Below are 144,179 nucleotides of genomic sequence, written 5' to 3'. Positions count from 1 at the left end.
TATTCTTGTGGCATTTGATTCAACTATTGTGGCAATTGAATAGGTGCATACCTATTCATCAAAAATGCAAGTGTTGCCATATTTTCTCCTAAATTTACTGAACCTTGATTACCAGCAGATGTGGAACCTGACTGAGGAGTAAATGGAGTGTGCAAAGGTGGTAATGTAGTTATAGGTTCAGGCTGAATAACTATAGCAGATACTAAAAAAGAAACAAACTCTAAAGACTCTTCCTAACAGTTGGGTTCTTGGAATGGATTGGATGTAGAAGGTGACTCTTGGTCAATAAAATATGAATGTGAAAGATGTGATGAATTGCTACCTGGTGTAGACAGTGTAGGACTTGGTGTAAGTGGAGTTTTAGGCCTTCCAACCCTCTTGGAAACTAGCCTTTCAAGGTCTGAAAGGGCTTGAACTTTCTGCTGTGAGGTGTCTGACCTTGTATGGGGTCTCTTTGGAGCCAGAGTTATTGATTTTGTTCAAAATAGCCAAATATTTCCTCCTCACAGAACAACCAGAGGAAAATATTTAAAACCCAAGGAAAAGTGTAATTATCTTCTCTCCCTGGCAATGGCGCCAATTAATGTTGTACCTTAAGAAACCAATTTCCTGGCTGTGTAGAAATTGTGCTTAAGAAATTAATGTTTATAATTATTGTCACTTGTTTGTCACTCAATTGTATGTTGTATTCTCAAATGAAGGATCGGAAAGACTTGGTTTTAAACCCTCAATACTTAGGTGACATTAAAATCTCAGAATGCCATTTGATTGCTGAATATAAATGATGAATGAAGAAAGCTTGAAGAAGTCAAAGACAATATGCTATTTTACACAGAATCTACTATCTGCGACACTTGGAAAAGTTAAAGATAATATGTTGTCTTACACAGAAACTACTATCTGTAACTTACAAGAATTGGAGAGGTGGGAACTTCAAGTATAAGAGTGCTCTTTTAAGGGATTTTAACTTCATTTACATAAGAAAATAAAGACCTGCAACTTCATTACCATACTTAAAGTAAGAAAACATTTGATGACACATAACAGAGAAGTCACAAAATCATACCCAGCAATGTGTGGAAAACTTCTGATTCTTTCATTATTCAACAGTTGTATCAGGAATACAGTGGCCTGGTCTTCAGGTTCTCCAAAGTTCAAACCCCTTCTCTGTAAATTTTCCTCTTTTTATACATTATGAGATAGTTGGTAATCACCAAAAATGTCAAACTACTTAACTATTCTCCTAACTGTCTAAAGTGAAAGTTATTACAGAATATTACATAGAGGATAAAAGACACCTCATAAATAAAATAACAAGAAGTAACAAAATTTAGAAAAATGATGATGATTGTTCACTTTCAGATTTGTTGCTTTGCTGCTGATGAAGTTTCTCTGTAGATGCTTTAATAATGGTTAAATTTAACATAAAAAAATGTATTTGAAAAAACCCCATGTGTGGACTTGGGCCCATGTATGTATCGGGAGTGTTTTGATTGGCCAAAACATAAGGAAACCCAACCAATCACTGTCCCTTTGAAGTTTTTATCATCTCCCTCTAACTTTAGTTATTTTTCTTAAACAGTGGAATTGGATAATTTACGCAGAACATAGTTTACCACAAAACTGAAAAGGATTAACAATCTGGTTCATACACCTGTCGAGTCCGCCTGAGCTGTACGCGATCATCGTCCGATCACTCATTCAGTAAATGGTCTGATCCTTCAGAACTCACAAAACTTTAAACCTTTTTGAACTAAACCTTATCGAGTCCACTTTTTCAACACCCGTTTGACTCCCATATGGACCCGATAGGAAATAAAAATTGCCAATTAATGATCTATCGGGTCCGCTTTTAAAGATAAAACCCGATTACTTTTCCACCCGATATTTGTCGGATCCCGTCTCTTTCGATGAACGGCTGTGATTGGCCTAGACTTCAGACTTCATCGAATTAAACTCTATTTGATACACCATCGCATCTGATTTTCGAAATAAACTTCGTTCTAGTTACCCACGTGATTGTCGTTGGATCTCTGGCCTGTTGATTAGATGGCCTAGATCTTCTCACAGGTTTCTCAAATTCAAAAGCCATCAATTAAATAAAATATGTTATTTCTTTTAAACTTTGCAGGGGTAAAGAATGTACAGGAGCTTCAATGAGGTTGAACCCCCCACAATAATTTCAAGCCACACATTGTGGTCAACCATGCTAACATCATGGTCAATTGTGGGGGTTGAGATTTAATTAATCCTCATGCTCATTGCTTCCCCACAACACACCTCATTGTATTCATAAAGCTATCGCTTGATTGCGCCTCTTGAACCTGCATGACCTTTAGATAATGGTTTGAATTTTTTTCATTTTTTAAAACTTTTCTTTCATTTTGTGATAAAAATGAAAATAAAACTTAAATAACAATGGATGCTACAACATACATCATCATCATTTGCAACATTTATTGAAGCGACCTCCCCACTCTTGACACGAGGACCTAGAGACATAGCCCACACTGGGTGAACTCCGTTATCATTGTGTTTGTGTGCTTTGATTTGATGATTGTCGTCATTTTCCTTCTTCTTTGAAGTATGCACATGTGATTGTTCAATACTCTTTCATATGCCATTATGCTAACATCACAAAAGTAGAATATCTTGGTTAATTACAGTAGCTGAAGAGACTCAGATCAATAAATATAGATAATTATATTAGAATTAAGACTTTTGTGATCCATATCTTGATTGTAAGAATTTTTTTGGAGGAGATCACATTAAATTTTTGTCGTTGACGAGTTTCAAACCATCTAGTGTGGTTCATCATCTGGTCCTGATGATGAACCACGCTAGATGGTTCAAAACCCATCGACAGATAAAATTTGATGTGATCTTCTCCGAAAAATTCTTACTGTAGACAATTATAGTTAAATTGTTAAAAATAAAATATAATTATTGCTAAATATAAAATAGTTAAACAATTAAAAAGTAGTTAAATATAAAATATAAAATTGTTAAATAGTTAAAAATAAAATATAGTGATAGTTAAATAATTAAGAAAATGTATTCGAGAAAGGACAAATTACCAAATTCTGACCAAAAAAATAAAATATATAGTTAAATATAAGATAGCTAAATATTAAATAGTTAAAAAATGTATTCCAAAAAAGACAAACTACCGGATTCTGCGAAAAATATATAATATATAGTTAAATTGTTAAATATAATTAAATATAAAATAGTTAAATAGTTAAAAAAGTAAAATATAAAATAATTAGATAATTAAAAATATGTATTCTAGAAATTACAAATCACTAGATTCGTCCAAAAATATATATTTAAGGTGAAAGTGTGGCTTTAGTAGAGAATGTCTTAAAAAACACAAAAAAATAGTTAAATATAAAATATATATACACAATTAAATATAAAATATAAATATAGATAGTAAAACTTAAATATAAAATATATATAAATAATTATTTTAATATGAGTGCCATATATTGAGGGATTTCGATAAAAGTAAAAAATTAGAAAATATATTCTTTTTTTTTATTAAATCTCATGCTAATAAATATTGTGGAACATAGATAAAAGTAAAATAATATTAAAAAATTGTCTACTATCCATTTTTTATTAAGTTCTTGATTTTTCCTTAGGAGGCCACTTTTAGGCTGAAATTTCCTCTAATATTTGTTATTATTGAATTGAAGTTTTGTTTTTGTTGTATCTCTATATTTCTATTTATATCTATATTTCATTTCTTTCCTTCATAGATTTGGATCACAAACACTTTGTATGTGCACTAGGTTCACCTTGCACACACCATAACTACTAACCAATTCGCTTTACTAATCATTTTTTTAAAAAAAGAAACGAGTAGTATTTTCATTATATAAATTGGAAAAGGGCCAGGTCCCATACAAAATTCAACATTGTGCTCTTTGCAATTTCCATTGATTTACATTGAAATGGGACCTTCTTGCTACCAACCTTATTTACATAGAGTCTTTGAACATAACTATAACTGTAAACTCTCCAAAAAACAACACTATATTCTATACATTGACATAACATATATAATACTAAAACAGAAATATTTCAGCTGCTACTGGGATCAATTTCTTCTCATGAAAGTTCATCCATTGTAGTTGTCAATTCCTCCACGACATCCTCTCTAACACCCAGGACGCGCTCAGTAGCAGCAACCTCAACATCAACAACATTGAATATCGTGGCTTCCCCAACCCCGAATACTTCCTTTAAAACCCCGACAATAGCAATTTCCACTTTTATTTCGATGTTTTCCACCTTCTGTTGTACGCTCAACACATTGATACACATGCCTTCCATTGTCTTTTACAATAATTCCATATCTTTACCCAATCCAGATAATTAAGCATAAAGAACTGCCATATTTTCATTAATTTCCTTAATAATTTCCTTTATAACTTGTTTACATGAATTATCTACCAAATTCTCGATGCTTCCACCACTGCCATGACCAGACCCCGAGCTTCCGAACCTTGAGCCTCCACCACTGTCGTTACTTGCAGAGGCCATCTTCACAAAAATCTGGCTATGGAAAATAGTTATCCTATGATTAACTGACCGCAACTAGCTACAATGTATAATAGCCTGTACAACCCCAATATTACTCCCGGTCTTATCCTTCATAAATGCTAAACGATTTAGAGTCTTGTCACGGTAACTTCCCTCCATTTCCTCCACCACCAAAAATAACCAGGAACAATTTGTGATGGTACTAGCTTTCCCAGTAGGTATAGCTATATTGCATCTTCCAGTGAGTAACCAAGACCTCGACGCCCACCTATCCTCATACATGATATGCATTAAATTGATACCTACCATCCCAACTTCCAAAGCACTGTAGAGGAACATTAGAGAGCTAGCCTTCTTAATTGCCAACTTTATTCTATGAAGACCTGTACCCTCGTAGTACAATGCCAACCTGGTGCTACAACACAGGGGATATGACATGAGATTATGTCTTGATTGATACATAAACTACCTTGTTCCAGCACCACCCCTGCGTTGACCTCACCATCAGCCAAGTGGTTATTGGCCCGCAACACATGGAACAAATTTTCCTTTTCAAACTTTTTTAGTAAATAAATAATCCTAACCATGATTGAGGAGGTTTCATCATCGAGAAGATTGACGTTCTCGAGGAGCTTCATACATTTTTGTATGATCATCATGGAGTCGCAAAATATAGAGAAAATTTTGATACCATTAGCAAAGCTAATATTCAGATCCTGCCAAAGAGAAAGGGTTTCTGCTTGATTATTTGTCGCGATGCCAAGTCCCCATGCATACTTTGTTTTTATTTTTTCTTCAAGCTTAACAATTACCCCTCCCTCTCCAACCTCCCCTAGGTTACCTTTCGAAGCTCCATAAAAATAGAGTTGATTGTTCCCGAATTTCCTTTGCCATTCAGTAAATTCATTCCATAAAACTTTGAAGAGGAGCTTTCAGGTTGGAATTGGAGATCATGAGCCAATATTTTTCAGTGCTAGACAACTCTTTCATATCCGAAGCATCGAAACCCTAGGAAGAAATAACCTCAAAGAGTAGCATCATTCCTTTTATTGTTGTAGTTTTAGAATTATGGCACTAATTTTGAAAATTAGGCTGATTATGACATAACCATATTGACCAACGCATACACTTAGGAATTTCCATCCAACAAAGTCTTAACAAAGAGTTTGGGGGATAGGGAGATTTATGTTTCTAGTTAATAAACATGTCACTCCAGTCAACTGCAATTTGGGGGGCGAAAGCCAAAGGCGCTAAGGAAATTTTCCAGGCATCCATAGTAAAGGGACAATGGAAAAATAAATACTTAATAGTTTCCTCTATGTTACCACACATAACAAAACAAGAGGGACCACTTACTTTCCTCTTCTTTAAATTCTCTGTCATAAGGATTTTATTCGTGGATCAATTCCCAACAGAATATGTTAACCTTAGGAATCCCATCACTATTTAAAAATTTTCCCCATAATTTAGAAGGAGGGGGGGGGTTTCTTGATTAAGAGAGCATAGCCATGTTTAACAAAATATTTCTTAGATTTTCCTCCCAACCAGGTTCGTCTGTCAAGTTTTCTAGTGATTATTGGAGCGAACCCTTTAAGACTTTCGATCAAAAAATGTCAGTGCAAGAGGAGGTGATTGGGAAATTCCAAACGAATCCACCCACACCACAAACCCTGATCATCCCAACATGAGATATTCACTAGGTGGGATAACCCATGCTCCACCATCTAGCTTGAGAAAATGGGGTCAATGCCTTTCAAAAAATCAGATCCAAGAAGAATGTGTTTCCCATTTCCAGGAAGCCAGCCAAGATGGTTCAAAATGAGAGATGATGAGGCTTTGCATAGTCTCTAGATTTTTTATCCTTTCCCTTTCCATGAATCATCCTTCGGTCTAGTGAGGTGATTTTTATTTCCTTATAAATTCCTTTTTCCACCACTCATTAGATTCCGAGAGGCGCCTCCAAACTAGTTTAGCCACCAACAGTAGATTCATTAGTTCAAGATCCTTAATTGCCAATCGTCCCAAATTCTTAGGTTGCTTAACCAAATTCCAGTTAACGATGTGGAATTTGTGGTCGTTGCCCTTGCTTCCTTGCTATACGAATTTTTGGATGAGCCTGCTTATTTGTTGATTAGTGCAACCTGGTGCTAAGAGACCAACACCCAAATAAACTGGGAGGGAAGATAGTATTGATTTGATGAGGGTAACTCTCCCGGCCAAATTGAGCCATCTAACTCCCCAAGAGTGCACCCTTTTCATTATGTTTTGTAGTACATTATCCCAATCTTACCATGAGGCTTGTTTTAGGGATATGGGAATCCCAAAATATTTGAAGGAAGTTCAGTGAAAATCCATAAGGATGCCCAACAACCGGCCAATTTCATTCATCATTTCCACTTAGCAATTGCATCCAATTAATTGACATTTCAGTTTTCTGATCAAACCCCTAGAGAGTAGAAGAAACCCATCTAGATTTTTTTTGAATCTAGAAGCAATCGCTAAGGAGGCTCCTCCAATCCACATAAATCAAGGATTTTTAATCTATAGTAAATGCCATGGTCATGTAATGGGAAGCCTACAACAATTGGCAGTGCCATGCGGGTGCTATGATAAGCCAATGAAGATCACTATTCACATGTTGTGATAAGCCAATGACACACTTTGTAAGCATATAAATTTCAACCATCATCCTCCCATTCTTGCAACACAACTTTAGGACATCAACATCTAGACCTAGACATTGTCACAACCAACAATATAATTCTTTAAACTCATTACAAGGTATATAAGACATTACAAGGAATATATTGGTTGTTGACATCAATGGAAACACTTGGTGTGGGGGTGCTACATGGTTTTGCCGAGGATTTGATGTGGCCTAGAGCCACATCATTGCAGATTTTAGGTCCTTGTAAAGGTTTTGTAGTGTACTTCATATGAAAAGGCATGGTTGATTGAAGTTGCGGGAAGGAGACTGTCCCTGTTACTTATTGTGGATGTTTATTACGACATGAGATTTTGGGATTGGGACACTCTTTAAGGTTGGAGTAGCAACATGATGGAATAATAGCATTGTGGCGATGCCACAATGGCTTATGCATGATGTGGTACTGCCTCATGGATACGACATGGAAAGTCCTAGCTGATGTAGCGGGGGTTAAGGGACCCAAATTTCAGCTGGGAATAACTTTTGATTTAGGAGTTAGATCATGAAAAGATTTATATTTCTAGAAAGAACTTGACGAATTGGATGTAATAGTATTGTTCAAATTTTATTCCACCAACTTAGGGGAAAGAAGAAATTTTGTAATCCCATTTCCATGATGAAACCATGTAGGTTGGGTTATATTAAAGTAACACCTTCCACTAGGCTTGGGAAGTGTTGAGCCATGAAACTACATATCTCCTACACACTTTCCTAGACTTTTTCCCCTCACTTGGACCTCATAAGCTATCAAAAATCATTGCATATTGATTCTAAAAGAGCATTGAAATGGTTTTCTAACTATGTTTTGTTTTTGCTGTTTGAACTAGATTTTGCTCATTAGATGCGGAATCCAGTCACTTTCCGCAGTTAATTCAACTTTCCGCATCTGTTTTTGTTAAACTCTAGGTTGCAGGTGTCATCAGGCAAAACAAGCCACATGGGCAAGTTAGAAATGACCTGGACATGGATCAGGTCCTATTGGTTCAGCCGGATTCATCAAGGAAAGCCGTGGTCAACGGTGGTCAAGCAATGGTCAAACAGAGGAGTCCTATAGCAACATGACTCCGTTTTCAAACACGTGAAGGATTCGTGGTTGTTCCTAGATCCCTATGGGGCACAGAAATAACAATATGGGGGTAATAGGGGCACAACAATATAAATAAGGGGTATAACTACAATAGTAATGGGGTAATCACTAGTATTATAGGGACCCAACATGCCCCTCTCCTTCAAAAAAGTGTTGTCCTCAACACTTGAGTAGTTATGGATACTTCTGCATAAAATTCTCATCCTCCCATGTGGAATATTCAGCGGATAAGTTCTTCCACTTTATAAGATACTCTGAAATTGATCGATTTCATAGCTGTCGAGTTCTTGTTTCTGTGACTGCTTCCGGTTCCAATATAATTTTTCCTTCCTCATCAAGTTCTGGCAATATTGTTTGAATTGGAAGCTTGTCACCTATAACCTTCTTTAAACATGAAACATGGAAGACTGGGTGCAATCGAGAAGCTGCAGGAAGCACCAATTTGTATGCCATAGTACCAATCTTTTGCAACACCTTGTACGGACCATAATACTTTGGTGATAATTTATTATCCTTCTTAGCTTGCTTTAGGGACATTTTCTTATATGGTTGTAGCCGTAGGAATACCCAATCACCTACATCAAAACTTCTTTCACTGCGATGTTGATCTGCCTGTTGTTTCATTCTATTTTGTGCCAACACGAGGTTATCCTTTAAGAGTTGGAGGACTTGTTGTTGATGTTCGATGTGATGTTCCACTGCCTGAACCTTAGAATTTTCTCTTAAATATGATGTGATGGATGGTGATTGATACCCATAAAGTACCATAAATGGGGTCATTTTTGTTGCTGTATGGAAGGAAGTGTTATACCACCATTCAGCCAGAGGCAACCATTTGACCCATTGTGTCTGTGTATCAGATACAAAGCAACGAAGATATCCTTCCAAACATTTGTTTACTATCTCAGTTTGCCCATCAGATTGAGGATGGTAAGATGAGCTATGAGCTAACTGAGTACCAAGACAAGAAAATAATTCTGTCCAAAAATTTCCAGTGAAAATGGGATCTCTGTCACTTACAATAATCTTTGGGTTTCCATGTAGCTTTTGAACTGTTTCCATAAATGCAGTAGAAACTGTACTGGCTTTAAATGGATGTGATAATGCACAAAAGTTTGCATACTTGGTAATTCTGTCAACTACCACCATGATGACACTCTTTCCCTCAGACTTGGGTAAACCTGTGATAAAATCCATTGAAACCTCCTCCCAACGTTGGCTTGGAATGGATAAAGGTTGTAATAGACCCGGTGTCTTAATCGTTTCAACTTTATTTTGCTGGCAAACCAAACATTCCACCACAAACTTTTGAATATCTGATTTAAGGCCATCCCAAAAAAATTCCTTCTTAACCCTGTGGTAAGTTTTTAAAAATCCTGAGTGCCCTCCTAAGGGAGAAGTGTGCAATTCCATAAGAATCTTTTGTTTTAGCTGGGAATTCTTACAGAGGTATAAGCGATCTTTGTACCATAACGAATCATTTTGCCAGCTAAATGTATCAGAAGTACTGGAATCTTGTTGTAGCTTTCGAATAAGTGCCCACACTTCTTCGTCATTCTTCCATTCCTCCCTTGCTTCGTTTATCCAATCTGGTTGGATAATAGAAATGGCACACAATAATGCTTCCACATCCTCATCCTTTCTTGAGAGTGCATCTGCCACCACATTTTGCTTCCCTTTTTTGTAGATGATTTCAAAGTCATAACCCAACATCTTTGTGACCCACTTTTGTTGCTCTTCAGAGGATAATCTTTGTTCTAAAAAGTATTTAAGGCTATCATGATCCATTTTTACCTTGAAGTGTCTTCCCATTAGGTAGGGTCGCCATTTCTTAAGTGCATGGAGTATTGCCAACATTTCCTTCTCATAAATAGCTTTGCTTAAAAACTTTCCCTTGATTGGACGACTTTCAAAAGCAATGGGTCTTTCATCTTGCATTAGAACAGCACCAATTCCATTTCCTAAAGCATCACATTCCACAATAAAGGTTTTTGTGAAGTCTGGTGTAGCTAAGACCGGTGCTTGGCACATTGCCTCTTTAAGATGTTCAAAGGCCTTTGTTGCTTCCGAAGTCCATGAAAATGAATCTTTCTTCAATAATGTTGTTAGAGGTGCTGCTATTCTCCCATAATTCTTAACAAACTTGCGATAATACCCTGTCAACCCAAGAAATCCTCGTAGATGCTTTATGGATGTGGGGATTTTCCATTCCTTAATGGCTTTAATTTTGCTAGGGTCTACCTTAACTCCTTCATGAGATACAATATGACCCAAATATTCCACCTCCTGGACTCCAAAGAAACATTTGGATCTTTTTGCATATAATTGTTTCTCCTCCAATAGTTGTAGCACCCTGTCAACATGTTCAACATGATCCTTCCAAGACTTGCTGTAGATTAGTATATCATCAAAAAATACTAACACAAATTTTCTAAGGAATGGTTTGAAAATTGAATTCATCAAACCTTGAAATGTTGAAGGTGCATTGGTAAGGACAAAAGGCATGACCAAAAATTCATAATGACCCTCATGAGTTCTAAATGCCGTTTTTGGAATGTCTTCAATCTTCATTCTGATTTGATGATATCCCGAACGAAGATCCAACTTGGTGAAGTAAATTGATCCATGCAATTCATCCAGTAATTCATCAATAACAGGAATGGGGAACTTATCTTTAATAGTGAGCTTGTTGAGCTCCCTATAATCTGGACACATGCGCCATGATCCATCCTTCTTGTGCACCAATACTACTGGAGCTGAGAAAGAACTTTGACTCGGTTGAATTATACCAGCCTCTAGCATTTCTGCAACCATACGTTCAATTTCACTTTTTTGGACATAGGGATATCTGTATGGCCTGATGTTTGGAGGAACACTTCCTGGAATCAGATGAATAGCATGATCATGATCACGCATAGGTGGGAGACCCTTGGGAGTCTCAAATACCTTGGAATGATTGTCCAAGACTTTTTGGAGATCTGGAGAAATAGATGATTCCAATGTGGAAACATCTAGCGAGCATAATTGTGCAATTACACCTCTTTGCTCCTTTCTTAGAAGCTTTGTCATACCATGAGAGCTAATTATCTTTCCTGGTTTCCCTGCAATACCCCTTAATTCAACTTCCTTTCCTTCCGAAGAAAATTTGATGAAAAGTTCTTGAAAATTAAAAGCTATTGTACCCAAGGATTGTAGCCATTGGACTCCTAGTACAACATCCGCACCTCCCATTGGAATGGAAAGCATTGGGCTAGTCAATACATATTCTCCCACGGATAGCTTGATATTATGGCACTTTCCAGAGCAATTTATTGTTCCTCCATTTGCAATCATCACTTGACACTCTAGTGCTGGATATAGGAAGCAATTCAATTCTTTTGCTACCCTACAATGAATAAAATTGTGGGTGCTTCCTGAATCAATCAACACTATTACCTTTTTCTTCTTGATTTGTCCTTCTATCTTGATGGTTTGAGGAGTGGTAATTCCCGCCAATGCATTACAAGATATGGTCGAATTTATTTGTTCTTCATCTAGGCTTTGTTCCTGGAATATATCCTCTTCTTTTGACCTTTCTTGCTCCTTTTCTTCTTCCTCGTCACAATCTATGTAGAATAATTTCTTCTCAGCACACTTATGACCTTTTGTGTATTTGCTATCACAATTGTAACAAAGGCCTTTTGCTCTTTTTTCTTCCAATTGTTGTGGTGTCAACCTTGTAGGTTGTGGAAGACTATGGGCAACAACACTTCCATCTTTATAGTTGTGAATGGTATGCTTCCTAGTTGCCATAATTTTGCTTTCCATTTTTCTCGCTAACCTGAATGCCTTCTCTAATGAATCAGGTTCCCAAAGGCGCACATCATGTTGGATATTATCCTTTAAATACCCTATGAACACATCAATCCTATGCTCCTCTGGAATATCTTTTACCCTTATGTTCAATTTTTGGAACTCCTCAATGTGCTCCATTATTGAACCCTTATGTTTGAGACTTATCAATTGGCTAAAAAAAATGTTGCTTTTTGTATCCTCATAATGTGCTATCAATTCTTCCGTAAAAATTGCCCAAGTGATAAATTGTTTACGAGAACAAAGCCATTGATACCATACAAACTGATTTGGTTCCAAATATAAAGTTGCCATACGTACCTTTTGTGTGTTTTGCACATTATTGAGATCGAAGAATTGCTCCATCTGTAATATCCATGTGGCGGGATCCTTGCCATCAAATTTCCTCATATCGATTTTTGGAACATGGTGAGTCTTCGATCCAACATTGGAGTCTATGGAATCATGATTAACATTTCTTTTGTTCTCATCATGAGTTTCCTTTACTACCTTTTCACCATTAGTGACCCTTTCTTGTAGCAAGTTCTTCAATTCTTCCATGTCTGTCTTCAAATCTATCTTCAAATTTACCATCGAATCCTCCATCTTAGCTTCCATGCCCTTTATCTTAGATTCCACGCCATTGTCTTAGATTCCACGCCACTTATCTTAGCTTCTATTAGCTTTTGTGAGCGTGACATTTGTTGCACTTGTTCTTGTAATTTTGATATATCATGTAGCATTTCTTCCTCTTCTTCATGAGTCATGCTAGAGCTTTCAGGTTCCTTACTAGGTGTTTGCATTTTCTTTCCTCGGGGCATCAGTTACCGATAATAATGCTTTACTATGCCCTTTGAATTCCGTCAAACCAAGCTTAGATAAAAAATTAAAAAAAAACTACACACCTTTTTTCACTTTATAGAAGCCTGATATTTAATCTGATGTATCTCTGTAATTTCGAATCATCTAGTTCTGAAATTTCTCCCTATAGTAGCCTTCTGCGTCCTCTTTCCAATGCCACAAGTCTGAGCCAAATTGGATTCTCCAAGTAAGAGTTATGTGAAATCTCCCACAGTGACTTGTTTTTAGACTGGTTCAGTAGAGCAAACTTGTACAACGTGCCACGAGTCACTGTTTCAACCTTTGAATCGGAAACACACATACATGAAACTACATTCCGTCCTATTTCTGTACCTTTTTACGAAATTTCAATCCGATCCTCAGAGAGAGAGTTATGACGATTTTCCCCAGGTCACCTGTTTTGAATGTAATTCAGGAGTCTGCAAAAAGGCCAACTTCCTCATATCATATCTCCGAAAATATCACGCGAAAAGCACTGAAATTTGGACCCAAGGTTCATCGCCAATTCTTCTCAAATGGGTTTTTTTTTGCGACTTCTGAAACATCACAGAAAAAAGTTATAGCGAAAATTCCACGATGACCTGTTTGGAGCAGCAAAACCCTAGAATCCAAAGCTCTGATACCAAATGTTATGAAACCAGCTCAAGAAAAGATAGAAAAGATAGATCAACGCCTTAGAATTCAGCCTCTTCGAGGGGGAAACCTCCTTTACATTACATAAATGAACAATTCTTGGATGTGTTAGCGCTTGAAATTTCACCTAGGCTGAGATAGACAAATCTCAAGGCTACATCAAACCATTACACCTTGTAGCTAGCCCTACGAGGAAGGAGAAGGCTCTCTCCAGTCAGACTCAAGGTATTTTCTCAATGGGGTGAGCAGACCAATTAGGATCAAAGATATTAGGCTAGTAAACTGATGAGGAGGGTTGATTTAAAGTTTTTGGGGTTTTTGGTGGCAATTGGAGGGAGTGCAATTCAGGGTGTGGGGATTGAGCTCAGTTTTTGCAGGTGGGTCTTTGGGGCAATGAAGGAGTTTGTGCTGATGCCTTAAGCTGAGATGGATGATCAAGGAAGAAAGAGAGGGAGCTAAAGAGGGCAAACAATGACTTTGAATCCTCTTTAGACAGTGGAAAACATAAATATTAAACAAAATTGAAAGCTGAGCATGGCATGCATGAATTCAAACTTTATCACTTCTTTTGTTTAATTAGCAGCAATAGAATAAGAGATGGAACACATAAACACACTTACAATGACAATTAAGAAACACACCATCAACACAATAATCCACAAGAATCCACAATGATGTCTGCAAAACCTTGGCCTTCCTTTTCCTCAAATTGCAGAGATACAAGTAAAATATACAATAGAGCTTCTCCCTCAAGAGTCCAACCATGAAAATGAGCAAGAGAAGGCATAATATAGATGATCTAACTCCTTTCCCCACCTCTAGGGGTCGAGCTCAGCTTCCTAGGAGCTGTTTCAACTAATTCTAAACTGAGCACTAGATAATAGGCAGTCAAAACAACTTGCCTCTAAAACTTAGGAAACCTATCCATGCATTAAATATTTACCATTTACATCAAAGAAACTTCTAGAAGTGTCAAAGGAGAGTAAATGTATCCAAGTGCTATGAAAATTACACAAAAATCCATCATTTACATGCCTCAAAAGTCAACCAAAGTAAAAACAGTGTTTTGCTGGCCGAACTGGTCAAAACAGTGAAATTTCCCTGAGTGGTCGCGCCCCTCACTTTGACTGGTCGCGCGCATTGATAGCTGTGTTTGAAGGCCTTCCTAGTCTCCAAATCTAGTGCAAGATAGCTTGTTGGAAAGGTCTATGAGTCTACTTTCCAACCCCACTGGAATTTCTGAATTTGGAGTTGATTTGACCCCTCAAAAGTCATTTCTCCCAATGCAGCTTTCTGCAACTCAAAAAAGGGGCAGAAAGTCAAAATTTGCATGTATTTTGAGCTTTTGGAAGTCCAAATCTCCATAAAATTTGAAGTCCATCCATAGGAAAGTGTATTTTTGCATGAAAATTCAAAAAAAGTAGAGTTTTCCCCGTTCTGAGCTGTCCCCACGAGTGGTCGCGCGCGGGGTGAGACCACTCCAATTGCCAAAACCTGTAAAATTCTCAAAAATGCCAAAAATGCCTCAAAACTCTCAAAATTTCTTGGGTTTGCTGCTAGGAGGAGGCTAATGAGTATCATGGTGAGTGAGAGAAGCCTCGGCCAAGATACGGAGTGGGTTGGCCTTCTTCTTCTTCCCAAGAGCTTCGGTCAACTTTCTTTGGAATATTTTCATCTTCGCCTTGCAAACATGAATCCTTGCCCAATAATGATTTTTCATGTTTCTCAGCAGTTTCTTCTCTTGGTTGGCCTTAGGCAACAGCCTCTCCAAGTGTGCATTGACCCGGATGAGCAAAGACTCCTGGTCAGCAGGCAATGGGTCCCCGGGCCTCCTACGGTTCAAACCTCGATTACCGCGGATCCTCCATAGCTCATCAAGTTCTTTCTCCGCCTCTAATTATCTGTTGCGCTGCTCCAGATAAGTGATGGTCCATTGATCCATTTCGAGCTTTTGCTGCAACACGAGGTTCTCCTCCTCTCTCTGTCTGATGATCTCATGCAAATCTGAAGTGAGGGAGCGAGCATCAAGGTCAATGAAATCATGATGTGTATCGCCAACTCTCTCGTCCTCAACCATGGGCTGCTTGCCTTCCCGTACTGCCTCTGCTGATGAAGAATGTGAGGCCCCTTCCACCTGATGTGGAGATAACACTCGCTGACCTGCTGCAAATAAGGTCCTATGACCCCTCTGATATGTAAGCTGTGGTGGGGAAGCAACATGTCTCAGAACAATAATCTCGGGCTGATGTGATGGACCTCCCGCCTCATGAATGGCCTCTGGCTCTGGTCGTGGCTGTGGTGGCACTGTAAAGAACTCATGAGAAATGAAGTCTGCCCATGGAATGCCCTGCTGACTCAACTGATGGGAAACAATGAGCTGGATGAGACCATGATGGCACAAACTCCTATGCTGCTGAGCTGGGGACTGCCTCTGAAACACAGACACCATCCTTTGAATGTCCTGGAAGAAGAAAACTTGGATGTTCATCATCCTCACTCGGGTAAAGTGCATCAACAGGCGAATGTGACAAGCAAAGATTCGTGAAAACCTTCCCTCACATGTGAAGTAATGCATGATAAGCCGCATGATCGGAGCATACTCCTCCCGGAGGAATCTGAAGGGAAAGACCCCGACATGTGATGTACGAATGCTGGCCTGACATATGGCTCAAAATAAACAAAATCCAGCCATTTGCGCTTTGGCCACACATCACCCACATTGGGTATCCTGGTAGCCTCTGAAATCACCTCCGGAGATAGCACAAAATTGACCCCTGCAAGAGTGACCTGCCCATCATGAAGGTGCAAAACAAATAAGCAGGCCAACTCCCTGTGGTGCTGAATCTGGGCAAGCCTCTCACAGAATTGAAAACATGACATATAACGGAAACAATTCACTGCCATAGGACAGGCCTGCAATTCTGCCAAAGATGTGGGCTCTTCTCTCTTATGATGACCACCTTTGCCACCCCTACGAGGCCTCTGCTGTGCCTCAACCTCCGTAGAAGAAGACCGGTCATTACCTTGCTCATTAGTTTCAGTGGTTGACATGGTGTTATTGAGCAAGGTGGAGAAAATAGACAAAGTTGACTGCTGCCCTGCCTGCAAAATGCTGAGAAGTATGTTGTTTTCAAGGGGAAAAAATCATGAGGGAAATGTTAGGGGAGGGACTTTTTCATAAGGAATGGGAAAATATACAAAAACAGAGAACTTTTAAGGAATAATTCACAAAATGTCAAACATGTTATCTCATCTCTCATCATCGGGAAATCATTTGCAAAGAAATATCTTTATTAGGGAAGACATGTAATAAGGTCACCAAGGGAAAGGACAATACATCTTTCAACAGGGGGTAAGGGGTAGCATGTAATACAGGAGATGGGGCAGCACTGATTACTAGCATCAACAGATAGCTCTTAGATTTTGTCCTTTGACTGTACATTATTAGGCATACTCTGTTTTTCCAAGGGATTGATGTACTTTTGATGCTAAGGGGAAATAAGGAATTAATTTACATTTGTCATAAGGGGAGGAGGGCTTTACTTAACAAATTCAAAAGAGAAAGGAGATGCATTGCATCAAGGGTATTAGGGGGATAGAAGGGAAAAGGATGCGTAGGGTTTGGTTTTGGAGACACAGCAACATTCTTTTGCAAACAATATTTCAGAGCAGCATGTCCTTTAATAAATATGTACAGCTGTATTTGCTTTATTTTGCTTTGAATAACACAACCTTCTTTTCACTGTATTTGTGAGGACTATGCACAACAATAAGTTTCTTTTGTTCTTGCAATGGCTTGGCTACACATAGTAATCTTTTCCTCTGTTTTTTGTCTTTTTTTTGTTTTATTATTTTTACCATTGCAATTGCTCTTTCCTTTTACACATCACTATTTTGATTCTTGCTGTGTTTTTATATATATATTTTTTTTTATAATATTGCTGTGGGGAAGGAATTAGGGTTTAAGGGATGCATATGAGAGGGATTAGGGTTTTAGGTATAGGGAATGGGGAATTGATATTCATTGCAAATGTGATGAGATAGAGACACATTATGACAAGTGTAAATCTAATAGGAGTAATGGAGGGAATAAAGAGGAATTAAAAACCTTGAAAGCAAACACCAACCTTAGCAAAATTGCCTACATGAACAAACAATCACTAAACCTATTTCTCTTCATATTTTTGATGGTAAAAATGCATGAACACAAGCTCATCATCCATGTTTCAAACATTCAATACATTAGAGAGGCCTACCTCGAGCAATTAGCAAACCAAAACGCGATTTGAGGGGATTTAGGAAGGTTCTGTGAGTGGGAGCCCGAGTGGTCGCGCGCAGGCTCCGAGTGGTCGCGCACCAGAAATCTCCTTAATTTTTCTGCAATTCGCCCTCTTTCTCTCTTTCCGCCCTCTTGCTCTTCTTTGCTAGCTCATAGAGGCATAATGAAGATGTTTAGAGGGAAATTTACCTCTTGTAGGTTCAATTTGAAAAAATTAATTTACAAAACCCACTCTCTAATGTTCTATTTTGACATTCACTTTTAACATTGCTTTTTGAGTTGCTTTGTCCTGAATTTAGCTTTTGAGGCGCTTTAACTTCATTCTTTTTGCAGGTTGACCATCTGATGGACTCTGGCGAGGAGACCAGGGTTATTGCCGGCATTTTGAAGACTTTTGAAATTTTCCTTATTTTTTACAAATATTACATGACCTTGGGTTTAAAAACAGGGTTTTTAAATCCAAGGTATAAATGAGTTGTTCCTGATGAAAATATCAATGGAACATATGTACATACCTCCTTCTGGCTTGCTAGGCACTCATGGACCTTTGACTCATGACCTTGCAGTGATTTTTGACCAAAACCCTAGACCTAAGACTTGGGACTTCAAGACAAAACAAAACAAATATTACACAAGCTTAATACCTGACATGACCTGATCCAGCAAAGCCAAGAAGGGGACAAGGACCAGCTCCTCCATCAGTTTTATGGCATGCCTAACGGGATGCAAAACTGACACTGATGAGACACCTACCTATGCATATGCAAAGAGCTTTTGATCACCGATGGAGGGCTCAAGACCGACACTAACATTGGCTCCAATGGGGATGGTAGCTCCTTGGAGGTGCCAAGAACCTTAGACCTCTGGGAGAGCAGACCAGTGCTTGCAACCATTGGGCGATGGAGTCATTATTTACACCTTTGACACAAAACTTTGAAACATTTATTGAATGAAAACTTGACTGAAAACTGACTGAAACTTAACTAAAACTTGACTCAAACCGACTCGATGGCAAACTGAAATAACTTGAAAAAACTCACTCAACAGACCAAACACAAATGACTCCTTATTGACTTAACTAAAACAAGAGAAGGGCAGAAGTCCATCAAGATGTGAAATCATGATGACAACCACCTGCATACTAATCATGTATAATGAGCTTTCCAATGTAACCAATCCAGCAGATGGCTACATACCAAATTTCTGCTCTCGCTTATCTCGAGCAGGCGAAACGATGAACCTGTAGGCAACTCAAAATAACCAATGAAACCAAAGCTTATGATAATGAACCAGGTAACATTTATCTTTTCTAATGCTTGCAGAAGAATGCCAAAGGGATCTTGATAATCCTGAAGCACTTCCTTGTTTGGAGATCCAGCTGCAAAAATATAAGTACTCGCTTCATTCTGATCTGAAAGAACAGTGGGTTGCTGATTGATAGGAAGGCACAGAGAAGTATAAGCTTCTGCCATATGAGTGTTGGCTGTAAATTCCTTGACCGTGAGAAATTTTGACATATTGTCTCTCTCAAGCTTATATTCCTCAATTTCATGGTCTAAGTCATTCTTAAACAGAAAACAATCCTCAAGATCATCAAACATGACAGCCTCATCATCTTCATCAAAGAAAATATTATCCGTTTGCTGATCTATAAAATTAATTACAAGACTGTCATCATTTTCAAAAGAGGAAGAAGTTTCACCAACACTTTCGTGACCATGTGCACACTGCCAATTTGCTTTAGCTTGGGTTGTAGCATGACCTTTCAAAAGCTTATCTATCTCCTCTTCAGACAAAGGAGACAATGCCTTTTGTTCTCTTCTGCTTAAACAATAATTATCTTCATATGATAGGGCACTCAAACTATCATTTATTACTAAGTTATTGAAAGGAGATTCATCACTTACTTGCACAAAGATCTCACCTTGTTGTTCATGAACATCTGAATCCAAGACTCTGTCTGTGATCTCAACAGTAGAGCTCTCTTTGATGGGCTTCAGTACAAGATATCCCTGGTCATCATAATCTAAATGTTGTTCTGAAGTAGTTGTCCTAACATTATCAGATTCTGCAATCAACACTGGACTTACTTGCATGCTGCTGTCTTCTGTGGGCAGATCTGAAACAAGCTCTTCTCTTTCATCAATTACATCCATATGGCCATTTTCAACCTGCTGATCTTGACAAGTATCCTCTAAGATTTTTATGTGCTGCTGAAACGGCTTTTCATACAGAGCTTCCATGATCTCAACATCCATAAAATTATCATCTTCATAATATTTCTCAAGGCTTTCAATAAAAGTTGAAGCATGTTTGCAACAGTCATGAACTAAATTTAATGAGGGATAAGAGTCCTTATATCTTTCAATGAACAAGGCATGAAAATCCTTTAAACAGTAAATACAAGCAGGCGGCAAACTTTCATACCATGATTGAGCTTTACCTTCCAAAGTGGCCAAGAATATCTTCATCAAGCAATCTTCAGGAAAATCGACCTTCAACTTGCGAATATGCATATGAAATCTAACTAGATGAAGAGAAGCATCCTTCTTACCATCATTTTTAAATATAGGCAGATTCCTTGACCAATCTACCTTCGGAATTTTATTTGGAAAACCTGGAATGTGATCTCGGCTCAAGGGAGCATATCTTCTTGCAATCTGATCCATCTTGAAAAGCTCAAAGCTACTGATCTCTCTGCAGTGAAGTCACCATGAAGCATAGGTTGCTGGATTCTTCAGTGAAAGGAGTCGCCAAGTGAATGATTTCAGCCTTGTCAGTGTCTGATCGTTGTTCACCATCAACAATCAGATCTGAACGTGATGCATGTACTGGGGTAAAATGCAAGTGAAGTGTTGTATTCACAAGCTCACGGAGATTGACTGAAGCAGCGTTTATCTACTTACGCTGATGTAAAACAAGATCGTTTTCGAAGGCTACCTGGCGTATCTTCAGGCTCCGTCTAAGACTTATGAAATAACACGTCAATGAACAAAAGATCAGTTTGTTCTCCCCAGTATGTTAGCGCTTGAAATTTCACCTAGGCTGAGATAGACAAATCTCAAGGCTACATCAAACCATTACAACTCGTAGCTAGCCCTACGAGGAAGGAGAAGGCTCTCTCCGGTCAGACTCAAGGTATTTTCTCAATGGGGTGAACAGACCAATTAGGATCAAAGATATTAGGCTAGTAAACTGATGAGGAGGGTTGATTTAAAGTTTTTGGGGTTTTTGGTGGCAATTGGAGGGAGTGCAATTCAGGGTGTGGGGATTGAGCTCAGTTTTTGCAGGTGGGTCTTTGGGGCAAGGAAGGAGTTTGTGCTGATGCCTTAAGCTGAGATGGATGATCAAGGAAGAAAGAGAGGGAGCTAAAGAGGGCAAACAATGACTTTGAATCCTCTTTAGACAGTGGAAAACATAAATATTAAACAAAATTGAAAGCTGAGCATGGCATGCATGAATTCAAACTTTATCACTTCTTTTGTTTAATTAGCAGCAATAGAATAAGAGATGGAACACATAAACACACTTACAATGACAAGTAGGAAACACACCATCAACACAATAATCCACAAGAATCCACAATGATGTCTGCAAAACCCTGGCCTTCCTTTTCCTCAAATTGCAGAGATACAAGTAAAATATACAATAGAGCTTCTCCCTCAAGAGTCCAACCATGAAAATGAGCAAGAGAAGGCATAATATAGATGATCTAACTCCTTTCCCCACCTCTAGGGGTCGAGCTCAGCTTCCTAGGAGCTGTTTCAACTAATTCTAAACTGAGCACTAGATAATAGGCAGTCAAAACAACTTGCCTCTAAAACTTAGGAAACCTATCCATGCATTAAATATTTACCATTTACATCAAAGAAACTTATAGAAGTGTCAAAGGAGAGTAAATGTATCCAAGTGCTATGAAAATTACACAAAAATCCATCATTTACATGCCTCAAAAGTCAACCAAAGTAAAAACAGTGTTTTGCTGGCCGAACTGGTCAAAACAGTGAAATTTCCCTCAGTGGTCGCGCCCCTCACTTTGACTGGTCGCGCGCATTGACAGCTGTGTTTGAAGGCCTTCCTGGTGTCCAAATCCGCTGCAAGATAGCTTGTTGGAAAGGTCTATGAGTCTACTTTCCAACCCCACTAGAATTTCTGAATTTGGAGTTGATTTGACCCCTCAAAAGTCATTTCTCCCAAGGCAGCTTTCTGCAACTCAAAAAAGGGGCAGAAAGTCAAAATTTGCATGTATTTTGAGCTTTTGGAAGTCCAAATCTCCATAAAATTTGAAGTCCATCCATAGGCAAGTGTATTTTTGCATGAAAATTCCAAAAATGTAGAGTTTTCCCCGTTCTGAGCTGTCCCCACGAGTGGTCGCACGCGGGGTGAGACCACTCCAATGGCCAAAACCTGTAAAATTCTCAAAAATGCCTCAAAACTCTCAAAATTTCTTGGGTTTGCTGCTAGGAGGAGGCTAATGAGTATCATGGTGAGTGAGAGAAGCCTCGGCCAAGATACGGAGTGGGTTGGCCTTCTTCTTCTTCCCAAGAGCTTCGGTCAACTTTCTTTGGAATATTTTCATCTTCGCCTTGCAAACATGCATCCTTGCCCAATAATGATTTTTCATGTTTCTCAGCAGCTTCTTCTCTTGGTTGGCCTTAGCCAACAGCCTCTCCAAGTGTGCATTGACCCGGATGAGCAAAGACTCCCGGTCAGCAGGCAATGGGTCCCCGGGCCTCCTACGGTTCAAACCTCGATTACCGCGGATCCTCCATAGCTCATCAAGTTCTTTCTCCGCCTCTAATTGTCTGTTGCGCTGCTCCAGATAAGTGATGGTCCATTGAGCCATTTCGAGCTTCTGCTGCAACACGAGGTTCTCCTCCTCTCTCTGTCTGATGATCTCATGCAAATCTGAAGTGAGGGAGCGAGCATCAAGGTCAATGAAATCATGATGTGTATCGCCAACTCTCTTGTCCTCAACCATGGGCTGCTTGCCTTCCCGTACTGCCTATGCTGATGAAGAATGCGAGGCCCCTTCCACCTGATGTGGAGATAACACTCGCTGACCTGCTGCAAATAAGGTCCTATGACCCCTCTGATATGTAAGCTGCGGTGGGGAAGCAACATGTCTCGGAACAATAATCTCGGGTTGATGTGATGGACCTCCCGCCTCATGAATGGCCTCTGGCTCTGGTTGTGGCTGTGGTGGCACTGTAAAGAACTCATGAGAAATGAAGTCTGCCCATGGAATGCCCTGCTGACTCAACTGATGGGAAACAATGAGCTGGATGAGACCATGATGGCACAAACTCCTATGCTGCTGAGCTCGGGACTGCCTCTGAAACACGGACACCATCCTTTGAATGTCCTGGAAGAAGAAAACTGGGATGTTCATCATCCTCACTCGGGTAAAGTGCATCAACAGGCGAATGTGACAAGCAAAGACTCGTGAAAACCTTCCCTCACATGTGAAGTAATGCATGATAAGCCGCATGATCGGAGCATACTCCTCCCGGAGGAATCTGAAGGGAAAGACCCCGACATGTGATGTACGAATGCTGGCCTGACATATGGCTCAAAATAAACAAAATCCAGCCATTTGCGCTTTGGCCACACCTCACCCACATTGGGTATCCCGGTAGCCTCTGAAATCACCTCCGGAGATAGCACAAAATTCACCCCTGCAAGAGTGACATGCCCATCATGAAGGTGCAAAACAAATAAGCGGGCCAACTCCCTGTGGTGCTGAATCTGGGCAAGCCTCTCACAGAACTGAAAACATGACATATAACGGAAACAATTCACTGCCATAGGACAGGCCTGCAATTCTGCCAAAGATGTGGGCTCTTCTCTCTTATGATGACCACCTTTGCCACCCCTACGAGGCCTCTGCTGTGCCTCAACCTCCGTAGAAGAAGACCGGTCATTACCTTGCTCATTAGTTTCAGTGGTTGACATGGTGTTATTGAGCAAGGTGGAGAAAATAGACAAAGTTGACTGCTGCCCTGCCTGCAAAATGCTGAAAAGTATGCTGTTTTCAAGGGGAAAAAATCATGAGGGAAATGTTAGGGGAGGGACTTTTTCATAAGGAATGGGAAAATATACAAAAACAGGGAACTTTTAAGGAATAATTCACAAAATGTCAAACATGTTATCTCATCTCTCATCATCGGGAAATCATTTGCAAAGAAATATCTTTATTAGGGAAGACATGTAATAAGGTCACCAAGGGAAAGGAAAATACATTTTTCAACAGGGGGTAAGGGGTAGCATGTAATACAGGAGATGGGGCAGCACTGATTACTAGCATCAACAGATAGCTCTTAGATTTTGTCCTTTGACTGTACATTATTAGGCATACTCTGTTTTTCCAAGGGATTGATGTACTTTTGATGCTAAGGGGAAATAAGGAATTAATTTACATTTGTCATAAGGGGAGGAGGGCTTTACTTAACAAATTCAAAAGAGAAAGGAGATGCATTGCATCAAGGGTATTAGGGGGATAGAAGGGAAAAGGATGCGTAGGGTTTGGTTTTGGAGACACAGCAACATTCTTTTGCAAACAGTATTTCAGAGCAGCATGTCCTTTAATAAATATGTACAACTGTATTTGCTTTATTTTGCTTTGAATAAAACAGCCTTCTTTTCACTGTATTTGTGAGGACTATGCACAACAATAAGTTTCTTTTGTTCTTGCAATGGCTTGGCTACACATAGTAATCTTTTCCTCTGTTTTTTGTCTTTTTTTTGTTTTATTATTTTTACCATTGCAATTGCTCTTTCCTTTTACACATCACTATTTTGATTCTTGTTGTGTTTATATATATATATATATATATATATATATATATATATATATATATATATATATTTATAATATTGCTGTGGGGAAGGAATTAGGGTTTAAGGGATGCATATGAGAGGGATTAGGGTTTTAGGTATAGGGAATGGGGAATTGATATTCATTGCAAATGTGATGAGATAGAGACACATTATGACAATTGTAAATCTAATAGGAGTAATGGAGGGAATAAAGAGGAATTAAAAACCTTGAAAGCAAACACCAACCTTAGCAAAATTGCCTACATGAACAAACAATCACTAAACCTATTTCTCTTCATATTTTTGATGGTAAAAATGCATGAACACAAGCTCATCATCCATGTTTCAAACATTCAATACATTAGAGAGGCCTACCTCGAGCAATTAGCAAACCAAAATGCAATTTGAGGGGATTTAGGAAGGCTCTGTGAGTGGGAGCCCGAGTGGTCGCGCGCAGGCTCCGAGTGGTCGCGCACCAGAAATCTCCTTAATTTTTCTGCAATTCGCCCTCTTTCTCTCTTTCCGCCCTCTTGCTCTTCTTTGCTAGCTCATAGAGTCATAATGAAGATGTTTAGAGGGAAATTTACCTCTTGTAGGTTCAATTTGAAAAAATTAATTTACAAAACCCACTCTCTAATGTTCTATTTTGACATTCACTTTTAACATTGCTTTTTGAGTTGCTTTGTCCTGAATTTAGCTTTTGAGGCGCTTTAACTTCATTCTTTTTGCAGGTTGACCATCTGATGGACTCTGGCGAGGAGACCAGGGTTATTGCCGGAATTTTGAAGACTTTTGAAATTTTCATTATTTTTTACAAATATTACATGACCTTGGGTTTAAAAACAGGGTTTTTAAATCCAAGGTATAAATGAGCTGTACGTGATGAAAATATCAATGGAACATATGTACATACCTCCTTCTGGCTTGCTGGGCACTCATGGACCTTTGACTCATGACCTTGCAGTGATTTTTGACCAAAACCCTAGACCTAAGACTTGGGACTTCAAGACAAAACAAAACAAATATGACACAAGCTTAATACCTGACATGACCTGATCCAGGAAAGCCAAGAAGGGGACAAGGACCAGCTCTTCCATCAGTTTTATGGCATGCCTAACGGGATGCAAAACTGACACTGATGAGACACCTACCTATGCATATGCAAAGAGCTTTTTATCACCGATGGAGGGCGCAAGACCGACACTAACAGGATGATACAAATGACAAAACCTCCTTTCTATATATAGGAGTCTAAGGAGTCACAATATAATCCAGCCGACCTAACAATAATAATATAAAGCCACAAAAATAACAATAGAGGGATTCTATGGGGCACATAAATAACAATATGGGGGTAATAGGGGCACAACAATATAAATAAGGGGTATAACTACAATAGTAATGGGGTAATCACTAGTATTATAGGGACCCAACATTATCCACCTATGTATATTTCATTTGTTATGGTATTAACATTTCATTTATGTACATGATTTTTCAGCTATGTATATTGTTGATAACACTGATCAGTCTGTGTGTGTGTTTCAGGATAGAGTAGGCCCAGGCATTTTCATACAATCTTTGCAATAACTAGTGACATGAAATTAGCCTCTCTACTGACTTTGCTTTTCTTAGTTTTTTTTTAAATTCCAGTTATGCTTTGATTTTAGTTTTATTTACTTGCTTTATTAGTTAGTTTAAATATCATATTGCTCATATCATTGACGTTATCTCCTAAATCCATAGCTTAGACTACCTGGCGAGCTCTCGGACTATGAATGATGTGATTTGATTTTAGCTTTACTTTTCTACAATTAGATATCAACTTGCGCATACCATTGACGTTATCTCCTAAAGCCATAGCTTAGACTACCTGGCCAGCTCTCAGACTATGAATGATGTAATTTGATTTTCTGCAATTAGATATCAAACTGCTCATATCATTGACGTTATCTCCTAAAGCCATATCTTAGACTACATGGCGAGCTATCGGACTATGAATGATGTGATTTGATTTTACTTTTATTAGCTTGCAGTTTTTGATTTGTTGGGTGCAATAGCTTAACTCATTTTTCTTTCTATATTTAGATAAGCAGCAGAGATAATGATTCCATGATCAATAGTTCATTATTTTTTTGATTTGAATAGCAGCACATTTTCGTTCCTGTTCAAGTATTAATTTCATCACTAGTATGTTCTAAGACCTTCTGAAGTGTTAAGTTCTGGAAATCATTATAGAGGACATAATTGCCTTAAAATATATACCCAAACTTGCTTTCTAAAGTACTCTTAAAACTTAGGAATAGGATTATCATTTGCATTAGGAGACAAACCGAGATAAAACCCCAAAAACAAGATAAAATTGATAAAAAGTAAGAAAGAGGCTATCTTGCAAATATAGTGTGCCACACTTCATCAGTTTATGACTCCCGGATTGATAATTAATGTAGCAATTTAGGACATACTAAATTGACTAAACAGGAAGTCCAAGGGTGTGGGAGGGAGTGTAACAAAGCAATATCAAAGTGCTTAGGTTCAACACTTAGATTGAATGGTCTTAAGAGGATAAGTTAGGCTTTGTTACAAAGTGTGGTGTTTTCTAGTCATTGTTTTTTGTGTGTAAATTGGTGTTGGCTGTAGCACTTTGACTATTGATTGTGCAATGATTGCACATTGAATAATATGCATATCATAGTTGTGAAAAGATAGAGATAAGATATGCAAATATGTTAATTGTTTTCTAATAGACGTGCCAACATGGAATTTGGTGTTTCATAGAGCCTTATGTCCATGGACTTATTGCAAGTAATCGAAGGTGATGGGTAAATGTGTTTATTTATATATTGTTAGCAAAAATTATGTGTGTGTGAAAACACATAAGAAGACACCAAATATCAACATGAGAATAAGGGAATGAGCAGCAAAATGGTGCAACACAACACTGATAATAGTGTCTGGAAGAAGAATCAATTGGAAAAATTATGGATGAAGACTCCCATAATTGGATGAACACTTTTAGAAGTATAAGGGTTGAGTTGAGAAGTTATAAGGTTGACAATGAAAGGATTTTCATGGATCAATAACAACAAGCAGAGGTAAAGACAAATATTTTGAAGCATGTTAGATTTGGAAAGGTAGAGACGACATGATCTAGGTTCCAGCTACCTAGGAAACAATAAAGGAAGGAAAATTCCATTAGGTTTTGGAAAACATGAATTAAGAATTAATGGTGTAGAGGAAAATCGATCTAAGAAGAGACATAGGCAGGAAAGTGAAGACAGGATGAGAGGAGAAACTCCACAAGTGTGCACTAAGTAAACTAGAGAGGAGAACATATATAGTAACAAGCAACTGCCTAGTGCTGCAACCAAAACACACCGTCGACATAAAAGGAAAAGAAAAGATTTGATACTAGAAGAATTTAAAAGGAGACAAATCCTACATTTGATGGATCAGTGAAGAAGATAGAGGAAGAAGAGGCATGGATATTAGGAATGAAGTAATATTTTAGAGTGCATGATTACTTTGAGAATATGAAAGCGAGAGTGAACATTTTCATCTTGAAGGGTAGAGTTGATATATGGTGGGAAAACTTGAAGAATATTAAAGAAAATGAGTTGTCATAGAGGAGATTTAAGGGACATTTCTAAGAAAATTACCTATCTAAAAGGTATTGTGATGACAAGGTCAAGGAATTTTGTGAGAAAATACTAGGGCAGTTGATAGTTGATGAATATACAACTACATTATTTGAGTTGTTGAGGTATGTGCCTTACCTCAAGGATGAGAAGGTAAATATACAAAGGTATCACTGTGGGTCACCATAAGCATTCAGGGATATAATAGAGTTTTATGAGCCACAAAATTTGGAAGAGACCATTCATAAGATGAAGCATTGTTGTGAACAATCCAAGTGTTTTAGAGGATAACATATGAAGTTTTGGGCTTGTCGAGAAAACCAAAGGAATATAAATTGTCCTTAGAAATAGAAAAATGAATGAAGGATATACAATGTGCAGGTGATCTAGACTTATGCAGGAACATAAAAAAACACAGATATACACATAAACACAAATATGCAACAAAAATAAAACTTCATTTCATTAATGTCAAAGAACTAAAATATGCTTACATACAAAAATGGAAATAAAGTAGCTCGAGCGATGGTAGCTTATCTCTGAGAAGAGATGTGGCAGTGACATGCCTATGAACTATGTTACAATGAGGCTCAAAGGCCTATTTATTATTCAGAAACAATGGAAAATCATAAGCATCCAAAAACCTAACCCTAGGAGATGAAGCACCAAAAATGTGGGCCCCATTTGGGTAAATTGGTACATCAACTTCCCAGGGTCGTAACTTTGGCATACGATCTCCCTTTCACTATCATAATACCTCATTTCAAAGATTTAGAAGAGGAGGCTAAAAAATCATAAGTTAATTGGTTTGGGACTTTTCTAGTCTCTCCGTTTTCCCTAAAAATATATTTTAGTCCCTCAAAACAACTCTGAAATTTTAGGACTCGAAAAACTAGAAAAAATAACAAGTTGTGCTACAATTAAGGAAACTACAAAGAAACCACAGTGGAGGTCTGTCGTAGCTCCAACAACTCCCATTTTGGCTAGGTGTTTTTAACAATAAATGGGAACCATTCTTCTATCAAATTCTCATTTTGATTTGAGTTTTAATATCGGTCTCAATCTTATTAATGTAAACTATTGTTTTCTGCTTACACTTCGCTTATTGCAGAATGAAATTTTACGTCAGTATTCCTTCCCATCAAAAAACATTTTTGACACTTGGTCGCTTTACCCCTCTCTACAAGGAAACATTTGTGTGTCTCATACAATATACCTTTCATTGGGATCACATGTTCACCTGGTACACCTGCATCAAGAAAAATAGATCAGTCATATTATAAATGAGAATGACAATCTCCCGAAAAATATAAAAAGAGTGAAATGATTTTGTGTTGTTATTGTTTATTTCTCTTCATTTGGACACATTATGTGTTTGGTTGTAACTAATGTTTTGTTGAATAAATAATCATTGTAAATAAATGATGTTAGATATACTCTTTTACCCTTTGTTCATTATTATTATTTTATTATTATTATATTTTATTTTATTTTTTTTTGTTTTTTTATGCCATTGTTCTTTGGGATAAAATTGTTATTTTGTTTGTTATTTTGTATTATTCGTTTAATTTGTAAATAATGTTTCTTTTAATACCTCTTTATAAATAACTAAAAAAAATTTGGCTAAGAGCTCGTCTTCCTCGGACGTAAGGAAACAGGTTAACAGCCCAAGACCCAGAGGCATCTGGCAGGAGTGAGAGCCTGCTCCCGATTACGGACCACCAGCAGGGTTATACCAGGTGGCGTGGTTTTCCTATTTAACAGTGATGAGTCAAACCCAGCATTCGCGGATAGCAGCCAGAGATGGCTGTCCTCATTGTTGGTTTTGACACCTGAGTTGATAGGTTTTACCACCTTCGGAAAAAAAAGAAAAAAAAAACTTAAAAAAATCATTTCACAATTTATATGGGGATTTCAAAGTTTTGTTTTAACACTCATTTAATGCTTTCAATGTGTCATCCAAATACGTATGGTATTTCCATTATGATTTTAAAAGAAAAGCCAAAAGAAAATTCGTGTTGTCTGCCTGGTCACCAACAAACTGCGTTATTTCATGCTGACTCATCTGTTATTTTATTTTTTTTTGTTGTTTGTTTAAACGATTTCAATGTTAAAACTACCACAACTAGATAATCGTTTGTTGATCCCCATTTCAATTGGTGTTTGCAGGATCATGCTTGAAGGAGGTACTGGCCAATTCGCCATTCCCGGAGTTTGTTCAAGGGTCGTTTGTCCCAACAAGAAATCCACGCCAAGCTGCTCACCAGAGCGGAGAAGGTTTTGAATCTAGCTGGGGTTCGGTTCAACAGAAAGCATGAAGTAGATTCTTGAATTAAGAACAGTTAGAATATGTCATTTCTAGTTCGAATGGAAAATGCATTTGGTTTAAAAATCGAATGTTTGTTGGAGCCACATCTTTTGGAGAAGCAGGGAAAGCGTTTGGTAAAGGGTGCACAATTATATAATGGCAGAGGATCTCAAATCGCAGGGGGTTCAGAGATCTGAAATTGTTGGGCGTATTCTCCTTCACATATTGTTTTCATTTGAGTTGTTCTCATGCCTCGACCAGCTGCTTCAAAGCATAGCCTCCTTCATTTTAATATGTATCTTGTTTATATATATATATATATATATCAAAATATTTTTCTCCTTTATACAACATGATATCTTATATTTAATAAAAAGGGAAAACTTTTGCACTTCAGCTTGTTATTCGTCCTTTTGAATTAACATTCGGTCATCTAATGTTTTCGTATTTTAGATTTAACGAGTTTTTTTGTTTTTCAGGGTGGTGATCTCAAACTTGGATCAATGGACATCATACTAATAGATTTAAATCTATTAGTCATTTTGTTTATTTTCTTTATGCATACTTACATGTTATTTATATGTGCGTGGATGCTGCAGGTTGTTTTGAGTTCATTTCAAATCGTTCAAACCCATTCATTTACTAACTTGCCGTGAAACTTAAAGATTTCTCTTTTGTAGATTGATATCTCACAAATGGTCATTGGTTTTCACATACATATCATTTGATTAATGTTTTCTGTTGTTCATGGAATAACTGTAAATCTTGTATCTACAGTTATGCTTTAATAATAGTATTTCGATTAATTTCAAATTGTTGAAATTGCTATTCATATTGCGTTTCCATGAAAATAAGTTTAACTCATGCATTGTAAATACATCAGCAGTTTAGAGTAAAGTTGAATTTAGTTTTGCATTTTTTTTTATCATATTCTCAAAATACAAAAATACATTTTCTCAAATTAAGTCTCCATTCGTTGGAGCATCATCTCACAAAGGATAACTGGATCCAAAATTCCAGTTAGGTCTGCCAACAATGGAAAAGGATCTAATCCGGATTCTGACTGGGTAGCTCCTCTTGTGTTGAGCCAATTCATTTCTAGAATTCAACACTTTTGGTGCTAGAAGGAGGGCCACTAGGAAATGAATAGCCAGTAGGTCTCAACAAACATTAAGTATATATGAGTCAAGACCTTCACCCTCATCCACACCTATATGTCAACCTAAATGTTCTTCCATCTCCCCTGCTTCCTTTGAAGTAACTTCTCCATGTTTCAGTTCCATTAATTCTACTTTTGAAACTTCGCTTCAACAATCACACACTCTTTCACCTTCTCTTAGACAGAGAATTGAAGGATTAAAAATTCTAGGACAATCATCAAGAATCTTTTCTGATTTTGGTATCACCGCTTCTTCTTCTGTGTAATCGGGTGTTCTTACTAGTTCTCAAAGCCTTAGATTAGGAATCAAATGCCTTGAAATTCCATTACCATCTCATCCACATTGAAGACCTGATATTGTTGGTGGTGGTAGTCGAAATCAACCCCCTTCACCACTTCCCATATCTTTTCTTCTTCCTCCACCTCATCAACCCATCAATATGGATGGTCAACAACCACAATGTATTCGTCCTTGGGAAAAACTGGGAGCAGTTAATATTCCTGGTGATCAAGATGGTCTACCTAAAAATCCTTAAAAGTGGCTTCCTAAGTTCTATCCTGAATCGAAACAACTCCCCGAAGACCATATCAATAATTTCATGTTATCCCTCAATTTAAGAAGAGTTGATGAAGAGGATGTTGTATGTCGACTCTTTCCTCACACATTCGAAGGGGATGCTTTAGCTTGTTATTTTTCCCTTCAACCAAATAGTATCCAGGATTGGGATACTTTTGAAGACCTTTTTATTAAGAAATTTAGAGACGACAAGACTTCATCCACTATCTTAGTTGAGTTTTCTAGGATCAAAATGGGCCCAAAAGAAAAGATTAAAGACTTTAACCAATGATTCCTCAAGCTTCTTAACAAGATGCCTGATACATCTAAACTAGGAGTTGAAATTCAAATAGATTTCTATACTTCCTCTTTACCTATGTCTATTTCCATGTTTGTTAAACGTGCTGCAAAAGCCACTCTCAATGAAGCCATGCAAGAGGCCTTAAAGGTAGAGAAAGAAATGACTGGTATTGCAAACAAGTCATCAGCTGAAGAACCTAAAACCTCTCAACCCGTTAGGAGAACTCTTCCAAAAGAGGAAAATAAAGATAAAGATGATTTTGACATGGAGATTCTACAAAAGGTTATGAAAACTTTAGCTAGTGAAATGGTGAGTGTCAAAGAAAAACTAGCTGAGGTATCCTCATCCAAGAGACCATTCAGACCCTTTGTCAACAAGAATCAACAAAATGCCCCTGGTGGTGAAATATTTTATGTTGAGACAAAAGAGGTATATGCAGATGAGGAAGAAAATGAAGAATAACAAGGAGAGGAATTAGATTTTTGGTCAATGGGATTTAGCCTTATTTCAAGTTGAATGCATCTACAATAATTTAGTGAATAATTTAGTACAAGTCCATTTCAAGTATCTTATGATAGGACTCCATAAAAAATTGTGAAATTGGTTAAGTTTTCGGAAAAAGAATCAAAGGAGGGTCAATGCAAACAATTTTTCAAAGAGAATGTAAGAAATATATGAACATGTTAGAAGGAATTATAATAGAGTAATGAAAACTACAAGAAGAGGGCATATTTGCAAAGGATATTGAAGGTTTTAAAGGAAAAAAATATGGTGATGGCACATCTAAGAAAGGATAAGCTCCCTTGATGAACATACAACAAACTCAAGTACAAGAAGATCGGTCCATGTGAGACTTTCAAGAATATTTTTTATAACTCCTATAAGTTGGATTTAATAGAATATTTCTCCTATATTTACCTTTTCTAGGTCATATGAATTTCATGAAGGAAAAAATGAGGACGAGGTAGGTATTGTGATGAAATGGGAGGAACAATTACCAACTAATCTAGTTGAAGAAGTTTAGGAAAATCAGATGAGGGTTATTAGGAAGACCCATTGTAGAGACTATATTGAGTGTTTAGTTAAATTGAATAAGATAACCTCAAAGGATCAATAATGCATTCTAGAAGAGGAGTTTGGTCATCTTCAATGGCCTTCATCACTTAGGCACATAGGAGAAGGCAAGCAGGTCGATATTTAGGCCATCTTTAGGTTGATATCTGGTTGGTTGCGTGGAATTTGTAGGCCAAGCAACCAACCAGAGCCATGGCCATGTTTTAATAAATAGGGATAGTGGCCCTTTCTTCTATAGAGCTCTCTCAAATCAATATCTTCTATCACCTCCTATGTTTCTCTCAACTTAGCAACTTTCTAAATTTATATGATAAACCTAAAAGGTGTGGTAAATCTAACAATTACCATGATCTCACATCATTATTTATTTTTCAGACAATCTTGATTGTTAAAAATATTTAGTAGATAATTTTTTTTAATTATTATTCATTTTATTGAGTTAAATATTTTTTTTTTTTTTTTTTTTTTAAACAAGGTCGGGTAGTTGATATATTACCAAAAGCTTTGATGGAGCAAGCTCCTATTACAATCGACTATAACATGAAAAACATCTAAGCCATGAGATAGGAACGCAGTCTCTTATCCTAAGCTTGTGTACAAAACTTCATGTATTTTTATGAGAATCCTAGTATACTGCCTAACAAATTGACCTACTAGAAAGAGAAATTTACATGTCATGGATTCTTTGACATATTTTCATGGCTTGTAGACTAATTTCTCCTGAGTTCAGTTCCATTTGATTCGTTTGCTTGTTCTTCCTTTGTCTCTGCTTACTGCTCCTTGTTTTGTTGTGCTTCTTGGTTTTTGTTTTGCCTGAGATACTTCTTCTTCTACTGATGTTAAGCGCTTTCCTTTTGGCGTACATAGGAACCGTTGGATATCGGAGATCAACGAGTGAGAATGTCAGATGAATAGCGGTCAAGATTAAATCACATAGATTGGAGTCAAGGGATGAACGGTGGATATTAACGAGAAGCGTTGGAGGAAGAGGAATCTAGAGGAGTCGTCGCAGCCGTTGATGGTTGAAATCTACGGTCATAGGTTGTGAACAAGTCCGGACGTTAACCAAAAGTAAAAGTGCATTTATATGTGGAAGTGGTATTTCGGGCAGGGTAGAAACCATAAGTGGTAAAAGGGAGTGGTCACCCGATTCCACTAACTGAGCGACACGTAGCAGGGGAGGAGAGAGAGAAAACAGGTTTTCAGGCGGGTGTTCTCTGTGCTTGATATCAACCCGAAATCGATGTGAACTGTCAAATCCATTGAGTACAGATCGATGGTGGAGGATTGTCGTGCAAGTTTGATTGATTAGGTTAAGCGACCACCATCGGCTCGAGCCCTAGATCAATGGTTTTGATTTGATTGGAGGTCGGAGAAAGGAAGGAGCAGCACAGCGGAAATGGCTTGGGAGTGCGGACCTGTCGATAATTATAGTTGCAGGTGAATGATTTTTTGAAGCCCGGTTTAAGCACTCGGTTGGGTTTTTCCTGTGTATTCCGATAGATTTGAAGTCCCTATGGACGACATAATTGAAGGAAGACCAAAATATGGTTATAACAGTTAGGGAGGAGGGTTGAGATAATGGGAGGGACAGATGGAGGGCGTGGATGCTCCGAAGGGCTTTGTGTTACAATGTATCGTTGAGTGGAGGGAGTGAAGGGAATGAAGGGATATGGGGTGAGTGAGTTGGGTGAGAAGAAAGGTGGGGGCTTAAGATGAAGTCTACGCGCTGAATAGAGAAAACACTGCGGGCTATTAGAGAAGACAGGGAGGGGCTTTGAAACCAAAGTAACACTATACTAACATGGAAAATGAAGCTTTATTCGCTAAGATTGTTGCTGTGATTTTTGTGAATGCACCCTCTATTCTTGTAGTGCTTTAACGCGGCTCGAGACCTGCTTTCGATGAGATAGATTGCAACGTGGTTCTTGTGACTAGGATAGCAATCGTCCTTCCTACTGTTACTCATACGGGAGTCTGAAGTTTCATGATTTTTCCTTTGCATTCCCATGATTTCCTAGTTGTTACTATATTGATACGTCCTTTGTTGTTTTTTTATTTATTGCCTTTATCATTGTGATTTTTCCCTTGGTTTTAATGAGCTTTATACTCGTGATTTTTGCTGATTATTAAGGAACAAAGTTCTGATATTCCTCCTAGTTTTCACAAACATGCCCTTCATTTTTTCCATTGCTTGGTTTGCAAAATAATCCACCTGTTGATTGTGAATTCTCAAGACATGTCTAAAGATTACTTCGTAAGAGCCTTCCAAGTTCTTCCTCATTCTTCTAAAAATTCTGTTCATAAATTCATTGCTTGGACTTTTGTTTCTTGCCATTGCCTCTATTATTATGGATGAGTCTCCTATTATGATAGGATTTTGAATTTCTCTGTTTTTTATTATTCTTGTTCCCATCAACAAGTTGTATTCTTCTGCCTTATTATTTGAGATTTGTCCCAATCCCCATTCATATGTGACATTTTCTTTCCCATCAGGATCGAGGATATGTATTTTGATATAAGAGTATTTTTCCACTAGCTCTCTTTTCATGTAATTAGTCTCCATAGTATTTTCATTCCCAGTGCTGCATTCATGAGCCCAGGTATCCATATTGATAGTCCTCCTTGTTCATAAGGTAGTACTACTTGCTCCCACCTGACCAGGCTAAATTTTTTGTTTTCTTACTTCCCCCCCTGCCACAAAAAGCTTCTTAAGATTTACTCCATTTGTTTGTGGGCACTTGCTAGGGCCATGATTATTGCATATTGGTAGATAAGTAGTGCTGCAAGGAGTGCTTTGATTAGTATTACCCTTCCTGCCATATTCAGCCACATCATACCCCAGCTTTGTATTTTGTTTTTCATTTTTTCAATTTGTTAAGTCCATATTTTTGCCTTCATGTTATCTTTTGAGATTAGAAGTCCTAGGTAAAATAAATGTGTCCATTTTTCCTGTACAGGGATGTCTAAGATTTGTGAGATCCTTTGCATAGTTATGGGAGGGGTATTCCATCCATATATCCTGCATTTTGTATTGTTTAATAGCCCACCTAAAACCTGTAAAAAATCATCTAGAACTTTTTTGAACCTCCTTGCTATTATTGTTGATGCCACTCCCAACAGCAATGTGTCATCAGCAAAGAGTGAGTGGTTTATTGTTTTTACTCCTTTTTCTATTCTAATCCTTGTGATGCTTCTTTCCTTTCTTTGTTTTTCTAGAGCCCTGCTTAATGTTTCTGCCATTATAATATATAGGAAGGGAGAGAGAGGACAACCTTGCCTAAGGCCTCTTGTGCTTTGAAACAAGTCACTGGGCCTTCCATTTATGAGGGGGGAAATCCATGGAGTAGAAATGCATGCTTGTATGACTTCCATTATTTCTCTTGAGAGCCCAAGTTTCTGAAGGACAACCATTAGATATCGATGGCTGACCCTGTCAAATGCATTTGCCATATCTAGTTTGATTATGAGGCCTTTTTCTTGCCTTCTCTAATCCTCCTTGATTTTCAGATATGATTATTGGAAGCACTTCTTGATTCTATTTGCAATTATTTTTGTTATTATCTTATAAGATGAATTGCAAAGAGAGATAGGGCAAAACCTGTTGAAAGTTGAGGGGTTTGCTTCCTTTGGGATTAGAGAAATATAGGAGGATTTTGTGTTGCCTCCTATTTTTTTTTTTTTGAAGATATTCTTCACAATTCTTAAGAAATCCTTTCTGATGGTATACCAATGAAATCTGTAGAATGCTATTGTGAAACCATCTATCCTTGGGGATTTGTCCTGATGTAGGCTCCATATGGCTGCCACTACCTCTTCTTCTGTGGGATCCTTGCACATTGCTACATTTTGATCTTTTTTTTTGTGTGTGCTTTAAGAAATATTCACTTTCAGCCATTTCTTCGTTGGCTAAAAGTAAGTTTTTAAAGTGCTGATAGGCTACTTTTTTTAGTTCCTCCGCACCTTTGACCTCTTGGCTGTCGACTTGTATTTTTTCTATTTGGTTTCTTTCTCTTCTTATGTTCATTGTGTTGTAGAAAAATGATGTGCTTTTGTCCCCTGCCTTGAGCCACAAACTTCTGGATTTCAATCTTGCCTCTTCTTCTTCTTTCCTGTTTTCCCTATATATTTCCCAAAAGATTTCCTTTTCTCTTAGATAATCTTGCTTGCCTTCTTCTTTGCTTTCTTTTTCAATTTGCATGCTGTCCATTTTCTGCTGTAAATATTTTTTCTTTTTATTTCATTTTCTCTTGCCCATTCCTTTAATTTGGTTCTTGCAGTTTTTAATTTTGTTTCCCAAATATATTGTGGTGATCCTGCTACTCTTGGCTCCCATGCTTCCTTGACTAATTCACTTATTTCTTTGTTGTTGTCCCAAATTGAGCTGTATTTAAATGGGAGCGTGTTAGAAAAATATTATATATGACAAAGAAATGCAATACATATAATATGCGGAAAAACACAAACACATAAAACCATAGAGACACAGATATACGTGGTTCACCCAGTTTGGGCTACGTCCACCCCGAACAGCCAGTCCTTCCTTTCTATTATCCAGCAAAATGAAGAGACACAACCTACAGCAGATCCGCTGTAATATCCTCTGTTTTCTCTCAAAGTCTCCCCTATGTGTTTCTCGCTCTTAGAATACACATATATTCCACAGCCTCAATACAATGCCCTCATACAAAGAGAGGGGTTGCCTTCTAGGGCAAAAAACCCTAAACTAAACATAGATTCTACCGTCAGATCATCCGCCTAATGAACGGCCCAGATTGACTAGAAATTACTATACTTTTACAAGGCAATTTTACATCTGTTTTTAGCTTCGGGGGCGCACCCCCCGCATGGAGGGGTGTACAATCTTCTTGGGGTATGCATCTAGCTGAAACAAAGACCTCTAAATTAGGATGATAATCATGCTCCACACCCAACAGAGCGGTCCCTATTTTTCCATTTTTCCCATGACTATTGTCACCGGTTTATGGTTAGATGCTGTAGTTTTTGATTTTATGGAGTTGTGCACTACTGCTATGTTTTCTTGTATCAGAATTCTATCCAGCCTTTCTTTTATGTTGCTTTTGCCCACTCTTTTATTGCTCCAGGTGTATTTCCCGTTGCTTGGCAGGATGTTTATTAAGTTGTGTTGTTTCATTATTTTAATATCCTTGGATGGGTCTGTGTTCCTCCAAACATTTCTTTTATACTTCTTACCACATTTAAATCTCCTCCTAGTATTATTTTCCCAACTTGCATTTCTTTTAGTGCTTCTTTTATGGTGGCCCAACATTGCTCTTTTTCCTTGTAGTGATTTGGGGCATATATATTTATGACACTGTACTTCTCTTTTGTATTGATGTGCATTAGATCCGTTTGGATCCAATGCTGATATTTTTTGTATTTTATTAATTCCCAGGTTTCTTTTTTCCATATTTTGCAAATACCTCTTAACGCTCTTGTTGCATGTATTGCTCCCCCTTCATAATTTCTGAATATTTTTTTTTATATTTTCAGTTCCTTGGCTATTTTTTTTTGTCTCCTGAATCATAAGGATGTCTGGGTTTTCTTTTGCCAGAATGTCTCTTGTGGAATTTTCTTTGATGGATGATCCCATTCCTCTGCAATTCCAGGAGACCACTATCATTATTTGCTTTTTGGGTGGTGCATGGCTCCTTTCCCTCTTTGTTGGCTTTTTTCGTTGTTTCCTGTGCTCCTTCCTAAAGAAGGTTTCCATAGGTTGTTGCATTCCTAATGCCATTTCCTTTGTTGCTGCGTCATCCCTGAGTTCTTTATTTGTCTTTCTTCCTGCTTTTTTTTTTATATTCTACATTTTGGGGTGCTTCCTTTGACTGCTTTCTGGTTAGGATTCTATTTACTGGGGGGGGGGGAGGGGTATGGGTGTTTGATGCCAGAGGGGATGTAGGGGGGTTAGGTTTATGTTGTGGGGATCTGGATCTGGATCTGGATCTTATTCGAGGGGATGGGGGGGCTGAAGGATCCAGAGGCTCAAAAAGGTTAAGGCTAGCAAGAGGATTATTATCTTCCTTTGGTGATGGGGGTGGAGATCATAGGATGTAGAGGGTTGTGAGGAAGATAGATTTTGTTGTTTGTGGACTGTCTTCTTTCTTTTAACCTGTTCCCATTTGTTTTTCGGATCTTCACTCTTTTCATTTTCATTTTTTTTTTGTACATCTATTTGCAAAATGACCATATTTGTGACATACCTTGCATTTGAAGGGAATTTGTTCATAATCCAGTTGTTGTATGTGTGTTCACTGGTCCACTTTGATTTTGATGGCTTCTGGTAGCCCTTTCCCAAGATCCACTTCTACACAGATTCTGGCGCATGCATGCATATTTTCCTTTGGCTCGCACCTGTCTATATATTTCCCAACTGCATTTCCTATGGCTTTGACTGAATCATCCCCCCAATAGTGAAGGGGAAGGTGTGGCAGTCTGACCCAAATGGGGATGAAATTGGGTACAACCATTTCTAGATCGAAATCCAGTGTCCATCTGTTTAGATACAATCCCCTTGTATCCATAAAATAAGGTCCATTCCTAAAAATCGGATCTCGATCCTCCTTGGTTTCAAAGTGAAAGGTGTAGTAACCTCTTCCACAAAACCTAATTGAGATTTTCCCATCTATTGACGTCGTCCAATTCCTTTCTACCCATTTTCGCACAGTTTTGGGCAATGGCCATAACACAATGAACTGCCCCACTAATCCACCCTATGCCAAAGAAAGTGTTGCTCTACGGGGAAGGGCAGGAGGGAGTGAGATTTCAGGAATGCCTTTCAAATCGTTTAACAAAATTAGTGACTGATGTCTGTTCTTTGCCAGTCTTATTGCAGAAATGAGAGAGGCGAAAGCTTTTTCATTTTCTTGTTGTTGATATGAGAGGGGCTCTTCATCCTCTGATGCGTCCATAGTGCTCAGACCCCAATAGCAGGAGACCGCTGAGGGGCAACTGTGTGCAGCTACGAGCTTCTTACTGTGTTTGTTGGCTAGGGCTGCGCAGCTCCTTCAGCAAGCAGCGCGATGTTAATTAGATTGAGTTAAATAATTTTAATGATTTAAAATATTTATCATTTATAAATATTAAATATTATTAACTTTTAATATTAATTAATTTATTATTATTATTATTTATATTTCTTTTAATAATTTATAGAAGAATTATTTTCTACTGTTTAACCAAATATACATGTAATATTAATTAAAATATAACATTTAAATTAATATTATATATATTCATGGGGCTTAGAATAGACGATGATGGGAGTACTTAAAAGTCACTCAGTGATGTGAAGATCACCAGTGTGAAACTTTGTGGGCAAAAATCCAACCATGTTAAGTGCTGGTGTGGCCTAGGCTAAATGCGAACCCTGGGTGATTTTGACAACTTAAATACCCCTAAGCTACGGTTTATTAAACCATAAGTTAAGTCTGAAGTAATCTCTAAAAAACTCAAATAACTTAACAAAAAAATTAACCATACTCTAAGGACTAACAAAAAAACATAAATAGTGACGAAATAAAATATAAAAACATATTTAAGAAAAACAAATGAATATTGTGGGTTAAATGAAATTTCAAAAAATAAAAATAATTATAAATTATATTTATAACGAGAATAATAATTATAAAGTAGTTTTAAAATTATGCATTATAATTTTAAAAGTCAACTACTGAGTTATGTGAGTACATGTCAGATATTGTCTTATGTGAGTAATTTTGCAGGTTAGGAAAAGGTCCAAATTCTATATAAAACGCTTGGCACCAATTTTGGAGGAATATATATATATATATAAAAAAAAAAAAAAAAAAAATTAAATTCATAATTTAATTTTATATTAATATAATTTTAATTATTAATAATAAATTTTGTATATTTAATATATTATTCTACTTTTCTCTATAAAACATTAAAATTTAAGGTCACAATTTATTTAAACATCAAATTCATATCTAAGTTCTTCTTAGGACAAAGAACCGCTCAACACATGAATTTGACTCTAAGTTCTTATTAAGACAAAGAACCCCTCAACGCATCAATTTGACTACTTAATTTATAAAAGTGTATATGCTAAATTTTCAAAGTACCAAATCAATATATTACAAAATAAAATCTCAAAATAGAGAGATCTTAGACCTGAATTTGATGTTAGTTTATATTATATTAATATTTTTTTAAAGAATAATATGAAAATTACAAAATTTATAATTAAAGTTGTATTAATAAGTATTTAAATGATGGATTATTTTTTTGAATTTGATGTTAGTTTATATTATATTAATATTTTTTAAAAGAATAATATGAAAATTACAAAATTTATAATTAAAGTTGTATTAATAAGTATTTAAATGATGGATTATTTTTTTTATTTTTTATTAAAAGCTAATTTTAATATTGGTTCCAATATTTAAAATATGGATTTTTTTCTGGCCTGGTTTTCACTAACATTATTTCTTCTTGAAATTTACTTGGCGTTGGGTGTTTCATATTTTAAGACTATGTGTAGATGAGTTCATTGTTTAATGTCTATCTCCATGTACTCATATAACCTTTTTAGCTAGTACTTAGAATTGCAATACGTAGTCTTAAGGAAGGTGTTGTAATCTAGAGAAATGTATGCATTGGTTATCAATAGTAAGGAACATCAACTAACCTACCTAATCATATGCAATACATGGAAGAGTAAAGAGATATAAAAGTTGTTGAGAGTCATCAAAGAAACACTTGTATTAATTAAAATCCTCAACAACCAATATAATTAGTATACAAAGTCAAGTACATGCATATTTATTTCCTAATTAGATAGTTACAACAGTTTAATTGTCTCAACCAACTTGACCAGACCAACTTGGTCGATTAAATTGACTAGAGAGTCGGCTATTTACAATACATTCTTGCATATGTTGACTTGACTAATGGCTTATTCGTCCTGAAGAAGGTGGAGACTTGGGGAATTACAAAATTTGAGAAGTATAATGAAAGAGGATAGAAGTGAGAAAGAAAGAGAAGAAGAAAATTCATGTTTGTTGGTTGATGAAAAATCATTTTGTGGTTGATGGAGATGGTTTTTGTAGTTTCAGATCATCAAGGATGATGTATGTTACGACTTTGTGCCAATTAATCATGCCTTCTTATTTTTCGACCTCAATTGTTTTTTCAGTCTCCTTACTCATTGGCTACTCTGAAGACTTTGATAGGGGGTCCAACAAGTCGACCTTGAAAGGTATTGTGTACTTCTCGGCTTCCCTTTCTTCCTCTTGTTCCCAATCTATAAGTGGTAGGAAAACTTTAATTTGAATTTCCCAAGCAACTACTAGAATGGAGAAGATTGTGTTCATCTTTTGACTTAATTCATCACAAAATATGTTGAGTTGAAGGTTGGTATGGAAGTTCATTAGGTTGAACGTCATTGGAGTCAACATATTAGACCTTCTTCATGTTGAGGACCAATTTTATATGTGAAGTACTTGGAAACATACATCGAATTTGTTGGGATACCCTCCATGTATTGGACACAAGTTTTAAATTGATTAGCCAATTTCTAAATATTTCCTATGGGGAGACTGACTCAGGGGTTCCTGACCATCCATGGGCAAAGATATTCTAATTCTTCATAAATAGGACACTCTTTCTTGTGAATGCTACTTCGCTGACCTGCAAGAGCTTCATCGTCACTAAACATATGAAAAGGGATAGGAAACAGATAGGTCCTTTACATAATTTTGGCATTCCCAATAATTGAGTTTCACCATGTCAGTGACATAGTCTACCCAATTTTATTGCTTGCATGACCTTGTGATTTAACCGATGGATTCAAGAATATTCAAATTTACATTGGATGCTCATCCTGCTAGAGTAAGGCTCAACAAGACAATAATACAAGCCCATTTTACCTGGGGGTCCTAGGGTTGGCTAACAATTAAACCATTTGAGATTTTTTTTTGTTCCACCAATGAATTCTTTAACCCATGTAGTCGAGTCGACTGTCTTTGGGATCTTTTCCTTGATGTGTGGCAAAGTAATGATGTTGTAGATGGTGGTAGCTATAATGTGTAGTGTTTTCTCTAGCCACAAGGTGTCATCATGATATTGATTGATAATGTACTTCATGAATTCCTCTTTTAAGCCTTAGAAGTGTGCAACCAGGGGTGCACCCAAATAATCTTAAATGTCATCTTGATGGAACATATGAACATTTTTGGTCAATATATTTTCTACCACATTGCATTTATTGAAGGTTATGAAGTTTTTCTCCCAGGAGAGCTCATCAATTTCAGCCTACTTGATGTTATGATGTCGAACCTCCAGTTTCTTCATGGTTCTCTTATCGAATCATGTTATGGTTCTCAACTCTGCAGGGTTATCTTTGACCTAGAAATGGACTCACATCCTAGTCATCTTGAAATATTCTTCGAATTCATGTTGTCATAGGCACTCAAGAAGCTCTAAATATGAAATCGATGGACTTGGTAAGTTTTGGAGTTTAGTGAGCTCAAATGCTGCAGTTGGTGAAAATTCAAAAATAATAGTGGGTGAGTCTAGTCACTCGTTTGGTTTTATAACTGAGGAATTAAGTGAACTATTAATTTCATTTGTGGCCTATCATTGCATGTGTCTTGTCACATTAATACTAACATTTTACATTACCATAAATTCGTGATAAACGCGTTGCTAAGCTATCCTTCTAGATTTCAGGGTTGGTTTGCTTTTTGAAAAATTTTCATCATTGGGATTTTTTAAATGAAATGTGATGTATGTTGTTTATGGTGTCCTCATTAGACATAGTTGTTTGGTTTGTTTGTAATTTTATTTTTAGTCTTTCTTCTCTGTGTTTGGTCAACTCAACCTCTTTTTGAAAATGTTCTATGAATCTAATTCAACACCCTTTCCTCTTTTCGTGATGTCATGGATGTTGGCTTGGAATTTCACTTTCAAATTATTTATTATTTAAGAATTTTACTAAGTATTCTCCTCGCTCCATTTATTTTCATTTATTTTTGATATGATTGGAAGGTTTTCCTCCTTGATAGTAAGTATTTGTTGACTTTCATGTCGTCATACTTAAGCACAGTCGATATGCTTGCAACATTTATTGTATAATGTGATGGAACTACATATTCCTATACATAAACTAATTTAAATGGTGTATATCTATTTGATTGTTTGTATGTCATTCAATATGCCCACAGGACGGCTAGGATTTTGTCGTCCCTATTTATATTTCATATTTTTCAGTCATTTATACCATGCCTTGTTAAATATTAGATTGTGTTGTTAGCATGCAAGTGATATGTTGTTGTTTTTCTATGCTCAATCATAAATTTATGTAACATTTCTTTGATTGTAGCATTAAAAAAATGTGTGCCCCTATCACTAATTAGAGTCAACGGGCAACCAAATCTTGTTACTATGTTTTCATAAATGAATTTACCATTTATTTCCTTCATACAAGATTCAATTGGATCTGCTTCTACCCACTTTGTCAAATACTCCACTACTATAATGGTACATTTTGCATCTGTTCTCTTAGAACTTTTGGGAAATTGGCTAACAAAGTTGATATCCCAAATCTTGAATGGTAACATTAGGTTTATGGAGTGGGTTTCCATTTGGTTTCTTGGAAACAATTGACCTAGTCTTTGAAAAATATCACATTTATGGAATTATGTTTGAAAATATTGAAATAAGCTCGACCACCATAATCTGACTTGTAAGATTTTCCTTACTATTGTATATAATTGATAATGTCCAATGGTGCCTCTTTTGTGATATTCATTTACGATAAACTTCCTTCCATGTTCTAAAACACACCTTTGAAGTATCTTATTGGTTCCCATTTTGTATAATTAACCATTTATCAGTGAAAATAGTGTTTCTTTTATTACTAGGGTTTTCTTTTTATTTTTGGATAATCCATTAGGTTCCTTCCATGTATGCAAGAACTGAGGGATGTTTGCAAGTTTTTCATTTCTTTGAATTTGAATAGGTGTGCATTACGTAAGTCATCCTCAAGTTTTGTCAAATCCTCCCTTTTTTCCAATCAAGATAGATGATTAGGCCTAACATTCTTCTTTCCCAGTTAGCTTATTACTTTGAATTCAAACTCCTATAATAAAAACAACCTTAAATATATTCAACCCTAATGTATTGGTTTATTGACGAGGTATCTCAAACCTTAATGGTTTGTAAAAAAATATGAAAGGATTGAATAGAAGGTAGTGGTAAATTTTTTGGAGAGTGGATATCATGGCAAGTGCCTCTCTCTCCGTTGTCAAATAATTTCATTCAACTTTAAATAATTTTCAACTAGTATAAGCCTTCATATGGTCTACAAAATCACTATAGGGTTATGTTAGTATAGCCTCGACTGCCACGTTAGATGCATCGACATGTACATGGAATTACTTCGACTAGTCAGGGAATTTTTATTTAAGAGATTTGACCTACTTTCTTTTAAGTAATTGGAAAGACTCATCACATTCCTTAGTCCAAATGTAAGGAGCATATTTAATAATTCATTAATTGGGAAATTTATAATGGAGTAATGTCAGGTGAACTTCCTATACTATCCTATATGCCTTATAAATATTTTGATATGATTTTGGTTAACAAGGGATTTTAATTCAAGGATCACTTTAAGTTTTTCCTTAACAACTCTGAATCAATTTTGGATACTACATGCCTTAGCAATATTCCTATTAGAGTATTGAAAGATACATATATTAATATCGAGAGACATTTGGATTTGTCGACAACTTTCTAGCATGAGTCTTAAACAATGATATGATCTTTTAACAATGTATACACAACCCATTCATCGAAAAATAATGGCATCATTTTGTAGATATATTCCTAAAATGCTTTGACTACTATTTTAGAAAAACTGCACGTGCATTTTTCAAACCAAATGGAATTACTCTATATGAAAAAGAACCAAACTGTGTAACAAATGTATTGTTTTCCTAATATTCTTTTGCAATGGGTAGTTGAATGTACCCTGAGAAACCATCTATGAATGAATTTATTCATGTCCTACCATATCATTTATAATTTCATTTTTGAATGGAGTAGGGAATGGATCAATTATTGTCAATTTATTCAGTCTGTGAAAATAAACACAAATTCTCAATATGGTTGGGTCGTTTTTTTAGGTTGCATGACCATGGGGACTTGCCCATTCTGATACTTCAATAGGATAGAAGATGTCAGTAGCCAACATCCTTTCTATTTATTTTTTCGTGATGAACTTATATTTGTGAGCTAGTGTTATAGGTAAAGTCACCCTAGGGTCTTGGGTTGAGAACCCCAATAGAGCAGAGGGCTTACAACATAAAGGGACATGCAAATAGGCAGTCCTAATACTTAAACTAATGAAGTAGGAAGAAGAGATATTACCTGGAGGTCCTACGTTTGAGGCTGTTCTCGTAGGGTCCAAACCCTCTGCTTCTTCCAATGCTTTAGAACCTGCAACTCATTCAAGAAAAGCATATACAACAGTAGTAATAGAAATCATGTTCATGATATAGGTGTTAGCCTAGGTCATATAACCATGTAAGCAAATAAGCATTAGCATAAAATTTCATAAGCAAATCATAACATAGATTAATGCATTAAGACCATAAACAGGAGGAACAAGACAACACCTCTTTGTTGATGTAAACTAAAGAAAGTATGAAAGAACTACAACCTGAGTCGTTCATCAACTTCAAGTGAAACTGTCCTCCGGATCCGTCCTGCCCAGGCCTTAACAATCCTCCTTGAGAGATATACACAAGGATGCCATAAAGGGATGAAGGACATCTCAACAAGGAAACAGAGGTTTCCTATGACTTGGGAGTGTAGAAGGAATAAGGATTTTATCAGACAGGTTCATGGATGTAATCAACTATAATATCAATATCTAATATTTTTCCTCCCTTAGGCCTTCCCATGGAGGTCTATTTATACTTCTCCAAATTAGTTTTTCAGTTAGGAAACAGTTGGGCCATGAGCTACAGTAGGTGAGTAATAGGTAAAACCAGTAAAATCCACCTGAATTTAAGGATATTATATATTCTTTAATGTTTTAACACATATACGCAGGTTGGATATAGATTGAACCACATGTACACGTTTTTTATACAGGGAAAAACAACGTGTGAGATTTAAAACATTGTTTTTTTAGAATTTGGACCAAGTATGGAAGGGAAGGGTTGCCCTAGGCCATAACACATAGCATCAAATCTACCAAGGGTGGTAAATGGTGCTATAACAGATTCCCCCTAATATATGAGGTCAGAAGGGGTAAATGATGGCCGAAATATATTAAGTGTATAGACGGAATCATGCCAAGACTTGAGAGGAGTTCACCAAATTTTAGCCTGCCAAGCCAGTGGAAGAAATTAGAAAGAAATATGTTGTCCAAGGTGGGCATACCCATGCTCAGAGATAATAAAGCATGTCTGCATATCAAATACAAAAGCAGATCCAATACGTATACAAGTATAAAAGGACTAAAAATAAATAGTGGATCATCCGATCATATCCATGGAAGTACATGTCTCAATATCACATATAAGAAACTAATCAATGATGCTGAAGTAAAAAGCTGATCACTGAAGTCATAAAGCTGATCCAAAAAGTACCAAGTAAAATAGTGGAAAAAATGGAACTACACACAACTCGGGTGCCAACATATAGGGTGTCGCTGTAACGAACTGCAACATATAAGGTAGATGGTATCACTGGCAGAAAAAGAAGGGATTAGCAAGTGAACCAACAAATGTTGATGCAAACCCAAGGTCTTCACCAACTGCCATGGTATATTTCTACACAATGGGAATAAATGATCTGAATTTGACCATGTGAGAAATCGTTTGATTATTGGTCATTGATGTATACCGCTAACAAACGTGAGACTACTCACCGATAATGATGATGAGAGCCAAGGTACCCAGTACAATCTAACAAGTGTGAATAAATGAATCGAAGTCAAACACTTGGAAGAATCTATCAATTAAGAGACAATGATGTTTTCCCATTGTTGATAGTGAAGACATCTGCCACTGATGACTACAAACCCTAAGGTACTACCGAATGGACTCTAGAGCTTGTTCCCAGAGAAATGAGTTGAAGTCGATGGGAAAATATCTGCTGGAAGGAATGCATTAAGGCATCCTTCATCAATCCAACACAAGTGTAACCCATAGGCCAATAATGTGGAAGGAATCAGACGAAGAAAGATGTAGTAACCCAACTGAAGCACATTTATGGCGTACACAAGATGTAGCTAGTGGACGATAGAAACCCTCTGAACCAACCAATTATGAAAGCTGACATAGAGGCAAGGAATCAACCAATCGGTTCAAATGGAAACCAAGGTACTACACAAATCCCAATGTGTGATATTGAAAGCTGACGTTGAACACAAGGGAAACCACTGAGTCAAAGACCCATGATACTGATCGATGTTAAGCACAAGGTGACCTATCAATAATGAAAATAGGGCTAGGGTGCGTCTCTAGGTCTACTCTTTGAGCAATTTGTCGTATTCGATAAGAGCAAGACCTACCAGCAAGAAGTCAATGGAGACCTTCTCAAACCAGTAAGAGCGCAGGACCATATATCTGATGTGATAGTGAACATGACTCTCACAACCAGGGATGGCCGACTAAGAATGAGTTAAGAGACACCGTAGAAAGGCCGATTCAGGTTTACTTCCCTTGAACAAAAGCACGACTCAAATGTGACAATTTGGCAACATATGATAACTTTGTATAAGTTTTTCATGCAAGAGGCACAAACAAACTCTCCATATGATTGGAAGAAATAACCAATTAGAGGAGTATTGACTCAATAACGAGGTTAAGGCTCTCCTAATTCAAACTAAATCCCATCCCAATGGAGGAAAGACTTAATTTTGAGTGCTTTGTTCAAGGGCAAGACAACTGACTCTAGCTACCATCAATCATGGAAGTAATGTCCTATTCCCGCTCTTTTTGGAATATATATATATATATATATATATATATATATATATATATATATATATATATATATATATATATATATATCTATTGTCTTTTTCATATTTAGAAAGCCTCAGAAAGAATAAAAGAATGCCTACGACATAGTGGAAAGAACGAGTTTCCAAATACAGATGCGCTAGTTCCTAGTAGGGAAACATTCCTATGCTCAATGCAAGGTCCCAAAACTAGTCAGTGACACTCAAAGGAATGCTCTTTCCACAAGTAAGAGGGTGTTAAGTTGCAGAGGCTAAGTGATTTCAAGGTTGATTTCGCAAAAGACATGGCCAAAATGTGGCTTAAACACGAGTCCAAGTGAAGTTGGCTTAAGGCCAAAAGGTACAAATAGTCAACATGCAATGTAAAAATACAACTCAACACGTGGGAGCCTCTAGGGTATAAATCCATAAAGATAGCGAAGAAGAAGGAAAATGAAGCTTCATCGCAAAAGTCATGGCTGTTGGGTTGTGTTATATTCTTTCCACGTAGTTAATAGGGGGTTTATTGAAGGGCACCCGTAACCCCACTTTATGGGGTCCGGGGCAGTGCCCTAGAAAATTTTGGTTTTGGACCCTATGTTAGGTTAGGTGGACCCACCTATGGTTTTGTGCATGATTTTTGCACATGTTTTTTGGACACGATGGTTTTCAGTCCATGGTATTGGACGTGATGGTTTTCGGTCCATGGTATTGGATGCGATGTTTTTCGGTCCATGGTATTGGATGCTTCGGCATGTATAAATATATATTTTAACATTGAAAGGAACATAATGAAAAATCAAGCTGGTAGTCCCGGTTTTGGGATCCCGGGGAAAATCTCTGTGTATATGTGTTTTATGTGTTCTGCTCTCGCATTATTTATTTTCTATGTTTTAGAATTTGTATGCAGGTAATTTCTGTACGGGGTTAAAACCTACGTTTGGTATCAGAGTATATTTGGCTTCAAGGGGATGCCTTTGTTGCTAAGGGGTTTCGCTCGAGCCTGTGGTAGACCATGTTTAGTGGGAGATCTGCGAGATCGATTCTGGTGGTGAAAGAAGACGGCGAGCAGTGGAAAGATAGAGATTGAGAAATTTAATGGTCAGAGTTTTGAGTTGTGGAAACTCAAGATGGAGGATCTGTTGGTGGATAAAGATCAGTGGATCGTGGTAGATCCGGGTACTAAACCAACGGGAGTGTCTGATGAAGAATGGAAGAAGTTGGATCGGAAGGCAAAGAGCACAATACGATTGTGTGTCTTAGATTCAATATTGTTGAATGTATCAGGGGAAGCTACAACAAAGGCTTTGTGGGACAAGTTAGGGATTTTGTACCAATCTAAGTCTATGGTGAATAAACTGTTCCTGCGGAAAAAGCTGTATAAACTGAGGATGAAAGATGGAGACTCAGTGACTGAGCATTTGAACGCATTTAATACTGTGGTAAGTCAGTTAGCATCTATTGATGTTAAAATTTCAGATGAATATAAGTGCATTAGTTTGTTGTGTTCTCTACCAGATTCGTGGGATAGTCTACTTATTGCAATAGGTAGCAATGCAACTGCCTTGTAGTTTGATGAAATAGTCTCAGCCTTGCTGACAGAGGAGATGCGACAGAAAAATATGGAGAGCCAAAATGGTGATGCCTTGTCTATACGAGGACGGTCCCAGAAGTCATCGAGTGGGAGATCTAAATCTACAGGAAAATATGTAAAGGTGGTGTGCTAGAAATGCGAAAAGGAAGGCCACTTCAAAAGGGACTATAAATCTAAAGCTCCTGACAAAGGAAAGGGATCTGATGAGGCTCCTTCTGCAGAGGTGAAAACACCTAAGATGAAGGTGGGGATGTGTACTTGGCTTCTTCAAGTACACATGTAGATCATGAGGCATGGTTGATTGACTCAGGTGCATCCTTTCACTTCACTCCCCATAGAGAGTGGTTCTGTGAGTATGAGAAATATGATGGTGGTGATTGCCTTCTTGGGGGATGACAGGAAGGCTAGAATCGTTGGTCATGGAAAAGTAAAGTTGAAGCTGCAAGGTCGAAGGGTTAGAACACTTCCGGGTGTTCTGCATATTCATGCATTAGCCAGAAATATGATTTCTGTTAGTAAGATGGATGATGCAGGTGTAAAAACAGTGTTCGAGAAGGATACCTGCAAGATGGTTTAGGGAGCACTGGTATTGACGTGGGGAGTTCGGATTGGAACTCTGTACAAGATGCAAGGTAGCATGGTTGTTGATGGGTGCAACAGCTCTGTGGTTCCTGAAAGTGGAGTATAAAATCTAGTGGTCTCTAGAGAGAAGACCATGCTGTGGCATCAAAGGCTTGGACATATTGGAGAGAAAGGCCTTCGAATACTTCATGGTAAAGGTACGGTAGAAGGTATAAGTTATAGCTCTCTAGATTTTGATTACTGTGAAAATTGTGTATATGGGAAGCAGAATTGGGTGAGTTTCCCCTCTGGTAGTAAGAGGGAGAAACAAATATTAGAGCTTGTGCACAGTGATGTGTTTGGACCTGTGAAGGTTCCATCACTGGGTAAGTCTATGTACTATGTATCATTTATAGATGGCTTCTCAAGGAATACATGGATATATTTCCTTAAGAAGAAATCTGAAGTCTTTGACAAGTTTAAAGAATTTAAGTCTCTCTTGGAAAATCATACAGAGAAGAAGATAAAGGTGTTGAGGACAAATAATGGTGGAGAGTTTTGCAGCAAGGAATTTGAAGAATTCTGTAAGAAGTGTGGTATAGCATGACAGAAGACTACTCCATATACACCTTATCAGCTGTAGATAATGCAATTGAGCTTTGTTTCTTGCTGAACCAAGATACTAATCTGGAACCCATAAAGAATGCACCACCACTAGTGCTTTTTCTATCATCCGCGCTTCCTGCCCAATTTGCATCTGTATATGCATGAAGTGTGAGATCTGTATCTCTAGGATACCATAAGCCATAATTTTGTGTTCCTTGAAGATATTTAAAAATCCTCTTAACTGCATGAAGGTGTGCTTCCTTTGGATTTGCCTGAAATCTTCCAACTATTCCCACTGCATGAAGGTGTGCTTCCTTTGGATTTGCCTGAAATCTTCCAACTATTCCCATTGCATGAATGATGTCTGGTCGGGTACCTGTCAAATAAAGCAGACTAACAATCATGGATCTATAGGTTGGTTGATGTACTGCTGCTGATTCATCATTTTCGCTGAGGCTGCATCCTATTAACATAGGGGTACATACTGGTTTCGAATCCTCCATCCCATATTTCTTCAAGATCTACTTGAGATACTTGGTTTGTGATAGAAAATACCGTCTTTGTTTTGTTGGACTTGTAAACCAAGAAAATATGTGAGCTCACCAAGTAAGGACATTTCAAATTCTTTCTGCATCACCAAAGCAAAGTTTTGACTCATGGTTTCTTCATTGCTACCAAAGATGATATCATTAACATACATAACAAGTATTAGCAATTTACCAATAACAATTTTTATATATAGATTGCTATCTGTTGATCCTTTTGAAAAACCTTGTTGATGGAGATGTTTGTCCAACTGAAAATACCAAGCCCTTGGAGCCTGTTTAAGGCCATAGAGAGCCTTTTTGAGTCTGCATACAAGTTTTGGATCATTTCCAAGGATGAATCCATCTGGTTTCTCAATGTACACTTCTTCTTCTTAGTCTCCATTTAGAAAAGTAGATTTCACATCCATTTGATATACTTTGAACTCTTGGAAGCTAGAAAGAGCAAGGAACATTCTTATAGCATCAAGTCTAGCAACTGGTGCAAAGTTTCTTCAAAGTCTATGCCTTCTTGTCGAGCATACCCTTTACAAACAAGTCTGGCCTTGTTCTAATAACATCTCCATTCTCATTCAGTTTGTTTTTGAATATCCATTTTGTCCCTATGACATTCTTATCATTTGGTCTAGGAACCAACTCCCAAGTGTTATTCTTTTCAATCTGCTCAAGTTCTTCATTCATGGCCTTGACCCAGCATTCATCTTTGCATGCTTCACTTACATTTCGTGGTTCAGTGGAGGAGAGCAATGCTAGATAGCTTGAAGCTTCTGAAATAGTTCTTCTTGTTTGTACACCTGCCTCTTTCTGCCCCAAAATTTGAGTCTCTAGATGATTCTTCTGGACATACCTGGATGGAGTCTTTTCTTCTACCCTTATCTGTTCTTCTGGTGCCTCATAGGTTTCTTCTTCATCATAAGTCTGATTTGATGTTGAAGGATAGTCCTCATCATCTTCGAAATCTTCGGATTTTACCTGCCTTGGATTGTTTCCTTCTTCATCAACCACTACATCAATACTTTCAACAATTTTTCCAAGTCTTTTATTGTAACACTTATATCCTTTGCTTTGGGGAGAGTAACCAAGGAGAATGCCTTCATCTGCTCTAGGTTCAAACTTGCCAAGGTTTTCATCAGTCCTTTTGATGTAACATTTGCTTCCAAAAATTTTGAAGTATTTTACCGTAGGAGTCTTACCATACCAAAGTTCATGAGGAGTTTGAGTGCTGTTTAGCCGGACGTTTTTCTTGTTGAGGATAGTAATGACAACAAATGCAGCTTCACCCCAGAAGGTTGCAGGAGTTCCAGACTCATCAAGCATAGCATGAGCCATTTGTTGAACCATTCTGTTCATCCTTTCTACTACCCCATTTTGCTGAGGAGTTCTTATAGTAGAGAATTCCCTTCTTATTCCATATTCTTCACAAAAGTCGAAAAATTCATCCGAGGTAAATTCCCCTCCTCGATCAAATCTGAGGCATTTGATTCTGCGATCTGATTCGTTTTCAACCAAGGCTTTGAACGCTTTGAACTTTTCGAAAGCTTTGTCTTTATGCTTCAAAAGTCCTATCCAAAACATCCTAGAAAAGTCGTCAATGAACAATATGAAGTATTCTTCTCCTCGAGGTGACATTTTCCTGGATGGACCACATACATCAGTAAGGACAAGTTCAAGTGGTTTACTAGCTGATCCTTCCTTCTCATGGAAATTAGTTCTAGTTTGCTTATCAAACTGACATGATTTGCATATTGTATTGTTTGGAATTCTCATGTCAAGGAGATCACGAACCGCCTGATATTTGCATGCTTTCCTTATTTGATAGAAGCTTAGATGCCCCAATCTTCTGTGCCATAGCCAGTGTTCATCATTCTTTCTTAGATAGCATTGTTGTTGTCCTCCCTTGAGTATGTATAAATTATTTGGAGTTCTTATGCCTTTGATCACTGTTTCTCCTACATCAAGCTCATGAACAATACATCCATTTGATCGAAATATTACCTCATTTCCTTGATCACACATTTGACTGACACTCATTAGATTATGCTTTAAGCCATCATCATACATAACATTTCCAGCTTTGACCTTTTCTTTCAAAAGAATAGAACCTTTACCTTTTATGAGTGCAGGGGTGTCATTTCCAAATGAGACCTTCCTTTCCTTTTCTAAAGCACTATATGATTGAATTTTTTCTTTATCACCTGTCATATGTTTTGAGCATCCACTGTCGATGTACCACTGATTTTCCTATCCTTCCGCATATAAGGCTATACCACATCTTTCTGGTTATGGTTCTTTCTTTCTCCATGTTTTGGGACTCAATGAAGCTTTCTCCTTCTAAGTTGTTTGCCAAAACCTACTCCTGCATTCAAAATCTTCATGACCAAAGTTGTTACAAATAGAACATTCTATTTCATTTTCAAGAACAGAAAAGTTATTGTAGGTTCTTTTCATGATTCTAGTCACACTCCCTTGATTTCATGCTTCTCTGGTCATGATGGTCTTTTAGGCAACACATTGAACTGCTTTGTGTCCAAAGTTATGACAAGAGAAACATTGGCCATTGAAGAAATTCCTTCGATTATTAAACCTATCATCCAGGTGATTGTAGTTTTCATGGACATTCATTCTTGAGGAAAATTAAGAATGATTTACCTGCGGTTGGTTGTAGCTTCTGTTCATCCTTGAAGTAGGTTGCCCCTAATTTACTTGGTGATCTTTGTTCATCCTTGAAGTAGATTGACCCTGATTTACCTGGTGATATGTTTTATGCCTTTGCTGTTGATTGTCAACCTGTTTACTTCTCCTTGCTGCATCAAGATAACTTTTGGAGGTGGATGGCTTTTATGCTTGAGATGCTTCTTTAGAATATCCAAGACCTGTCTTGATTAGAGGAGAACGCTGCACATTGATAATCTCATCTAAAGTTTCATATCCTTTAGCAAATCTAAGATTAAGAGATTTTGTTTTCTCAATATATTTTCTAAGTCCCACAATTTCACATTCTAACTTTTCATTGTGTTTCTCCCTTTCAGCAAGTTGGAATGTTAGAGTATCTATGATCATACTCTTTTCTTCTAAACAGATTTTAAGTTTAGAAATTTCTTCATAGAGATCATCTTCATCTATAGCATCCAAGAAATCATCATCTTCAAAAGCCATCAAGAGTCTATAATCATTACATTGCTCATCTTCATCACTAATTGAAAATCCATCACTGTCTTCATGAGTATAATAGCTCTTCTTACTTACATTATGTTTTCTATTCCATCTAACTGGTTCCTTACCTTTGTCAAGCTTATCTTTATGAGGACACTTGGCTGCATAGTGACCAACTCTTCCACAAGCAAAGAATTTGAAAGGTAGCTTACCTCTGAATCTTCCAGAACCCCGTTGAAGGTTCTTGACAAAGTTTGATTCTTCCTCTCCTTCTGACATATGTCTTGACTCATTGTAATCTCTTTTTCCTAAATTTTTGAATGTGGCTTCTCTCCTGTCTGATGGTCCCCCTTTTCTCATTTCGAAAGCAATTAGGATTTCGTGCAGCTGTGACATGGTAATGCTCCGTAGATCCTTCTTTTCTTCTATGGCAAAAATTTTTGATTCAAACTTAGAAGACAAAGATCTTAGCACCTTTTCAACCAAAGTAACTTCTTTTATTTCTTCACCCAAGTTTTTCATACAATTAACAATCTCATCTATACGTAAGAAATAATTAGCCACACTTTCATCATTGTGCATTTTGAGATTTTCATATTGAATTCTGAGAGTTTGTAGTTTTTCACGTTTTACCTGATCGTCTCCTTCATAGCTCAGAACGATCTTGTCCCATATTTCTTTTGCGGTTTTGAGCTGCATAACCTTGACGAATTCTGATTGAGATAAACTCCATAATAGAGTATTGACAACCTTTGCATTTGTTTCATACTGCTTCTTACTAGCTGTATCTGTAGGAGTTGCTGATGGAAATGTGTATCCTGCTTCCACGATATCCCAAACTTCTGTACCAAGAGATTGAAGATAGGTTTTGATTCTTACCTTCCAATAGACGAAGTTTCTCCCATCAAAGATTGGCGGTCTGATAGATGCCTCTTTTTTGTAGGTTCTCATGATGATAGATCTTCCTTCAAGCAATCAAGCTTCATCTGAAGGACCTGCTCCGATTCCAATTGTTGGAAATAATACTGAGAGGGGGGGTGAATCAGTATTATTAAATCAATTATTTTTCATTTCATAATCAGATTTGTATACGCTACTTCAGTTATGAGAAACTGCGTATATACACTATTGTGTCTAAAGCAACCAACGTATATTAGTAAACTTATGATTCATTAAATGTTGACCTTTAATCAGTGCATCAGAACTTCATTAACCATAAGAACAATAAAAAAGTGCAGTAAAACAGAATAGATCATCACACACATGGACACAAGATATAAGGTGGAAACCCAATGTGGGTGAAAACCACCTGCTGCAATTCGTCTCTATCTTCTTTTAATAAGAAACTTCTTCTTTTTACAATATTTCTGTACTGGTGTAGTCTTATACCAGTACACATGCTTCTACCTGTAGAAGGCTACCACCTTCTCTCATTCTCTAGCTTCTCCTGGAAGGGAGCTACAACCCCCTTAGCTCTTGTACTAGCTGATGTACTAGTACATAGGTGCTGACCTACAGAAGGCTACAACCTTCTCTTTTCTTCCAGGGACCACGTTTCATAAATTTTCAGACTCGATCCATCAATAACATCAATCAAACATCAAATGTATCTGCATCAACCAATCTCCTTTGCACCAACCAAAGCTGAATCAAGAAATCACTTCTCTGAATGCTGTAACCAGAATACATTAACAGTAACCAGAAACCAATCCTGAACCCAGAACACTGCAGCAATAACATAAGTAGCTAAAACATATTTCAAGAGACGTACACTACTTCAATATGTAGAACCTGCGTGCATACGCTTCTGTATCAAGGCCAACTAGCATATACGCTGTTTTGACTTTTTGAAATAGCGTGTATACGCGCCTCTGCTGTGTCGAACCTACGTATAGATATATAAAACATAATTTACCCTTTTCACTTATTCAGACATCAGTTATACCTAGATTATCAGATTTATAGATCAAGTTATGTGTCAAATATAACAAATCAAAATCACACAAAGATACTAATATTCAAGCCTTAAGATCTTGACCCATCAATAGAACTTATCCTTCTTCTAGTGCTCAGGTTCCTCCTTGGTTCAGATCCAACTATGCACCATAACCCAATTCTAGATCTTGCTCTTCATCAGATATTCAATGCTTGAGTGAATGCCTTTGCCTAATGATCTCCTTCCCCTTTTATAGTCTTATGCCTTAATCAATACCATGGTCCAAAACCATAGAGAATCAAAACCATGGACCCAATACCTGGGTTCAACACTTCGAACAAGATACCATGGTCCAAAACCATAGGTCCAAATACCAAGGACTAAATACCATGGACCAAAAAATGAGTTTTCCCACATGTACGTGTTTTTCCTTGCATGAAATTGCGTGCATACGTATACGCGCCTTTTGATCGGTGATCTCGCGTGTATACACAACTTCGTTAAGAGGAACCTACGTATATCTCTTTTTCCTCCATTCTGAGGGACTGAACTGTGATTGTAATTTGAGTGAGTTGCCATCAAGGACAATACCTGTGTCATAGCGCTAACCTGTGTCATAATTCCAACACTACCACACAAGTTATGACACTTATAAGCAATGAGAAGGTTCTACATCATATCTTGGTGGGGTCAATACTAAGGCCAAAATGGAAAGGGAAACTGATAAATGCACAATGAAAGTGAAAAATCCTAACCTATATGTTAGTTTTGAGAACCAATACCTGTCATAGCATATCAACCATAAAAATTTCCAAAAGAGAGGTCTTCCAAGTTCTATAGACACAATTAGGAACATTAGACAAGAAGTTAATACATCCCATATATAAACTTCAGATAAAAGCTTGTGTTATATAATACAAAACTTGAAAATGCATACCTTATATGTACAATATGGTACAAGGAACCACGCAGCCTTGCAGCTTACGCATAATAATTCTTCAGGACAAAACTCTTGTGGGGCTCAAGCTAAGGACTCCTTTGGTAGTTAAAATTCATGGCCTCAAAAAGTTCTTCCTGTGAAGGAAAATCAACTTCCAAGAAATCATGAGAACTAGAAGGATCAAAAGAGTGAATTAAGGAGTCCCATATCCCCATAGAAGAAATCACTCGGTCAATTGCTGGGACCAAGTCCTAAGAAAGAAAATAATAGTTTGTAGGATCCTTCTTAGAAGAAATAGAACATTGAGGATTCAGTGCCGCATAGTTCACCCATGGCTGGGTAGAGTCTACCTGAACACTTGGAACATACTAAGGGGTATTCTGTAGTAAATTCGAATTAGGGGGGTTATTATCAGATGCAAGTTGATCAATAGTGAAAATATTTCTGTTATGAGGAAAACACATCACTCGAAAGAGTGAAGACACCACAACATTCATAGCATAGAAAAAATCATGCCCAAGTTGCATATTAAAGTCTAAAGGGAGATCAACCACCATCATATCGATTAAGACAATCTTCCCACCTAAAGTAATAGGCAATTGAGGAAGAACACCCATAGGTTCACTAGGTCTTCTATCATAGGCTAACAACTTCTTATCAGATGCCAACAACTTTGGAGAACCCCAAATATTTCCAAGTCAAGAAGGAGATAATACTTGTAGAGGATCCTTCATCCACCATACATCGATAAACTTTTGTGGAACTAACTCTAACCTTTATTTGGAAAGGTGCAGTAGAAGGAAGACAAGGCTCGACAAGGTTATCCCAATCAAAGGAGACACTCCTAGAACTTGGAAGGGGTACATTCAGAGAGATTGAAATGCAACCTAGACCAGAAGACTTTGTACTAGAAATCAAGAAGACTTTGTTGTTAGGCACTTCAGCCCGCAAAAGAGGAGTGTAATTAGCCAGAGATTGCACTGGCTTGACCACTTCATCAACCAATGGTTGATGAAAATGTTGGAAATACTGAGAGGGGGGATGAATCAATATTTCTTATTTATTTTTTATTTTTTAATTGTTCTAGTGATTTCCAAAAGCATCTATAGATATGTATATGTATACACAGAACACATAAATCAACAGCTAGAATAAATGCTTTTATTGAAACTCAAGACAGTGCAATGAAATAAATACAATATAAGTATATATCTGACTGTGAATGGTTGCCAAGCTCCAACTTGAACTTCAGTGAGGCTCCAACCTCCAGAGCACCAACTCTGTTTTGTAGTGGTTTTGCACTTAGGAGCACTTACCCCTAATGACTTTAATCCTGTTCAGTTCTGAGGCTCCAACCCCTTGGGCTCCAACCCAACCTTGGTATAAACTGGTATGCTACTACACTCTATTCAGCTGAGGTTCTCTCACTCCTACTCTGCTGCCTCTGCTGCCTCTATAGCCTCCGCTGCTTCTGCAACCTCTTTTGCCTCTGCTTCTTCTGCTGCCTCTATAGCCTCTGCTACTTTTGCAGCCTTTTTTGCCTTTGCTGCTTCTACTACCTCACACTCTGGTCCTTCACCACACCAACAACACCAACAATTCTCTGTTTTTACTATTTTATACATTCCCATGCCTTTTTCCATTTGTTTTCACTTTCTCGTTGACTCTTGGCTTCCTCCTCGCATGCTTCAGCTTCCTCGCCACTATCTTGTCTGTCGTTGTAGCTTCCTCTGTCTCATTGTGCTCACAGGACACGTTAATTCATAAGAGAGTGCCAAATAATCCACGGAGAACACATCTTACTGGTTACAACTGTAACAGCGCTCCTTTAACAATGATTACGGGCATACCTAGAGAGAACTTTGGTTAACGGACAACCACGTCCCAATCGCAATCACTATCGCCATGAATCAGCCTCTTGAACTATCGGGAGCATTCCGTAGTGTATTTCTGCCTCTAAATGCCGCATAAGCCAAAAAATTCATTCACACAGGAAACACAGGAAAAATGGCTAAAGGGCGGACTTCTATATTAATTCACCCACAACTATTCCTGTATCGGATCCGCACCGTATGTTGCAATCGGCACTCAAGGCTTCTAGGGGTCCTTTATACATCAACCTCATGATATCGCTGATGGACGATGGGCCGATCCTCCTATGGACACGATATAACAATAGGGTGCTATATAATAGGACCATCGAGTCCGCATACATTATTGCAATCGCCACTTTTGGAGGTTCTCCTATAAGTCGAGCCCATGAAATTATGGATGGCCGATGGTCGATTCACCACTGGACGCGATATTATATTAAGCCAAGTTGTGATGTCGCATCGGGTCCGCAATGTTCATCGCTATCGGCGATCGCAAAAGGGCCGCTTACCACTGTATGACTTCGCTCCAAATTTCCGATGCGATAATCGATATCGGTGATGGCAACATATCGGTAGTCGCAGTCGCAGCATATCGGCAGTCGCTGTTTCGGGTCCACTCTTGCAATCACAATCGGAGGTTTCGGGTGTGACACCTAATAGAACCTGCCGATATAATATATTGCTCCGCCTCTGATAGTGTATTTGTAATATGTATGCTTTGGTCCCCATTTGCGCCCCTGATAGTGTTAAGTGCATGTATATATGGTTTTTTCCGCCGATGGGTAAATACATGAGTTTGAGGCATATTGCCCACCGATGGCTCTCGATGGCTCCCGATAACTCTGTCTGCTTCCTCTGTGGCTCTGATGGCTCTATTTGTTGTTAGTTCCTTTGGTTGCTTTGTCTGCTCCTCTTGGCTCCGTCTGCTCCTCTTGGCTCCATCTGCTCCTCTTGGCTTCGTTCCGTCTGCTCCTCTTGGCTCTATCTGCTCCTCTTGGCTTCGTTCCGTCTGCTCCTCTTGGCTCTATCTGCTCCTCTTGGCTCCGTCTGCTCCTCGAATATTTCCATATTGACATCAATGACAATCTGTGTCCAACAATCTCCCCCTTTGTTATTGATGGCAATATTCTTCTGCTCTCTCCCCCTTTGACATCAATGGCAAAGGAATGCATACGGACTCCCCCTCTCAAATTTCTCACCCTGTCCTGCTACATCTTTATGAATGAACTTGAGTGATGATAAAGAAATAACCCCCATCTTTTGATGCAGATGTTCGAATGCTTCTCGAGGAAGAGGTTTTGTGAAAATATCAGCTATCTGCTCCTTAGTACTGATATATTCCAGGACAATGTTTTGTTCAGCTTCTTGCTCACGGAGGAAATGATACTTGATTGGTATGTGTTTGGTTCTTGAGTGCATCCCTGGATTTTTGTTGAGACTGATAGCACTTGTGTTCTCACAATAGATGGTAATTGGTTGATCTGTACATATGTCAAGATCTTTTAGAGCTTCCTTCATCCATAGTATCTGAGTACAACAGTCTGCTGCAGCAATATACTCGGCTTCAGCTGTGGATAATGATATGGATGACTGTTTTTTGCTGAGCCAGGATACCAAACAGTATCCTAGGAAGAATGCATTTCCACTAGTACTTTTCCGATCATCTATACTTCCAGCCCAATTAGCATCGGTGTATGTAGTTATAGTCAGTGTTGGGTCCTTTGGGTACCAAAGACTGAAATCAGAAGTTCCCTTCAGATATCTGAGAATTCTTTTTACAGCTAATAAATGGGATTGTTTGGGAGCAGATTGAAATCTTCCCACCATTCCTACTGCTTGCATTATGTCTGGTCGTGTAGCTGTTAAGTATAGAAGGGCTCCAACCATTGACCTGTAATGAGTTTCATCTACTAGAGGGGAGTCATCATCTTTGCTCAATCTGTAGTTTGTGGTCATAGGTGTGCTCACGGGTGCACAGTCCTCCATTCCATATTTTTTGAGCATGTATTTTAGATATTTGGTTTGAGATATACACAATCCTGCTCTGGTTTGAGATACTTGAAGTCCAAGGAAGTGGGACAGCTCTCCTATCATTGACATCTCAAATTCTTTTGACATGCTTTGAGAAAATTCATGGCTCATTTCATCATTATTACTAGCAAAAATCAGATCATCGACATAAACAAGAGCAACTAGTAACTTACCTTGATTTGTCTTTATGTATAGATTGCTTCCAGCCACTCCCTTTTTGAAGCCTTGGTGTTGTAGATAGTGATCCAGTCTTGCATACCAAGCTCTAGGAGCTTGTTTCAACCCATATAAAGCCTTTTTCAACTTACAGACTAAGTCCTTTCCTGCTGTTAGATCAAAACCTTCTGGTTGCTCCATGTAGACTTCCTCCTTGAGTTCCCCATTTAGAAATGCTGATTTCACGTCCATTTGATAGATTTTGAATCCTTTTGAGCAATCAAATGCCAAGAACATCCTGATAGCTTCCATAAGGGCCACTGGTGTAAATGTCTCTTCAAAGTCAATTCCTTCAATTTGTGAATAGCCTTTGCAGACAAGTCTTTCCTTGTTTCTGGTAACCTGTCCTTCCTCATTCATTTTATTTTTGAACACCCATTTAGTTCCTATTATATTTTTGTCCTTTGGAAGAGGTACCAGCTCCCATGTCTTGTTCTTCTCAATTTGGGACATTTCTTCTTCCATGGCTTTTACCCAATGAGGATCCTTACTTGCTTCTGCAAATGTTTCTGGTTCTATCATAGATATGAGGGCAATGCCTTTTCTCTTGGGTGTGATTGTTATCCTTCTTCGGGTTTGCACACCTTCATCTTTATCTCCAATGATCTACTCTTCTGGATGATGTCTTTGGATATACTTCATCTTTGAAGGGGTATTAGGTGGTTCTCTTTCCTCTTCTTCTTCTTCTTCTTCCTCATCTATTTCTTCTTCTTTAGGTTCTTCTTCTTCAATGAGAGAGTCATATTCATGTTCTTCAATTTCCTTTTCTGGAATATCTTCATCAACCTTTACGTCAATGCTTTCCACTATTTTCTTCAGTCGATAATTGTAGCACTTGTAAGCCTTGCTCCATGTAGAGTATCCAAGAAATATCCCTTCATCAGCCCGAGAATCAAACTTTCTGAGTGAGCCATCATATATTTTTATGAAGCACTTTCTTCCAAATATCTTGAAGTACTTCACCGAAGTAGGTCTTCCTTTCCATAGCTCATAAGGAGTTTTTTCACAATTTGGTCTTAATTGAGTTCAATTCAGTGTATAGACAGTTGTCCCTATTGCTTCTCTCCAGAATTTAGGTTGTAAGTCTGCTGCTAATAACATAGTTCTTGCCATTTCTTGGACTGTTCAGTTTCTTTTTTCAACTACCCCATTTTGCTGAGGTGTTCTGGTAGCTGAGAATTCCCTTTTAATTCCATGAATATTACAAAACTCACTAAACTCGTTTGATGTGAATTCTCCTCCTCTGTCTATTCTAAGGCACTTAATTTTTGAATCTTTTTCATTTTCTACAAGGGCTTTTAGATTCTTAAAACACTCAAAAGTTTCAGATTTATACTTTATGAAATATATCCACATCATTCTAGTATAATCATCAACAAATAACACAAAGTACCTTTCTCCTTGGAGTGCTTGATTTCTAGTTGGCCCACACACATTAGCATGGATGATCTCCAAGGGTCTCGATGTAGAGAGCTCCTTTGTCTTGTGGCTGATTCTGGTCTGCTTTCCATGTTGACATGGACCACATACTGCTTGATTTGGTTTGAACAGCCTTGGGATGTCTCGTACAACTTTGATCTTGCTGATATTGATAAGATTTTCGAAGCTTGTATGTCCAAGTTGCTTGTGCCACAGCCAACTCTCATCTGTCTGACTCAAGTAGCATTTATTTTATCGAATCTTGTTGAGAATGTAAATGTTGTCTGGTGTTCTCACCCCTTTTGCCACAACTTTCCTTGAGGAAGAGTTCCTTATTTCACACCCTTTGGTGCTGAAAACAACCTTATGTCCTTGATCACAGATTTGGCTGACACTTAGGAGGTTTTGTTTGAGTCCATCAACCAATAGAGCATCTTGAGCTTTTCCGTTTCATTGATCAGAGTAACTATTCCTTTTCCTGCAATTCTACCATATCCGCTTCCAAAGGAAACATTCCCTTCCTTTTTGCTCAGTGAGACAAACTTCCTTTTGTCTCCTATCATGTGTCTGGAGCACCCACTATCTACAAACCATTGGTTGCCATTATTTTGAGCATATAGAGCCAGGCCGCATTTGTCCATGTTGGAGTTCTTGCTACTCGTCTTTCTTCCTTTGAGTGGGCAGTCTTGTTCATAGTGTCCATTATTGTAGCAGAAAGAGAAAATCATATCAAATTTGGTCAAGGGATCAAATGAATTGAAGGTTTTGATTTGTCCTTGCCTTTTGGGGGCATATGAGTTGATTATTCGGTCCTTTAGCTTTGTCTTTTCACTTCTGCGAGCCATACAATGTCTGGCTTGATGACTGAAGTTTTTACAGTGAAAGTAGTGTCCAAGAAAGATGGTTTTGTACTTGTTGAAACAACCACGGTTTGAGTCGATTTCCTTCCTGGGAATTACTCCTCCCTCGTTCTTTGGATTTGTGATGGGCCCTTGGTGGAGTACAGGTTTGTATTTGCTGTAGTGTCCATGATTCGACTCCACATTCTTCTTTGGAGTAATTCTCTCTTCATTCTTGCGATCTAGGATGCACTTTTGATAACATACTTTTTCATCTTTTGGGTTGCAGGAAAGTGCATCAGCATAGATTTTTGCACTATTCTTAGTGCTTGAGGATTCTCCTTTGAAACCTATTCCAGACTTGTCATGTTGAGGTTTTTGATTTTTCAGAATAGTCTCAAGTATTTGAGAGCTTTTACAGCCCTTTTTAATTTGCTCCAACTCCTTTCTCAGAGACACTATTTCGGCCTCACGTTCTTCACAAGTCTCTTCTTTTTCTTTAAGCTTTGCTTCCAAGAAATCTTCTCTCCTTCTTATTTCCTCATTTTCCACTTTGAGAGAAATGAGTTTGTTCCGTAGTTTTTCATTTTCTTCAATGGCGCTAATTAATAGTTCATCTACATTTCCTTCCAGCCCTAAGTCATCATCATCTGCGAGTGCCATGAATAATGTTTCTTGGCTTTCATCATGATCACTTTCCTCATCTGATTTCTTTTTTTTGACCATAGACTCATCCTCATCAGACTCATCTTGCTTGGAGAAGAAGTTTTTCTTATTGAACCCTTTATTTTTGTGTGCCATTCTTTTAGAATTTCCTTCATCATCACTGTCATGTTTATGAGGACATTTTTCTGCATAATTACCTACTTTACCAGATTTAAAACAAATAAGAGGATACTTGCCTTTAAGCTTAGATCCTCTCTTTAGCTTTCATACAAATTGAGCCAATTCGGATTCCACATCTGACTCATCACTATAGTCATTCCTTTCTTTCCCCTTCTTTGACTTTAAGGCCTTGAATGTTGCATCTTTGGAGCTTGGGCCACCTTTCCTCATTTCATAAGCAGTAAGAATTCCATGGAGTTCATCCATTTTGAGGGTATCTAGATCCTTTTCTTCTTCTATAGCGCTTATTTTGGAGTCAAATCTGTCTGGAAGAGACCTTAATACCTTTTGAACAATGGTACTTTCTTCAACTTTTTTGTCCAATCCTTTCAGGGAATTTACCACTTTAGCTACTCGGAGGAGGTATGCTGCAATATCTTCTTCATCTTCCATCCTCAAACTTTCAAATTGTCTTCTGTGAGTTTGAAGCTTTTCCTTTTTTACTTTTGAGTCTCCATCGTACAAGCCAACTAGCTTCTCCCACATTTCTTTGGCAGAGGTACAGTGCATGATTTTTGTAAACTCGGAATCAGTGATTCCACTAGTGATGGAGTTCATGGCCTTTGCATTTGCGATGTAGGCTTTCCTCTCGTCTGGGTCTGTTGGAAGAGTGGAAGTCGTTTGGTATTCATTTTGAACAAAATGCCAGACTTCAGGTCCAAGGGACATTAAGTAGTAGGTCATTCTTTTCTTCCAGAAACCAAAGTTAGTGCCATCGAACAAAGGAGGTCTTCCTGATGCTTCGTGATTTCTCATCATGGCTGCGGATCCTTCTTCAAGCTGTTAGGCTAGTATGAAGAAGCCTGCTTTGATACCAATTGTTGGAAATACTGAGAGGGGGGGTGAATCAGTATTTTTTTTTTAATTGTTCTAGTGATTGCCAAAAGCATATATAGATATGTATATGTATACACAGAACACAGAAATCAACAGCTGGAATAAATGCTTTTATTAAAACTCAAGACAATGCAATGAAATAAATACAATATAAGTATATATCTGATTGTGAATGGTTGCCAAGCTCCAACTTGGACTTCAGTGAGGCTCCAACCTCTAGAGCACCAACTCTGTTTTGAAGTGGTTTTGCACTTAGGAGCACCTACCCCTAATGACTTTAATCATGTTCAGTTCTGAGGCTCCGACCTCTTGGCCTCCAACCCAACCTTGGTATAAATTGGTATGCTACTACATTCTGTTTAGCTGAGGTTCTCTCACTCCTACTCTCCTGCCTCTGCTGCTTCTGCTGCCTCTACAGCCTCTGCTGCTTCTGCAGCCTCTTTTGCCTCCGCTGCTTCTGCTGCCTCTACAGCTTTCGCTGCTTCTGCAGCCTCTTTTGCCTTTGTTGCTTCTACTACCTCACACTCTAGTCCTTCACCACACCAACAACACCAACAGTTCTCTGTTTTTACTGTTTTATACATTCCCATGCCTTTGTCCATTTGTTTCCGCTTTCTCACTGGCTCTTTGGCTTCCTCCTCGCCTGCTTCAGCTTCCTCACCACTGGCTTGTCTGTCGTTGTAGCTTCCTCTGTCTCATTGTGCTCACACGACACGTTAATTCATAAGAGAGTGCCAAATAATCTATGTAGAACACATCTTATTGGTTACGACTGTAACAACGCTCCTTTAACAATGATTACGGGCATACCTAGAGATAGCTTTGGTTAACGGAAAACCACGTCCCAATCACAATCACTATCGCCATGAATCAGCCTCCTGAACTATCGGGAGCATTCCGTAGTGTATTTCTGCCTCTAAACGCCGTGTAAGCCAAAAAATTCATTTACACAGGAAACACAGGCAAAATGGCTAAAGGGCGGACTTCAATATTAATTCACCCGCAAATATTCCTGTATCGGATCTGAAGCGTATGTCGCAATTGGCACTCAAGGCTTCCAAGGGTCCTTTATACATCAACCTCATGATATCACTGATGGCCGATGGGCCGATCCTCCTATGGATGCGATATAACAATAGGGTGCTATAAATAGGACCATCGGTTCTGCATACATTATCACAATTGCCACTTTCAAAGGTTCTCCTATAAGTCGAGCCCGTGACATTGTCGATGGCCAATGGCCGATTCACCACTGGACGCGATATTATATTAAGCCAAGTTGGGTCCGCAACGTTCATCACTATCGATGATCGTAAAAGGGTCGCTTACCACTGTATGACTTCGCTCCGCATTCCTAATGTGAAAATTTCTATCGGCGATCGCAACATATCGGTAGTCATAGTCGCAGCATATCGACAGTCACAGTTTCGGGTCCACTCTTGCAATCACAATCGGAGGTTTCGGGTGCGACACTTAATAGAACTTGGCGATATAATATACTGCTCCTCCTCTGATATTGTATTTGTAATATGTATGCTTTGGCCTCTGTTTGAGCCTCTGATAGTGTTAAGTGAATGTATATATGGTTTTTGTCGTCAATGGGTAAATACATGAGTTTGAGGCATATCGCCCACTGATGGCTCCCGATGACTCCCGATAACTCTGTCTGCTTCCTCTGTGGCTCTAATGGCTCTGTTTGTTGTTAGTTCCTTTGGTTGCTTTGTTTTCTCCTCTTGGCTCCATCTGATCCTCTTGGCCCCTCTTAGCTCTGTCTACTCCTCTTGGCTCTGTTCCGTCTGCTCCTCGAATATTGCCATATTGACATCAATGACAATCTGTGTCCAACAGAGAATGTTGAGAAACCATAACAGGTCCAGGAGTAGAAGAACCTTCAGACTCAGACCATATCCTTTGTACCACTGGAATACTAGGGCACAAATGAGTAAGATGGTCTCCCTTACATATCTTACAAGGGAACTTAGGTTTAAAACTTCTATGCCTAGGTTTCTAATCAACATCCATTCTTCCAACATGACTATCAGTGGTTGATGGAGAGTCCCTAGCATGACTTTCAAAGGTCAACGATTCTTTCCCAAGAGAGATAGGACTTGTGCCCCCATCCCTACTCATAGAAGCAAGTGAGTCAACATAAATATGACTCACAGAGGTAGGTGACCCATTGCTAGTATGACTTGTAGTGACTAGACTTATGCCCCCAACATGACTTGCAGTGGTCAGAAGCTCATTTCTAACATGATTTGCAGCGGTTGGTGATGAATTTCTATTATGACTTGCAGTGACTAGACTTATGCACCCAACATGACTTGCAGTAGATGGAAGCTCATCTCCAACATGACTAGCAGAGGTTGATGATGATTCATGGATAGAATTATTCTTCTTCCTCCTCCTCCTCTTTCTCTTCTTTTTAGATCTCTCATTACAAGAGGGAGGAGAAAGAGGAATCCTATATTTTTCCTTTTAAAAGAACCCAAGAAATTTTTGAGGCCACAAAGGACTACTAAACTTCAAAGACCAAAAAAAATCATAAAGAGTCCCAAAATTCACCAATTATGCACATTACCAATGTAATGATACTTGAAACGATAAAGGACCATAGGATTGCATAGATTGATTTGAACAATAGTACAAAGAACTTCAGAAAACCAAAAGAACTTCAATAAATACTTTCAATATTACCGAAGAGGCACTCAAAAACCATCAAAAACAAAATAGGTCAACCAAAAAGGGAAAGCAAAGTAAAGCAATTTGAAAATTGGGTTATAAACAAAACTGCAATCAGTTTCTTGTTCCGCCAAGTCAGAACAACCAAGAACTTCGACAAGAATCCTTGAACCCAAAGCCCAAATTGAAACCTTACTCAAAAAGCAAACCCTAGCTTAACTAGGTTTTTCAACAAGAGGAAGATTAGAGATTGAAGACTTACATGAAAGCAGAGCTTTACAGATAGTGAATGACCAGAAAATAGAAAAAACCAGCAGGAAACAAACTTAACTGGGTCAAATATTTTGAAAAATTAATTCAAAATAAGGTATACACAATTGTGTAAAGACATAGAAGCGTGTATATGCAACTAAAACAGAGGAAACTCACGTATACTCGAGTTTATTTGGAGAAACTAGCATGTATACGCTATTGTGTCCTTTGATAAAGCGTATATAAAGCTCAATCAAGAAAAACAAAATCCTGGCCTAATCCAAAAGATCAGACTTGATGCCGAGGAAGCAAAAAAGGTCATAGACACTGTAAAATCAAGAAACCAATCAAACAGGCCCTGATCAAGAAGAAACAACCCAATATAAGAAAAACAAGCATGTTTTCCCCCATGGAGTCACCAATTCTGTTACGTGTAAACTCACCCTAGGGTCTTGGGTTGAGAACCCCAACAGAGTGAAGGGCTTACAACATAAAGGGACATGAAAACAAGAAGTCATAATACTTAAACTACTAAAGTAGGAAGAAGAAGTATTACCCGGAGGTCCTACGTTTGAGGTCGTTCTCGTAGGGTCCAAACCCTCTACTTCTTCCAATGCTTTAGAACCTACAACACATTCAAGAAAAGCATATACAATAGCAATAATAGAAAGCATCTTCATCATATAGGTGTTAGGTCATATAAGCATGTAAGCAAATAAGAATTAACATATTGATGTAAAAAAAAGAAAGTACGGAAGAACTACAACCTGAGTCATCTGCCAGCTCCAAGTGAAACTATCCTCCGAATTCGTCTTGCTCAGGCCTTAGCAATCCTCCTCTAGAGATATACACAAGGATTTCATAAAGGGATGAAGGACATCTCAAGAAGGAAATAGAGGTTACCTATGACTTGGGAGTGCAGAAGGCACATGGATTTATTCAGACTTGATCAGGGATGTAATCAACTATAAGATCAATATCTAATCTTTTCTCCTCCCTTAGGCCTTCCCATGAAGGTCTATTTATACTTCTCCAAATTAGTTTTTCAGTTGGGAAATAGTTGGGCCATGGGATACAGTGGGTGAGTAACAGGTAAAATCGTAAATGCCTCCTGAATTTAAGGAGATTATATATATTTTTAATGTTTTAAAACATATGCGCAAATTGGCTATACACTGACCCGAGTGTACACACTTTTTATACCGAGAAAAACAACGTATGGGATTTAAAACATTTTTTTTTATAATTTGGACCAAGTCTGGAAGGGAAGGGTTGCCCTAGGCCATAATAGAGTGAATCAAATCTACCAAGGGTGGTAAATGGTGCTATAACAACTAGTTTTTATGGTTTATTCTTTATTAGCTTAGCTCTTGGAACGAGGTTGATTTTCATCTCCCTCGTTTCCTTTATAAGTCCCTTTCGATATTAATATTTGCGGGAGAATATGTCTTGATATTCTTTGATTAAGTTATAAATTATATCACTTGTTTATCCAACCAATGATCATCAAGTTGGGATATTTTTGGTTAGTCATCATTTGAAATGTTGACTTCTTTTTTTATCTCTACATCCATCCAGCTGAGAGTCTTCAACTCATAGAGTTTATAGTCCCTGATTTGTATTTCTTGGTAAATAAGTGTTTTCTGGTTTCTCACTTTCCTCCTTAGTGTTTTAAGTATTGTTTTAACTCTTTTTCAGATTGTCTGGATGGTCCTTTTTCCAACAAAATATTTGGCCTAGAATACCTAAATGTGATAGACAACATGGTAATTAGGCTTGTTATTAGCATTTAATTGGAATTCTTATGTAGAATAAGTAGTATCCTTGCAAATGGAACACCATTTAGGTTTTACATTCCTTAAATTATATTGACATTTTCTAGTACTATGACTCGACACAACTTGACATATGTCATAATGTGTGTCTTTCTAGACACATCGTACATCATAATCAAAATAGTCTACACATTTGTAGTTATCTTTGGTGTGCCCCTCATTCCTACAATTAGTGCACCAAAGGTTGTTTTTCTACACGGATAAATTTAGCAACGACTATTGTAGTTGTTCAATATTTTATTATAATAATTTATTAGTAACTGAGGAATTTGACTTCCAGTCAGCATTTGTCTCAATTCGTTGGGCCATTTTCAAGTATTATTCACATGATTACACTTCATGCATTCTTAATGGCCCTTAGATATTTTGTAATAACCTAGCAACATACCACTGAACCAATAGGGCTTCATTGATATTGTAAGGGATTTGACTTAAGAATCCTTAAATCTTTCATCACATTCCTTAAATGTTTCATCTAGTGTTATTTAATTTCTTTTAGTTTTTGGGTCGCAATATTTTTAACATCCTGAGCTTTAGAGAAGGAGAAGAATATTCTCTTGATATCACTTTTATTTCCAGGTTACTTCTCTATTAAATTCATAAACCATCTGAGAGATCTCTTTTAGAGAGAAGACAGGAATTGTGCCATCTTTTCATCTTCATCTATTATATCATTAGCTATCTAGAATTTATCACAAAGGAACCAATGCTTTTTTGGATCCTTGTCACCTTCATAGAGGGGGATATGATTTAACCCCATTTTTACTATAGGTGATGGACATTTTAGTATTTTCTTAGGGTTAGTTGGATAATTTGATTTTTCAACCTCAATAGATGATGATTGAGTTGTACATGGAGTACATTCCTTTTCGTTGTCTCAACTCTTATGGAATTTATCAAACTACCATCGATTTGACACCCATTATCTATATATTCGACGAACTAGTTCGTATAATATTTTTTTAGTTTATCATCTCTACTTGTCTTTCTTTCTTCATCAATAGATAATAATTGTGTCGGGGGGTATGTTCATGAAATTTCAAATATGGAGAAGTATATCTTCATTTTCTTCATTGTCTATCCAATTTTGGTTGACTGCGAGAATTCCAATTTCATCACTATCTCTCAAATTTCCATTCTCATATATTATGTACCAAACTATAGACGAATTTGAATTAATATGGAGTCTTTGTTGGAGGAATTATATGATAACAGGACTAAATATACTTGCGATAAGGGAACACAAAATCGTTGGCCAAGAGTCATCGACTTACATATTGTCTACATTCCTATCATGGCATAAATGTATACTATCACTTCTTGTTGGAGCAGTTGGTACTATGCCTCTCAACATTAGGTATTGTGTGCTACCTTCCTAGGAGTCTCGTGCATCATCTCTCTCACACTCTCGAACTTATTTAGTTTTTAATCTCTATTTAAAATTTTTGTCCCTTATTTCTTGTCGCTTCTTATGTTTTTTGTTCCTCTTTATTTTTTAACTATCGGTTCGTTATTTGTTATGACATGTACATGCGTGGGACCTCCATCAAGTTATTTCTCAAGTATATATTCTCATGTCGTTTCAACCGACTCTATTCCTCTTATTTTGACTTTCACTTTCTTTTTACTTTTCTCTTTTGTTTCCTCTTTTTTTCTCTTTCTTTTTTTTTCTCTTTTTTCTCTCTTTTTTTTCTTCATATTTATCTTTCACAAAAAACTACCCCTCCTCGCCAACCTGACTTACTCCTGGTTGGCAAGGGTGAATCTTGTTTGGGAAAAATTGTCATTGATGTCAAAGGGTTAAAGGGCCAACATTTATTCGGTGATTTACGTGCACAAATCAATGAATTTGGATACAAGTACCTCCTAGACTAGTGTCCCTTATCATGTCATTTCGTCTGATAGATGGCACATCTTGTGTGGTCTCCTAGTTGGATAAATATTGATTTTTTAAGTTTGAAGCCCTATATGCATGGGATTAGCACCAAATTTTATCTCATAAAGTTATGGCCTTAATTCTTCATTATTTTCCTAAAAGGAAGTTAAAATCATAATTTAATCTAGCCTAAGTTCTTATGTTCAAGTCAACCCTAAAAGTGCTATTATACAAGCTAAATTATAAAAAATTTGAAGCCTCATTCTTCAAGTTGGCTTCTCTCCTACAGGTTGGCTTGACAAAGTTCTATTTTTGGAAAATATTTTATATATTTTGGTGGAAAAAATCATAGGTCAGCTCAGGAAACCCTCCAAACCATACATATATCCATGTCGTTGAACCACAAAGGGTATAATGTGTGGCATGATCTGATCAAGGTAATTCATTGAAGTTGTGTGAGGCCTTGTGCTTAACAAAGATATGAAGAAGGAAGGTCAAAGTTTCTAAAGGCTGTGGATTTAATTGGATTCAAATTCTATTGAGATCTTGTTGGTTTGGACAAGTTTTTGTGATGTGTTTAAGGTCCATCTCTGAGGTTATTTTTTGAGGAATTTTGGCCTCCCTGAAGCTTATTTTTTTTCATGATTTAAGGGTATATTCATCCCTACTCTAAGGCATGTCTAAGATAGTTTCGACCTCCTTTCTATGGCACCTTCATCCAAGATTGTAAGGTTATGTCTCAAGAATTCTTCGTACTAATTCTATGACATATTTCACACTAGCTATGAGGTAGAATTTTGGCCCTACTTAGGGAAAGCTCATGAGTCCAGTTTCAACCCTCCCAAGGCCTCTTCTAAAACTGTTTCAGAGGCTAAATTTTGGCCCCTTTCCTCAAGCTATATATCTATTCAAGTTCGAGTTCTAAGGAATTTGTTCAATCTCCATTTTTATCTTGTCCTTCTATGAGTATTTCAAGGTGCTTTAAGGCAGATCTAATATTATTTTTGGGTCATAATAGAGTTCTTTTGGAGGTTTATGTAAGGAAGAATGAGAGTTGTGTTTTGGAACAACAAATCTCTTCTTAGAGATAATTTGAAGCATATCTTAAAAGTCATTTTTGAAGTCAACGATAAGAAGACATTGAATTCATTTTTGAAGAAACCTTGAAGTCATTCTTGAACAAAACTTTGAATTCATCCTTGGCTCATTTGAAGTGGATGTTTGGAGAATCCTTGAAGCATCCCCCTTGATAAAGTTGTGAAGAAGAATTGGATATGTGATTTATAGTAGACCTTTGATGTTCTGAAGTATACTTTGATATTCTAAAGGAGTCTTGAAGCAGGAAGGAACAATTGTTGAAATCTTGAAGCAAGCTAGGATAAAGTTGTTGAGTTAAAGGGACATAGTACGAGTACTTGTGGTTTCGATAATCTAAGGTATGCATTTTATTGTTGAACTATCTACAGATTACATATTGGATATGAAAAAGGTGTAGAAGTAAAGTTGTTTGAATCTTGTAATTGGGTTAATGTCCCTGGTACGAGATCCCAAGAAGATTTTATTTTATATTTTATTCTATAGGGTGGTAAGGTGGGTGCTAGGAAATAAATTTGTAGCTTTATTCAGGAGGTTTTCACCTCATTCCAATGTTTTCTAGTACACAAGGGGTTGTAGTGATCTAGATCTTGGGAGGGGGCCCCCAAGATCTAAAAAATTGAAATGGATCTTGGGGGGAGAGACCCCCAAGATCTGAAAACTTGAAATGCCAGAAGAAAAAGAGGAGAATGGCCAATAAACAAAACCATAAAGAAACTTTTATTTAAAATAGTAATGCTTGATAAACCAGCTAGGGCGATGGTAGCTTATCTATGAGAAGCGATGCGCGACTACATGCCTCTGAACTGTAAAGGCTACATTGTGGCGGACAATCTGTCCTTTTACAAAATGTGACTTGTTACTTATAGTATTTTTCAGTTACAATACCACGGGTCAATTCCATGGGTGAATGAATACCATGGGTGTATTTTACAATACCACGGGCGGATGCCATTTACAATACCATGGGTAAATTCCATGGTTCGATAAATAATATGGGTGGAAGAGTACCATGGGTTGATGCCATTTTCCATTCAGATCATTCCTCCCTCCTTAAGAAGCAATGGTCCTCATTGCGTAAAGTTCCCTCCTGCAAAGCCTTTGTTGAATATGAAGAGCCACTGAAGATAAGGGTTTTATGTGGTTAACCAAAAACCCTAATAAACGAAGATTCGAGGATAGAGATACCCTGTAATTATTGTGACCAACTGTGATTCTGACAGTGTGCAGCCTAGCAAATGGACTTCGATGAAAAGGATTTTATGCAGTTGACCCATAACCATGATGTTGGTTGTTGATGAAGTAACAGGTGTCTACATAGCCTGGGGTGGGAGGGCACGTCTCCAAATAACCCAAGCCAAATGCTGCTATGTTGAAACTGATGAATGTGAAGCAGGTGCCTACTAAAGTGGGGTGGGAGGGCACGTCTCCAATGGAAACCCACTCCGAATGTTGCTCCAGAATTAAAATGGACATAACTCGGCCAATATAACTCAGAATATTTATTATAACCTGTTTTTAGAAGCGGAAGGATCATTTTGCATCTTCCCATGAGTTGGAAATCCTTATCTGGACACTCTGAGATGTCAAATCCGTGCTGCAACAGTTCCGCCATCACAAAAATTCTGATAAAATATCTGATTTTAAATCAGCGATATCTCCCACATCCGAACTCCGATTCTACCCTTTTTTTTTTGAAATTGGGTGATTTTTAGAGAGGAATCCAGATTTGGTATTTTTTTTTGTAAATTTTGTACCAAATGTTTCAGATCTGATCTTCAAAGTCGCCGCCCAAAAACAATTCCTGCAAAAAAATGAGAAATGAAAAATTCTTCCTACTTGACCCAAGAAAGTGCTCTGTGGAGGTTGTAGCACATGCCTTAAGTTTGTTGAATATTGCTGCAAAATTTTAAGCTGAAATATGCATCAAACCCTCATTCCCATGGAATCATAACTTGCTCTGATTCCATTGATCCAAATCTTGGGAGGAGGCCCCCAAGATCTAAAAAATTGAAATGGATCTTGGGGGGAGAGACCCCCAAGATCTGAAAACTTGAAATGCTAGAAGAAAAAGAGGATAATGCCCAATAAACAAAACCACAAAGAAACTTTTATTTAAAATAGTAATGCTTGATAAACCAGCTAGGGCGATGGTAGCTTATCTCTGAGAAGAGATGTGCGGCTACATGCCTCTGAACTATAAAGGCTATATTGTGGCGGACAATCTGTCCTTTTACAAAACGTGACTTGTTACTTATAGTATTTTTCAGTTACAATACCACGGGTCAATTCCATGGGTGAATGAATACCATGGGTGGATTTTACAATACCACGGGTGGATGCCATTTACAATACCATGGGTAAATTCCATGGGTCGATAAATAATATGGGTGGAAGAGTACCATCGGTTGATGCCATTTTCCATTCAGATCATGTAGTTCCTTCTAGTAGTGGCTGGTAAATATATTGGGTTTTGGCCCATCCAGTTGTAGATGGTAAACTGAAAGTTGTAGCTTCCCTTGTAAGATAAATATATTGTTCATATATATCTTGTGTTCCTTTGGTGTGATGTTATTAGTTAATGGGTTTGATACTAAATTGAAATAAAAGGTGAAATACTGATTCACACCCCTCTTAATATTTCCAACAATTGGAATCAAAGTAGGTTACCCTCTAACAATCTAATCAATGGATGGAAGATTGTAAACAAGCGTGGATCGTATGGAAGGCATCTATTCAAGGACAATTTTGATATTTCATGGAAATTATTATCCACTATGGAGCAGTTGCATGGAAACCTACTTGAACGATATAGAAGTGGATGTTGGGCTCTCCATCATAAATGGCTACAAATTTCCTAAAAATTCTGCATTGATCCTGATGCGAAGAAGTTTTTCAATTGCAATTCAAAAGCTCTTCATGCCATCACATGTGGATTGTCAAGAACCATTATGTCCAAAGTGATGTCCTGCACTACATCTAAATAATTTTGGTATAAACTTAAAACTAGGTATTAAGGTGATAATAAGGTCAAGCAGGTCAAACTTCAAAAATATAGAGCTCAATTTGAAAGCCTAAAAATGGATGCAAAAGAAGATATTGGAACTTATTTTCTCAGATTAGATGAAGTTGTCGACTCCATCATAGGATTAGGAGAAGAAATTAAATATCACTCGATCATACAAAATGTCCTAAGATCGCTTCCCTTGAGATACAATGCTAAGGTATCTATCGTAGAAGAAACCAAGGACTTGACTAAGACGACAATGACTGAATTATGTAACACTCTTACAACATGTGAAATGAGAATGGATACAAAAGAAGGATCATCAACCAGAGAAGAAGATTTTAAAGCCAAAACGAAGACAAGAAACAAAGAACTCAAGGTCGAAGGAACTCCAAATGATGAATTAGATGTAGAACAAGAAAATTTCACCATGAAGCTCAAAAGAGGAACTGAAAAACATGTAGGTAAGTTACCCTTTAAATATTTCGATTGTGGCAGAATAGGTCAAATGCTAAGAGATGTCCTTTAAAGGAAAATAAAAGCTTCCACAAGAAAAATATTTATTCTAACGAAGACAAAAACTCTTCAAATAAAAGGTATACTAATTAACTAGAAGCAAGAGAAGTTCTTTTCATAACCCAAGAAAATCATGATAACGATCATGATGAAGAAGAGGTCAATGATTCAGATGATGAAGAAGCAAATATGAGAATAGATTTCTTTTGGGGTGTTATAGGTCATTTTGTTTCATCTAGTCAATATGCATGCAAACTAGATCAATCATCATAAGTGAACATGTTATCATCATCCATACACAAGTAATTAAGCATGACCTTTCCAAATAACTGAATTTTTGGGTCTGGCTGCCAAAAATCAATGCTTGTAAGGCCCAGCGCACCCTACCCCTTTAGATACCTACATCTAGGAGAATATTTCTCCTTTCTATACCAACGTTGATCAACAACATCTTTCTCCTTGTTGGGGGTGCATTGATTCTAGTAATTTTCTAAAATTAAAAAGGATTCCAAATATTCCTCTTCCAGAAGCTTCTAGGTGTTGTTTTAACCATTTACCTTGGATAAGAAGCTCGAATACTATATGATCCTACCTTGGAGATTTCACCTCATATCCCTTGAGCTCATCCTCCCATCTGTTGTAGTGGCTACAACCACCCTCCAAAATTTTTCCTTAGCTTCATTTTGGAGCCTCCCTACCAACTTTTCACAATGCCTTGTCTTGCTTCGTCAAGTACACAAGCTTTAGTGTTTTTCTTGCACAAAGGCAACCTGTCATTCACAGCTTGATGCATTCCCCTCACAGGTTGTTCACCCGGACTTGGTCCAACTGCAGGATGACTAGATCCCCCAAGAAATTGCGCATTTCTAGAGGGAAACCAGCCTTCCCTCCAGAAATTGCGCAATCCTATATGGCAGCCTGTTGGGCTCCAGAATTGCGCAATTCTTCTAGTTAACCCTCACAGTGAAAATTGTGCAATTTTCCCCAACAGGGCTGCTCAGCCCAGAATTTGTGCAAATATGGGCAACAGTTAGTTGCTCTACCTAGAAATTGCATAAATCCCCTAGGAAATCAGCCCAGCTCCCAGCTAGAAATGTGCAATTCCTTCCAGCAGTTGAGCAGCCTTATGAATGAGCAGTTGAGTTGACCAGTTCCACCCGGGACCAAGGAAACTTGACTCACATGCATGGATTTTCTTTTCCCGGAATAGAAAATGGCAACATGAAAAAGGCATCCCATGATTCAAGGAGCTATTTTTAGCAGCTCGAGGTTATATGCAAAGTTCGTTTAGGAGCTTTCCTCCAAGTGTCACTTTTTCCTAGATTTGTGGCATGTGCGTCATGAGATCAAAAATATTTTATTCGACACATGAGAGCTCATTCTTTCACATCTATCTTGGAGCTCTAACTTCACACAGCTAATCCAGGACTCTTCGACACATCGGGCTCAACTATTCATAGGTAAGTGGCCTCAACTTGTCTTTTTCAACATTTCTGTCGCTTTTTGTGTTTTCACTTGTGTGTGTGTTGGTTGCTTGATTTCTTTGAAAGCTTGTTGTTGTTTACATGTATACTAGATTTTCCTAACATTGTTTTATTTTTCATTGCTATCTCATTGTCATCGTATGCATGAACCCATTTTTCACGAACGGTCGCCGATTCGACGAATCGCTTCACCCACATGCATGTTGATTTGTTTACTGAATCTTTCATTCATGTTTTCGTGCACTGTCAATCGCTTCTTCTTTCACTTAGTTTCACCATGCATTCACTTTCATATTTTCTTTTAGTTTCCCGTCGGCGAGTTTGGCCAACCTTGGCCCAGACTCTGCCTTCACTGAGACATCAATGCAGAATCTGGGGAAGGAAGGCTAAGTCTTCCTCTCCAGAAGTGTGCATTTCTGCCCAGCCACTGTCCTCCAGGACTGTTTTCCGCATTTATGAGGGACAGTGACTATTGGCCCAGAAAATTGCACAATGCATTCCCTGAGCCTACAGTCAGTCCAACCTAGAATTGTGCATTGTGTAATCCCAGTAGCCAGTTTGGATTGTGCATTGCACAAATCCAACAACTAGTCTTTCTTCCCAGAAAACCGAGACTGCCTTTTGCGCAGTTTTAGCATCCAGTAACCCAGCGTCTAAGAATAAATTGTGTAACTTTGCCTATCATTTCCCCAGGTATGTGCTATGTCATTCCCCGAATTTTCTTTGGTTTTCACTGACAGATTTCCTGCCATGCATGTTACTTGTCTCCAGATCTTTTAGGTGTTCATCTGCCTCTCAACAGTACAAGATCAATGGCTTCCAAGAGAGTGGGATCACAGGAAACTGACGGAAAGGTAGCTAGAGCAGCAGTTGAGTGAGTGTCCTCTAGTCTACCGATCTATGATGATACAAAGTTGTTTCTAGACAAGGACATCAAGCTGAAGTGCCAAGATCTCAATGAAGCATTTGTAGGAACTTTTGAGGAAGACCTCGAAGATCATCAGGTGTATGTGAAAATTCACAAGTCCGTCTTGTACTGAATTGCATGTAAATACCCCGTGTTCCCATGCACGGACATGATACACTAGATCGTCTCTCACACTGATCCCGAGATGATGACCTTGAGCAGTGTTAGTGGTACGAAAATTGAAACCTTATGGGCACGCATTTATGATGAGATGTATCAGATGTCAGAGCCCGTCACTTTCATGAAGACTCCATTTAGCTTACCCAACAGTAGTGCTAACTCCAAAGACATTCTAAAGAACTAGGTAAAGGAGCTGACTCGATTCAGGTTGACACCCAACTAGATCTATAAGATGAAGATACTGCAGAAGGTGTATCAATACTTGGTCATATTTTCATGTCAATTGTGTGGCCAAGAAAGCGCGGAAACCTTCACATAGAGTTGGGTGATCGCAATGGACCAACTGGCTAGAGAAGGAAAACCATGTAACTGGTCCGGCATGCTGGCTCATCAGCTGAAGGAACAAGTAACAAGGCTCGACAGTCACCTGGACGTATGCATGCAAATATTTACATGTTTGCCTACATCTTAGATGCAATCTGTGCCCGACAGGAGTTCTTGGGCTTGGAGTGGGCATGGTCACCAGTGGAGACTACTGTGAACACATATTTCAAGTTGTTTTCCGAATGCAGCTTCAGAGGAGTAATATCACGACTTTCCAATCATTTTTTCATCCCATTGTACAAGATGATATTCGAATAGGATCCACCCTGCATGTCGAAGGAAGCAATGGAGGAACTGATAGGCATTGATGATTGGTATGCCTCATCGTTCAGCACCTTCATCCAAATGTTCAGAGCAGAGAAGCCTTCGCATGTTGTTCCAGTGTTTTCCTTGGACATACTTATCATGCAGGAAGTACCATATCACATCTTGGCAGGATTGACAACTAGACTGCACTGGAAGAAGAAGGCACCTTGGCCTGCTCTTCCATTGCAGATTAGGTTATATGAGATCCAGAGTATCAAGCAAGTGGATGTAGAAGTAGAAAAGATGAAGAAGTACTCACTCGACCTCCGAAGTTACAATCTGTATGACCCACATTACATTGTGAAAGATCACTGCACGAGAGTTCAGTTCAACTAGATCCATGGGGTATTTCATTGAGCCGACGAGGACCCATGGAGATATTTTTAGAGTTTATCTAGACCCAATGAACAGGTTGGCTTCACTCTAGAGTGGTTAGTGACACAAAATGAAGCAACATCCCGAAGAGCACCAGCAACAACCGTAGCAGTAGCAGCAGAGGCAAGCATACCAGTACGCGACAAAGGTAAGAGGAAGATAGTTGATCGCATGGAGGAGGAGAAAAGGTGCAAGTTCCGAGTAGATCCATTAGTAGAGAAATAATCTATGGCTATAGAGGCAAAGAGGCATCAACACGACATGTGAATTGCACAAAGGTAGAGGGATAAGAGAAGAATGGAAGAAGAAGAGAAGGAGTTGCATGAGCTGAGGGAGTAACTCCGAAAGGAACAAGAGCTACGAAAAAAGGAGAGGGAAGCACAGTAACAACATATACAATAGGGGATGCAACATGGGAAAGGGGATGAAACAATGCCCATACAGGTAGTGGATTCATCAGGATAGCTAGCATTAGGCAGACATGGTGAACCATCGCAGGAGGAAGACTTTGCTCATGAGATAGAACAAACACTTCAACAGTTAGATGCAGACATGGAGCAGCAAGAGGTGAAACAAGACACCAATCTCATGCCTCATCACCAAGAGGTCGACTTACCCACTTCACCACATCCAGATGATGAGAAAGTCTCGAGTGACCAAGGAGGCACTGATATCCTTGGTGATCAGCCAAAAGGAGAGAAGCACAACATCTCATTCGACGAATCTCAACATAGAGTTATGCAGTCTCACAGAGTGTCAACTCCAGAGGATCATACATCTCCTGCGCAAGTTGAGGAATGAGTCATCGTGACTGATGTGCGTAAACATCCAACACCCTTGGACGTTGTAACCAAAGTGTATTCCAAGGCCACTAGCTCAAGTGTTCAGTTTCTAATAGCTAAGACTGAGTGAATGGCGAAGGAACTACAGACGACCAAGCAAGGAGGAGACTTGGTGACAACGTCCACCCGAGATGAACTGAAGAAGGAAATACTAGATGAACTATTGTTCCTTGACATAGTTATGTGAGCGTTGTACTCTAAGTTTGGTACCATGAATAAGGTATTCGTCAATCTCAACGGATGGTAGAAGTGATTTTCTAGAAGAGAATGTATCATGACAAACTTGCATGCTACTTTTGATGACATTCAAACATGGACGATGAAATACAAGGGAGCCTCGCTTCACTTTGTGGAGTAGGAAAATCTCCTCTACGGATAGAGGTGATCCCTCTATCCCAAGAGAGTTTCTAGCCGCAAATAGAACAACCTAATGAAAACTTCCTTAGACTAGAATTGAATAAGAGGGCCTACCTCTTAGAACACTAATCCACTTGATGGTTACCTCACTACTTTACTCCAACTTCTTTTTGTTCTTCTCTTTCAAATACGTAAAACAAATACACAAGAGACAACAACAAACATAATAACATACAATCACATTAAATCTACTTAAAAAGTCAAGGAATCTTAAGCCATCAAATGTAATATGACAGTCAATGTAGGAAATAAATCATTAGCTGTATTGATATAAAGCTCAGAAAGAGATACAACCAAAGCCTTGATGTTGCAGGTCTCCTCCAACGTATCCGGGTTCTAACACCACTTCTAGCATCACATGTTTCGCCTCAACAATGGAAGTTTAAGGCTTCTTCCCTTTAGTTCCAAACCAAACCAAACACACTATTCTCCCTTTACACATAAACTAGAAGGCAAAAAGCTATAGAAATATTGTTGGTTATTCAAGCTCCAAAAAAGACTAGTTCAACTTAGAAAAGGCGAAGTTTATATAGCTTTGGTGGAGGGTAGATGGTTCCTCTTATGATGGGAGGGGGCTTATCTCATTGGTTTGTTCCATCTTAATAGGGGAAAGAAGCCCAGACTGACTTCCTCAGCTCTATCCAACCCAACCATTTACCAACCTTCCATTACGAAGCTTCTAGACCTGGAAGCTTCTACTCCATTTTTAAAAAACTTACCAAAGGAGGATCAGCGTGAGTGACGAAGGGCTCACTTGTCCCGTATGATGCTAGGACTAGTTTCAAACTCTACAAATCAGCATGAGAAAGGAATTGAGCACTAGCGTTAGTCTTGTAAACTAGGATAAAAGGAAGATTCTTGGGAAATGATGCAAAAGGGAAATGTTCTTCTCATGAAGAGGGATGTAAAGGTAGACTCTTCATGATGGGAAAACATGTAGGGTTCATTGTAGAGGTCCTCTAGGATAAAGGAATGTGGAGTACAAGGATAGTGACAAAATGATGTGTAATAGATGCCCCCTAAAGTGTGAAGGCCGAACTAGAGTGAGGGGTGAAATTCTTTACAACTAGATGCGTGGAAACAGAGACGGTCGTTGAAAAACCTGCAAGCAAGAATAGATACATATACATCACTGAAAACTCTAATAAATGATACATGAATCATGGTATGGATGCAACTGTCCAGAGAAATATCATGTAAATGGATCCAAGGTATGGGCACAACCATCCAGTAAAGAGGATCATATCGAACCCAAGATACGGTCACAACCATCCAATAATGAGAAGAATCACATATAACAACTCATTGTATGGTCGCAGCTATCCATCTGAAAGAGACATGTATATTAGAATGATCATGTCATATCACCTTGCAACCTAGACTTTAAAATCTGAGCCCAGGGTCTTGCGCTCCACCATGACTCGATCAAAGTAGAAATTCTAACACGTGAATAGATGCATCGAAGTTGAACATGCTAGAAAGTCACTTGATTACCAGTCAATGATGTGAACCGTTAACAAGCACGAGAGAAACCACCAATAATGACAATGGCTCTCAAGGTACCAGTAACACAATCCATGGAATGTGAATAAGGAATAGAAGTCGAACACCCATGAAATCACCCAATCAAAAGCCAATGATGTGAACTTTTCGTCGAGTGCAAAGAACTTGCCATTAAGGCATGCAAGTTCTAAGGTACTGGAAAGGAATCTCTCGACCAACTTCTCAGATAATGTGTTGAAGTCGACAAGAAGTGACCTGTCAAAGAAAGGGCATAATGAATGCTTCATCATCGACACGAAGCGGGAAACACAATGAATGAGAGTAATCCGAGATGTTGACATATGATCAAACAATGTACATGTAGGAAGACTTCTCTTGAACATGTGGATGACATGAATCCAGATTTTGGCAGCATTTGAGATCATAGGATCAGAGGTCATGGTGATGTGGTAGAGATCATATGAGAGGTTTAAAATGGATAACCTAAAACCCAGGGAGGCAAGTGACAAAGTGAGGTGTCCCAAAACCCGACACAAACAGCAGATGAGTGTCAATGTTCAAGAGTGACATGTTGCCTCAAGTGAAGAATACAATTGATGAAACACTTCCAATTTTCCCCCACCATCTCTGGCGAGTACCTAGTTATTTTTATACAAGTTTGACGGGGATAGCATATTCTTATAATATAAGTCCATCCTTCGGATGGATCCATCCTGGTAAGTTTTACGAGCCCTAGGAAGGAGTAGCTTGGTCTCGTCATAATGACAAGTCCTATGTCGTTTAATATTTTAATGAGTCCGAAAAAGTTGAAACTCGACATCTCTTTCATGTTTATAGAGTCTGAAAAAGAAGCGAAAAAGAAAACTCCAAAAGGTCCCTTTTCGTAAAGTTGTCCCTCGAGCCCCAAAAGGTAGAAAACAATACGCAAGAGAACCTCCTAGCCAGGTTCGACTAAGGTGTACCTTTTTTGTAAATAGTTTATCCCAGCCCGAAAAAGGGATAAATGAGCAAACTTTAATGAGTTCAAAACGACAAGAGCTCGGAAATATTTTCATGTTTTGAGTGTTTGAAAAGGGCTTAAAACAGACTCCCCGTTTTTATTTACTTTAACGAGTCTAAAAAATAAAAATACTCGGCAATCTTTTCATTTTTTACGAGTCAGAAAAGAGCTTAAAGGTGACTTTTCCTGGACAAACGAGTGGTATAAAGGGTAGAAATAGGTTTCAGTTATAGGGGAGATGCTCAAAACACTGAAAGGTCAAGAGGCTAGCTAGAAAAACCACTCATTGTTGTTGTTCCTCAAGAAAGGAGAAAACAACCAAGTGAAAGCATATGATTGGCCAAACGATATGGTGGCGATGGAATGAAAAAACCAAGGCTCATCTAACAAAAATTATCTAATAAAAACGGAAACCACGAGATGTATATTGGGCATGGGTTCTTTTTTACACAATCTTGAACCATGGGGAACTCTTCTTGAATTCGATTTCATGTTTACACATGATTGAAATGAAAAACTATGCTTGAGTTTGGTTTCATTTTTACACAAGCTTGAAACAAAGACAAACTATGCTTGATTTAAGTTTGCATGCCCCTAGCATAATGAATTAATTTGAGGTACATGCACCCCAAGCTTCATTTCGTTCAGCTAGGTGGATGGAATGAAGGTTCACTTTCGAGATCCAAGAAAGACTCGACTAGGATTTTACGAGATCTTAATCAAAGAATCGATTTGGAAAAGGGAGTTCTTTCATTTTGCAATGAGGTTGACACAGTAAAAGAACTATCCTCGGACTCCTCGATTCATTTTTTTAATGAGGTTGATACAAGACAACGAACTATGCTCACATTCCTTGTTTCATTTTTTAAGGAGCTTGACACAAGACAAGGAACTCTACTCCATAACCCTTATTTCATTTTTTAACGAGCTTGACACAAACAAGGAACTATGCTATGTCCCCTTGTTTCATTCGTTAACGAGGTTGACTCAAGAACAGGAACTATCCTTGTACATCCTGTTCATGGAACATACGAGAACATGTCTCCCAAGAGGTCCTCACTAGACGGGACTACACTCTGGGAGGAATACATGTCAACTAGTACCAATGACAGATCGGGTTCCAATGCCCCTAGTACATAATGCACTATACCATCTATGTGATCATCAGAAAATGTGGAGACGAAACAGGTAGCCACATAATTGACCTATTGCGGAAAGGGTACTACTTGAAACAATAACCAATAGGGGACAATGGTTGCATAGGAGGCACTTGGTGAGCAATGAACGAAAATTGATCAATGGTCACTTTTTTCCCTTCCTGTGGAAAACAAACCACATGGAAAAGCGAAGAAACAAGAGCTTCCATGACATAAACATAGTCACTTCCAAGGAGAATATTGAAATCTAATGGACCTTGGACTACCATCACGTCTATATAGACGTTCTTTCCTCCCAAAGTAATAGGGGACTTCGGAAGGATCCCTAAGGGTTCATTGGTTCCTCCATTGAAAGCCAACAAATTCTAGGTGACAGGCACAAGTTGTGGGGAACCCAAAGCTTGCCAAGTAGTAGAAGACATGATGCTAACAGACATGCCTTCATCTAATATAGTGCAATGTACTACCATATTATAGGCTTGAATTGTGATCTAGAAAGGAACATAAGATGGAAGGCAGAAAGCAGTAAATTGACTCCAATCAAAAGAAATGACAGAACTACTTAGTGGGGGTATCATATGATTTCTCCCATGCTCTACAGGAATAGTAGAAGGACTCTCCTTAACAACTAGGACGAGAGGGTCACTCTTCGATTCATGAGAATCTGAGGAGAAAAGAAGAACATGAGCAGCACAATCACTACTCTCTTCAGGAACAGAGTGAACAACTAAAGATGGAGCCAAGTCGACACTCTTTTCAACCAATGGTTGGTCGGGAACAGACAGAAGAGAGTCATGCTTAGGAAGAGCAGGACATGCAAGATATGAATCCAAGTCAATCTCTTTACTAGGAGAGGGTTAGAAGAAAGCCTCTGATAAGAAATAGGGAGTTGGGGTTGAGGAGCTGTAAGGTTTTCAAAAAAATTGGAAGCTTTATCCATAAGAGGACAAAGGTGAAGAATATGCTTTCCTTCACATAACCTACATGGGAATTTAATTTTTCCCTTCTTCTTACTAGCACTAGCCGAAGGCATATCATCGATATGATCTCCAGAGGTTGACAAGGATGGTCAATTCAGGTCTTGAGACCATACCTCTAAGACTCCGGGAATGCCAAGACAGTCTCGAAGGAGATGGTCACACTTCACACAACTTGAAAGGGAATTTTACCTTCTGTGGAGGATCAAAAGGTTTGTGTACGGGAGGGGCATTTGGAGTAACAACTGCATGGTCGGCCTCTCGCTTATATGACTTCTTCTTCTTCGTCTTCTTCTTCTTCTTCTTAGCCTCCTAGTTACTGGATTTCAAACTTTCACCAAGCGAAGTAGAAGAGGAAGGTGAAGAAATAGGGGAAGAAGGTGAGAGGTCAACCTTAGAATCAACGCGATGTGGTTCAAATGAAGGATATGGCTAGGCAGGATTTGGGACACTCGGTACTGCCGAAGTCAAAAAATAACCAGATAGGTAAACCAATGGTTAACCCAAGGAGGGACAACATTGCCATATAAGGAGCACTGGCATTTCCAAAAGAAGAAGAAAGGACCAGGATTCCCATCTGAGGGGAATCCTTGACTGGTAGACTCTGGAAATGTTTCCATTGGAAATGCCCCTAAAGAATCACTAAGGAAGATAACTCTAGTCGCTTTCGGAGTTAACGAGCTCAAAAGGACAAGTGCTTGGTGATATTTTAAATTTTAAAGAGTCAAAAAGACCAAAATGACAGCTTAAGATAATCTAGGCAAAAGGATTACCAAGTAACTGTGAATTGCAGAATACCTCCCGGCAAACCGAGAAGTATGGGCAGGCAATCTCCCAGAATGTTGTGTTTGGTGTATCATGTTTACAACGCGGTAGACTCGGCTTCCTACAAATAAAGGATTGCAAACCTAGTGGGGTCTCCCTTTATATATGTGATGAAACAAGGAGCACAAGTCCGTACTAGCATTGTCTAGTGCTGAAGTGAATGACCGCTGCTAGGTTTAAAGACGCTGGAACACGTCTCTAGCCTAGACCACTAAATGTGAGCATTAAGTTTCAATGATTTCTTAGGTTAGTTCAATAAATTTTAATGGTTGATCTTGAATTAGGTTTCAATTCCAAAGCCCTACCAGTGTCATGTGAAAACTCCTTTTTTTCAATCGGAAAAATCGTAATCTTTCATTTATGTTTGAAAAAATTACATATAGTAGATGCTGATAGCATATGCAGTATTGGCTTTGTTGCCATGTATGTGTAATGAATACCTCCTTTTGTCACCATGACTATACAAAAATGGTGCTGAAAACTGGTCTCATACCATGCAGGGCATGTAGCATAATATAGTCTGTAATAAACATAGCTGAGATAATTACAATGTCGTTCACCATGCAGGGTGAGAGTAAATAAAATATAAGTATGAAAATGGTAGTTGCAGTGATATTTACAATGTAAAATAAAAAACTGTATAATAAAAAAACCGAAGACTAGGGCCTGATTTCCCTATGATATGCTTGGTCTATGTACGGTCGATGATAATACTGGTACTGTTCAGCTCCATTCTGCTCTTGAATCATCCATTGTCCTCTGGGTAATAGCGAGGCCTCCTTGGATAGCCTATCAGTGCTTTGGTTATATTCCCTGTAGATGTGTTGATATGAGATTCTGTCAAATTGTGATTTGAAAAAAAATACTTCATCCAGTATATGTCTAAGAGTATGTGCATGACATGCAGAGACATTATTGAACTAGTTTATAATGATTTTTGAGTCGCCAAATATCTGCAGATTAATGCAATCATGACCCAGAGAGAAATGCAATAGATGTCGGAGGGTAATAAGTTCTGCAAAATTGTTTGTTCCTCCTCCAAGTCCCAGCTTTACATTGTATTTGTGATGTTCATTTAGATGTAGAATGAACCCCCCCCCACAGCCTTGTTCCTGTGCGGCCCCATCAAAATAGGCCCATGGGATGGATTTATCAATGGGAGCGGAGGCGATAGGTCGGCGAGGAGGGAGTGGTTTGATATCAGGAAATTCATAATATGCTGATAATATTTTAGCAGCCATGACATGCCTGTTTGCATTCCCTTCGCTAAAGATGATTTTGTTCCTACATAGCCAGATGGACCAGCAAAAGAGCAAGGGGAGGTTGATCAGTTTGGAACCATGATTTGCAATGTACTGATTTTGCCAGGCATTATTAACATTATTTTCTTCCCATCTACCAGATTGTAGAGGATTTGAAATGGATTCCCATAGATGTTTCAAGAAATCACAATTTAAGAATAGATGATCCGTGGATTTAGTGGACTGTTTGCACAGGATGCACCAGATCGGGCCGCAGAAGGCACGATGAGATAATTGGTCATTAGTTGGAACTTTGTGACTGAGCATGCACTAGAAAAAAAGTCTGGTCCTCGGGGGGGATTGTGATTTCCATATTATTCACCACCAAGCATGTGAAAATTATGGCTGCCTGTGATTGTTGATGGCGAGGTAACCGACTTTGGGCGTATAAATACCATTGTCAGCAATGCTCTAGATCAGTTCAACAGCACCCTCCATGATTCTGATATGGGATTCGGTCAGAGCGTCTATATAATATTGCCAAGTATGGTGCCATTGACTGGGAATGTCAAGGGTTTCTGCTGTCTTCCATGCCTATGAGAGGATGGTTGTGTTAGCTCAATCAGCAATGTGTGCAATGACTGATATGTTCCTCTGATTTAAAAGATGTATTAGATCTCTCGGTAGATTATATCGGGCTCCTCCTCCTGACTAGGGATCCATTCCAATGCGAGATTTTGTTCTATTGTTATCCTCCAAGCCAAATGATTTCGAATGATAGGTAGGGAATGTAGTACTACTTTCCATACCGAGGAGATGCCAAGATTGTTCCATTGAGGAAGTCGCACCCAATCCATGATCTGCATGGGCCAGATGTATTTGTGGTAAGAGACAGTGGTCCAGAGGTTCTGTCCCATGAGGAGGGTCCACCCCATTTTGGCGGCCAAAGCCTGTGCGAAATAGCTAAGGTCTTTTAAGCCCCAACCACCCCAATGTTTTGGTAGAGCAATATTTTTCTAGCTTATCCATGCAAATATCTTCTTTTCTTGATGCCCATTCCAGAGGTATCTGTTGCAAATTTGTTGGAGGCAGGCAAGAATGTTTCTAGGGATCCAAGCCAGGGACATCTAGAATACTGGCGTCGATTCCAGCACAGATTTGACGAGGATCAGCCTGCCTGCCTGAGATAATAAACGATGGCTCCAACGTGACAACCTTTTCTCAAATTTGATGACCAACCAAATCCAATCAGCGATTTTTTTACTCAGTGGTTTGATCCAAAATCCCAGATATTTGAAACCCTAATCAAGTGGAAGGATGTTATAAGGGAAGTGGAGTTAGGCAAACCGAGACTCTTGGATGGTTGTAAAGGCTAGGGTGATAGTGGATTTCCCATTATTCGCTAGCATGGTTGTAGCCTTTGAGAAAAGTGATAGAGAATTTGCAAAAGATGTTGAGTCTTGGATACTGCCATCAAGGAAGATGAGTACATCATCCACGAATAGAAGATGAGTGATGGAGTAGTGATCACTTACCTTTAGCCCGAAAAGTCTTCCATTTCTTTTCTCCTGGTCAAGAAGTCTACTGAGACCTTCCATGACAATAAGGAAGAGGAGCGGTGAAAGAGGGAACCCTTGTCTAAGGCCCCTCTCTGCATGGAAGAAATGTGATGCTGATCCATTTATAAGAACACTAAATGAAGCAGATGTGATGCAGGACATGATCCAGGTGATGAAACCATGAGGGAAGCCCAGGTGTATAAGCATCATTTTGATGTATAGCCAGCTGACACGATCAAATGCTTTTGCCAAATCAATCTTTAATATGATGCCTTTTAGCTTCTTAGACCGAATTTTGTGAATGGCTTCCTGGGCAGTACCAATGGCTTCATGGATCTGATGGTTTTCTAGGAAAGCAAATTTCTCAGGGGAGATATGTTGAGAGAGGATGGGACGGATTCGGTTTGCTCATTTTAGAGATGATTTTGTATAAACAATTTCACAGAGAGATGGGCCTAAAATTGTTGAAAGATGAGGGAGAATCTGTTTTAGGGATAAGGGCAATGAAAGTGGAGTTTATGGCATCATATAATTTTCCAGATGTTCTGCATTCCTCAATCACATTGAGCAGGTCATGTCCCAATAGTTAATAAAATGACAGATAAAACTCGATCGTCCATCCATCCGGCCGTGGACTTTTATCTTTCTTGAACCACTTCAGGGTCCCCTCCATCTCAACGGGCGAGACAAGTGAGTTAAGTTCTGCCTTCGTATCTTCGCCCACAAATCGTGGGAAAAGGCCTGCAAATTGAATAATCTCAGCTAAGTTGGTCCCAGGAGGGGATTTAAAGAGGTTTTGAAAGTGAGAGGTGCCCAACTGAGCTAATTTGTTGTATGTGTCAGCCAGACCCCCATCAAGTAAGAGGAGGTTCCAGATAGAATTGGAGACTTTTCTACCCTTGGCATAGTTCTGAAAGAATTTTGTGTTGTCGTCCCCAGCACTTAACCACAGTGCTCTGCTTTTTAGTCGCCAAGTTTCCTCTCACTCTTTGAGTATCCTTTCCTTCGATCTCTCAAGCTCGATTAGGTGGAGTTTGTCTTGCATAGATGTGAACCCCCTATTACTATCATCCAATAGGTCTCTCAATTCTGATTCAATCTGAGAGAGAATATGGTCCTCCCTCTAAGATTTTTCTTTAGCCCAATTAATAGTTAATCTCTTCAGCAGGGTGAGATTATGGCATAAACCCTCAGCCAGGGTTCGGTGACCGGAAATGGGATTAGCTTTCCAGAACTCAGTAACCATCTTGGTGAAGCTAGGGTCTTGAAGCCAAGTGTGATTGAATTTAAAAGGAGGTTTTGGCTTTGCATGAGGACCAAGGATCTCCATGAAAATAGGAGAGTGGTCTGAGATGCCCCCAACTCCCACCCACTGTCTGTATCTGTGCAGAGACTGTAGCAAGGGAATCTTGATTATGAGCTGGTCAAGCCTCCTGGCTAAGGCTGCCTCCCCAACCCGTCGGTTCCTCCAAGTGGGTAGGGGCTTGTTCATCGAGATGTCTACCAGATTGTGGAGGTCTAGTAAGTTCCTCATGGTGTCTGATATAGGATCCACTTGTGCTTGTGAACCCCACGATTCTCCAAACCCCAGAGAGAAATTGAGATCCCCCCCGATAATAATATTATTTGAAGATGTAATGGCAAGGTTTAAAAACTGGAGCCAGTATTCCTCTCATCTGTGACACGGCCCATAAATGTTTATGATACAAAGCTCCATACCTAATTCTACAGAAAAAATGTCTAGCCCAATAAACCCTTGCCCACCCCAGACAGAGAGGGTTTTGATGGTTCTGGGATTATACCCAATGGCAAGACCACCAGATCGCCCTGAGGCATCAAGAGAGTGAAAGATCCATCCAGGTTTAAGGGATACTAGGGAGCTAGTTATGGTATTGTCCTCCCCCATGGTTTCTTGTAGAATGATGATGTCAACTGGCTCAGACCCGAAGAGTCTCATGAGGGCTAGTTTTTTGGGTGCACTAGCCAAACCCTTGCAATTAAAAGATAAGCATTTCATGAGGGAAACGATCCCTGGGTGTACATTGCTCTAAGTACCGGATAAATGGAGGATTTTCTTCCTGATACGATGTCGGCCCTAGATTTTTGGATGGCCTTGGAGAGGAAGGATTTGCGACCACAAGAGGATTTGGAGAGGGATCCTAGTAAGGATAGTCCAAGGCCGGATATGGATAATGACGAATCGACCTAGAGAGAGCGAGAGCAGAGATTATATGAATGCGAGGGTTCAGAGCCATCCATGGAGGATGAGGGATGGGAGGTAGAGGCCAAGGGGATTGATGGAGCGGTAGTGGAGAAATAAGGCAGAGGGAGTGAGAGAGAACATGGAATGGAGGGGATGAAATGTAGAGGTAATGATGTGATCTGAGCAACATTACATGAAACAAAAATAGAGGAGATGGGTTGAGAAGAGGTACCCTCTTTCCTCATGGACTCAGTGGCTGCCCTAGATCGTGTCATGGGAGCAAACAATGTTCTGCGCGAGCCTTCTACTGCTTGGGGGGAGACTGCGTGAACATAGGCCCTGGGAGTCGAATTGGGAGGGAAATCCAGGTGAGAGGCAGCTTGTCCCTTAGCTCCTGCAACTGGGGTCGGTGATTCAAGAGCCTTCTTGACCAGTGGGAATTCCTTGAAAATGTGTCCAACCTTGTGACACCTCCTGCAGTGGAATGGGACTCCCTCATAGTCCAATATCTACACCCGAGTGACGTTTTTCCACCGAAGTGTAATTTTCTCCTCCAAACCCTCACGACTGTCCAAATGTACTAGGATTCAAGCTAGGGTTTCAATTATTTGACTAGATGTAGGATTTGTCGTAGTTGAGGTAAGTACCTAGTGTGTTCCCAATCCGCACGAATACATCCTTCGACCATTACTGAAGAGGGATCCCCGACAAACAAACCCAGAGAGGTCTTGCTCCTATCTGTTCCCTTTCTGGATCAAACATCGGGTTCTAGTGCTTGAGATGTACTAGGGCCATCTCAATATGCCAGTAGTGAGCAAGGACCAGATGAGTGTATTCTTCCTTTGTGAAATGTAATGCAAACCATCCTCACGGCAAAAGCTGCACTTCCAGGAATTCTTTCAGTGTATTTCCCTAAATTTCTTGGACCCAGAGAGTTAATCGTACTGCTGAGTATTCTCTTCCTCGGACACGACCAACGAGGACCGTGCTAGACTTATCCGTGATCACCCCCATTGATAAACCGTCACCAAAATTTATAGTGAAGTCCCTTGAAGTGGCCTTAATGCATTTGACCTTTCTTTTGCAGGTTCGCAGTGTGGTGGGATGATCCTGCAAGGGGTCCGAGGTTGGGAGACCTTCATGTTGAGTCTGTGTGGCCAACTTTACCTTAATCACTGGGGTTTCAAAGCAGCCTGATGGTGAATTAATGGCTGCAGTGGACGGGAGAAAATCCTGATGAGAAGGTCCTGAATTAGGGTTTCTAGCTACACCAGACGAGACTTGATCCCAGGGCAGAGGGGAGGTGGTTTTGAGGTAAGAGGCCTTTGGGGGGGCTGGTTCAAAAGATGGAGAGGGTGGAGAGGCCACAAAGAGCAGATGGAGGGTACCCGGAGAAAGCGGCGAGTATTCTAATGTAGGAGAGTCGATGGAGAGCGTGTCGAAGTGTAGAGAGGAAGCAGAGAGGCCCGGAAGGGAAACCACAGGAGCGGAGCAAATCAGAGCGGATACGGAGGGCACAAAAGTGACAGAAAAGGACCAGTTAGGGTTAGGTCTCCTAAAGATAGACTGGCTGGGAAATGGATCCGGCGAGTAGCTAACTGCCTCGATATCCATGTCAAAATCCATCCTGAGCTGTAGAAGAAGATGACACTTAGAGACAAACTGGTGACAGGGGGCAGCTGCAACGAAGACGGTAGCGGACGAGGATGTTGTTAGAAGGATTACAGGGTAAAAACTGAAACTGCAATAAAGTTGCAGATTACCCTAACCCTAGACTGTGCGGCGCAAACGGGAGCTCCATCCTCGTATGCATGTCATTTGAAAACTCCTATATGCAGGTATATGAGAAAATAAATCTTCGTCTTCGATGAAAGTTAACACTAATTGAGGGATAGAGAGCACACAATCAATGCAACAATCAAAGAATGAAATATTTCCCTAATACATGTCCTAAATGCACTTAGTCTTCCCATAACAACATAAGAAGTTTCATTTCATTTCCAATGTTTATGATGATGCAATTCTAGCTTCTCAATAATGCTACTAATGCAATATTTTCACTTAAGTAAACTAGAATGATGTTCTTCTTTTCATAAAATGCAAAATTAATATTTCACATAAAGCACTTTAATGAAAATTTAACAATTCTAAACAAATAACCATCAATCAAATCCAAAGCATGATAAATGAAACTAAAAGCAAATTCTTCCCTGAACCAAACAAACCAAACACATAAATGCTTCAGTCGAGAAACCAAGAAATGTAATCTATGCTTGGAAAGAGAAAAGAGAGACTCGAAATAAGAGAACAAACGAGACTCTTTCACTCTTTCAATTGAAAATGAAGCAATGAAGATGTTGTGACTGAAAGATGGATTAAAAGAAGCAACAAATCAGAAACTTGAAACAATAAGTGAGTTAACAAATGAACGTTAATTGACCTAGAATCCCTAGGATCATAGAAACCATCCAAAAAACTCAAAAAATCAAGCAATGAAACTTCAAGTCAATCAATCAATCAAAGCAAGAAAACAAAGCATCCTAGCCACTTCTAGGTGGAAGAAGAGAGTTTGAAGGTCAAGACACACTGGCACTGGAATGAGATAAAATTCTGATTTTTTCTTAACTCAGAAATCAACACGCTTTTTGGGCTGAAACTGGTGTTGATCAGCATTACTGGCCAGGCTACAACTAGTGTTGATACCCTGATTGGCGCGATTGTTTGGCTAAAAATAGTTTTAATCAAGGGATTCAAAGAAAAAATAAAAGAGAACTTACGTAACACATCAGAGGGTGGTCTAAACAACAACTTGACTTGATGAGAAAACAAACAACTGAATGGACGATGACCTACATGTTGTTGCCATTATGATTCAGGTATTGTCCTTGATGGAAACACATTCAGATGAAATATCAAAGTATAGTAGGAAAACAACAAAGAATTACAGATGAGTCTTCACAGAATGAAGAAAAATAGGTATACGCAGGTTCGCCATTGACCAAGCTGCGTATACACGCAAGTGCAATATATACAAGGCACATATATGTACACACACACCTTCATGGAAGGAAAAGCGTGTATACCTTGGAAAACTAAGCTTTTGGTCCGAAGTATTTGGTCCATGGTATTCTGATCCATGGTATTGGTCCAAAGTATCTGGTCCGAGATATTGACCCTAGGTATTTGCTCCAAGGTATTGGTCCTAAGTGGTTTTGGTCCATGGTATTGAGGAAGGCCTAAAACTATAAAAGGAGGAGAAGATCATTAGGCCAAGGTGTGCAAGTATTGAATATCTGATGAAGTGTGAGATCTAGTATGCAGGTTATTAGGTTAGGGTGCATTGTTGGATCTGAACCAAGGATGAACCTTAGCATATGATGAGGAACTAGATCTAATGATGGATCGGCATCTTAAGGCATAAAATGAACTATCATTATGTGTTTTTGCTCATGAATATTCTAGATCTGAATACCGATGCATATATTATTCTGTAAATGATATGATCTGGGTATAACTGAAGTCTGGAATAGCTGCAAAATTATGAACTAATGTTTGTAGATGTATACGCTGGTTGACTTTGAGAAAAGCATGTATAAATGCAGGTTCGACACATGAAAGTAGTGTATACCTTATAAAATATGTTTTAGTTGTTGTTGTTTGTTGTTGCAGAGTTCTGGGTTCTGGTTTGGGTTCTGGTTACTGTATTCTGGTGACAGTACTTTCAATAATCAGATTGATGGGTTGTCAAAGTGATTGATTGATTTGGTTGTGATTGGTTCAAAAGGTGACTGGTTAATGTAGATATATTTGATGTTGTTGATGGATCCAGTCTGAAAATTTATGAAACGTGGTCCCTGGAGGAAGAAAGAAGGCCGTAGCCTTATGTAGGTCGAAACCTACATACTAGTAAACATATCGGCTAGTACAAGAGCTAGGGGGTTGTAGCTCCCTTCTAGTAGAAGGTGGAGAACAAGAGAAGGTTGTAGCCTTCTATAGGGAGAAGCCTGCGTACTGGTATAAGACTGCACCAGTACAAAAATTGTACACAAAATTTTCTTATTATTAAAAGAAGACAGAGACGAAAACAGTAGGTGGTTTTCACCCACATTGGGTTTCCACCTTATATCTTGGTGTTCATGTGTGTCGCTTATGTGTGATGCTTTATTCTGCTTTTACTACATTGTCTAATGAATTCCTGATATACTGGTTAAAGTTCAATGCATGATAATTTGGGTAAATCAAAAGATCTCTGCATATACACTGATTTCCTTAAGTATAGTTGCATATACACGCTAGTTCACTTAGATGAAGTAGCATATACAAATCAGTTTTGAAAATTAAATTATTGATTTGATAATACTGATTCACCCCCCACCCCCCCCAGTATTATTTCCAACAATTGGTATCAGAGTAGGTCCTTCACAAGAAGTTTGATCGCTTGAAGGAAGATCCATCATTATGAGTAATCAAGAAAGCGGGGATCCATCAGACCGCCAATATTTGATGGGAACAACTTTGTTTATTTGAAGATAAGAACCATAGCCTATCTTCAATCACTTGGAACAAATGTCTGGGAAATCAGAGGATATACATTTCCATCAGCAATTCCTACAGATACGACAGGTAAAAAGCAATATGAAACCAATGCTAAGGTTGTCAATACATTATTGGGAAGTCTGTCACAATCAGAGTTTGTCAAAGCTATGCAGCTCAAATCAGCCAAAGAAATATGGGACAAAATCGTTCTAAGCTACGAAGGAGACTCTCAGGTAAAATGTGTTAAACTGCAAACTCTCATAATTCAATATGAAACTCTCAAGATGCACAATGATGAAAGTATAGCTAGTTACTTCTTACTTATGGATGAGGTTGTTAATTGCATGAAGAATCTGGGTGAAGAGATAAAGGAAGTTACCTTAGTTGAAAAAGTTTTAAGATCCTTGTTTGCTAAATTTTAATCAAAAGTATCTGCCATAGAAGAAAAGCAGGATCTACAGACTATTACTATGACACAACTTCATGGAATCTTAACTGCCTTTGAGATGAGAAAAGGGGGTCCATCAGATATGAGAGAAGCCACATTTAAAGCTTTAGAAAAAGGAAAAGAAGAACTCAGTGAATCAGGACATATTTCAGAAGAAGAGGAAGTAAACTTTGTCAAGAAGCTTCAACGGGGTTCCAGAAGATTCAGAGGTAAACTACCTTTCAAATGTTTTGCCTGTGGTAGAGTCAGTCATTATGCTGTCAAATATCCTCATAAATATAAATATGATAAAGGGAAGGAATCTGCAAAATGGAACAAAAAACAAAGTGTAAGTAAAAGGAGCTACTATACTCATGAAGATAGCGATAGTTTATCAAATAGTGATGAAGATGAAAATAGTAATGACTATAGACTTCTGATGGCTTATGAAGATGATAATTTTTGGGATGCTTTAGATGAAGATGACCTTTATGAAGAAATCTCTAAACTCAAAATATGTTTAGAAGAAAAGAATATGATTATAGATACTTTGACATACCAACTTACTGAAAGAGAAAAACACAATGAAAAACTAGAATGTGAAACTGTGGGTCTAAGAAAGGATCTTGAGAAAACAAAAGCTCTCAATCTTAGATTTGCTAAAGGATTAGAAACCTTAAATGAAATTATCAAAGTGCAGCATTCTCCTCTGATAAAGACAAGTCTTGGATATACTGAAGAAGCATCTCAATCACAGAAGCCTCAACCTCCACTAAAATATATCTTGATGCAGCAAAGAGCAGTGAACAATTTGACAATCGTCAGCAAAGGCATAAAGCAGATCACCAGGTAAATCAGGCTCAATTTACTTCAAGGATTAATAGAAGCCACAACCAAACTCAGGTAAATCATACTCAATTTGCTTCAAAGATGAATATCAATAGAAACTATAATCACTAGGTTAGTAGATTCGATAATTGCAGGAACTTCTTTAATGGCCAATGTTTCTCATGTCATAATTTTGGACACAAAGCTGCTCAATGTGTTGCTTGCAAAACCATCATGACTAGAGAAACACAAAATCGAAGGAATGTGACAGGGATCAAGAAAAGTTCCTATAATAACTTTTCTCTTCTTGAACATATAATAGAATTCTCAATCTGTAACAACTTTGGCCATGAAGAATCTAAATGCAGAAGTAAATTTGGGCAAATATCTCAAAAGGAGAAAACTCCATTAGATCCCAAAATATGGAGAAAGAAAGAACCAAAAACAAAAAGATGTGGTATAGCCTTGTATGCAAAAGGACAAGAAAACCAGTGGTACATTGACAATGGATGCTCAAAACACATGACAGGTGACAAAGAAAAACTACACTCATATAATGTCCTAGAAAAGGAAAAGAATGTCTCATTTTGAAATGACATTCATGTTGTCGTCAAAAGGTAAAGGCTTTGTTTTCTTGAAAGAAAAATTTAAAGTTGGGAATGTTATGTATGTTGATGGCTTAAAGCATAACCTGTTGAGTGTGAGTCAAATGTGTGATCAAGGAAATGAAGTAGTGTTTCGATCAAATGGATGTGTTGTTAGTGAGCTTGAAATAGGAGAAATCGTGATCAAAGGTAAAAGAACTCCAAACAACCTATACATACTCAAGGGAGGACAAAAGCAATGCTATCTAAGCAAAAATGATGAAAACTGGCTATGGCACAGAAGATTGGAACATCTAAGCTTCTCTCAAATAAGAAAAGCATGCAGATTCCAGGTTGTTCACGATCTTCCAAATATCAGCATTCCTGAAAATACTATATGCAAATCATGTCAATTCGGTAAGAAAACCAAATCTCACTTCGTCGAAAAGGAAGGGTCAGCTAGTAAGCCTCTTAAACTTGTTCATATTGATTTATGTGGACCATCAAGGAAAAAGTCACCTCGTGGAGAAGAATACTTTATATTATTCATTGATGATTTTTCTAGAATGTGTTGGATAGGTCTTCTAAAGCATAAAGATGAAGCATTTGTAAAGTTCAAAGCCTTCAAAGCTTTGGTTGAAAATGAATCAGTTTGCAAAATCAAATGCCTCAGATCTGATCGAGGAGGGGAATTTACCTTGGATGAATTCATTGACTTTTGTGAACAACATGGAATAAAAAGGAAGTTCTCCACCGCAAGGACTCCTCAGCAAAATGGAGTGGTAGAAAGGATGAATAGAACTATTCAACAAATGGCTCGAGCTATGCTAGATGAATCTAGAAATCCTGCAACCTTCTTGGGTGAAGCTGCATTCACCGTCGTCACTATTCTCAACCAAGCAAATGTTCGGGTAAACAACACTCAAACTCCACATGAAATTTGGTATGGTAAGACTCCTACTGTAAAATAATTCAAAGTTTTTGGAAGCAAATGTTACATCAAAAGGACTGATGAAAAACTTGGTAAGTTTTAACCCAGAGCAGATGAAGGTATTCTTCTTGGCTACTCTTCCCAGAGTAAAGGACATAAATGTTATAATAAAAGACTTTGTAAAATTATTGAAAGTATGGATGTTGTGGTTGATGAAGCATTCAAAAATCCAAAACAGATAAAAACCAAAGATTATGACAATGAAGAAGATGAGGATCATTTTCCCACATCAAATCACACTGATTCTGAAGAAGAAACCAATGAAACACCAAAGAAGAGATAACAGTAGAAGAAAAGACTCCGTCCAGGTATGTTCAGAAAAATCACCCAGAAACTCAAATTTTAGGGGATAAAGGGGTAGGTGTGCAGACAAGAAGAACTATTACAAAAGCTTCAAGCTATCTAGCATTACTATCTTCCACCGAACCTCAAAATGTAAATGAAGCATGCAAATATGAATGTTGGGTCAAGGCCATGAATGAAGAACTTGAGAAAATTGAAAAGAATAATACTTGGGAATTAGTTCCCAGAACTCATGACAAAAATATCATAGGAACTAAATGGATATTCAAAAACAAGCCGAATGCAAATGGAGAAGTTATTAGAAACAAGGCCAGACTTGTTTGTAAAGGATATGCTCAACAAGAAGGTATAGATTTTGAAGAAACTTTTGCACCTGTTGCTAGACTTGAAGGCATAAGAATGTTTTTTGCTCTTTCTAGTTTTCAGAAATTCAAAGTATACCAAATGGATGTAAAATCTGCCTTTCTTAATGGAGACTTAGAAGAAGAAGTCTATATTGAACAACCAGAAGGATTCATTCTTGGAAATGATGTAAAACTTGTATGCAAACTCATAAAGGCTCTCTATGGTCTAAAACAGGCTCTAAGGGCCTAGTATTACCGTCTTGACAAATATCTCCACCAACAGGGTTTTTCAAAGGGGTCAGTAGATAGTAATCTATATACAAAGATTGACACTAGTAAATTGCTAATACTTGTTTTTTATGTTGAGGATATCATTTTTGGTAGCAATGAAGAATCCATGAGTCATAATTTTGCTTCAGTAATGCAGCAAGAATTTGAAATGTCCTTGCTTTGTGAGCTTACCTATTTTCTTGGTCTACAAGTTCAACAAAATAAAGATGGTATTTTTCTCTCACAAACCAAATATCTCAAACAGATCCTAAAAAATTACGGCATGGAAGATTCTAAACCAGTATGTACCCCAATGGTAACAGGATGCAGTCTTAGCTCAAATGATGAATTAGCAGTAGTACATCAACCAACTTATAGATCCATGATTGGAAGTCTACTTTATCTAAAAGGTACCCGACCCAACATCATGCATGCAGTGGGAATAGTTGGAAGATTCCAAGCAAATCCAAAGGAATCACACCTTCAGGGAGTCAAAAGGATTTTCAAATATATTCAAGGAACATAGAACTTTGGTTTATGGTATCCTAGAGATACAGATATTACACTTCATGCATATACAGATGCAGATTGGGCAGGAAGTGTTGATGACAGAAAAAGAACTAGTGGTGGTGCATTCTATATGGGTTCCAGGTTAGTGTCTTGGTTTAGCAAGAAACAAAGTTCAATTTCATTATCTATATTTGAAGTAGAATACATGGCTGTTGCATCTTGCTACACACAACTACTTTGGATGATGCAAACCTTGCAAGACATTCAGATCACATGTACTCCACCCATCTCCATTCTATGTGATAATACAAGTGCCATCAGTATTTCAAAGAACCCATTCATGCATCCAAGACCAAGAACATACCCATCAAATATCATTTTCTACGTGAACAAGTGCTTGAACAAAAGGTAAAATTAGAGTATGTTCCCTCCAAAGAATAGGTTGCTGATATATTCACTAAACCACTGCCCAAAGAGACATTTGAATATCTCAGACAAAAGCTGGGAGTAGTTGCTGCATCATCCTACTGTTAAATCCTATTTTCTTCAGAGAAAGGTGGTTATACACGAGTTTCATAAAGCGTAGTTGCGTACATACGAGGGTTTTTGTGGGCATAGTCGCATATATGTTGGTTTGAAGAAAAGCAGTGGGCTAGACTAAAAAAAAGGGGTCTGCTATGATTTTGTTAATTATCTACTCTATTTGATGATGGTTTCAATCTACTGATAACATGTGGAAATATGTTGGTCCTCATAAAGTTTTTAATAACTTGATGTATATCTGATTGATGATGATGCTTTGATATCTCTTACTGACATATGCAATGATCAGATCTGACAGTAAACAGATGGAACAGGTTTAGGGGGAGAACATGGTATGCTTTTAATAAAGCATTGTTGGCATTATGTCTAGAAGTCTTTGGTACCTAATGAGTTCTTACTTTATGATGAAAGGTTGATACTCACATATGTTGATTATCATGGTTGATGTTATGGGATGTTCCCTAGTGATGATATAATGAAGGTTCTGGTGGAAACATCATGCAGTTCTTGATAAAAATGTCTATGGTATTTTCACATGCATATGATATGATTTTGTGCTACCACTTGGAGATATGACATATGCTTAGTTGATTCATTGAAGGTTATGATAAGGGAACAAAGAAAATTTACCTTAATGAGATCAAGAGGATGAGGTGATATTCCGACATACTTTGACACAGGTTGATGATATTTTGGGAACTAATAATGGACATTTACGAGTTGTTGGTCTGGATGTTGATTGACAGAAGTTGTTGATGATAGATGACTATCATGGTCTTGTTTAAGATATTTGGTCTTTGTTATATATGTCATATATATCATTTAATGTAAAGGTCATGAGAATACCTAATTTGTAACCCCACTATGCATGGGACGGATGATTTAATGTTTATTGTTTTTGTCATGTATAAACAATTGGTATATCCCCACTTGGTTGGGTGGATGAGTCAAATTTGGTATATCCCCACTTGGGTGGGAGATGGATGTATGTATGAGTCATTGGTGATAGGAAGGTCATTGGTGATGTATGTATAGAGTCATGTTATTCTTCTAGAACATATTTTTGCAGACCTTGCTTGTGCTCAGGGGGAGCATGGACTTGATCATGGGAACTCAATCAACAAACTTCAACATATCAGAGAATTCAACATGTACTCAGGGGGAGTATGACTCTTTTCCCTTGATGTCAAATTGGGAGAGTGACTTGGTGTTGCCATAAAGTCCAAAGGGGGAGATTGTTGGCATTATGATACAAGTATTGTCCTTTATGGCAACTCACTCAGATGAAAGATCAAAGTATAGCAGGAAAACAACAAATAATTACAGATCAGTCTTCACAGAATGAAGAAAAAGAGGTATACGCAGGTTCACCATTGACCAAGTTGCGTATACATGCAGGTGCACTGTATACAAGGTGCGTATATGTACACACGCACCTTCACAGAAGGAAAAGTGCGTATACCTTGGAAAACTAAGTTTTTGGTCCGAAGTATTTGGTCCATGGTATTGTGATCCATGTATTGGTCCAAAGTATTTGGTCCGAGATATTGACCCTAGGTATTTGGTCCAAGCTATTGGTCCTAAGTGGTTTTGGTCCATGGTATTGAGGAAGGCCTAAAACTATAAAAGGAGGAGAAGATCATTAGGCCAAGGTGTGCAAGTATTGAATATCTGATGAAGTGTGAGATCTAGTATGCAGGTTATTGGGTTATGGTGCTTTGCTAGATCTGAACCAAGGATGAACCTTAGCAGATGATGAGGAACTAGATCTAATGATGGATCGGGATCTTAAGGTGTAAAATGAACTATCATTATGTGTTTTTGCTCATGAATATTCTAGATCTGAATATTGACACATATATTATTCTATAAATGATATGATCTGGGTATAACTGAAGTATGGAATAGCTGCAAAATTATGAACTAATGTTTGCAGATGTATACGCTGGTTGGCTTTGAGAAAAGTGCATATACACGCAGGTTCGACACATGAAAGTAGCGTATACCTTATAAAATATGTTTTAGTTGCTGCTATTTGCTGTTGCAGAGTTCTGGGTTCTAGTTACTGTAGTCCGGTGACAGTACTCTGAATAATCAGATTGATGGGTTGTCAAATTGATTGATTGATTTGGTTGTGATTGGTTCAAAAGGTGATTGGTTAATGCTGATATATTTGATGTTGTTGATGGATCCAGTCTGAAAATTTATGAAACGTGGTCCCTGGAGGAAGAAGAAGGTCGTAGCATTTTGTAGGTCGGCACCTACGTACTAGTAAACATATTAGCTAGTGTAAGAGCTAGGGGGTTGTAGCTCCCTTCCAGTAGAACCTGGAGAACTAGAGAAGGTTGTAGCCTTCTGCAGGTAGAAGACTGCGTACTGGTATAAGACTGCACTAGTACAAAAATTGTAAACATAATTTTCTTATTATTAAAAGAAGACATAGACGACAACAGCAGGTGGTTTTAACCTTATATCTTGGTGTTCATGTGTGTTGCTTATGTGTGATGCTTTATTCTGCTTTTACTGCACTGTCTAATGAATTCCTGATATATTGGTTGAAGTTCAATACATGATAATTTGTGTAAATCAAAATATCTCTGCATATACGCTAGTTGCCTTAAGTACAGTTGCGTATACACGCTAGTTCACTTAGCTGAAGTAGCATATACAAATCAGTCTTGAAAACTAACTTATTAATTTGATAATAATGATTCACCCCTCCCTCCTCTCAATATTATTTCCAACAGATGCCCTAGGGACACAAACCATCCAATATCCAAAAAATAAAGTAAGGAAATCTCAAACCAAACAAGTACACAAAACAAGATAATGAAGCTTTGTAGTTAGGGAGAACAAAGGAAAACAGGCTAAGAGGCAGAAATTATGAGGGAAAGACACACTGGTTATGATTCAATAGAAACCTTGATCTTCACCTACAGGAATCGACGCGATTTCCTAACTGACAACAAGCGCCACAAGGGGGTATGACGCAACTGTTTAAGAGCAATTTGCGCTAGTAGGTGTGACTGTCAGAAAATAAAACACGTTGATCAGGGATTTAAAAGAAAAAATAAAAATTTTAAAATGTCAAAACCAGACTTGTCACTCTAAATTTCAGAACCAAAGCAGTAAACCATGCAAAACACAGAAAACCAAAGGGAAAGGGTGATACAAAAAAAGTTCACACAAACCACGAAATAAAAAACAATCAAAAAAGAGGGATGGCTCCCCAGTGAAGTTGCTAATTTGTGGAGTAGGTAAATATCCTCTGTGGACAAAGGTGATCCCTCTAGCCCAAGAGAGGGTCTAACTGCAAACAAAACAACCTAATGAAAACTTCCTTATACTAGAATTGAATAAGAGGGCCTACCTCTTAGAACACTAATCTGCTTGATGTTGACCTCGCTCCTTTGCTCCAACTTCTTTTCGTTCTTCTCTTTCAAATACCTGAAACAAATACACAAGAGACAACAGAAAATGTAATAGCATACAATCACATTCAATCTACTTAAAAATTCAAGGAATCTTAAGCCATAAAATGTAATATGACACTCAATGTAGGAAAAAAATCATTAGGTGTATTGATATAAAGCTCAGAAAGAGATAAAACCAAAGCCTTGACATTGCAGGTCTCCTCTGACGTATTCGGGTTCCAACACCACTTCTAGCATTGCATGGTTAGCCTCAACAATGGAAGTTTAAGGCTTCTTCCCTTTAGTTCCAAACCAAACCAAACACACTATTCTCCCTTTACACACATAAACTAGAAGGCAAAAAGCTATAGATATCTTGTTGGTTATTCAAGCTCCAAAAAAGACTAGTTCAGCTTAGAAAAGGAGAAGTTTATATAGCTTTGGTGGAGGGGATATGGTTCCTCTTATGATGGGAGAGGGATTATCTCTTTGGTTTGTTCCATCTTAATAGGGGAAAGGATCCTAGATTGACTTCCTTGGCTCTATCCAGCCCAACCATTTACCAAACTTCCGTTACGAAACTTCGACTCCATTTATAAAAACTTGCCAAAAGAGGATCAACGCGAGTGATGAAGGGCTCACTTGCACCGTATGGTGCTAAGATTGGTTTCAAACTCTGCAAATCGGCGTGAGGAAGGAATTGAGCACTAGTGTCGATCTTGTAAATTGGGATAAAAGGAAGATTCTTGGGAAATGATGCAAAAGGGAAATTTTCTGCTCATGAAGAGGGATGTAAAGGTAGACTCTTCATGATGGGAAAGCATGTAGGGTTCACTGTAGAGGTCTTCCAAGATCAAGGAACAGGGAGTACAGGGACAGTGACAAAATGTTGTGTAACACATTTGCTTAAGATGATGAGGGCCAACGTGATCGAGCTGAAATCATGTATCCAGGGTTAGATCCGGAACTATGAAGAGATATCATAGCTCATCACTATCATACAGGAATCCCATGCATGAGTATTCAAGAGTATGGATGTTGTGGTGCACACACATGCGATCCCATCTATTGGGACTCTCCCGCAGGAGAAGACAAAGAAATAGGTCCGAATAGATCTTGACTCATACTTTGACGAGTTGATGCCTGTTGCCACCAGCCAAGACTTGCCCATCAGTGCAAACATCATACAAAAGTATGTTGTTGGTCTTGCCACAATGAAGACAATGATGCACATGCTTTCAGATGAGTTGGAGAGAGGAGCCCGAGTAGTCTACCCGGATGTTATGGAGGCAAGAGTCATGTTTTAGATAGATGTCACCGCGGAGCACACGGACACCATCAAGGAATACTGATATTGGCATCAGTATGTTACTTTCAATCAGCATGAGGATGTTGAGGAGTTGGACTTCCATGGTTGTCTAATTCAGAGGGATGTCTAGCTTGGCTTGCTCAAGCCATTTTGTTTCACATGGATACATGTGCATTGTAATGTAAATTCATGTCAAGTGTAAGTCGAGTTGTGATAGTTGGATGTAACAGTCATAGAGTAGGTGAAGTGTCATGAAGGTAGTTGAACTATCACAAAGGGGAATGTCAAGGGTAACCCCACCCTTTGCTATAAATAGTCCCTCATAACTCATTGTAAAGGCTTTTGGTCAGCCAAGCTTCCGATAAGACTATCTTGGAGAGAAGTTGGACAGTATTGTAATGAGCCTTCGCTTCTCCATTGCACAGAGCTAGTACATCTCTTTGGAGGAGCAGGCAGATGTGGTTGTAACATTCCACTATTGGGACTAGTTGTTGGACATGAATGTATTGTATGATTGGTACTTACACTTCTTTATATAATAAGAGCCAACACGTTTCATGCATATGTTGTATTCTATTCTATGTTAACTGGTTTACTCTAAATGATATATGTATTGTTTGCTTACGCATACATGTGTGGACTATTCCATATAATTATGTATGAATCTTTCTTAAATGTGCTATTGGTTTAACCATCACTTTGGATTTCTCGCTAACTTGCTTTCCAGCTTGTGATGCATCTTCACTCGTGTGTTCCCTTCCAAGCCGAGCACTGTTATAGGTTGCCAAGGGGCGCACTTATCTCAACCCTGCGTGTTAGAACCTTTCAGGCACCTTCCTTGACTCACTACATCTGTCACACCCTTGCTCCAATAGAATTATCTTACTTGCCTCTGTGTGAAATTGCGGTCAAGGAATTAATGTACAACCTACTACTGGGACTCATACACCAAACATTCTGAGGTATAATTGGGACTTCTTACTAGGGAGATCCCCTGACATGTTGGTGGGTCTAGCACCATCAACATGTCTCGCGCTAGAAGGAGGGCCGGATGACAAGTTGTGTCCTCTCATCCGGTTTTGAACCTTTGCATATCTTTCATGGATTCTTGTACTATTCCCCCTCCGTGATGTTTTTCGAATCATGAAGATGTCACCATCATGAGGGATATTTTTTATCACTTTTTCACTTACACGTATGATGGTGAAGGTGAAGTGGCCTAGCTTGAGTACTTACATGACTTTGTTTCCATGCTTCATGAGGAATATGGGTGTTCTGACGAACATGCCAGCCTTTGTCTTGCATACACACTTCACAAATCTCCACCTCGATGGTTGTTCAACCTATTGGCCGACAACATGCACTCACTTGAGCACTTCAGTGATCTCGTTGAAGACACTTTCTATCATTTTGATCCAAACCATCTTGACTAAAAACTGTTACAACAATGGAAGGCTCCGCATGAATCGATCATGGATTTTTGGCAGTGCTTCCGTGACTTGTAGTTTCAAGCTCTGAGTAGCCAGATGAAATTTTCCTATCTTTGGGACTGATTTGATTATTTCCTTAAGAAATCTTCCCATCCCCAGAAGAAGTTTGAAATCAAGACTCGCTCAACATTCTTCACTGGTGAACTGTGCAATCTCATTCGGATGCAGTCACTTCCATTGCTGACTATCCATCATCCCCTGATCAAACAGCTCCACCACTATCGAGTGATGTTGAGGATCATGCTCACACACCTGTTCAACTTTCACATCCTCCCAACATCACTTCACTTAATTTTCACGCAGATTTGGTTGTGAGTCCTTCGAGTTGTCATATGCATTCTGTTTCGAAACCTCGATCTTCGCACTCAGTTGTTCCTCCAGATGATATTGTCTTGTGTTGTTCCATTCTAGACTATTCACTTCTTGTGAATGAGGAACAAGCCACTGACAGAGTTGGTGTTGCACAACCAACATGAGATGTCATTCATGAAGAGTATGAGTGGGAGCTTTAGAATCAATGATCGGTGAAGGATGAATCCCTTTCGTCCGAGCATCCTCCGTTCTTTCCTGACATCTTTGGTGGACCTTCCATCCATGATTTTGCATGTGTATCTCCATCCATGGATGCACCCATTATTGATCACTCACAGGACACACCAGATGTTGGTCCATCATTCGACAATGGAGAGGATAAGTTATTCATTGAAAATCCACTTGATCTTTCATCTGTCTTTTCAGGAAACAAAAAGGATGAGTTTGTTCACTTTTCATCTACCCCTATATTTGATTCATCCGATCATGAGGATGCCGATGAGCTTATTGATTTTTTTGACCATGGAAATCGTGATCCATTTGCTTCCATATTTGATCATGATCATGACTCTATCGCAAATGATCTTTTCCACTGGTTTATGATGATCTATCTGATGATGAAGTTGAAACATCAAAGAATGTTGAGGCACTTTAGCCCGAGCTGATGGTTATGTCAGATCCTCGCTCTCTTGGGGTTAGTCTCACTTCCTATCAGGAAATTGTTCAATCACCCAATGCTCCTCATCACTCATTTGTATGCATTAAAGATCAATCTCACTCATAGTTCATACTTTCTCCACTTGAACTACATGATCCTATCGCTCATGCATTGAAGGAATCTGTAGGTTTTAACCCCATACAGAAATTAGATTCCTACGAATTCTAACAACAGAAAATAAACAATGCGAGAGCATAACACATAAAACACACATACACAAATATTTTCCCCTGGATCCAGAAACCGGGACTACCAGCTTGATTTTTCATTATGTCATGTGGGCACTTTGAAAAACGAAGTGTTGTTATCTTCATTGTTATATATTTCTTACTTGTTGGTTCGCACAACTAGGTTGCTCACAGACCAAGCCTTCACCAAAATGGGTCAACCAATGCCTCGATGGATGCATTGGAAATATCACTTCATGTGATAAGGCCCATGCACCATTAGCTTAGAAGTAGGAGTAGTTTTTGCTTTCAGTCAGTTTGCTTGCATGCTTGTTTACTTACTTGCTTTGTTTGTTTGTTTGTTTGCTTGTTTGTTTTCTTACTCCCGTTGCTTTCGCTTTTTCTTCTACTCTTGCTTTGTTTTGTTAGTTCGCTTGTTTCGTTCGTAGGTTAACTTCGCATGAAACCATGTATGACTCTTGAAACGAGCTGGGTAAAGTACAAGAGGGCTTGTACAACTATCACTACTTGGTTATCTCTCATCTTGCCTCTGTATGCAGAAATTGTTACTCTTAGTCCATGATACATCAAAGGAAAATACGTATTGTTCGAAGTGAACCTTGGTGAAAGCACAACACTTATGTGCTAACTAGTGTCACCTACTCTAGTCGGTTGTTTTTGGGTTAACCCTTGTCATCTCAGTCAAGTAGAGTAAGGTGAGGGGGAAAACCTTAACAAGCCTGTCAGAGATATAATAAATTACCTCTCTGCTGGAACAACCTCTTCTAATATCAATAACTCGGGATCCCTCTTCCGCTTCTAAAATGAATAAGTTCTATGCACAGTTAAAAATGAAAAATGAAAAATGAAAAATGAAAAGTGAAAAATTTAAAAAAAAATGAAAAATGAATAAGGTGAAAGAAGAGAAAGGCTTCCTGCACAGAGAGGTTATGGAAGTAACTCTACCGGGGTACTGACCAGGCTCGCTGGCAGCGAAGCCATGCTTGTGTTCCTATGTGACTCCGTCGGAGTACTGTCCAGGCCTACTGGCAGCGGAGCAACACCAGAGATGAAACTAAGACTCTGCAGACTATACTACTTGTGCACCAATATACCCCTCAACCCCAATTGAAACAAATTTGTTACCTTGGCTTGGAATGTGTTAATCGACCAAGAGCTTGGCGGATGCTACATCTTAAAATCAAGCTAGTGTGAAACCAAGATGAGCTGAGAACTGAACAATACTTCCAGAGGTGTTAGACTTGCTTTTCACAAACAAGGTCCATTCAGAGAGCTGGATTTATACTAGTGTGTCGCCAAGTGTCGTAGCGGCTACAACCGCCCTCAAAATTTTTTCCATAGCTTCGTTTTGGAGCCTCCCTACCAACTTTTCATGATGCCTTGTCTTGCTTCATCAAGTACACAAGCTTCACTGTTTTTCTTGCACAAAGGCAACTTGTTGATCACAGCTTGATGCATTCCCCTCAAAGGTCGTTGTTGGGTCCCTATAATACTAGTGATTACCCCATTACTATTGTAGTTATACCCCTTATTTATATTGTTGTGCCCCTATTACCCACATATTGTTATTTCTGTGCCCCTTAGAATCCCTCTATTATTATTTTTGTGGCTTTATATTATTATTGTTAGGTCGGCTGGATTATATTGTGACTCCTTAGACTCCTATATATAGAAAGGAGGTTTTGTCATTTGTATTATCCAAGAATTATTCATTTATGTAATGTAAAGGAGGTTGCCCCCTTGAAGAGGCTGAATTCTAAGGCGTTGATCTATCTTTTCTATCTTTTCTTGAGCTGGTTTCATAACATTTGGTATCAGAGCTTTGGATTCTAGGGTTTCGCTGCTCCAAACAGGTCATCGTGTAATTTTCGCTATAACTTTTTTTCTGTGACGTTTCAGAAGTCGCAAAAAAGACCCATTTGAGAAGAAATCGCACTAAACCTTGGGTCCAAATTTCAGAGTTTTTCGCGCGATATTTGCGGAGATATGATCTGAGGAAGTTGGTCTTTTTGCAGACTCCTGAATTACACTCAAAACAGGTGACCTGGGGAAAATCGTCATAACTTTCTTTCTGAGCATCAGATTGAAATTTCGTAAGAAGGTACAGAAAGAGGACGAACTGTAGTTTGCTTTTATATATTTTTCAGAGTCAAAAGTTGAAACAATGACACGTGGCACGTCATACAAGTTCGCTCTACTGAACTAGTCTATAATCAAGTCACTGTGGGAGATTTCGCATAACTCTTCCTTGGAGAATCCAATTTGGGTCAGACTTGTGGCATTGGAAAGAGGACACAGAGGGCTACTACAGGTCACAAATTCAGAACTAGATAATTATAAAGTACAGAGATACATTGGAGGCAATATCGAGCTCCTACAAAGTGAAAAAAATGTGTGTAGATTTTCTTTAATTTTTTCTTAAGCTTGGTTGGAAATTTATTTTGAAGGAGTTCAAAGGGCATATTAGAGAATTATTATCGGTAACTGATGCCCCGAGGAAAAAAAATGAAAACACCTAGTAAGGAGCCTGAAAGCTCTAGCATGACTCATGAAGAAGAAGAAGAAATGCTATATGATATATCAAAATTACAAGAACAAGTGCAACGAGTGTCACTTGTACAAAAAGCAACAGAATCTAAAATGGATGGTTTAAGGAAAGATGTAGAAGCTAAGATGGATGGTTTAAAGAAAGGTGTAGAAACTAAGATGGATGGCATGGAAGCTAAGGTGAATGGCATGGACGCTAAAATTGATGGCATGGATGATAAGATGGATAAGTTGCTACAAGAAATAGTCACTAAGGGTGAAAGAGTACTAAAGGAAACTCATGATGAGAACAAAAGAAATGTTAATCATGATTCCATAGACTCTAATGTTGGATCGAAGACTCACCATGTTCCAAAAATTGATATGAGGAAGTTTGATGGCAAGGATCCCGCCACATGAATATTACAGATGGAGCAATTCTTCGATCTCAATAATGTGCAAAACACACAAAAGGTACGTATGGCAACTTTATATTTGGAACCAAATCAGTTTGTATGGTATCAATGGCTTTGTTCTCGTAAACAGTTTATCACTTGGGCAATTTTTACGGAAGAATTTATAGCACATTATGAGGATACAAAAAGCAACACTTTTTTTAGCCAATTGATAAGTCTCAAACAAAAGGGTTCAATAATGGAGCACATTGAGGAGTTCGAAAAATTGAACATAAGGGTAAAAGATATTCCAGAGGAGCATAGGATCGATGTGTTCATAGGGTCTTTAAAGGATAATATCCAACATGATGTGCACCTTTGGGAACCTGATTCATTAGAGAAGGCATTCAGGTTAGCAAGAAAAATGGAAAGAAAAATTATGGCAACTAGGAAGCATACCATTCAAAACTATAAAGACGGAAGTGTTGTTGCCCATAGTCTTCCTCAACCTACAAGGTTGACACCACAACAATTGGAAGAAAAAAGAGCAAAAGGGCTTTGTTACAATTGTGATAGCAAATACACAAAAGGTCATAAGTGTGCTGAGAAGAAATTATTCTACATAGATTGTGAAGAGGAAGAAGAAAAGGAGCAAGAAAGGTCAAAAGAAGAGGATATATTCCAGGAACAAAGCCTAGATTAAGAACAAATAAACCCGACCATATCTTGTAATGCATTGGCTGGAATTACCACTCCTCAAACCATCAAGATAGAAGGACAAATCAAGAAGAAAAAGGTAATAGTGTTGATTGATTCAGGAAGCACCCACAATTTTATTCATTGTAGGGTAGCAAAAGAATTGAATTGCTTCCTATATCCAGCACCAGAGTGTCAAGTGATGATTGCAAATGGAGGAACAATAAATTGTTCTGGAAAGTGCCATAATATCAAGCTATCCATGGGAGAATATGTATTGACTAGCCCAATGCTTTCCATTCCAATGGGAGGTGCTGATGTTGTACTAGGAGTCCAATGGCTACAATCCTTGGGTACAATAGCTTTTAATTTTCAAGAACTTTTCATGAAATTTTCTGTGGAAGGAAAGGAAGTTGAATTAAGGGGAATTGCAGGGAAACCAGGAAAGATAATCAGCTCTAATGGCATGACAAAGCTTCTAAAAAAGGAGCAAAGAGGTGTAATTGCACAATTATGTTCGCTAGATGTTTCCACATTGGAATCATCTATTTCTCCAGATCTCCAAAAAGTCCTGGACAATCATTCCAAGGTATTTGAGACTCCCAAAGGTCTCCCACCTATGCGTGATCATGATCATGCTATTCATCTGATTCCAGGAAGTGTTCCTCCAAACATCAGGCCGTACAGATATCCATATGTCCAAAAAAGTGAAATTGAACGTATGGTTGCAGAAATGCTAGAGGCTGGTATAATTCAACCGAGTCAAAGTTCTTTCTCAGCTCCAGTAGTATTGGTGCACAAGAAGGATGGATCATGGTGCATGTGTCCAGATTATAGGGAGCTCAACAAGCTCACTATTAAAGATAAGTTCCCCATTCCTGTCATTGATGAATTACTGGATGAATTGCATGGATCAATTTACTTCACCAAGTTGGATCTTCGTTCGGGATATCATCAAATCAGAATGAAGATTGAAGACATTCCGAAAACGGCATTTAGAACTCATGAGGGTCATTATGAATTTTTGGTCATGCCTTTTGGACTTACCAATGCACCTTCAACATTTCAAGGTTTGATGAATTCAATTTTCAAACCATTCCTTAGAAAATTTGTGTTAGTATTTTTTGATGATATACTAATCTACCGCAAGTCTTGGAAGGATCATGTTGAACATGTTGAAAAGGTGCTACAACTATTGGAGGAGAAACAATTATATGCAAAAAGATCCAAATGTTTCTTTGGAGTCCAGGAGGTGTAATATTTGGGTCATATTGTATCTCATGAAGGAGTTAAGGTAGACCCTAGCAAAATTAAAGCCATTAAGGAATGGAAAATCCCCACATCCATAAAGCATCTGCGAGGATTTCTTGGGTTGACTGATCCGGATTTAAACGGGAACGCAATAGATTACAGAGATAACCATAAATACAGAGATGCAGCGGAAATAATACTTCATTTCATTAATGGAAAATACCGAAATAGGCTTACAACCAGAATTGGAAATAAACCAGCTAGGGCGATGGTAGCTTATCTCTGAGAAGAGATGTGCAGCTACATGCCTCTGAACTGTTCCGAACTGTGTTACAATGAGGCTCTAAGGCCTATTTATTGTTGAGAAACAATGGAAAACCCTTCACATCCCGAAACCTAACCCTAGAAGATGAAACACCAAATTGTGGGCCCCGTTTGGGTAAATTGGTACATCAATTTCCCGGGGTCGTAACTTTGGCATACGATCTCCGTTTGACGCGTACGATAGATCGTTAGAAAGATCTATTCGAGTACTACCACTTTGGGAGGCAACATTCGTCCATGGACCCATGTTGCCCCAGATTCCCAAAAAAAACGTCGTTTAGGGCCTCAAAACGGCTCCGGAAGTTCAGGACCCGAAAAACTGCTAAAAATAGTAAACTGTGCTACAATTTAGGAAGCTGAAAGAGACAGTTGTGGGGGTCCAAATGGGATAGGTGGGTGGCCACCAACATCCACCTGGATCATTCCTCCCCCCTTAGGAAGCAATGGTCCCCATTGCGTTGACTTCCTCCCTGAGATGAGGAAGCTTCTGCTGAGCTGGGTCTCTGGTGAGCTGTTCTGCACTCTCTGATGTGACCAGAAATGGTGGGAAGCATGGTCGACGACGGTCCACATTGAACACTCGGTGCAAGCCAAAGAATGGAGGAATGCTGTGCTTCGAAGAATTGTTGCCCGTAGCCTTGGAAATGGTGTAAGGACCATGTCGGAGTTGCCTGAGTTTCTGATGGGTTCTGGTCAGGCGCTCCCTCTGCAGATGTAACCAAACTTTGTCGCCTACCTGAAACTTGTGTGGTACGCCTGTGGGTGAGGAGAAGTTGTTCCTGTGTTCTGTCATGACCGTATCCCTTTGTTGCTGCTGCTGCGTGGAGGAACCCTTTGCAGGGGTCATGGATGTAGCAACAATCTTCCCCTTATTTTGGGAGTGAACCAGATAGATGAATTTCCTGGTCTGTGATATGAGCTTGCTGCCTTTCTTAGTAGTGATCAAGGATGTGGCAGTAGGTGGGGCTACCTCTGGTATCCTGTATAATGAATTATTCAAAGAAATAATGATAGCACGAGGCCTGGACTCATACACAGCATGTCGCCTCCACAAGTATGGCTGGCCTAATAATACATCACAAACATCCAAAGGTGTAATATCACACAATACCTCGTCTGTGAAGGGTTTGATGTTGTAGGGAAGGTGGCACTACTGGCGAACTTTCAGATCTCTTCCTTCGTGAAGCCACCCGATACTGTACGGCTGTGGTGTGGTGTAGTCGGTAGGCCCAACCGCTTCACGACCTCTGCTGAAACAAGGTTCTTTTGGCTGCCACTATCGACAATGAATTGTAGCGGCGAACCCTTCACCCACATCTGTGAGTGGAAAAGACGCTCCCCTTCCTCTGGATTTTCGGGCTCATCTTTCTGGATCTTGGCAGTGGCAACAGTGGCGCTAGGATCCGCATCAATGATCTGCTTCCCTTTGCAATTCCCCTTGTCGGGTTCTGGCTCAGGGTCGGAACATGCATCTGATTCGGAAGCCTTCAACTCGGCCACCATCGACTGCTTGGTCCGACACTCACTTGTGTTATGAGTGGGACCCTTGTGGAACTCACACCACTTCCCTGTGTCCTTCTTTGGCTTCATGGTATTATTCTTTTCTTGCGGCTTCGACGGGTTGCCTTGGGTCACCCCGCCTTGGCTTTGTCCTTTGGGCTTCAGATTTGCAGATCCAAAGTCTCGCTTCTTCTGTTTGAACTTTTGCTCGATTTTGACAGCGTATCAGTATGCTGTGCCGAGTGAGGAAATGTTCAAGAACCTCATCTCTTCCTGGATGTATCTGTGTAGGCAGCCATGGTATTTGAGTACCAGATGCAGCTCAGAATCTTTGATACCCAACTGTGTGCGAAGGGTATGAAAAATGTTTGTGAACTCTGATACATCTTGGTCTCGTCCCTGCCGCAGTGTGGTCCATTTGATGTATTTGTCCTCATAGCTTCCGACAGCGTAGTACTGCTCCTTGATGGCATCCCGGAAGTCATTCCAAGTGGGTGCGGCTGAAAATAGTGAGCCTGTACTTTCATCCTTCTGATCGTAGTAGGTTTCCCACCAGTCCTTGACGTGGGGGGCTGCTTTGAGAAGAGCGAAAACAATCTTTTCCCGACTTGAAAATTCATGAACAGAAAAATACCCATCTAGCAGATTTAACCATTTATCTACGGCATCTGCGTCTATTTGACCCTCGAAGATGGGGATTTCAAAATTAACTTGTACCTTAAACGGTGTGGCGTTTCCAGAGTCGCTGTTGGAAGCCGATGCGTCGCCTCTGGGTAGCCGCTGAAGGATCTGCGTAAAGCTATCCATCATCGCGTTCCTTTGCCGCTCGAGTGCTTCTTCGAGCAAGATTTTGATAGGATCTCCTGCCCCCTCATCTTTCTTCTCATCCGCCATGGGAGGCCGTCGGGATTTTTGAGGCTGGTCTTGCAAAGGTTCGACCAGTTCAAGCCCTAACTCCTTATATCCCGACCTCGTTGGGGACATGCAAAGAAAAAAAGAGAAAAAGCAGACCGCTCTGATACCACTGATCCGGATTTAAACAGGAACGCAATAGATTACAGAGATAACCATAAATACAGAGATGCGATAACCATAAATACAGAGATGCAGTGGAAATAATACTTCATTTCATTAATGGAAAATACCGAAATAGGCTTACAACCAGAATTGGAAATAAACCAGCTAGGGCGATGGTAGCTTATCTCTGAGAAGAGATGTGCGGCTACATGCCTCTGAACTATTCCGAACTGTGTTACAATGAGGCTCTAAGGCCTATTTATTGTTGAGAAACAATGGAAAACCCTTCACATCCCGAAACCTAACCCTAGAAGATGAAACGCCAAATTGTGGGCCCCGTTTGGGTAAATTGGTACATCAATTTCCCCGGGTCGTAACTTTGGCATACGATCTCCGTTTGACGCGTACAATAGCTCGTTAGAAAGATCTATCCGAGTACTACCACTTTGGGATGCAACATCGGTCCATGGACCCATGTTGCCCTAGATTCCCAAAAAAAATGTCGTTTAGGGCCTCAAAACGGCTCCGGAAGTTCAGGACCCGAAAAACTGCTAAAAATAGTAAATTGTGCTACAATTTAGGAAGCTGAAAGAGACAGTTGTGGGGGTCCAAATGGGATAGGTGGGTGGCCACCAACATCCACCTGGATCATTGACAGGGTATTATCGCAAGTTTGTTAAGAATTATGGGAGAATAGCAGCACCTCTAACAACATTATTGAAGAAAGATTCATTTTCATGGACTCCAGAAGCAACAAAGGCCTTTAAACATCTTAAGGAGGCAATGTGCCAAGCACCAATATTAGCTACACCGGACTTCACAAAAACCGTTATTGTGGAATGTGATGCTTCAGGAAATGGAATTGGTGTTGTTCTAATGCAAGATGAAAGACCCATTGCTTTTGAAAGTCGTCCAATCAAGGGAAAGTTTTTAAGCAAAGCTATTTATGAGAAGGAAATGTTGGCAATACTCCATGCACTTAAGAAATGGCGACCCTACCTAATGGGAAGACACTTCAAGGTAAAAACAGATCATGATAGCCTTAAATACTTTTTAGAACAAAGATTATCCTCTTAAGAGCAACAAAAGTGGGTCACAAAGATGTTGGGTTATGACTTTGAAATCATCTACAAAAAAGGGAAGCAAAATGTGGTGGCAGATGCACTCTCAAGAAAGGATGAGGATATGGAAGCATTGTTGTGTGCCATTTCTATTATCCAACCAGATTGGATAAATGAAGCAAAGGAGGAATGGAAGAATGACGAAGAAGTGTGTGCACTTATTCGAAAGCTACAACAAGATTCAAGTACTTCTGATACATTTAGCTGGCAAAATGATTCGTTATGGTACAAAGATCACTTATACCTCTGTAAGAATTCCCAGCTAAAACAAAAGATTCTTATGGAATTGCACACTTCTCCCTTAGGAGGGCACTCAGGATTTTTAAAAACTTACCACAGGGTTAAGAAGGAATTTTTTTGGGATGGCCTTAAATCAGATATTCAAAAGTTTGTAGCAGAATGTTTGGTTTGCCAACAAAATAAAGTTGAAACAATTAAGACACTGGGTCTATTACAACCTTTATCCATTCCAAGCCAACGTTGGGAGGAGGTTTCAATGGATTTTATCACAGGTTTACCCAAGTCTGAGGGAAAGAGTGTCATCATGGTGGTAGTTGACAGACTTACCAAGTATGCACACTTTTGTACATACTTCCAGCTTCCAGAGGTGTTAGACTTGCTTTTCACAAACAAGGTCCATTCAGAGAGCTGCAGTTATACTAGTGTGTCGCCAAGTGTTGTAGCGGCTACAACCGCCCTCAAAATTTTTTCCATAGCTTCGTTTTGGAGCCTCCCTACCAACTTTTCATGATGCCTTGTCTTGCTTCATCAAGTACACAAGCTTCACTATTTTTCTTGCACAAAGGCAGCTTGTTGATCACAGCTTGATGCATTCCCCTCAAAGGTCGTTCACCTAGACTTAGTCCAGTGGCAGACTGACCAGATCCCCCAATAAATTGCACATTTCTAGAGGGAAACCAACCTTCCCTCCAAAAATTGCGCAATCCTGTCTGGCAGCCTGCTAGGTTCCATAATTGTGCAATTATTCCAGTCAACCCTCACAGTTAAAATTGTCTAATTTTCCCCAGCAGGGCTGCTCAACCCAGAATTTGTGCAAATATAGCAGTAGTCAGCTACTCTGCCCAAAATTTTCACAAATCCCCAGGGTAGTTAGCCCAACTCCCAGCCAGAAATACACATTTCCTTCCAGCAGTTGAGCAACCTCATGCATGAGTAGTTGGGTTGACCAGTTCCACCCGAGACCAAGGAAACTTGACTTGCATGCATGGCTTGCGTTTTACTGGAATAGAAAAAGGAAACATGCAAAAGGCATCCCATGATTTAGGGAGCTATTTTTAACAGCTGGAGGTTACATGCAAAGTTTGTTTAGGAACTTTCCTCCAAGTGTCGCCTTTTCCTAGATTTGTGGCATGTGCGTCATGAGCTCAAAAGTTATTTATTCGACGCATCAAAGCTCATTCTTTCACATCAATCTTGGAGCTCTAACATCCCACAACACATCCAAGAGTCTTCGATGCATCCGGTTCAGTTATTCACGGGTAAGTGGCCTCAACTTAACTTTTTCAACATTTTGTCGATTTTGTGTTTTCGCTTGTGTCAGTGTTGTTTGCTTAATTTCTTTGAACGCTTGCTATCTTTTACGTGTATTCTAGCTTGTCCTAGCATTTTTTTAGTTTTCGCTGCTATCTCATTGTTGTCAGATGCATGAAACTATTTTGCACAAACGGTCATCGAATCGGCGAATCTCCTCACCCACATGCATGTTGATCTGTTTACTAAATATTTCATTCATATATGCATGAACTTTCAATCACTTCTGCTTTCAATTAGTGTTGCCATGCATTCAATTTAATATTTTCTTTCAGTTTCCCATCGGCAAGTCTGGCCAACCTTGGCCTGGACTCTGCCTTCACCGACACAACATTGAGCAATCTGGGGAAGGAAGGTTCTGTCTTCCTCTCCAGAAGTGCACATTTCTGCCTAGCCACTCTCCTCTAGGATTTTTTTATCCATTTCTGAGGGACAGTGACTGTTGGCCCAGAAAATTACGCAATGCAGTCCCTGAGCCTGTAGCCACTCCCATCTAGAATTGCACATTCCACAATCCCAATAGACAGCAACTAGTTTGGATTGAGCATTTCACAAATCCAGTATCCAATCTTGTCTCCCAGACAACCCATACTACCTTTTGCATAGTTCTGGCGGCTAGCCACCTAGCCTCCTAGAAGAAATTGTGCAATCTTGCATATCAGTTCCCCAGGTATGTGTTATGTCATTCCCAGAATTTGCTTTGGTTTTGGCTGACAGATTTCCTGCCATGCATGTTACTTGTCTCCAGATCTTTCATGTGTTCATCCACCTCTTAGCAGTATCAAATCAATGGCTTCTAAGAGAAAGGGAGCACAAGACTCTGACGGAAAGGTAGCTGGAGCAGCAGTTGAGTGAGTGTCCTCTAGTCTACCGATCTATGAAGATACAAAGTTGTTTCTAGACAAGGACATCAAGCTGAAGTGGAAAGAGGTCAATGAATCATTTGTAGGCACTTTTGAGTAAGACCTTGAACATCGTCAGTTGTATGTGAACATTCACAATTCTGGCTTGTACCAAATTGCATGTAGATACCTCGTGTTCCCATGCACGGACATGATACACTGGATCATTTCTCACATTGATCCCAAGACGATGACCTTAAACAATGTCAGTGGGATGAAGCTTCCAACCTTCAGGGCACGAGATTATGATGAGATGTATCGGATGTCAGAGCTCGTGACTGTCATGAAGACTCCATTCAACTTACCCAATAGTAGTGCTAACTCCAAAGACTTTTTGAAGAACTGGGTAAAGGAGTCGGCTTTATTTAGGTTGACACCCAACCAGATCTGTAAGACGAAGATATTACGTAACACGTATCAATGCTTGGTCATATTTTCATGTCGACTGTGTGGCCAAGAAAGCACAGAAACCTTCCCATAGAGTTGGGTGATCACACTAGACCAACTAGCTAGAGAAGGAAAACCATGTAATTGGTCCAGAATGTTGGCTCATCAGCTAAAGGAACAGGTAACAAAGGCTTGAAAATCACTTGGAGGTATGCATGTAGAGATTTACATGTCCGCCTACATCTTAGATGCAATCTGTGCCCGACAGGAGTTCCCGGGCTTGGATTGGGCATGGTCACCAGCAGAGACTACTGTGAGCACATATTTCAAGTTGTTGTTCGAATGCAGCTTTAGAGGAGTAATCACACGATTGTGCGATCATTTTTTCATCCCAGTGTACAAGATGATATTCGAACAGGATCCACCCTGCATGTCGAAGGAAGAAGTGGAGGCACTGATAGGCATTGCTAATTGGTATGCATCACCATTCGGAACCTTCATCCGAATGTTTAGCGCGAAGAAGCCTCTGCATGTTCTTCCAAATTTTTCCTTGGACATACTTGTCATCCAGGAAGTAGCATATCACATCTTGGCAAGATTGATAGCTAGACTTCACCGGAAGAAGAAGGCACCTTGGCTCGCTCTTCCGTTGCAGATTGGGTTATATGAGATCCAGAGTATCAAGAAAGCAGATATCGAAGTAGAACAGATGAAGAAGTACCCACTCAACCTCTGCAATTACAATCCGTATGAACCACATTTCATTTTGAAAGATCACTGCACGAGAGTTTAGTTCAACTGGATCCATGGGGAATTTCATTGGGCCTAGGAGGACCCATGGAGATTTTTCTACAGTTTCTCCAGACCCAATGAACAAGTCGGCATGGTTGTGGAGTGGTTAGCAAAGCAACTTGAAGCAGCATCATGGAGAGCACTAGCAATAGCAATAGAGGCAAGTATACCAGTACCCCACAAAGGTAAGAGGAAGATTGTTGATCGCATGGAGGAGGAGAAAAGATGCAAGTTCTTAGTAGACCCATTAGTAGAGAAAGCGGCTATGGCTATAAAGGCAAAGAGGCATCAACGCGACATGCGAATCACACAGAGGTAGAGAGATAAGAGAGGAATGGAAGAAGAAAAGAATTAGTTGCATGATCTAAGGGAGAAACTCCGAAAGGAATAAGAGCTGCACAAAAAGGAGAGGGAAGCGCAACAACAACAGATATAGGAGGGGGCACAACATGGGAAAACAGATGAAACAATTCCCATACAGGTAGTGGATTCATCAGGACAGCTGGCATCAGGCAGACAGGGTGAACCATCACAGGATCAATACTTCTCTCATGAGATAAAACAAGCACTTCAACTGTTGGATGCAGACATGGAGCAACAGGAGTTGGAACAGGACAGCAACCTCATGCCTCATCACCAAGAGGTTGACTTACCCACTTCACCACATCCAGATGATGAGCAAGTCTCGAGTGACCAAGGAGGCACTGAGATCCTTGGTGATCAACTGGAAGGAGAGATGCATAAAATCTCATTCGACGAATCTAAACATAGAGTTGTGCAGTCTCGCAAAGTGTCAACTCCGGAGAATAATACATCTCCTGCACAAGTTGAGGAATGTGTGATCGTGACTGATGTGCGCAAAAATCTAGCAACCTTGGCCGATGCAACCAGAGTGTATACCGCAACCACTAGCTTGAGTGTTCACTTTCTAATAGCTAAGAATGAGCGAATGGCGAAGGAACTATAGATGACCAAGCAAGGAGGAGACTTGGTGTTAGCATTCGCCCAAGCTGAACTGAAGAAGGAAAAACTAGATGAAGTATTGTCCCTTGACACAGTTGTGCAAGCGTTGTACTCCAAGTTTGGTACCGTGCACAAGGCATTCATCCATCCCAGTAGATAGTAGCAACGATGTGCTAGAAGAGAACGTATCTTGACAAAATTTCGTGATGTTGTTGATGACATGCAAACATGGACGATGAAATACAAGGGAGCCCTGCTTCACTTGCTTAAGTTGATGAGGGCAAATGCGGTCGAGCTGAAAGCACATATCCAGAGTTAGATCTGGAACTATGAAGAGCTCACGCAGCTCATCACTAGCATACAGGCTTCCCATGCACGAGTATTCAAGAGTATGGATGTTGTGGTGTGCACACATGTGATCCCATCTATTGGGACTCTCACCCAGGAGAAGGCAAAGAAAAAGGTATAACTATAGCTTGACTCATACTTCGACGAGTTGATGCGCATTGCCACCAACCCATACTTGATCATCAATGCAGACATCATGCAAAACATATGTTGTTGGTTTGGCTACATTGAAGAAAATTATGCGCATGTTTTCAGATGAGTTGGAGAGAGGAACCCAAGTAGTTTACCCGGATGCTATGGAGGCAAGAGTTTCAGACAGATGTCACTGTGGAGCACACAGACACCATCAAGGACTACCAATCTTGGCATCATTATGTTACGGTCAATCAGCATGAGGATGTTGAGGAGTTGGACTTCCACGGTTGTCTATGTCAGAGTGATGTCCAGCTTGGCTTGCTTAAGCCATTTTGTTTCACATGGGTACATGTGCATTGTAATGTAATGTCATGTCAAGTGTAATTCAAGTTGTGATAGTTTGATGTAACAGTCATAGAGTAGGTGAAGAGTCATGAGGGTAGTTGAATTGTCACAAAGGGGAATGTCAAGGATCACCCCACCCTTTGCTATAAATAGTCCCTCATAACTCATTGTATAGGCTTTTGGTCAGCCAAGCTTCCGATAAGACTACCTTGGAGAGAGCTTGGACAATATTGTAATGAGCCTTGGCTTCTCCACTACACAGAGTTAGTACATCTCTTTGGAGGATCAGGTGGATATGGCTGTAATGTTCCACTATTGGGACTAGTGGTTGGACATGGATGTATTGTATGACTGGAACGTACACTTCTTTATATAATAAGAGCCAACACGTTTCATGCATATGTTGTATTGTATTCTATGCTATCTAGTTTACTCTAAATGATATATGTATTGTTTTCTTACGCATCCATGTATGGACTATTCTGTATAAGTATGTATGAATCTTTCTGAAGTGTGATGTTGGTTTAACCATCACTTTGGATTGCTCGCTAACTTTATTTCTAGCTTGTGATGGATCTTCACTCGTGTGTTCGCTTCCAAGCTGATTACAATTACAGGTTGCCAAGGGGCACACTTATCTCTACCCCCATGTGTTAGAACCTCCCATGCACCTTCCTTGATTCACTACAACTGTCACACCCTTGATACCAACGGAGTTATCTGTTGGTGTCCCAAAATGCCCTATTTTTACCCCATTTCTATAAACATTAACCTCCATTTTATCTCAACTTAAACTTCTCTTTCCTGCACTAGTCCAAGATAACTACCTATTCTTGCATATGCTTCGTATTTTACATTAAGATTTATTAAAGTAATTTATTAATTATTTTTACGCAAATTTCATGCCTATTAAGTACCTCTGGTAACTTATGATAATTTCCTAGAAGTAATTGAGGAACTTAGTGTTAATTATGAGTTAGTATATTCAGTGCAAGCAGATTCCTGCACCGCCATGATGATTGGTCCGATATTTCCGTGAGTTGAATCTTTCCACGAGGACGTTTTGATCCATGACTCCGAGTTTAGGATGGATATTGGTGGCGCACAATCAGGGATGTTTTCCAAGGATGGTCTACGACCAGCAAAGTACACATTCCATTATAATTGTTAGCCGATTTTGTAATGTTCAGTTGTTAGTATGTTCAACTGAAAGACCTGAATAAGAAAATGACTGTAATTAGTGGAATACGGCTAAGGCTGAAAGGATGTATAAAATATAGATTGTAGGTAGAACTATCTAGCAATCCTTAGACTGTAATTTCATTTTCTATGTAATCTGGTATCGCCCTCGGCTCTGGGCTGGACTCGCACTACTATGTACATTTGTTGATCAAGTAATACAAGGAATCCACCATGTTATTCATGCATTGTGTTTAATTTATCTTTGATGTGTACTTGAGTGCTGAATCTTTTCGTTTCTTAAACGGGAAACGAGCTGGTTGGCTAGGGCCCAACCAACCCAGCTCGTTTACCCTTGTGCTTTCGTTATTCGGAAAGACTGTGTGGATATTTCCCTTTGCAGTTGCGTGGTGTGAACAATTTTATATTTATTTATGAAGTTCTGATTTAAATCTATTTCGGAGTTAAGTGTGAAACGAATCCATGGCTTGGGAGTTAATTGAGTTATTTATTTTCTGTAATTCCTTTCTCGCATTTCTTTACTCGCAGTTCTTGTCTTGATTTTCTTCCACTTGGATCGTGTAGGAAGCCCTTTTCCTGTACCAGTGCATGTGATTTTCTGCACTCCGATTCAGTCATTTATTTTGCAACAAACATTACATTTCTTTCCCTAATTATCATTTCTGTTATTCTTGCAAGCAAATGGACTGCTAATTTCAATAATTGTCTTCAGCATTAAAAGTATATTTCTGAAGGACCTGAGAACAATTGCATGAATTTATCATAGATGATACATGCATATCACTTAGGCTACTGCTTTAATTACTTCGAGTTGCTTTCATTTCATGAAGTTTACTTCCTTTGCAATATTTAATTAGTTAAAGCATTTCTTTTCCATAGATAATTTATCTCAGAATTTCGTTTGCAATTTGATCCAGGTGGATATTGGTGGCCACCTGCCAAGTCCACCTGGACCCCCACCATTGTCTTTCTCAGCATTTTCAGTTTCCTTAATTGTAGCACAACTTACTATTTTTAGCAGTTTTTCGGGTCCTGAACTTCCGGAGCCGTTTTGAGGCCCTAAACGACATTTTTTGGGGAATCCGGGGGCAACACGAGTCCATGGAATGGACTGGTGTTGCCCGTTCCAACAATGATAGTGCTCGGATAGATCTTTCTAATGAGCTATTGTACGCATCAAACGGAGATCATATGCCAAAGTTACGACCCCGGGAAGTTGATGTACCAACTTACCCCCAAACGGGGCCCACAGTTTGGCGTTTCATCTCCTAGGGTTAGGTTTTGGAATGTTAAGGGTTTTTCCATTGTTTCTCAACAATAAATAGGCCTTCGAGCCTCATTGTAACACAGTTCATAGGCATGTAGCCATCACATATCTTCTCAGAGATAAGCTACCATCGCCCTAGCTAGTTTATTGCCATTTCTGTTTGTAAGCATATTTCAGTATTTTCCATTAATGAAATGAAGTATTATTTCCGCTGCATCTTTGTGTATATGGTTATCTCTGTAATTTGTTGCGTTCCTGTTTAAATCCGGATCAGTGGTATCAGAGCGGTCTGCTTTTTCTCTGTTTTTCTTTGCATGTCCCCAACAAGGTCGGGATATAAGGAGTTAGGGCTTGAACTGGTTGAACCTTTGCAAGACCAGCCTCGCAAATCTCGACGGCCTCCCATGGCGGACGAGAAGAAAGACGAGGGGGCAGGAGATCCCATCAAAATCTTGCTCGAAGAAGCGCTCGAGCGATAACAGAACGCGATGATGGACAGCTTTGCGCAGATCCTTCAGCGGCTACCCAGAAGCGGCGCATCGACTTCCAGCAGCTCCTCTGGAAACGCCACACCCTTTAAGGTACAAGTTAATTTTGAAATCCCCATATTCGAGGGTCAGATAGACGCCGATGCCGTAGATAAATGGTTAAATCTGCTAGAGGGTTATTTTTCTATTCATGAATTTTCGAGTCGGGAAAAGATTGTTTTTGCTCTTCTCAAAGCAGCCCCCCACGTCAAGGACTGGTGGGAAACCTACTGCGAGCGGAAGGATGAAAGTACTGGCTCACTATTTTCAGCCGCACCCACCTGGGATTCGTTCTGGGATGCCATCAAGGAGCAGTACTACCCTGTCGGAAGCTATGAGGATGAATACATAAAGTGGACCACGCTACGGGAGGGAAGGGACCAAGACGTGCTGGAGTTCACCAATCTTTTCCATACCCTTCGCACAAAGTTGGGTATCAAGGATTCGGAGCAACATTTGATACTCAAATACCGTGGCTGCCTGCACAAGTACATCCAGGAAGAAATACAGTTCCTAAACATCCCCTCGCTCGACGCAGCATACCGGTATGCCGTCAAGGTCGAACAGAAGTTTAAACAAAAGAAGCGAGACTTTGGATCTGCGAATCCAAAGCAAGGGAAAGGTGCCCCTAAACCACAGAACAAAGGACAAAGCCAAGGCAGACAGCCCAAGACAACCAGCCGAAGCTGCAAGCAAAGAGCAACGCCGCGAAGCCGAGAAAGGACACTGGAAAATGGTGCGAGTTCCATAAGAGCTCCACTCACAACACAAGTGAGTGTCGGGCCAAGCAGTCACTGGTGGCTGAGCTAAAGGTTTCAGAATCAGGTGCATGTTCTGACTCTGAGTCAGAACCCGATAAGGGGTATGAAAAAGGGAAGCAGATCATTGATGCGGATCCCAGCGCCACTGTTGCTACCGCAAAGATCCAGAAAAATGAACCTGAAGATCCAGAGGAGGAGGAGCGTCTCTTCCACTCCCAGATGTGGGTAAAGGGCTCCCCGATACAGTTCATTGTTGATAGCGGGAGTCAAAAGAACCTCATTTCGGCAGAGGTCGTGAAGCGGTTGGGCTTACCGACCACAGCACATCCACAACCATACACCATTGGGTGGCTTCACCAAGGGCGAGATCTTCGCGTGAGCCAGCAGTGTCGCCTTCCATATAACATCAAGCCCTTCACGGATGAGGTATTGTGTGACATTGCTCCCCTTGAAGTTTGTGATGTATTACTAGGACAACCATACTTGTGGAAGCGACATGCTGTGTATGAATCAAGGCCCCGTGCTGTTATTATTACATTGGGAAATAAGTTGTTCAGGATACCAGAGGTAGCACCACCTGCCGCCATCTCTTTGATTACTGCAAAACAATGCAGTAAGATCATTTCCAAAACCAGGAAATTTGTTTTCCTGATGATACGCCCTCAAGGGAAGAAGAAGACAGTGGCTGCGGCCTCCAAACGGGGTCCCTCTGCACGGCAGCTACAGATGGACAAGATTGTGGAGGAGTACGAAGACATCTTCACCTCCCCGGCAGGGGTTCCTCTGCACTGTCAAGTCAAGCACTCCATCGATCTGACCCCAGGTGCGCCGCTACCCAATGGACCAATTTATCGGCGCTCCGTTCTGGAGAACAATGAAATCAAGAGGCAGATTCAGGAGCTCCTGTAGAAAGGTCACATCCGTCCGAGTTCTTCGCCCTGTGGGAGCCCGATAGTGTTGGTACAGAAGAAGGATGGGATGTGGAGACTCTGTATTGACTATCGGGCGCTGAACAAGATCACTGTCCGTAATAGGTACCCGATCCCACGGATTGATGACCTCCTAGACCAACTAAAGGGGGCGAAATATTTCAGCAAGATCGATCTGAAGTCAGGATATCACCAGGTACCAATTGAACCCTCAGATGTGTGGAAGACTGCCTTTAAATCCAAGGAGGGCCTCTTCGAATGGTTAGTCATGCCTTTCGGATTGACGAATTCTCCTGCAACCTTTATGAGGCTAATGGATGACATCTTGCGGCCATTCACCAACTCCTTTGTAGTAGTATACTTGGATGACATTCTGATCTTCAGCCAGAGTTGGGAAGAGCACCTCCACCACATCCGACAGGTTCTCCAAACACTGCGGCAACACAAGCTATGTGCCAATTTGGAGAAATGCACTTTTGGCATGACCGAGGTTCAGTATCTGGGATACATCATTGATGAACAAGGGGTGCATGTCGATCCAGCCAAGGTCCAAGTCATTCGGGATTGGCCCTCTCCAACCACTCTAACAGAGCTCCGCAGCTTTCTAGGTCTTGCCAACTTCTACCGCAGGTTTGTGTTGGGATTTTCTCATATTTCTTGGCCCTTGAGTCAAGTCACCAAGGGCGGGGCGAAAGCAAAATTCTTTTGGTCTGAATCTCAACAGAAGGCATTCAGGGAGTTGAAGGATCGCCTCTGCACGGCACCAGTGCTTGCGTTACCAGATTTACAACAACCATTTGAGGTCGAGACAGATGCCTCTGACTATGCTATTGGGGCAGTCCTTACTCAACATGGACATCCAGTGGCATATCACAGTGAAACACTTTCAGACACAGTCTGGAAGTACCCCACTTATGATAAAGAGATGTGTTCCATTGTACAGGCCTGCCGACAATGGAAGCATTACATTTTGGGGAAGGAAACGGTCATCCACACAGACCATCGACCTCTGCAGTTCATACAGACCCAAGGGAAATTGCAGAATGACCGCCATCAGAAGTGGTCTACATACCTGCAACAGTTTCACTTGAATATCAAGTATAAAAAGGGCAGCACCAATAATGTTGCAGATTGCCTCAGTCGACCACCGATCATGGCGCTAACCACCGTGCTCAACTCTTGCGGGCACGAGACTTCTGATTGGCCACTTCTCTACAAAAGCGACCCAGAATTCGGCCACACATACCAGACACTCTTGGAGGGTCGGCAGGTTGCAGATTTTCACCTCCAGGATGCCCTATTATGCCACCTCGGTCACCTCTGTGTTCCTTCAAGCGAGCGTGCCAAGATGATTTGGGAAGCACACTACAGTCGGGCTGCTGGGCATTTCGGGGTCGAGAAAACAGTGGCAGTACTGCAAAACTATTTCTATTGGCCAAATCTTCGACAGGATGTTGGGAAGTACATCCGATCATGTACTACCTGTGCCATTGCCAAACCGACCATTAAGAAGCAAGGCCTCTATACCCCGTTGCCTACCCCTAGTCGACCTTGGGAATCCATCTCCATGGATTACATGTCAGGCCTTCCTTCCACTAAGCATGGAAATGACTGTGTTTTTGTGGTCGTCGACAGGTTCTCAAAGATGGCCATTATGATGGCCTGCAAGAAGACTATCACAGCAGAAGCCACTGCTAAACTCTTCTTTGAACGAGTGTGGGTGCACTTTGGGATCCCACAGTCTATCATCTCAAATCGGGACAGTCGGTTTCTCAACACCTTTTGGTCCAGTCTCTGGTCAATGCTGGACATCAAACTCACGAAGTCCACAGCCTTCCATCCTCAAACTGATGGCCAGACAGAGGTTGTCAATAGGATGATTGTGCACATTCTGCACATGTATAACTCAAAGCATCCACGCACATGGGACGACAGCCTCCCCTACGTTCAGCACAGCTACAACCGAGCTCTTCACAGCTCCACTGGCCATAGCCCTTTTCAGGTGGGTTTGGGATTCCAGCCACTATGCCCCATTGATGTGGCCATGCCACTTGCAGCTACTCACATGAATTCAGCTCATGTCCAGTCCGAAACAGATAAGGCCACCAGTTTCCTTGAGCGCATCCAACATATTCGCCAGCAGGTCCATGACATTCTTGAGAAATCAAATGCCAAGTACAAGCAGCGACATGATCAACATCGGGTGCCACACAAGTTTCAGGTGGGCGACAAAGTCTGGTTGCATTTGCAAAAGGAACGCCTTACTGGAGCCTATCGGAAATTGAGACCACTCCGATATGGTCCTTACACCATCACTAAGGCTATGGGAGACAATGAATTTGAGCTCAACATTCCCCCATTCCTTGGCCTGCACCCAGTATTTAATGTGGACCGCCTTCGGCCATACTTTCCACCATTGCTAGACACATCCGACATTGCAGAACAGCTCAAACCCACAGAATTAAATCCAGATTGCATGGAACAAGCGGAAACTGATCGGATCATGGACACACAGATCAATAACACTCGCCAACAGAATATCCAACTGTATCGAGTTGTCAAAGCGGGCCAACTCCTTCAACAGGGCAAGTGGCTCACCAGGGAACAAGTTCAGCAGAAGTTTCCTCATCTCATGGAGGAGCTCAACGCAATGGGGACCATTGCTTCCTAAGGGGGGAGGAATGATCCAGGTGGATATTGGTGGCCACCTTCCAAGTCCACCTGGACCCCCACCATTGTCTTTCTCAGCATTTTCAGTTTCCTTAATTGTAGCACAACTTACTATTTTTAGCAGTTTTTCGGGTCCTGAACTTCCGGAGCCGTTTTGAGGCCCTAAACGACGTTTTTTGGGGAATCCGGGGGCAACACGAGTCCATGGAATGGACTGGTGTTGCCCGTTCGAAAAATGATAGTGCTCAGATAGATCTTTCTAATGAGCTATTGTACGCGTCAAACGGAGATCATATGCCAAAGTTACGACCCCGGGAAGTTCATGTACCAACTTACCCCCAAACGGGGCCCACAGTTTGGCGTTTCATCTCCTAGGGTTAGGTTTTGGAATGTTAAGGGTTTTTCCATTGTTTCTCAACAATAAATAGGCCTTCGAGCCTCATTGTAACACAGTTCAGAGGCATGTAGCCATCACATCTCTTCTCAGAGATAAGCTACCATCGCCCTAGCTAGTTTATTGCCATTTCTGTTTGTAAGCATATTTCAGTATTTTCCATTAATGAAATGAGGTATTATTTCCGCTGCATCTTTGTGTATATGGTTATCTCTGTAATTTGTTGCGTTCCTGTTTAAATCCGGATCACAATTGCAATTCTTTTTCAGCACGTCTTTCAATCTTTTTGAAAGTAAATTAGAAACTTGGTGAAGGAAACTATGCCTCGGTGAAAGAGATAGTCTCTTGTCATAGAAACATAGTGCTCTAAGCCCTGATGATCAGGTGCTCATGTCCTAAGTGTCGTAAAATGCTGAAAATTTAAAGTTCTTAGAACTGGTTCAAAGTTGAATGACTGAAAATTGCTTGTCTTCCTAATTCCGGCGCCGCAAACGGTTCGAAAAACGGTCACCGTATGAGGAAGTTATGGCAAAAAGAAGAATTTGTCCATAACATTAAAAATTTTAAGTTTTCAAAAAAAAAATTAAAAAAGGAATATTCCGCCGGGCACAAAATCCGAGGCAACCATCAAACATTAAATGTAACTGCAGTTAAGTTGGCGGAATTTTGGCAGGAGCGCCAAATTTGGCGGACCTGCCATAATTGGCAGAGCTATCTGGAGTTAATTAAAGTTAGCTGGAGTTTTTCTAGGGGAAAACTGGAGAAACTTTAAATGGCCATAACTTTGGCTAGGAAAGTCGGTTTTGGACGATTTTTTTTTTGATTTGGGGTATTTTCGACCTTATGAAGCCACTGGTGTAGGTATTACAGCCATCTGAGCTCATTTGCAGAGGTTTTGGAGCCGTGAAAGTTCTAGGAGCCACTAGGGCCCAGTTTTGTGAAGACTGGATAGGGTTGCAGGTAACCATTGGAGGTGATCCAATAGTCAATCCTGAAGGATTCAAGTGTTCTGAATCTATTTTTACCATCTATTTCATTTGTAGATGCTTCTATTCAGCTGTATTTTCAATTTGAGCATTTAATAAAAACAAGGACAAGCCCAGTTGGGAGCTTTGGACCCAGCAGATGTAGCCCTGGAGGGGGTGAACTGCTTTATCAACTTCTTTTGCATTTGTGGTTGATTTATTTTGCAGAAAAAATTCATTTTAATGTGTTTAACAGTAAAAGGAAATAACTCTGCCATGCCTAAATGGGTCATGAACAGCTGAAAATTTCATGTGTTTTCTTTCTGCAGGACATGGAAATCTTTTAAACATGTTTAATTCTGAATTGAATACCTTGCAAACAAATTTCAAGTAGTTTCAAATTCAGATCACCTGAGGATTAGAGCACCTCCACAAAGACATAAATATTTAGTAAGGGAGGTAAAATATACTTTTACATAGAGGCACTGTACCTGCACTAGTGCAAGCACATTGCAAAGTACAAGAACAGGTTGTTTGTGTAGAAGGAATATCAAGAGGAAAATAAATATATGCAAGGGCCCACTTGTCAAACTGTTAGCCATCTATTTGAAGATAAACATAGCATTTCCTTCCAGCATTTAAGATTGCTTCAGTTGTGTGAAATCTCCTTTACTTGATTTACTTGCAAATTGTTATTTTATATTCCAACACTAGAGTTGATTTAGTGTCAATTGCCTTTAAGATTGTTTTATGTCTGATTCTGCAAACATTTCCTTTAAGAAGTAGGATTAAGAATAGGAAAATTTCATACCACTTCTGGCATTTCCTGTGCTTCTCTAAGTTTATGAAACCCTGGGGTTGACAATTAAGTGTTGAGGATTTTGCTTAAGTGCAATTCCTACACCCAACATTTTGGCGTCGTTGCCTAGGAGGCAATTTGAATTGGTAAGAAATTTCCATTTTTGTAATAGGGGTAAGTCTACTATTATTTTTTCCTACATTGTTCTTTTATTGTTTGAAGTAATTTATAGGTACTTAGTTATTTTTTTGAAGATTGTATATTTTTATTTGAATTTTGTTTTGTCATTTTTTGAAATGAATGCCTAAAAGAGGTAGGGGTATGAAGCCCACTAGGGGCCAATGAAATACTGACAAATCTGAAACAAAATATCATAATGGACCTTCTTTTGCAGGCAAAAATTCCAAACAAACTCAAACTCATCACGCAGGAACAGTCCACTTGGGCTCTGGTAGCAATGGTCCAGGTATGACACAACCCATAAAGGGGAAGAAGGGGACTGTTGGGATCCATAGTCAACCTTCTCAGCCTGTTGAGAGCCGTTCATGTGGAAAAACAACAATGGCAGATGAGGAAGACCATGTAGAAGGAAGTGGTGAAAATCAGGTAAATGAGGAACAATCCACTTTTGGATTCCCAATTGTGAATCTTAATACACAAGTACAAATGAAAAATTCCACCATCAGCTCTTCCTCATTTCTATGGTAAGGTACATGAAGATCTAGATTCTTTCTTATTTGAGTTTAATATTTTGTGTAGAAGTTATGATTATTCATCTTACGCCCAGAAGTTAAAATTATTTCCTGCAACTCTCAAGGACACATCACTCTGTTGATTCATGGGACTAGGAGGAAACACTACAACTTCTTGGGAGAAAATGAAGAGAGTGTTCTTATTGAAATATCAGAATATTGTAAAACTAGAAATATTCAAGATGAAATCTTTACTATTGTGCAAAATGATGATGAGATACTAGAGGACTACTTGGAGAGATTCTTGTATATCCTCCAAAGGTCAAAAAACAAATTTGATCTAAGTACCATTAGAACCTTGTTATTACGTGGGATTACTGATGATGCTAGGAATAATCTAAATCTATTAGGACAAGGGGATATTGCTCAAAAATATTTTGATCAGATCTGTGACTTGTGCAGGAAATTATCGAGGAACCAATATAGATCCGATAAAGGAATTCATAATAGAAACAGGAAAACCAAATCTACTAATGCTATGATTATTGGATTAGAAAACAAAATGGACAATATGAAAATTGAAATAATGAATATTGTTAGTAAATAAATACTCTTTGAAGTTTTAGAAAAAACTTGTAGAAGAGCAAGAGTCATTGTCTATTTTCTGTCCAAGATGTAGAAGAAATCATCCTTTAAGAGAATATCCTCGAGATATTAAGGAAACTAATAAATGTGCCATTTATGCAGAGAACAATGCTACAGAAAATTGTCCCTCCATACCTGGGCTGAAAGCTGTCCTTGAAGGAGGACAAACTGAAGCCGAATCACTACATGCTATGGGAGCATGAAGAAATTTGCCCCAGGTAAGTGCAGGTATGGTTCCTGAACCTCCACCACATTTTTTTGGTTATAATGCACACTCATATTCCTATCCTAACACTGGTCACTTTCAACATTGGCAGCATGGGAACCAATATCAGTATGGAAAACCCTCCTAATCTTGGCAACAAGGATGGAGAGGGCCAAACCATTCACATCATTCCTATCCTGCACCTATGCAATCATACCCTCCTACATATGCACCTTACCCAATGCCACAACCATAATTACCTCAGTTGAGTCAACCTATGCCACCATTACCTTTACCTCCACTGTTTCGACCTTCTCAGCTGCCCGCTCAACCTTTAACCCCAATAATAATGCAGTAGAAGTGATCCATTCTATGAACCCTCTTTCTTCATCCAGATATCAGACTATGCTAGTTTGAGTCAATGATCTCCAATTGAGATCAAGGAAGGTAGTAACCTCAAAAAATCAAAAGAAGCCTATGGTGATTATCAATGAGAAAGGAGAGGAGGAAACTCCTAACCATTCTAAAAAATATGACACCATTCAGCCTATCCCTGTACTTCTGAGCCCTTGTCATCTTCTTCCAATCGACCTCCCTATCCAGAGAGGTTAGTTATGGAGAAGAAAGAACCCATTCCTAAGTCTAGCTTGGCTTCCGAGCTTAGGAACCCTTTCATAAGGGTACCTTTGCTCCAAGCTATTAAAGAGATCCCCATTTGTACATAAATCATTAGAGAACTCTATCTCAAGAAGCCGAGAAGGAGAAGAATGGAACCTCAAACTATTCAATTTGTTGGTAAAGCAACAGAGTTAATGACGGGGTGTATGCACATGGAAAAATATACCGACCCCGGAAACCCTATTGTCTCTGTTCACATAGGTGATGTCCTTGTCTCCAATGTACTTATAGACCTAGGGGCAACCATTAATTTTATGACCAAGAAAACCATGGATCAACTTGGATTGGTCCATATTCGTCCTACTCCCACTGTGCTTGAACTAGTGGATATATATAAAATCAAACCGGACAAGGTGTTGCACGATGTGGTCGTTTCCCTAGAATCTGGGGAATATCCTGCAGATTTCATTGTGCTTCAGCCAAAGAATCTTGTGGGAGGGCATCCCTTGATATTGGGATGACCATGGCTTGCTACAGCCGATGCCTATATCAGATGTCATTCTGGTGACATTTATATTTCCCATGGAGATTCCAAGAAGAATGTCACCTTATATCCACCCACTAGATCCATTCAAGAGCTCCAAGACACTTTATGTTTAGACTATAGTAGTGATGAGGAGACTCAGCCTATTTCCTTGATACATTAGAATGTTGAGTCCTTGCAGGAGGGTGAGATTCAAGACTTCTTAAACAATCTAGACACCATGCCTAATTTTGAGTCATTGAGTTAGATTTTTAGTCTAGATTTTCAGGAAAGATATGAATCTCTACCTCCATCACCACCATCTCTAGTGACACCTTTGTGTACTCTTGAGCCTGATCCTACTCTTGTTGAGATTAGTCCAGGCAAATCCTTGTATATTAGTTCAGACTTGGATCCTTCTCAACAAGAGCAACCTGTGAATTTGTTGCAAAACCATATCGATGCCTTTGCATGGGGTTATGAAGATATGAAAGGCATCCCTCCTGAAAATTGTACACACCATATCTATATTCAAGATGGAGCCTGACCTATCTGACAACCGCAAAAACAAATGAACCCAGCTCTAAGAGATGTTGTAAAGGAAGAATTGCAAAAACTCTTAGATGTTGATTTTATCTATCCCGTTTCTGACATCTAGTGGGTCTCTCCATTAGTATTAGTCCCAAAGAAAGATGGGAGATGGCGAATTTTTATTGACTACAGAGAATTGAATAAATCCACTCTCAAATATTACTTCCCCCTTCCTTTCATCGATCAGGTACTCGATACCCTTGCTGGTAAGAAGTACTTTTGTTTTCTATATGGCTTTAGAGGATATAACCAGATATAGATAGCAAGAGAGGATCAAGACAAAACCACTTTTACGTGTTCATGGTGTACATTTGCTTACCGAGTGCTTCCCTTTGGGTTATGTAATGCCCCGACTACCTTTTAGAGGGGAGTCTTGGCTATTTTTCCTGACCTTGAGTGTGTAGAAATCTATATGGATGACTTCTCTATGTTTGGTGATTCGTTTCAGGAAGCCCTCAAGAATCTAGAAAAAGTGCTTCTTCGCTGCCAAGAAGATCATATCGCCTTGAGTGACAAGAAATGAAGATTAATTTGCAAGGTAGGAGTGGTTCTTGGCCATCTTATTTCCGACAAAGGTATCCAGGTTGACCTTGCAAAAATAGAAGTCATTTTGAGTCTCCCTATACCTAAAACTCAAAGGGAAGTGAGAGGTTTTCTAGGACAAGCGGGCTACTACAAGGGATTCATTGAGAATTTCTCAAGGATAGCTACCCTATTTTCTGACTTTTGGCTAAGGATAGTGAGTTTTCTTGGTCCACAGCTTGTCAATAGTCCTTTGAGACATTGAAGGAAAAATTAGTCTAGGCACCAGTTTTTGGAGGACCAAACTGGTCCTTTCCATTTCATATTTCCTCTAATGCCTCAGATACTTCTATTGGCACAACTTTAGGACAAGAAGAAGATAAACAATCTCATGCTATTTATTTCATTAGTAAAAACTTGTCACCTGCTGAACTCAATTATACGGTTAATGAGAAAGAGTTTTTAGCTGTAATTTTTTCTATTAATAAATTTAGACATTATATTATAGGATATGAAGTCTTTGTACATATTGACCATTTCGTAATAAGATATCTGATGAATAAACCATTAACTAGCGATAGAGTGACTAGGTGGTTACTATTGTTACAAGAATTTAATATTATTATTGTTGATAGACCAGGAAAATAAATTGTAGTAGCAGATTATCTTTCAAGGTTAAATAATCTTGGTGAAGCAATTCTTGTTGATGATGATTTTCCTTATGAACATATTTTTGCTATGTCAAAAAAATCCCCATGGTTTGTTGACATAACAAACTATTTAGTCACTAGAAATTTACCACCTCACTTATCCACTCGTGAAAAGCAGAATATCATTCAAAAAAGTGTTGCATATTCCTGGATCCAAGGATACCTCTTTTACAACGGAGCAGATCTCATTATCCGTAAATGTGTAAGAGAGGAAGAAGTGTTTGATATTTTAAAATCTTCGCATGATGAACCTTATGGGGGTCACTTCGTTTTTAAGCAGACTACATACAAAGTGCTACGAGTTGGCTGTTTTTGGCCTTCCTTGTTTAAGGATGCCAAAAAATATGTCAAGCAATGTGATAGCTGTCAGCGAGTTAGCCAGCCTAATCAAACCAATGAAATGCCTTTATGTCCTCAGGTTATGATTGAGCCTTTTGAAAAATGGGCCATTGATTTCATAGGACCAATAAATCCAGCATCATCAAATAACAAGCATATTTTGGTTTGTACAGATTTTGTTACAAAAAGGTTAGAAGCTAAAGCTGTTTCTTTTGCTACTGAAAGAGTTTTTGTTGATTTTCTTTTTACTGAAATCTTTACTAGATTTGGTGTGCCTAGAGAAACTGTTTTTGACACTGGACCGCAGTTTATGTATAATCTGGTACAGGGTGTGATGAAGCAGTATAAAATATGGCACAGTAAATCTACATTGTATCACCCACAAGCAAATGGTCAGGTGGAGTCCACGAATAAGGTGATTGAGTCCATCCTCACAAAGTAAATATGTATAGAAAGGATTGGGCTGACAAATTATCGGAAGCATTGTGGGCCTATCGAACCACTTGGAGAAACAACACATGACACACACAATATGAGTTGGTGTATGGAAAACAAGTCCTCTTGCTGATAGAATTCCATATCAAGACTTTCAAAACTACAGTCCAATTGGGGCTAGATCTCTCTGAAGCACAACAACGACGTCTTCTACAGTTAAACGAGTTAGATGAATTCCGAAGGGATGTTTTTCAACAGAACATCTTGGTTTAATAGCAGCACAAGAAGTGGCATGACAAGTCCATTCAGAAGAAGCAGTTCCAACCAGGTGATTGGGTACTCCTTTACAATTCTAGATTTAAATATTTTAAAGGAGAATTCCATACATGCTGGATGGGACCCTATGATGTGGTCAAAGTGTTCGAAAATGGAGCGACAGAAATCAAAACTATTGATGGATGGAATCTTGTGTTCCTAGTAAATGGGCATAGATTGAAGGTATATTTTCCGCCCCTTACTAAAGGAGATTTTATGCAGCAATTCCAACAACCATTTGAAAAGGAGTTGGAAGGTAGTAACACCAACCTGTTGAAGATTTGATTCCTACTTGTCCTTACTGAAAAAATAATAAAAGAAAAAAAATGACAAAAATAAAAAGTATAAAAAGAAAATTAAAAAATTCCTGTAATTATGAAAATCAGTTGACTGAGATGATTTCAGAAGGATCAACCTAAAAACCAGCATGCTGGTAGGAAGATCAAAATTTTAATAAAAATGGAACCTTACTTGATTTTTAGATATGTTGGCTGCCACCAAGAAGAAGCAGGTTCATGAAACCGAGCACTTACCCAAGTTTGGGGTAACTAGCATGGACATTTTTATGAAAGTAAACGCTTACTTCTTGCTGCAGTGATTATTTCTGCACCAGTGCAGGCAGATTTCAAGGTAAAAACTTTGCCTTTCTTCTATTTCGCATTTCAAAAATTTCCACTAGTTTCATTTCTAAAATCCCCAATGATTTACCTTCCTCTTTCTTTTAACAAACTACCCTTGCCCGATTTCGTAAAATCCCTCTTTTCCCTTGAATTTTTTCCCACATCCCATTTTGTTTATCCCTCTTGGTGATATTGTTTCAGGAATCCCTGCTATAATGTTCCTTCCCATTCTAAAAATTTTACCCCCCTTCCCACTTCTTTATTCCCTCATAAATTGATTGCAGAATTTGATGCAGTCAATCCAGAAGGCATGCTCGTGAAACACCAAAGGATGGAGAATAAATTTTTCTTGTATAATGAGGCAAAAAAATTTAAGTCCAGCTACAGAATTATGTTCTATCAGATTTTCTGTTTTGGTAAAAGTCCCTGGTGCAAGATGTGTAGTGCAAGCACAATGCAATGCAAGCAAGTTTAGTGCAGGAACGCAACTGACTGTGAAAGAAAGTAAAATTCACATAATCCAAGAGTGTTTTATCAAGGATATTTATGGATATTTACTTTCCTGCACATGAGTACTGATATATCATAGCATTGCATGTTTCAATTAATACTCTGTTTCATCATTTACTGACTTAGGAAAAATCTTTAAAGTGCAAGGTGTATAGGGTTTTGAAATCTAATTTTTTTAATAAGTGCTGAAGTATGTCTTGATTAAATTACGAGGTGGACTGTTGGATAGTACTGTTGTCCGATTTCTTGTATTCATCTTCCTTGAAATAACGCATTGCGTGTCCATTATTACCTTACCCCGTAACCCGATCATTGTAACTGTTGCACCATCGCCGCATAAACCTCCACTCCACCCAATCATTATGACTCACCTGCAGCGGGTTGATATGAATCTATGCCTAATACGAAGAGTTGTTTTCATCATGACTGGGTGAGTGGGACTGAAAAGACGGAGGGTGACGAACCTCCAACATAAAGCTCTCGGCAAAGCATTGGTGTCACTCGCTAGAATTATTTCGAGGGTGTGATCAGAAAGGTGAAGTGTAGTTCGAAATGGCACCCGTAAGGAGTGAGTCGTTGTCTTTGTAGGAGATTGAGCAAACCATAAAGTACCGGAATAGTCTTGTAGTATTGCAAGAATCCAGGTTCCTACCATTCTTACAGAAGTTTGATGGGTTTGACATGGTTGTGGTACTGGATTTCCCAAGGACATTCAAAGGAGGTCAAGTCAGGGTCAGATCATTAAAGTTCAAAGTTACAGAAGAAACTATTGTGCAAGCTACCTGTTCGCCACTTACAGGAGGGCATTGGTTTAAAAAGGAGCGGCTCGGGAAGAAACGATGGCACCAGTTCGTGGTTGACAAAAATCTTAAGGTTGACTGGAGGAAGGGACTTCCGCAGAGTGCCATGATTAGGAAGTGGTGATACCTCCTATTCATACTGCAGAAATTCGTGACTGGAGAGGGACATTATACATTGGCATTCGTGTATCACCTTCGGTTGTTGCTGCACTTTGAGTTGGGAAAATTTATTAATTTCCCTTAATACCTACTCAAGAGTCTTGAGAAAATGGTGAAGGGTGTGCATAGTGGAAACGCAAGCCAAGTTGCAAACAAGCTCTACCATCATGGGCTTATCATGATTCTGGTCAAGAAAAAGTTGGAAGAAAAAGGAGTAACTTGGGGAGCATTCTTGAAGGAGTTTTGAGGAAGGAGTGTAGAGAAGTCTGCTAGCATGAGTACAAGTAAGAAAAGGAAAGCAGAGACATCGTCTCCTACCAAGAAGAAATATGAAAGCACACCAGTGCAAGCAGGGAAGAAGACTGTTGAAAATACTCCACCCTCGGCTAAGAAGAGAAAGACCAGAACCTCGGTGAGGAGGAAGACTGTCTCCTAAGGGATGAACCAGTCAAGCTCTCTGATTATAATCGATGAATCACCCCAAGTTTCCCCTAAAGTTCATAATCTCTCAATGTTTGCAGATGCGGCAGCACATACTGTGGAAGATGAAGAGAACGTGGAAGACGACGTGTTGTTGTCAACTTTTGTCAGTAGATTAAGGAAGAGGAAGATGACACTGAGTACCAGTGAAGTCCAAACAAAGGGTCATGAGGATGAAGAAGAGTAGCATATAGAGACCCTCAATAATTTCAGTGAACCGGACATTGAAACCCTCGGTGCTTTCGAGGAATGGGGTACTGAAACCCCCACTGTTTTAGAAGAATGAGGTACTGAAGCCCCTACTATTTTAGAAAGACAGGGTACTGAGACCCCTTCTAGTCTCAATGGACAGGGTATTGAGTTCCCTGAGGAACTGGAAGAATGGGGCATTAAAACCCTGAGGATTTGCATGCACAAGATACTAAAACCCTTGGCATGAAGATTGTGGAGGGCATCAAAACCCTCTGTGACAAGGAAACCCCAAGTGTAGAAACCCTCGTTGATGTCATAATGCAAACATTTGACGACCTTGACCTTGATGATGATGGGACCTGTTTCGATTCCATTGCAGAGAAGAAATTTACACCTGAAGATATTAGCACAACACCGTCTACTCTCTACCTCAATAGCCAAATAGTAGAATTAGAGCAGCAAGTTCATAACCTAGAGGCTTTGAACCAGGTCATGAAGGAACAAAGTTGGTAGAAGCAAAGCGAGGTGGAGCTACTTGCAGAAGTAAAAAGGCAAAAGCAGCAAGTAAAAGTGTTGAAGTATTGGGCTTCCAAATGCTACAAACGCCTCAAGAAGGTGACGAATCAGTTGAGAAGATCCCAAGGGAAAAAGTCGAAGATAGTGAAAGCAGGAATAAGCATTGAAATTCAAGATTAAGAGCTAACTACTCATTTTTTGAGGATTTTTTGCAAAAGGTAAAATGTTGAGTGAGGACACACAACAGCTTAGGGATGGGAGGATGTTGGTGTCCCAAATTGCCCTATTTTTACCCCATTTCTATAAACATTAACCTCTATTTTATCTCAATTTAAACCTCTCTTTCCTGCACTAGTCGAAGAAAACTACCTATTCCTGCATATGCTTCATATTTTACATTAAGATTTATTAAAGTTCTTTATTAATCATTTTTACATAGATTTCATTCATATTAAGTACCTCTTGTAACTTATGATAATTTCCTACAAGTAATTAAGGAACTTAGTGTTAATTATGAGTTAGTATGATCAGTGCAGGAAGATTCTTGTACCGCCACGATTATTGGTTCAAGATTTCCATGAGTTGAATCTTTCCACGCAGACGTTTTGATCCATGACTCCGGGTTCAGTTGTTGATTAACTGAGGATGAGTATCGGTGGCGCACAATCAGGGATGTTTGCCAAGGATGGTCTATGGCCAACAAAGTACATGTTCCATTATAACTGTTCGCTGATTTTGTAATGTTCGGTTGTTAGTCTGTTCGGCTGAAAGGCCTGAATAAGAAAATGACTGTAATTAGTGGAATACGACTAAGGCCGAAAGGATGTATAAACTATAGATTGTAGGTAGAACTAGCTAGCGATCCTTAGATTGTAATTTCATTTTCTATGTAATCTGGTATTGCCCTCAG

The sequence above is a fragment of the Pinus tabuliformis genome, chromosome 4_1, assembly GCF_031772625.1.
Source record: "Pinus tabuliformis cultivar Carrire ecotype Pingquan chromosome 4_1, CPIR1, whole genome shotgun sequence".
NCBI classification, from domain to species: domain Eukaryota; kingdom Viridiplantae; phylum Streptophyta; class Pinopsida; order Pinales; family Pinaceae; genus Pinus; species Pinus tabuliformis.
The sequence above is the reverse complement of the archived record's forward strand: the minus strand, read 5'-3'. Positions refer to the sequence as shown.